The sequence below is a fragment of the Trachurus trachurus genome (genome assembly GCF_905171665.1).
Source record: "Trachurus trachurus genome assembly, chromosome: 17".
Lineage (NCBI taxonomy): Eukaryota > Metazoa > Chordata > Actinopteri > Carangiformes > Carangidae > Trachurus > Trachurus trachurus.
The window spans coordinates 30396049-30540227 of NC_139900.1; the positions used below are offsets into that span (position 1 = coordinate 30396049).

Genomic DNA, 144179 nt, shown 5'->3' on the forward strand with positions numbered 1-144179 from the left:
GAATAAACATAGATGAATAAATTATATGCACATAAACATCCAGAGAGAGGAGGCATGTGGGTAGAAAAAGGTCTCGATGCACAGAGGAAAGATAAAAGAATTTTATATGGTGGTTTTACATTCTAATTATCAGATTTAACCACTCAAAAGGCAATTGGCATGGTCATCATTGTGCTTGTTATGCCCTCAGCCAATCTCATACTGTATGGAGATATTTTCATCGCTTCACCACTGATAATATGCCAACACCTTCCTTTGGGTAAATATCCCATTGTTTCTAAAGGTCATGTCCCAAATACTGATTCATAGCTCATGCAAAAGGGCAGATGTTCTTGAATAAAGTCACAGCTAAGGTCATTTGCAAAGAACAGCTTTCATCCTCACACTGTATTTGCTTTGTTATCTTCCAGCCATCCATGCACCTCATCTTTTATCCATCTATACACATCATCTTTGTGGATCAGCTAGTAGTACTGTAGGTCACAGTCCCATTCCAGCAAAACACTCTTATGTTATGTTTTCAACAGACTTTATTCATTCTTCTGGTCTCTTGCTCTAGATCTCCACCAGTGAAATGTTCCTCGTCCAAGCCAGGCTTACTGTAATCCATTTTAATGAAATATATGTGAAATGTGTCCTTGTTCATTCGCAGATGTAAGTTTGCTTTTCATTCTATCCTGAAAAGTACAACTAGGTAAACAGTTTCACATCCTGAGAGTATTCTCTGCCTTGGACAAGGACACACTGACAAACTATTTTAACTTACAATTTTCAAAGCAGTTTGTGTTTTTGCCTTTGAAATGACACTTTGGAGCCAATTCACAGATTTGAATATTCAGCATTCACAATCAGTCTCCTTTTATAATTCTCTATAGACTCAGTGTACACTAAAAGCCCCAACAATTTAAATGAGAAAGTATTTAAGCCCCGAACAGCATTCATCCATCTAATAGAGAGAAAAGAAAAATATTTTTATTCTTGACTGTTTACCAAGTTTAAGAAAAGCAATTAAAAAACACTAGCATCCAAACTCTTCACAAACAGTGTGTTACTCTTTCAAAAGGCCACATGCACACACAAATTTGTGTATTCAACAAGACTTGCACAGCTATGGTTATGATAATGGCACAAAAGCTGTTTGGGGTAAATAGTCAATTGATCCAGATCACTTTTTATGAGAAACAGGCTTCTTCGAGTCCTGTAAATACTTATGTCCTGTAAATATTTACATCCCAACTAAATGGTTTGCTATTGCAGTTGGATCTGCACAAAAACACATAACAAAAGCTCACATGCAAAACAGGTCTGTTTTTTGTGTATTGAGCAGTTTGTTGACTGAATTCATCTACAGTAAATGTTATTTGTTAGTTACAGGCCTGAGTGCTGGTTCGTGTGTTATAATTTGTTACTTGAGCTTCCTTGGAGCATTGTAACATTAATCCAAATCAAAGCGTTAAAATCACCACAGTATTCAACTTATGCATTAAGCTAGGGAAGGGATACAAGTTGACAGTATAGCTGATGTCCGTCACAAAACAAGCGTCATTCTATGAAAAGGTCTCACTCTCTTGACAGTAAAGAGGAGACTGACTTCATAGACAATGTGGTGTAACTATATTTCGTGGATGTGCATTTTCTTCTCCTCCTTGTGGGTGTAGAAGCTCATACTGCCAGTGTGCAAAGTCAGCTTAACATACCGTAAAATATTGTTTTATCACAACTTCAAAAAAAGTTGCCCCAAGTCTTGTTTGGATTTTAGCTCTTGCAGTGTAGCCTTTTTTTCTGCCTGGAGTGACTCCCATAAAATGATTTACATTTATATATGTTTTTGCTCTAAATGATGCTGTCGGAGTGTGAATATTGTGAGTGAGATACTGTGAGTAATGTCATGATGCTGGGGCAGTGCCAGAGATGATTTAATGATAGATGCCTTTTGTAAATAAAGAATAGTGTTGTACCTAACAGTCAACACACACTTCCACCCTTGTGTATTTTGTTGCAGATCAAGGGAGGGTTTTAAAATATTTGTGATACTGATGTGATATTTTGCTTCTTGCTGCACAAAGTTGTTACCGTTTGCTTTAATTTGTCACATTCTCTGCTTTCAAAGGGATGCCCCACAGCGTTAACTGCTGTGTGTACCTCATTTCCGAGGCTTGTGTGAATTTGCAGAAAAAAAATAAAATAATAATTTGTAGTGCACCTTTTAGTTGGGAACCTCTTTATATTTTACAAGAGCACTTTGACCAACGGGAGTCTTTATAAATGGAATTACCCTGTGTCCTTGAATGTTGATGGTAGCTTTTACAGAGAGGAAAGGAAGTCATATAAATGCAAAAACTGCCAGTGTGTGTTAAAATATTGGACTTATTTCAGTGTTTATTTGCAAAAACAACCCATGCTGAAAATCTTTTTATTTCTATAGAAAAGGGGAAATGCAATTTTCTTTCATCAGTTGCGGTCTGCGCGGTATCTACATGCAATGGCGTATTGAAGAAATAAGACAGTGGTCGGGGAGCTGGGGAGCCGGAGGAAGAGGTGATGGTGCTACTATCATCATGACTGGCCTGTCACTATGTGTGGACAAACTGTGTGGGGATGATGGGGGACAAAGGAGGCGATTAGTTGGACAGAGCACTCCTAATACACTCTCTGGGGACCAGTAAGTCAGGCAGCTCAATGCTGCAGCCAGGTTCACTGAGCAATTAAGAGAGCTGGGAGAGTCAAAGTGGCTTAGCCTGATGCTCTGCAGCTCTGCACCAGTGTTGAGAGCAGAGGGTCACTTTCAACCCCTATCACTCCACCTGTGTGCCTTAATGCACCCATCCACACTGGCTAGGGGAGCCGAGAACAGAGCCAAAGAGACGAGTGGGGGCCAAAGAGTACATGGGAGGAATTATTCTCCCCTTTCCCCATAATTGTGTCTGATATATCCTTTGGCTTCTCTCCCAGATCACTAGCAATACATATATTTTTCTTTATACCCTTGTTATCTGCGGCTCCTTAATGAATTATTTATAGTGGGGAGAGTGAGGGGGTAGAGAGCATTTCCCTCAGAGTAAACATACCAGTAAAAGGAGAGATGACTGCAATAAAATGATATGGAAAGCATCATTTGCCCTTTTACCAAAATGGGTTTTTAAAGTAGCCTACACACGATTTTTGAACTTGAAAGAAAAAACAGCCAACGTCTTGAGCTGCAGTAGATGACTCTCAGGGAACACATGAGGACTGAGTGTCACTGTGGGAACCTCGTATCAGACGAGTTTGATTAGCACCACAAGGGCCCTTGTTATAAACGCTACTGCAATTAATTTGGGATGCAAAAGCGATTGATCTTAACTGTAATAATCCGGGCGGCTGCATAAACTAGCATTGATTCAATCCTCTTAAATGTACAGTGCAGTTTGACCTCGATGGAGGAGCAAGTGCAAACACAGTCATTAAATTGCTTCTCTGGTTTCAGATTTCTCCCCATTTCAGATGAGTGTCAAATATGACTACCTGGAAATCAGAAACACCAGTGAAAAAAAAATACTTTACTGGAAGCATTTTAACAGTAAAGCCCCAGGGGACCATCTTCAATATATGTTTTTTTTTTTTTTTTTTTGATTTGCTCTTTTTTCTTTCTTTCTTTCTTTCACCATCAGTCCAAGACGTGAGAAGTGAGATTACAAGACTAAAGGCACTGACTCCTTGAGGGGAACAATTTCCAACTTACCACCAGCCCATTCATGAGCCCTCTCTCACCTACAGGTCCTCAGAGAAATGTGCACTCCAATTTGCAGCTTCCGCAAGAATGTGAGAAGTAAGTGTCCATAAATAGGAAAAATCAAGCTCTTTGTAACATTTCATTAATTTGGAGGAGAAACTGCTGGTTTCATTGGAAGATGATGGGGTCGGAAATGACTAGTGCTCAATGACTCTTCCTCTCCCTGAGCTTGTAGGCTATATGTTCTGAAGTCTTAATTTACAGTCATTTTCATTTGAGCTTCAGTCCTCTCAATGTGAAAGTGGAGTATTCTCCCACGTGTGTGTGTGCGCGTGACATTTTTTGCTCATTGAGATGCACTTGCCTGCTGAGTTCCAGTGTTTGAGAATTGCAGGAGAGGGCAGTGATAGGTCAAAACAGAGAGCCTGTTAATTGAAGTTGTACATAATAAAAGAAGTGTGTGGGGGGGTGGGGGGTTGAAGTGAAGGATGGAGGGGGGGGGGGGGGGGGGGCTGTTCATTAATAATTGATCAAAGAGCCGTTAAATTGGAATGTGTTTGCATCAATTAATCATCCCCCCAGATGCCACTAATCAGCCTTTTCCATCGCAGCATCATAGCAATCCTGCAGACTACACCAGTTGTTGCCGAGCCTAAGCCATCATTCATCATGTCTCACTGTGCTCTTAAAACTGGCCTCAAGTCTGTGACAGAGTGATTAAAACACTATTGCCATTGAGCGCTGCAGGCTTTACTCACAATCTCCTCTGAAAATTGGTTGCAGTCTGTACTGTGCGGAGTGTGAAACTTGATTACCATGTTTCTACGAGTTATTGATATTCTTTGAACTTTAACAGGGCGGTGAGGCGTTCGCCAACAGTCTGTGGCGACAGTTCGAGTGCTCAAAATGTTCAGTTCAATCACTGTCAGGCTCCGCGTCGAGGTGGGGGAGAGGCGAGACTGCCATTAGCAGTTTGCGTGCAAAATAACATGTAAAGCCATTGACATTAAGGATGACTTAATTATAATACACGGCTGTGGGCTGCCTCAGTGTTACATATACATTAAGCTAAGTGACTCAAAGGAAACACAAGTACAGTGGGATCTTGCAGCCAGCAGGTGCAGGCATGGATGTACAGCTGTTGCTTTAAAAGGCAAGAGAAATTTAGAAAATTGGAGCGTGGACACAACAGCCACTGCAATAAAGCACTGAGCAACAAAGCACAGTATGTGAACACTACACAGTGTGAGAAATTGTGGTCTCCACTGTTCATATTGCTTTGTGTTGTCAGTCCTGGTGAAGCTCTTTTTATGTTGTTGATTGCAAGACCTTTTAGTTGTTTATGGCTGTTGGACCTGCAATGTGTCCACACCTTTTTTTTTAATATGCTGTCATGAGTTGATTAATTCTCTTGAGGCTGTACCGAGAAAGGTGATTATAATTGGCAGGCTGGTGCATGCATAAGATGCAAAGTACCCATCTGGAGTATGTAAAAGGAATTGATATTATGCTTTGGACATGTAGCCCTATGGTGAATGACATTCTTAGTCTTGTCCACACACACACACACACACACACACACACACACACACACACACGCACAGATAAACACACCACACAGCACTGCTTATTATTGTCATTATTATGCCTGTCTTTTTTTACCCATATATATCTTCCTCAGTGCTGCTGAATGCTGTGTTTTAAGTGAGTTACCTGAGGATAAGGGTGAGACAAATGTGATGTGTTCTGCAGAGCCACCGCCATCTAATCTGCCTTAAATCACAGCCTCCATCTTTAATTACGATGAAAGCAAACACTGATGCCTTTTTATATTTACTACATCAGTGAACATCCAGGTTAATCCAAGAAGGGATTATCTGACAGAGAATGACCAGTCATGTAGGAAACTCTCGGGTAAGGTGACTCAGCTTCAGGGGGGCTGTGGAGCTGCAGGACGGCCCAGCCACCAGTCATAATAGTCAGTCCCCGCTAAGCTCTGGTAGGAAATGTCCCCATCATCTTTATTTAAAGTTTAATATCTCCAGGCTGTGTCTCAGGCCCAGTGCTGGTGACATAGAAATGATCAATGACAGTAGATCAGCCCCATGGGAAGTGCAAGATACACATCACATGATTAATGGCTTTGTCAGCTGTCATGAACTATACTGGACCAATACAGTGAAGGCTTCATAAATCATAAATGTTCTGACACATGAAGTTTTTGTGCATTTTTATAAAAGCCAACATTTGGTTGTTGTCATCTTTTTTTCTTCCTCTTCCTTTCTTGATTTCGGCAACACTCAAAGGAACATAACACGATCAATTTTGCCTCCCAATTTTGTCTGTTTATAGTTGCCGCATTCTGTTGACGGCAGTGCTTTTGCAAAATGCCTCCAGTCTAATGATGAATTAAACATGAAATTTAAGAGTACATATAAGATGTCCCCTGGCGCAGTCTGTCATGCACTGTCGTATGCTAATGAATGTCTCTTAAACCTGCATTAAATGTTTACCACTAGAGAGAAGAAAGACCCCAACACAAATTCACAGCAACAGAGTGCTGATATACGATCAGCTTATCAAGTGCTTAGGGCTAAAGTATTTGTACAAAATTGGCTGCTTACACGTCCAACAGACACAGAGCTGCACAGGCATCCCACTGGAGTCTTTTTTTCTGTCTACCTGTCAAATGTAAAGCCCAATATTCACTCACATTTCTGCCACGGTTTGGTCCATGGATCCCTGAGGGCAAAAAATATTTGGATTTTTTTTTTTCCTCTCCAGACGTTTGGCTGCAAAAGATGTAAAGCAACCGAATGCTACAAAGAGGTATAAAGCGGGGTGTTGATTTTAAAGCCATAATCCTCCAGATTTCTGTGACCGCTCTGATGTCAACAGGAGCAGGTTAATAAACTTCAAGTCCCTGGATTCTGTGGGCCGCAAGCACTCCTCCAACAGCTTACTTTGTCAGAAATACAACAGAAGAACAGCTGGTGTTACCAGTTTGTAGTGCAGCTAAACAAACTCACATTGTTTTATAATAAAGAAGACGGTTGATAATAATTGCAAAAGCAATCTGATTTCACACAGAGCAAGGGTTTTTCTTCACAACAGCCTGGCACGGGGAGGCTGGTTCCCTAGCTGGTGAGTTGGATGTGTTAAGCCCATTTCCAGCAGCTCCTCATTACTGCTGCTGGCCCTTCATGTCCCTGCAACAAAATGACCGAAAATGACTGTTTTCTAGTTTTATTTTAGACACCAAAGTGATGCCTTTTGAAATCAAAATGTGTTGTGGGCTTTGAGTCACCTGAGATAACAAAGACCATGTTTTCCCATTGGCTCACTGACAATAAAAGCTCAGTGTTTCATCAGTTTGAACGTTTTTTTTTTTTTTCGTGTGTGTGTGTGTGTGTGAAACAGAAGTAGCAAGAAATGTTCTGTTAACATGGGCAACTTAAAGGGATATTCCGACATAAATTTAACCCACCTCTAACGCACCATGAGACCAAGTATATCAGCTCGAGAGATGGAGTTTGCCAACACACTGTCTATGGAGGCTCTTGGCTCCATAGACAGCAATGTTTTGCTATCTGGCTGTCTGTGCTGAAATTGGTCTAACTCGAGAAGTTTGCAGTCGGAAAGGAATATCCCTTTAATGCAGCCTTATAGGTAGCAATCATCTGAGCATATGGCAGACTCTGTGATGAGAACTCTTAGATAATTACTGAATGTAATGTGTACCCATTGCATGCTTATGGCAGCTATAGACAGTATCAAAGGTAAGGTTTCATCTCATTAAAAACTTAAGGGATTTAAACTTTAAACCAATTAATTAATTACACTACATGAGTTAAAGCAGATATCAGTGGAATGTTTTTGTTAATATAAGTCCTAAATAGTCCTATTTTCCGTCAGCAATCACTTACATGAAGTATTTCAGCCTAAACACGAGTCTCTCCGTCACTCTGCTCTGCTGTAACCCGAGGAGAAAATTTTCCTTGTGGGATACAAGTGTTATCCAATGAGGAGAGAGAACGGCATGAAGGGCTGTGTGTGCAGCCAAGGGATGCGCGTGAATGTGGTGACGTAGCACGAGGACCAATTGATGCCTGACAAGGGCGGGGGCTGCTAACTCATGGTGCGTTCAAAGAAACTCGTACTTTGTGTTTTTCCTTCCTGTGAAGTCATACCAGTTCGATCTGGTACGAGTTCACGGGTCGGAAGTTACGAGTGGCCGTTATAGGGAACTTTCACAGACAACAGGATGGTAAAAACACGAGCTACGGGTTACCTGGAACGCTACCAAGTCGTAGTTGTGACTTGAAGCTGTAACTTACGGTTTCAAAAGCCTGCCTTGAACGCAGCATTAGCCGAAACGGCCGCGAAGCTGATATCTGCTTTAAGTGATTTGAGTCAGGGAAATCAAAAATCTATACTCTATAGGGCTTTAAATGATGTAATATATTTAGTTGCAATATGTATTCCTTCCTTGTCCATGGTGTCATGTCCACTGTTGATTATTAGTTTCTCGATCCAGTTTTGTGCGTGCAAAAAACATTTTACTCTTCATATTATGTCAATATACTTAGGATGTCGCACTGTTACTTTTTTCTTTTCTTTCTTTTTTCCTATTTCTTTTTTTTTTTTTTTACAAATTTGCATTCCACACAATTCATTACACTTCCATGTGGTCACAATAACTCTGCTTAATGGCCATATTAGTAAAACAGGTCACCAAGAGTACAACTTGGGAATGATGACATATCCACCCACCAACCACCCACACATATGCATGCACGGATTCATTACTAAAACATGTATGTGAGCACACAATCTCTGCAGACGCTAAGCGAAGGAGGGGATACAGAGAGAGGGAATAAGAAAGAAGGAAAGTGATAGAGGTCAGAATTAATAGAACACTGAACCTTTAATAACACTGTAACATTGGTGGGGCCATTACTATTATAATTATACTCATTAGCCTAATATCTCCTCCTACATCCTGTCCACGATGATATGGACCACTGCTGAGATTCATCAGCCTTATTCCCCTCGGAGCTCTGAGAACATATGGTGCTTTTAATGATGTGGAGAAAAATAAATAAAAAACAACTTCACATAAATCTGAAATAATTGTTTATCTGACCGTACCTGCAGGAGTACCCAGTATTTCTATTAATACTTTTTGTGTTCAGGTTCTCATATTCCTGCACAAGCCAGAAATCCCTGTTATCATTCGTCTGTGTCTAGACTATTATGCAATAAATCTGTAGCTTCACTAGTTGAACTCTGCACCTCTTTATTATCATGGGCTCCATAAGGACAGCCGTGGGTGACTGTTTCAGTATTGAAATATACAAGTTTAAGGAAGTCCAGATAATAGGATGTTGGTCTTGTTTTTAAACCTTAAATCAGAGAATTTCCAATTTCACAGGAGTGGAAGGTCACTTCTGTAAAACCACCCTTTTTCACCATTCAGTCCAAACAACAGCTTGTTTTAAATGTATCGTGGCTTATGTCCTAATCTAACATGGCAAGGTCAACACACAATGAAGAGCAGCAACCATCACTGAGTGGATCTGCTGAAATACTTTCCAATACCAAGAGGCAAAGAAATAAAATAAAGAAAAAACACTGGAGAGAAATCCCAACTTAAAATAAAACATGTCAAAACCTACCTGCGACCTGGTAGGTGGAATAACTCAACATCAAATCCGCCGCCTATGTTTACTGTGTTCTTACCATCAGTGTATGCATGACCGATGTCCATAGCTATTGTTTGTGTTCCTACCTGTATATTTTTATTTTTAGACTGCTGTGATAGGGTATACACAACACTTGGCCAATGCATGCTGGGACAGGATCCAACCCCCACTGGGGCCCTAAACAGGATAAGCAGCTATAGGAAATGGATGGATGGCTGGATGCAGTGGAGTCTCCCTGGAGAGAATATGTGCACTCCCTGTTATGAGAATGACAGCCAGTATTTTTTTTCTACCTGTGTGAATGGCCACAGTCATAAAGTGTGCATGTTTGTAATGAGCAGTGTTCGATAAAGACGGCCATCCATGTTCGGAGCAGATACGGCGCATAGCACGGTCAGCGGAATTGGCAGCCTTGTACTGTAAGTTGCCAACCACACATAACTGGAGCAGCGCCAGGACAATGATGCATGCATGTTAGCACAGGCAGTAAATAGGTTGGTGAAGTGAAGTGTGCTCAGCGATGTGAAGTAGTGATCCCTACCACCTCAGCGAAGAATTTGAATGTGATCTCAGTGTGGAGAAGAATTTGTCTCCTGACTTGAAGTGCATCTTTGAGGCAGTGGAGTGATAGAAAGAACACCAAACACCTGAAGTACAGCAGAGGAGCTCCGTGCAGCAACATGGTGCAAACACCATTATTTCTCTACAAAGCTCAATTATTTCCTCCTCAAAGCCACTGCCAAGTGACATGATTGAGCTCATAGCTGGTACGTTTTCTCATGAAAAGCAGCGTGAGCAGGAGCCATACAGCAGCCAGTGTTACAAAGTAGTAGCAAATGAGCAATGCAGCCCCAAGAACCTGAAACCTGAAATAAAATACACTATAGCAAAGTGAGTATATATATATTTTAGTGAGTATAAGCTATGCAGCGGAGTGGTGCTGCAAGTCAAGTAGTCTGCCTCAACAGGCATGCATTGATATAGAAAATGTGAAAGGGATTGTTCCAATTTTAGAAAAAGACCAATTTACTGTGGCTATAGGCTTATTCATTTACCATGAGTTACAACCAAGTCTTAGCTAGTTTTGTAACATTCATACTCGAGAAACTTCAATTCACAGGTCTCTTTTTTTATGCAGTAGCCTATCCATGGGAGTTCTGATATTTTGCACAATTGCTTTGATTTCATTTTTACTGTATTGCACTTCCAGCACAAAACTGTGAACAGTCATTGTGAAATACCCACTCTTGCACCATGTGAGAAATGTCCAGGTAACAATGAGAGGTCTTACTATCAAAGGTCTGTGAAAACTGGAAAATAAAGCGCTGTAATCAGCGAAGTGTTTAGGTGACTGAGGGAGCACAGCGTCCTCATTAAATGCTACATCTCCGGCCGTGAACAACAAGCCCTGACCCTTTGATTACACCAGAGCTGGGGACAAAGGCAATCCAAAAAACCTCCCTCGCCACTATGATTAATAGTGCAAGAGCCAGGGCTTCCCTTTGCCTTTTTTGATCATATCAGATCATTTCTATCATAGTGGCTTCCACAATAAATAAATCAATAAAACAGAAAATGAAAATATAAAAACACTGTGAACACCATTAGGCAACATGGGAGGGAACCGAGTACACTCTGCAGAGATGAAACAACTCTCCAAAACAAGAGATACATGGCCTAGTAGAATCTGCAGCTGCAATTGTCTTACAGCGATAACTTCAGTCAACATCTTACATCATTAGTGTATTCTGCACGGACGCTGCTTGTTAATCAATGTTGTTAGGTTTTTGTTAAAACGCACCCCAAAGCTTATATATACTTCCAACATGGTAACTTCAACTGCTCACAAATTGGATATCAGGTTCCAGACAGACTAAAGCCTCAGCTGACTCTGTGGCAAGCAGATGAGTGAATAAATAGAAATTTGCAGCAAAAGTAAAGTAGCGATGAAGGTTCAGCTGAGGGCAGGTCACACTGCTTCTCCCTGAATTAAACATGGAGGACAAGATAACAAATGTCACAGGAGGACAAGGGAGACTGAAACGCAAACCAAGCGATGCACAAAAGAGACATTTGGAGGGGTAACTACAAGCTTCACCGCCACAATCACAACATAGATATACAGTACATGAATTTCTGTATATATGCAGTATGGGCATCATATCTTGCACATTTCATAAAAGGACGACAAGCCCAAAGGGTTTCACATTTTTGGTTGAAAAACACAGCTTACATTTTCTCCAACATCTATAATTGATAACTAAATATGTACATCATTTCCTCCCTGGTTTATGCGCCCATGTTTGCTTTTGCCAGCTATGAATTATTAGTTTAATCCATTAAAAGCATAGACTGAGGCGGCCGTCATGACACTTGACAGTTTAAGCTCTTCCTCTTATTTTACACTAAAGAAAGCGGTCAGCGCAGCCGGTTGCAAAAACGACAAACGCTCAGTCAAGAGAAAGAACTGTGGTAAGAAGAAATTTGGTGCGTCCAGTCAGCTGAAAACATGTCTATAGGAACAAGCTCTTAGCCCTGTGAAGTAAGTGACAGAGAAAATTGTAGATGGTGTAATAATCCGAGATGATGTTACCTAAGCAGATTTCTGTGCTAATGGACAGAGCAGCAGGAGGTGCTAAGAGCTCGAGTAAACATCTCTGAGCTTACAAAGTTGGTCGTGCACTTATCGATGTAATTCAAGCTCACTAATGGTACATTTCTGTCCTTCTGGTTTACAAGAAATTTGCAGTTTGTTTTTACAAATCAAAAACCAGTCGCTCAGATAGCTGAAAATCATCCTTCACCTCGAAAATATGAACTGATGCATGAGGTTCCGTTTCATTCACATACAGAAAAATACAGAATCCTTTTCTGAAATACAGATTTAGAAATTCAGTGGTGCAGCCTTGTTAATACTAAACTCTGTAAGGTATTATGGACTGGCGAGTGTAGACAAATTATTAAATGAAAACTAAATACATTATAGTGATGCTCTCCTTAGTGGTTCCATCGTGTTCTTTCTCAGCTGTTTCAATTGATTACCGCTTTGTTGTCATCTGGTGTGGCCATTCTGCATCCATAGCTCTTCTTTGATCATTTCTGTTGGGAATAGTCTCCGCATCGGAGAAAAGTGTGTTGTAGAGTGTTATTCGAATAATCTATTCATCATTGACTCCCACTACATTTTACATCCCCAGTCATGAGTGTGTGCAGGAAAGCCCTGTTGTGGATGTGGTCAGGTAATTTGTGTCCTTGGAGAGCAAGCCACAGGAATGAAACCAGGCCAACTAACGTTCTGTTCATTGCTGTGAAGGATCATCGGAGAACATTCTTCTGAAAGCAGGCAAACACAATTAGGGAGTGCTGATCGAAAAAAGTGCCAACGGCTAATGCTTTGGGTTGTTAACACTGCTGATTTTGGTGACCAGCCTCTGCCCCCCCCCCCCCCCCCCCCTCCCCGGTCAACATGTGGCTTTGATTATAAGCAGCCGTGTGGTTTTGAAAAAGCAATGACCCTAACTGCTTAAAAGCTGTTCTGAATCAAGGATATGGGAATATCCTTCCCAAAATGTTTATTTTACATTTGCTGCTCAGCCTGCTCTGAAATATCTTAATATGGCCATCACGATGCTCTGAAACCCACACAGCAGATACAGTTACTGAATACATTAGTGAGCAACATCTGGAATCGTTAAAATTTTTACTTTTTGGGGGGGAGGTTATGGTGAAAGAGTTGTTAAAGTAACCAGTGCGGTATAAAACTTGTGATAACTTGGCAGGTGGCTGTGACATGATCTACTGTATATGCTAATAACTCTTCCACTGAGAAACATGAATGAATGTGAAATATGAATATGGAGGAGAGCCATCCGTGCCTGCTGTTTCAGGACACCTGGCCATTACACTGCCACTCAGACAAGTTTTATCAAAGTAGCCTCTGTGCTGTGCTACCTGTTCTCACTTGCTACACATCTTCATTTCACATTTAAGATCCTAAAAGCGTAAAGAATCTGTCCTTCCCCAGAATCTATTTTCAGAGATTTGTTCATTATGCAGCAGAGTAGGAGATGTTCCTTCTTTGTATTGAAACACAAGGCAGTGACTGTTTTTTTTTTTTTTAAAGAGTGATCATTGATGAGAAAATATATTTATCATATGTTCAAAAATGTTTTATATATTTTGTTTGATTTTTAGACTAACCTCCGGGGAGCTGTGCAGCTTCTCACTGTCCATCATACAAACAGGCGAGCAGAGCGGTGAGGGGGATCAGAGGAGTTAGTATGAAAGCTAAAATCTTGGAATCATTTTTATCATTCTGTAACTTTTAAGTGTCCGCAGTGGAGGCTCACACTCATCTGCATCTCTCCACACTGGGGCATAGTTACTGTGCAGGAGATAGATGGACTACATGTAATGCACTGCATGGCCACCTCATTATTTACTAATTCCTATAATCTTTTTTACCATGCTAAACAATGTGTAGTACCCGGAGAGGGCTGTTTCCAAAAGCCATTTGATGGTGTGAATTATTAATTAAGAGAAAAAACAACCATTTTGCTCCTGGATTTAAACACCGCAGCTTCTACAGTGTACTCGCCAGGACAATAAAATTACAGATGAATATGAATGTCCTCAAAACAAATAGGAACACAATGCAGGAAGCAAGTGCCACAAATGGGTCTGAATACCTCTCCCCCTTAATCCTGGTGGAATATTTTGTCATTACTGGCTCTTGTAGGAGCGTGGATGCAAGAATGCAGCATCCAGTAAGCGGTGCCCTGTAGCCAATGCTGGGAGAGCCCCTGCCAGCCCGATGTGCTCTGCTAGCAATCACAGCCCACTGAGTCACGGGCCAGTGGAAAATGTCAGATAAACATCACACTGGGAATGAGCTTCCTCCCCTCTCCCTCTCCCTCTCTCCGGCAGTATAAGTGGTTTAAGAATAGCAATAGAGATGGAGCTGCTTATTTTAAGTGACACCATGAGAGTCAAGAGGTCAAATGAAATTTACAAGGTTAGAAGAGGCGAATACGGTACTGAGTAGATCAGATGACTGAGGTACATGCCGGGGTATGTTGTGGGTTTCGCTCTGATTCAAACGCTACGCCGCATGTTATTCTGTCTCACCAACATCTCTGCTGTCATCCCCTATTATGTACTAAGCAACAAAAGGAAGGAGGAAGTCTGTAGGAACCAGGGAGGAACTGAAACCTGAGTCAGTGCTTCGAGTTCTGCAGCATAAAACGCTGCATTAGGACTCCGAGCTGAGACTTGGCATGCTTTCAACCATCCAATTCACACCTTCTCGCAAACATTCACAAAAAGCTTGTCGTAATTTCCTGTGAGACCTTAAAAAATACAGTCAGGAACGGCTCTCACTGCAGGCTGGAGCTGTAAATCACATGACGGCAGCTCTGATATTTCATCTGTTCATCGACCAGTGGGAGAAAGTAGCCTGTGAAACATCTCTTCCAGTTTCATGACATATTACACAAACTCTGTGCTGTGCTGCAAGTGGGACTTACACCAAGTAACATTTTGTCAGATATATTAGCTTTTTACTTGTTACGGTAGGAGATATATATATAAGAAGATCCCCTCCCTGCAAAGGGTGTACACTGCAGGGGAAGTATTTGCAGCTACTGCATTTTTGAGGAACTTCATTAGTTTTTCATTTTATGCCACTTGATTTTTTTTTTTTTTTACATTAATTAAACATCTTTAGTTGATTAGAATGAATTGCCAACTGTATATAAATTAGATAAAAGTAGCTTCACCTTGAACATCTCATCAGCTCACACACAGGGATAATCTATCAATATACTAGCTGATATATTGATAAAATACCTGAGACTACTTTCTAATTTTGAAAGTAGGACTTAAATTGTGGTTACTAATGAGCCCTTAAAGGTTTTCCACTTCTTCTATTAAATAACGTTATGGTTAGAATGGATAGTTGTGTGTCAAAATCAAAAATATACGCGGTATCAGCTTGTTCCAGCGCCTCACTGAAGTTATACTATGTTTTCACTGTGTGACAGACAATATTACACAGTTTCTACAAGCTTCTCCAAAATTCAACTTGACATATTTGAGTTTTTGTTTTTTCTTCTCCCAAAACTGTCTCCAATAGAATTTAAAATAATGGACTATGGGGTTGTAACAAAATTTCACCGTGCCTCATGGGTGTGAAGGTTGAGGGGTTAAGTTAAATACATAAAATTATACAGACAATTTTGAAAAACTGTTTAAAAGTTGCCACATTTTTATCCCCGTGTTAATTTGGCTTAAAAGCGACAATAGAACCACTTTAGTGAGCTTTAAAGGTCTTGGCAAAGCCTCATGTGAGGTTCCTCATCCCCATAATCAATTATCTTTCTGCCTCTAATGATTCTTTCCCATTTGTAAAGGATGAAAAAGCAAAGACTTTGGTCCATTTCCTCAGGACTACCTCATTGTTGTGCTGACTGTGTGCTGTCCAGCTCAATACTGTGTGGCTGCTGCACAGACCAGGGCTGAGCTACTGTAGGTTCCTCCTCCTGCTCTTCCCTGGCATTCACTTGCTGTGGCAGCCGGTGATCATGGCAACGGCGGGACTTTGGCAGGACCAGTCGTGTCTAGAAGACCGGTTCAAGCTGCAGTCTGCAGGCTGCAGTGCTAAGGCGCCCTGTTTAATTAGGCCCATCCTGCTGAGCTGCTGCTGTTTATTTCCCCTGTGACACTCCGCTGATCTCTACTGAGCAGCGAGCGAGAGAGGGAAAAAGAATCATTATGCATACACCTTTGTGCAAAAGCACCTATACACTAAGTGCCATATCCACACGTACAGCAGCTCACACATTCACACACACACACCATCACATTACAGCAATACTCTCATGTGACCTGTTATACACATTCATTTTCTGAAATTTTCATTCTGTGCACACACCTCCACTTTCCAGTGAGACATGTGTAGCCACTCCTGGCTCAGCCAGTGATCTTCTGGTTTTCGCCTGCACACTCCCACATCATCATCACTTCAGCAACGTGCTATTAGCTCCACACATCTCCACAAACCACTTCAAAATTCCTTGGAGTCGAGCTGAGGCGAGATTTCTCATGATTAAGAGGCAATTTAGTGTCAAATGAATTAGCTGTGAGATCTGTCCTGTTTGGAGAAAAAAAATCATGGAATTAGTCTTATTAAAAGACAAGTTATTTATTTTTCACAAAAGTATTTATTAGTTTTACTTAGTTTGGCTAGAAAATTAATTTGTACTCTCTTATCTGTATGATGAGCTTAGCATAGAACATCTTCAGCATGTGTACCTACATATAATTTAAAAAAAGGTATAATTTGTTCACAAGTCAGTTTTTGTAAGATTTTGTTGCTTTCGGGCCTATTGCTCCCCTCAAGTTTTTAGCCTTGCGCTCATGCTAAGCTAAGTTAAGTTAGCTGGCTAACTGTTTCTTGCCATTAGTTTCAAATTCACAAGTAGGCTAGGCTATCAATCTTCATCATCTAACGCTCAGCAAGAAAGCAAACATAGTCTCAATTTGTTGGCAGCTACATGAAGACTTCATCATTTGAGGTTAAGCTATGTGGTCAAAATGGAGTGATGTTTTTATACAGTAGCACTTCTCTGCACACAGATGTATGTTACAGTGCGACTGTGTTTTTCTGTAAGAAAAAAAAAGATGTCAGAAAAGAAAGAAAAAAACTTTAAAAATCCTCTCACACACACACACACACACAAACACACACTGCTGAAATGGAGTACATGTCATATGGGGAAAGGGCAGTAGCCATGTTTCTCTGGTACAAAAATCAATCCCGGCCCCAAAAAAGAAAGAGAGAAAAAGCAAAAAAGCAATACCTGACCTGACAGAAGTTAAGTTGAGCCTGTGAGTTTCTTAGGATCCCCGCAGGGCTAGAAACTCCACTGATTTCTTTTAAACATTAGCTGTTTAATTTAAGTGTGGGTCCAGTGAACTGGAAGAGAATTACCGTTTATCTCTACGGGGTCTGCTGTGTGCAACAGGGAGAAGCATCAGGTCAGCACAAAGCCGCAGCCAAATGGAGAGGCAGAGATAGATGGATTGTCAGAATACCTCAGTACCAAACAGCTCTTTCTGTGGAACACGTTTTCCCTACGTGCAATTTAAGCTGCTTAGCTAAACAAATCTGAGTGAGTCAAAGATAGACGGACAGGATAATGTGCTGGCAACACATTTTTCCCTGATTTTTTACCTTTTCCCTCATTGTGTTTCACTAGCTACATATTGAGAACAATTGGAACACATGGCATGTGAGGAATCAGTTTGACTACTCTGGCACCTACCAAACTGTGAAAGTAGGACTGGCAGCGCAACCATATGCTCTGTGCCAGATCCTTTTCTTGCTGCACAAGCCCAATGCAACACACACACACACACACACACACACACACACACACACACACACACACACACACACACACACACACACACACACACACACACACACACACACACACACACACACACACACACACTACACACTTGCAATTATTTAGGAGAAATGTGATTGATTTCCTGCTTTTAAACATGAACATGCACTGCTTCATGTCCTCTAGTTTTAATGCCAGGCAAACCCACAGTTTGATGTGGAATGAAAAGCATTTAGATGGCAGTACGTGGGCTACAGTACTTCTCACGTAGTTATAAGGGCAAACAAGGTTACTGTAATATCAAGGTCATCTAGATGTTCAAGTTCGGATCTGTAGCTTATCAATCTATTTTAGCTCCAGGTGCTTACTAATTGCTCTGACATTACAAATTACATTCTTGTTTTCTGGTTTCTGGCAGCCAGCTCCTGTGGCCCACAAAATAAGACGTGAATATTTTCCTTGTTAAATGGAACAATTTCTCCACTTTAGGCTAAATATATGTGAAGAATAATTCATGAGACACACTTTTATATTATCCGCCTTGGCTTGTAATTCACCGGCCACATGGTGTCATGCGCCTGGATGATAAAGTGACTGAAAGCAGCAAAAAGGACATCCAGGAATTCTTTTGAAGTGCACAGCTGTGCTCATATCAGTTCTATATGAAGTATAATGAGGGACCTCCTTGTCACTGTCACCTGTGATAGACTCATCAGACTGCAAATCACAGGGCTAATGGAGAGATGGCCCAGTGGGATACAAAGGAGAGGTGTTGTTGTACGAGGTTATGGTGGCACCTGAGCGTTGAGATGGGATGCATAAATGCACATTTATTTATGGTGTTAATGTATAAGAGAGGAGCTCATTTGTCTGTCACCACGTATACTTGACTGGAGAGGATGGAGATTAGCTGTGGAGTCAATGTGACCTTTCTGTCTGACATTCCTCTTTGCCTCTCACTATCTGTTGCGCCAAGCTGGGTTTTTTTCTTTCTTTCTTAGACGGCGTGCACGGAGTGACCATGAACTTGGATTAGGGAAGGTCCTTGGCATCAGCAGCTGCATTTCTGTATGATGACAAAAAAGAAGAAGAAGGAGAAGAGGAACAGCAATTTCAAAAGAGAAAATGTCTTTTCTTGATCCGGTGCCTTGGAAAAGCACATGTGTAAAATGACTCCAGGAAGGAGCTGATTGCTGCCGGTGTTTACTTAACCTAATTAAAAAATACACTTATCATTGCACATGCATATGAGAGCAGTTATACTTTGGAAAATATGCACCTACTTTTTGTTGTATTTGTTTGCTTAAGCCTGTCATCCCTAAATGTAATAAATACAGAGGAGATAAGAAAAAATGAGATCCCTGGTTAAAAAAAAAAATGTCTCTGTGGAAAGTCACACAGCTCATGCTTTAAATTATCAGAAACAACAAATGATAAATAACGTAATACCCGAGGTAATATAATGATACCCTGACTGTTTTATTACACCCTGTTTATCTATGTTTTCGGAAGACAAACATTTGTTTAGCGTCTTGACAGGCGTCAGACAGATTCATAGCACAAAACATTCTTGCCAAGTGTTTGTAAAGATTAGCCACAGTTTAACTAGCAGTTTAATTATTTTTGATCGCACATTATTAGCAAGGCTCTCTGAACACATTTCTATGTCTCTTGTTTGGCAAATGAAGCTTATTGTTGATTTCCTTTTTTTCCCTCAGTGTCACCAAAGTTCGGGACAACACTGTTGGCACTGGGAGTGATTGGGAGGAAAGAAAGACAGCAGTGACAGGCTTGAGCAAACAATCTCTGCATGATCAAAGCTGCTGAGTGGAGGAGAACACTGTGTACAATGATTGGAGAGGGCCAGGGGGAGGGCACTGTAGTGAAACACAGCACCTCAACACAAAGTTTCTCTGACACTGCACTTCATGGGATGGAAATGTGGAGGGGGTTGCAGTTACAATCCATTAATCATAAGTACCACGCTAATGTCAAGCAATAGATTCACACTAGTCTATACACAGACTCGCGGTGTAAACTTACAGCGAGCCGGGACGCCATAGCTGCAACCGCACAAGAGAAGCTTTCCTTTGCTCAGTGATCATACTGTTACCTGAGGTGTCACAACAACAATAACAACCAAGCACACATCAGACTGTGCAGGTCTGGTCATCACCTTACATAGTAATCAACCTGACAAGGTAACAACCTGCATTCTGAGTCATGTTCACGATCTACCTACTTGCACAATAATTACCACATCTCTCCCCCGCAGCGAGCATTGCCGGTAGGTAGCCGCATCCCCTGTAGAGGGAGAAAAGACATGTGACATCCACACCCACCAGCACTGTCATTAGACGCTGAGTGGAGGCAAAGTTCAGCAGACAACTCCTGTACCAGGCCCCTAATGGTCGCCCATTGGGATGAGAAGCTGATTGGGGGACAGAGAGAGTACAAAACGCGTAATGGCGTGGTGGAATTAAGCACGGGTAGTGAGGTGGGTGTGATTTAGAGTTAGCCAAATTGTGTGGGAGACTGTAAAGCTGTAAATAATGGGCGCTGATTTCAATCCCCCCTGCGTGACGTCATCCCTCTCTCTCATAATGCAGCAGCTCGAGCCTTTTGTGATCAGTACAGGAGCCGCACACTCTGTTTTTGGTGTGTGTGTGTGTGTGTGTGTGTGTGTGTGTGTGTGTGTGTGTGTGTGTGTGTGTGTAAGAGAGAGAGAGAGAGTTTTTTCACTCACATGAATTATGGATTGGATTGGTATTTTTTTGTTAAATGCAAAGCAATTTTGAATTGAATGGAAAATAAATTAAAAACAGCAATGTATTTGGCTGTTATTTATAAATTGATTTTGAGATGTGTTAATAACTAGGTAGGCAATGACTAATTCTAATCGTTTCACCTGTTCAAGGTCTTTGTTGCATAGCGGGAAAAAATGCTTTCATTTACTTTAGCAGAACCTGCTGAGAAACACAAAGTGTGTGTATGTGTGTGAGTACACTCACAATTTAATGGTCAACTGGACTCAACTGGAATGAGAACTCATCTGTCTGTGTATTAAGTTTATTTATTAGATTCTTGTTTATTTGTTGCACTGTAAAATAGTGTGGTAAATAAAAAGAAAAAGTGATGAGAGACAAAATGTTACAGTCCGGAGGCAGCGGAAAATAAAAATCTAATCCTACATCAACAGAAGTGTGTCTAAGACATAAAGATGAGCCATTCTTCTTAGTGTGATCTGCGTTTTGGAGAATTAAGTGCTTTATCTTGGCTCTACACTATGCATATTGGTTTAAAAGTGTGCGTGTGTGTATTGTGAATACCAGTCTTTACATATATGCATATAAGCTTGTATTCAGTGGACACTTCTGGGTCAGTTGCTTGGCAAGATCCTAATCCAATCTGTTTCCTTTTTGTACAATTAAAATACCGCTTAGGAATACTGCACTGTGTCCCAATTATATTTCTCCAAATGTTCCAATGTGCAACATTTCTGCAGTGTGCGCTCTGCTCCCACTCCTCCCACTTCTAAGTTTGGCTGACAGGCATCTGAAATACCTGGTTTGTCTGTAGAGCTTTTCACAATGCCCCAGATCCATCATTGCAGGGCCATTGAGGCTCATTGTGTGCATCCATTAACTGTATCTATGGTGGAACCTTACAAAGGGGCAGCTTGAAGAGGGTCACTGGTGCGTGGGCCCCCGCCGTCATAAATCTGGTGCAGTCCAGAGCTGAAACTCCCCTGTGCTCAACTAATGGTGCGCTGATCGCTGGTACTTCTTGGGTGGGATGGAGGGGTGTGTGACAATGTGTGTGTGTGCGGTGGGGGATGGGGGCTTACAAGGGGACAGGGTGTATAAAGCATTACTCATTTGTTTCCAAGCTGCGAGACCAATGAGCCCTAACTAATCACTCGGCTTTTGTCTTTTCCATAAAAGTGTTTCTAAAGAGCACAAATTGGGCAACCATTTTAAAGACACTTCCTTTGTCAGGATATTGATATTAATTATTGTCTTTACCCCCTACTCCAGCGCAGTGTTAATATCCATATGAATAAAATATAGACTGTGCACTGGGGATGGTCAAACCCTTTGCTTGCTTTTGGATGGATCTCATTGTTCCTCATTATTGAAGTGGGTCAGTGCCTCTTCACCTCTCTGCTCACCTGTGGAAAACATGTGGGAGAGCTGCAATATTAATGCCCTCATAAAGCAGGAAAGACCTTCGCTGCAAACATATCATGGCATGGATATAGGTTTATGGTTTGTTTTTGTCCTGGAAACCAGCTCTATGTGAACATTATGGTTGGTAATGTGTTCCTGTGCGGTTGTAGAAAAGGTGTTGACAAACACATAACACGATTATTTACGGCAAACGTTGATGTAAACATTGATCACAATATACAGGGATTGCTGCTAATTATCGCTGCATTAAATTATATAACAAACCTGGGGCTATTCTTCATTAGGATAATTTGGAAATATGAACAGCTTGTTAACATCACACATAATTGAAGAAATACTAGCTATTCTCTCTTTGTCACTAGTTATACAGAACAGTGTGTCATTGTGTTGAAACTGGCATCCATACCAAAGTCACAAATTGTTCATTTGTTTTAAGTGTTCCCTGTGCTGTGAATGCTGAGCAGTATCCCTGTCAGCATTGCCATGCAGGTACAAGTGTCCCACTAATTTGCCTGCAGGGCCCTGGGAACGGCTAATTCCCTCATACTGTATAATATTGCCTAAATTGGGTTATTTTGAGAAAGCTAAGCAGGGAATGAGCAGATTCTTTAACATCTAGTATGACACAGTTTGTCCTGTGTAGCTTGGGCAAATAATTCACTTTTTTCCCATTTGCTTTTATTATTTTTTCTCTTTCTTCTTCTTCTTCTTCTTCCTCTTCTTTCCACCTCCAGCTTTGTAGGCAGCTCAGTCAGAACATCTCCCACTGGAGCCTGTGGGTGTCCTCTCAAGAAAAAGGAGCTCCTATTGGTTTTGCTACTGCATCCTACCCACACACATCCAAAGGTTCCCCTCCGTTCACCAATCAGTCCCTCCAAATCCTGCCAGCCCTCACAGTGTCTCAAACACAAAGGAAACGTGTTCACCTTAATACTGTCCCTGGGTGCTGAGAGATGCAGAGTGTTGGTACTGGCAAAAAAAAGAAGAAGAAAGACAGCCTCTGCTGAAACCCCCACTCCCACCCTTAGTTCCCCTCTTTCCTTCATATGGTGGATGATCAAACCTCAGAGGAAGATTCAAGTCAAGTGCTTAGAAGACAATGGCTTTTCCCTGCCAAACACTGCAGGGTTACTGGTGGAATCTGGCCAGTCGTATTCTCACATCAATTACGCCATTTAAATAATAGACTTTCTAAAGCCCTTCATGTCCAATCATGCTCCTCATGGAGTCCCAGAAAATGACTGAACAAATAAACAGATAGGAAATAAATAATCAAATGAACACATTGTCTAAAATGTGTGAATTATCCAGTAATTTGTGGAAAGATTTCACTCATCTAAACTCTTTATAATCAAATGTTGTTTTATCATTTTCACATGGGGTTCATTTTTTTAATTAAATAGTCTTTAATCTCAAGTCACATCCAATTTCTCACTGTCACTTTTCATAATGTAACTTTTTATTCATCATGTACTGATTAATCTGTATAATTTATAGAAGTGTATTAATATGGTGACTTTGTTTATATTATCCACAATTATTCACTGTAGAAGAAATGACTATTCTTATTTTTAATCTCAATTTAAAGGTCCTTTATTGTACAAGTTTAGTTTAGTATAGTAAACATTATTGTCAATCACACTATATAACAGTCATTACACGGGGGAACAAAATTGCGTTTCCCCAAACTCCAATGTGCAAAGATTATCATGTCTTTTTTGAATATGAAGCAGGTCAGTTTTACAATAGTACGGTGAAAGTACTGTATTACAGCGCTCAGTCCACAGAGAAATGTATATGTTCAGAAACTGAGCCTGGAAACGAGCTCACTGACTTACATAACATGCTGATGTCACTGCTCTCAGCCATGCCCCCTCCTAAGCCCCGCCCACCCAGACCTACCATCCAACCCTGCAGGATTTGGTTACTTTGTGTTGCCTAATTACCTGAAATCTGCCACTGTGAAAGCCTCTCTTCTAATTGGTTCACTGACATACTGTTACTAGAGCTCCAGAGCGAGGAGGTGTAAAACTACTCTGAGAAAGTTTGATTGTTAAATCCACAAATACTGTATATATTTTTCATGGATTTGTTTGTGCAGCACCATCATTAGTATTAATGTATTTGGCCTGTTATGAACCTTCATCATTGCATTGAAAGTGTGTGGGTGTCTCCACATGGTTATTAAAAACTTTTAATTTAAACCTCTGGCAAGAATCCATTTAACTAAATGAGACTAAATAAAGGTATTGTATGTTTATTTTTTTTTACATGTAGTCATCCATCCATGCATTGAGATTGCCAAAACAAAACTATAATTGAGGGTCCTGGATATCGGCGGGGCGGCTGGGGCCAATCCCAGATGGCATTGTGTGAGAGGAAGGGTGCAACCCTGACAGGTCAAAACTCTATCACAGGAGAGACAAAAAAATCATTCACGACCTGACCAGCACGTCTTTGGGCTGTGGGAGGAAGCGACACTCATAAATCCAATAATTCTTAATGATGCATTGTGTTCATTTCTCATGGTGACATTGTGTCACGTGTTCAAGAAATGTTTTCTCTGATGTAATCTATTGCAGTAACACTTGATTATCAGTGAGGCGTGTGGAGTAATACACCAGAGAAAGCCGTATCAGATATTCATCCGAGGTAATTTCCAATGTGTAAACATGAATGTCGCCCTTGATAAGGTTGTGCCCAATAGTCCAGCGATGATGATAGATGGCCCATGATCCACCCGTGCTTCCTCCGAACGTGCTCATCAGCTGAGGGGGAATTACCATTCTGCTCAGCTCCCTCTATCTCCGTGTGCCAGGACAGGGAGCATATGCATATAAGCAGGTAAACAAATACATAAACAACAATCTGTTGGATGTTGTTTGGTCTGTTATGTCAGGATCATTCATGCGTACTACGTGTTTTATTGAAATGGAATTCTTATAGTGGTCTTAAAGGAATTTTACTGTGTGATTATCCTTGGTTTTGTACAATGGCTCATTTTAGAGCTGCTGGATATTTTGTCAAAAGAGATTACATGATTATAGGGGTAATCCCTTTTCTGTCTCTTCTTCTGTAAAATATAATATACATAATGTACATGCTTGTGTGCTGACAATATGAAATAAGAAGATGGATTTCTTTATCCATGTACAGTAATCTGTGAATGTTATCTCTCGAAAACACTTAAACTCCACTGTAAAGGTAAGTTAATAGTTTTTTTAAAATGTTTTTTTCCTTCCTTTCTGGATATTTCCAGTTTTTATAAAAAAAAATTGCTGAGTGTCATCTTTCCTTACAAACCCTCGTTAGTACAAAATCTAAGTGCCCCACTAGAAGCTACAGCAGTACACTATGACAGACTGCTCTTGGTCTCAAAATGACATCAGCGCCTCCATCCATTAAAAAAGAGGAGGGTGGGAGGGCATGGGGGGGTAAGACATATCGACTTATTTTTAAAAACCCTCTGCAGTACAGTAGAACTATAAAACCATCTGGATGTGTCGGAAAGCAGGAAAAATAGAACAGGTAAAAGAGCGAATCAGGTGAAGGACTGAGACAAGCTTCACCTCTTTCTTATTATAAGGTGTGATCGATCACAGTATTATGCCATTAATGGTGTTGGAGCTCATATCGAGATGCCGGGATAACAAGTTCATGCTACCACATTATTGTGCAGTGCTGTAACTTGACAGAATGGCAATATCCTCAGCTTCTGCCTCACACCTCTGAATCTTTTCATGCAGCTTCTCTGGTGTTTTTTTATTACAAGTTTTGGATTATTCTTATTTATTTATTTATTTTTGCCATAAGAAAATGCCGTTAGATCTCTTTTAAAGGCTGTTTAGTATCTGAATGTTTAATGACTCTCTCTCTGCCAACTATAACCATAGAGTTATTGGCTTTGCATAGTCATTTCATAACTAATGTGTCTTAATGACATCTCCATGGTTCCTATTTAAGACACTAATGGGCAGTAACAGATCTCAAACTGTGGTGTGTTATATTAAATTAATTATTGATCTGGGCCTCATACGCGATTGATGTCTTAGTCCTCGGATACCTTATTATTGATGCATTTTCACTCAGGTTGTAAAGCGTGCATGGCTGTCAAGAGTCGAAACGCATCAGGCCACCGCAAACACGCAGCAACAACATCATGCAAAAAACATTCTCAGCCGATGCAATTTATAGTCCATACTGAAATGAGGGAAATCAATAAACATACACGTAGAGTTGCATATACAATGAGCAGACGGGCTGCTCCACTGATAGATGGGGATAATGAGCTGAAATTGCTATGTCCTGTGCTGATGTTGGGCATCATAGCCGCCGTGTTTTACTCTTAATTGGAATGAATTTGTGTTATTGTTGCAGTGTTGCCTTTCTAATTGAACAAGGAATTGTGGATGTAAAGGCATTCATGAGGTCTCATAACATCATGTAAATGATGTCACAAATTTCTGAGGCAGGGAATTAAATTAATTAACAGATGAATAAATAGTTCAATTTGTTTATTTAACTCCATTTAAACAGCCATTTAACATTTTGGCACCAGACTGTGGAGCTATTGCTGTGTACGCGCAACGTACTGTACATTCAACTGCACTGGCTGTATATTTGTAAGTGTTGGTTGTTAGTTACGCTGTAAACTGCTGCCAGAAACAACAACAGTCAAACAGCAATATGAAAACGCATGCAGTCATTGTTGTTTCTTTGTCATGTGCATTCTCATCGCTGCCATTGTGCGTCTGACCAAAACCACTGCCAGTCTGCTCTACATACTGATAATAAAGTGGTTTTGGAGTTCTGAGTTCTGCGTTTGTGGCTTTAAAGCCGTGAGGATGATTTATCCATCTTGGCAGGCATGCATTTCTGCTTGTTTATAAACTGAAGAGTTTATGGGGCCCTTTAGCTCTGGCACTGCTGTCTTCATCTGTCTTTTGGTCACACCGCTTTTCATTTGCTGAGGAAACAGTCGCTATAGTGCAAGAGAAAACAAACCATCTACCCACTGTATCTGAAAGCCTGTATGCATGTAGGAGCTTCGTGATACAACCAGACTGAGCTGGCTGCAGTTCTCCCTCAGAGATGTGGAGATGAGGGCTGACAGAAAAAAAAATGATAGAGAAGATAATGAAGTACAAACTGTAAACATAGATAACCAACAACAGAATGTAAATGTTGATCTTTTGATAAATGTTGTGAAATCCTCAATTTTTCCTCTGCTGTAATAACTTGAGCTGCAGCATCACACTGAGCACCGTGGGACTAGGTAGCATCTGGCCTGTCTGTGTATTTGTTTGCCCATAATGCAATTTTTCTGTGCTATAAACAAGTTGTGTGAGGCAGTCCTCTCACTGCTTTGGTTAAGTATCTTTCTTTGTGCTGCTACTGTTGTTCTTTTTTTCTGTGTGTGTGTGTGTGCGTGCGCTAAAAATACTTGTGTGGACAAACAGAGAACAAAAGAAAGGAGAAATATATATTCTGGAGCTAGATACCAAGAAATGTTTTAAAATATTCAGAACCGTGGAGCCACCACAGTTATTTCTGGCCTCATACGCCATTCAGTGTAGGAGTTATTAAGGTGTTATTATAGCTGTAATAAAATATCAAAGGTATTTCATGGTTGCAACATAAAAAGGCATTTAGCTGGATAATGTGCAGGGTGTACACCAACTTAGATCAACCTGTCTGAATATTTCATCTTGTGCTGTTATAACTGGAAGGTGTTATCTTTTTTTTCTTCTTTCATTTCATTTCATTTAGTCTCTTTCTTTTTTTTATCTCTTCCACCCACAAGAGACATGCAAATAAGCCAGTGACTCCAGGTTAGCAATAAGGCCCAATGTGACACTTCTGAAATCCCCCCGTGTAAAATCTGTGCATGGACTTTGAATTTCTAAAGGAGACAGCTTGTAAAAAGTTTTTGCCACAGAAAGCAAAGACTTTCACACTATGAGACACCCTGGTTTTGAAGTTTCTCTCCTTTTAGAATTGAGGTTGAAGGGTCAAATCAAGAAAAGAAAGAATTTGTAAAAACGATGGCCCGAGGAGAGATTAGACAGTGTAGGGTGAAAACTCATTTAACATCATCCAGTCACCATGTAAATCTGTTTCATACCTTTTGAGAGTAGCTTGGGCAACATTGCTTTAGCATGAAATCCAGTTAAAATAATCTATAATATCACAGGGATTTTGTCAATTGAATCTAAAGTGTAAAAATAATCATAGAGTGCTCATAATCAGTGTGTTTAGCCAATCACAGCAGGTGGTTTGACATATATATGTCAGAGCTGGCTAATGATTTTCAGTCTGTAGTTCATTGCTATGTTACAGTAATGAGCGGTAATTCGTGTAATATCATGACATGTTCCAGATGTCAAACGAACAATAGGCTGATTAAAACATACTTGAATTGATGTGCATGCTCATATCACATCTAGCATTCTCTGACAACATGGTGAATGAAAAGCTGATGCTCTTTGGACTGAATTACTGTATACTGTGGAGTTTTGTTCCTGCCTGGCTGACGGCTTGTCACTCTTGTCACCATAGCCCTCAGCTATTCATACGAATGAGTGGCTACAACAGACGGGAAAGACTGGCCTACCCAGTGGCCTCTTTTTCCATCCCACATACAGTAGATAGTAATATAACGACCCCATTGTACAATCAGCAGCACATTGATCTCAGGACGGTCTAGCCTTCAGCACATTTTATTAGCTGCTGATCATGGAAGCCCCTCACAAGTCTGCAGCAAGACCACTAGTAACACATTTGCTCTCATTGGGAGAAAATATCCAGTTATGGTGAGGCTATGGCCAAGGGAAATAAAGCCTTAATGACAAGCGGGTGATGGAATGTCAAGTGTTTGAAAGCATGAATAAATCTAAGGGCTCTTCGGGGAGTCTTTGTTTCCCCTCTTTTTTCCCTTGTCGCACTTTTTCCCTCACTCCACTCTTGCCTGTTTTATTTCACAGGAGAATGGTAAAAAAAATCTGAAAGTATTTCTCTAGAGTGTGTAGTTGCTGTTGCTGCTGCTGCTGGGGGTCTCTCCATCAAAACAATAACAAAAGACAGTTTGGTAATGTCATGAGGTGCAGACTCGATCAAGGGAGTTGTTGTCTTCGCCACCGTTGCCATCATTGCAATTTCAGTTTCTCCAAGTTAGGACTCCTTCACTGTCAATCGTTCAAAGGAGGTGTTCATCCACAGGAGTCTCCTTCTCTCCAAAATAAATGCACCAAGTGATTGAATCCAATAAAAACACTGAATGAAGGTGTTTCACTTAATCATTGTTTCTCAAATAGGCCTAGTTTTTGGCCAACACAAGATATCTCAGAGGTGCTATAGCCTAGCTGCTGCTAACGTTTGCCGCTATAGTCCAGTGTGACTACCGTATCCTCAGTTAAATTAAAAGCCAGTATGCCCGGCCCCATATGGCTGGGGGCATTGTTTACATGAACAAATAAAGGCTGTTCCCAAACGCAGGCTGGGTAAAAAAAAAAAAAAACTTCCACCACCTGGGACAAACTGAAAAGGATATGACCAGAAAGTCTTTCAAAGTTTGTGGACTGTCTGTGAAGACTGATCATAGTGAAGCTGGCCTCATCCTCTGCTTCAGAGAGGGACAGCCTTGCACCGCCGGACAGCAGGTCTCTGCTCCGTGTGGACCGCAGCGAACACTGTGGAAATGCTCTGATTGACTTGAATAATCACCCAGCTCTGACAGTGCAGCGAGGAAAACAGGTGCCAAGCAGCACGTGAGGAAGATGAAGATGAGCTAATGAACAATGAGCTTGGTCGCTAATGTGTAAAAATTAATGGAGGAAATTAGAAATAAAGGCCTCTTTCAAATAAAAGCCTGCCTCCAATAAGGGCCAGGTGTCCAGGGCAGTTGTGTAAATAAAGGCCACGGTTAATATTTGAGGAGGTAATATTCTACGTATGTGGTTAAAACCAACATACTGTATATCTAAAATACATGTAAAATATTTTCTAGCTGAGCTATGTGTATATTTTGCTATTGTTAGATAGCTAGCATTAGCCTTTCCCAAAAATTCAAAGCATGAAAAGCAAATCTTTTGCCTTTATGAAAAACATGACGTTACTATGACATTGACGGTTATTTCTAGTCTATTTCTTGACATCACTATGCAATTAATTGTTATTTCTTGACTATTTCTTGACATTATTAGCAGCCTGTAAATGAAAGCGTTACCCTCTTGTCTCCAATATGTATTTCTTCTACTGAAGTTATTATGCTCAGCAGCTAGCTCTAACCAGCATCTTCACTTTCCAATAATGACTCACTGTAGCCTCTGATCATAATCTGGCTTGAGGAGGTAGCACTGCTCCTTGGGCGTGGTACCAACACTTGTCCTGTAAAGGCTGCAATGGCTGAAGCCGCTGAACCTCTTTTCAAATGACAACCACCACCACTGTCTCCTGGCAAGAAACAACTTTTGGCAGCAGAGGAAATTTACACAGCAGAGGAAATTTACATCTGGTCCCTTTAACACGGGATAAAAAGTCAATTTTTTACCGTATCTGGCAGACAGCCACAATGCTGGCACATGCACAAATGAGATATCACACCATTGACGGGCCACCAGATGAAAATCATGCATTTCGCTTGGTTTGAAAATTGCTGGATACAACATTACAATGTCTAGAAGTACTCAGACATTAAAATGTAACCTGGTTACATATTATATCACTAATGCATTTGTCTTTTGTTTTCTAAAAGTAATTTTCGGGCCGTGATGAAGACTGTTAACTGTAATGGGCGAGTGTGATGGAGAGTGAGTGATAGAGAGGAACAGAGACAGAAGCAGAAACAGGAAGCGAAGGCCTGGGTGTCTGTAAATGCATGCGCACGGTTTATGATTACATGTCCTTTGTGGAGCACATCAACCATTCATGCAAGAGAAACCACAGCAAGATGAGAAATGCCTTCCATGCACTCTCAGGCAGCAGAAAGTGACATTGAACGTTTATATACAAGCTGAAAATCTCATGCTCAGCCGATATGCATCTTACGAGAGACACAGCGCTCATCATTTTCGTCTCAGGGAGCCCCCACCACCACCACCATTCCCACCTCCCCCACTTCCCCAGTTCTGTGACCACGGTGTCACGGCTGTGTGTAGACTGAGAATAATGGCAGGATGGGGGCCTGATAAATGAGAGCTGATAAATCAGAATCGTGAAGAGAGGTAGCACAATATCAGCTGGAACAGAGGGTGAGCCATCCGACAGATATCTGCCTGCAGTCAGTGAGAAAGGCAGGGAGGCATAGATCAAGGCCGGATGCTGGTGTGATCGCAAAAAAAACCAGGACTGGAGAGCAGGTCGCTTTCACTCCGGTGTGGGTGAAGCAATCCAAACAAATGGATCACATATTACACTTAGAGGACAACAGACTATAGAAATTGGATTGATTGATTTTATGCAGGTGACTAGGTCGTCACACATATACATTAAAGACTGCATGCGCACATTGTTCGTGCTTCCTGTCATCCAGCCTGCTTACTTATTCATTCGAAGGTAGCATGTAGGGACTGAGAGACCATAAGAAATATGCTCTTGCTGCTGCAGGCCAGAAATTTCTATCGATAGCCTGGGTAGCATCCATCTTCCCAAAGTCCACCAAAGGTCAGGAGCAGCATAACTTAGAAGCTGGTTTGCATCGGATTCTAGTCTGTATTCTGCATGTTTACTGACAGTCCCCCCATGGAGGCTGGGTAGCTCTCTGTGACACTTGCTCAGACATTCTCTCTCACACACACATACACACACACACTCGCTGACACACACAAACACACACGCTGAGGAGCTGAGGATGGCTGTCTTGTAAATCTGAAATGGTGAGGGGGTGTTGGTGAAAGCATTGTTTCACAGTCAATAAAAGGGGCCCCAGGGTGCTTGTAAGAACAGCAATCTGCAGCCATTTTCCAAATAGAACATCTTGGGAGTACTCGGGGGTTATAAGTTGAGTTCCTCCTTGTATTTGGAGTTAATATCAAGAATAAAAACTAAAACAATAATCTGCCCAGCACATATTGCAGCATCTAATGGGAAAAAAGATAGAGAGTCACTGGAATCAAATGCACACATGAGAGCCAGATTTCAGTTCAGAGTAGACAACAAGGACTGCTGTGGTAGCCAACAAATGATAACACATTGATAATCTATTTATTGCTCTCTATTCCTGAGGTGTTTGCTTTTTTTTCTTTCAATATGTGCATTCTGTATGGTAAGGAAATTCACATACACTGGCAGATGAAACCAGTATTATTCCTATCCAAGCTAATTAGCTTTGCACATCATTTTCTGCATATTTAAATTCCCTTGCATTACTATTTTTGTCATTTGTCAGCTAGCTAAAATGTGCAAATGAGATACTGTTTTGAGCAATTATTTCACCCATCCTTGTTGAGCCATATGGCAAATAAATGATAAAAATAAAATGCCTACACACAATAGTCATTCCAATTACGGCTCAGTCAGTCAATGTCAATGATTAAAATCCTCAAATATGTTGTCCTTTAATTTTCCACATTATATATTCCAGCTCTCACTGAAGCAGTTACCTTTTCATTGCATTGTTTAGCGGTCTCTAACGCTACATGTCTATAAATGGTACGACTGTAGGAGCTGTGGATAGTGAAGGAGCTGTATAGTCGCTGCTTTTATGTCCTGGGCTCTCACAGATTGCCAGCATTCCTTCAGGGATAATCCATGTTGTGAAATTGAAGTGCAGTGCAGGAATATAAATTGACATCATCAGATGACAATATAGCAGGGTGGGAGAGCCTGTTAAGGACTTGAAGCTAAGGAAGAGGTAGCCTAGTATTAAAAACTTCACAAATGCACACTGTAGTTTGTGCTGCAGCTGTGTGTCTTATTGGGAGAAAAAGTTTGACATTTTGGGGAAAGTGCTAATTTGGTCTCTAGTGGAGATGTGGAGATAGGCCTACTCCTTCCTTATCTTGTCCGGGAAATCTAAGGCTACAGCCAACTGTCTGCTAGCTTAGCTTAGCAGACTGTTAATGGGAAATAGCTAGCCTTATTTTATGACATTTGTTTTATGTGGAGCCAGGCTAACGTTTTCCTCATCTCTTGTCAGATTGGATTCTACCTATTTTTTTGCTAAACTAAGCTAAACTAAAATAAGCTAGATGTTTTATGCTTTATGCAACCCAACAAAAAACAGAAAATTATTCTTTTTAACATTCCTGTTTTGTTTCTGTTTTTAGACAGATGTATTCACTTGAAAGCTCTAATGTAGGTCATGTCAAGCAAATTTCTTTATTCTCAGACTGAGCCACTGGGATTCCCCTCATTTCCACTTGGCTTGGACCCTTTTTCTTTTTTTGTTAAGCTAAGCTAAATGGCCTAGTCTTAAGTCTTAACTACATAAGACAGACATAAGAGTGCAGTTGATCTTCCTAACTACCTCTCTGTCTGAGATGTACCAAAAATGTCAAACTACTCCTTTAATGGTGCAAAAGAAAAAAGAAAAAAAAACTCCCTCTGAAACAATGTCCTGCTTGACTGCACAGTTGTTAACTCTGGGCACATCTTAGCAATAAAAAGGATTTGATGAAACCTCTTTCAGATGGTGAGTCACTAACCACGTCTGTGCCGGTCTATGATCAAAGCAAAGAAAGTAGTTAGGCAAAAAGATTTAAGTGGTATAACCCCTCTATTAGGAGAGCAGAAACAAAAGGAAGTGTGGAACATTAAAACCAACCATCTCATTTGGAAAAACTAAAAGTCAGAGGAAGTGATTTGGCGAAACAAATCTGCCCCCGTCGCAGTTGAAACAACACCTCAAGGTCTTATATAGTTTGTTGTTTAACATCTCATCTGACCGGGCACTGTATAATTTCATGTTGCTTCTGGCAAATGGAGTGAATAGCTATGTATGCTCAAAGATAAGCAATATGCACCCGATGAGGTTATTTGAAAACAACTCTGCAAAACATAACGCCTCAGTTCATTCAGGGGGGAGGTATGAGAAACTACTGGTACTAGAGGTACAGAATGTGGAACTGATTAACACAGACCAGCTACACTGATTACACCAGCTGAAAAACAAAAGGCAAGTACGGTTCACTGGTTATTCTCTAATAGACATTCATTGCGCTTTGTGTGCGGACTACAAAACCAAACTTGCTCTCCCATAATTTGGCTGAATTAATAAGCCATGTCCACATCTATTCAACTAAGGTGCAAGTGGTGGCTCAGAGAATTAAGAGTCCCACAGTAATAGAGGACGGGGAGGGGGGAAGGAAGGGCAGGTGAAGGCTAAACGGCTGACGCTCTGTGACTTTCATCATCCGAAGACATTGTGCATGTGACAGCTGAACAGATCGTTACCGCTGCTTCCTCCAACACGTACAGTACACACACGCACACACACACACGGAGATGTCATTCTTGTCCTCATCCTTCCAAGACCCAGGAGTCCAGATACAGTACATGCTGTGTCCCTAGAGGCAGTTTTTTGGTGGCGTTCTTCATTTTGAGGTTCAAGTCCAATCTGACCTATAGTATTTTACAGTACAAATCCCTGATAGCAGCCAGGTGCTGGATGGATTTGGCTTTTCAATGAGCTTTTGACCTTGACTTGGCTTGGGGACACAGATATTTTTTACAGAGTGAGCCTATTGTTTTCTTCTTCGCCTGCAAGTCAAACAACTCATCATCCTCAGACTGGTACGAGCTTAGAGCATTTTGGTATTTATAAAGTGGGTGCAAGCAACAAATAAATAAGGGTATAAATGATTTATTCCCGCCTCTGGTAAAATATTGTGCACTATATTTTTTTAGATAAAGCTATTGTCCTTTGAGATCGATTGCAGACTTTGCAATCTAATTAAGCCTCTGCAACACTGCTGAGTTTGAGTAAAAACAAATAAATAAAGAGGCAGATTTTAGCTCCAAAATTAGCATTTTATTTGGATGGCTGGGGTCAGAGATGTATAATTTGTTTTCCAGTACACATGGTTATCCACAAGGCTTAAGTCGAAAACCTTTTCCAGTCTTAAAGCTGAATCATTAATTAGTGCCTAGCATGTCATCCCACCCCCCCACCCCCTTTTTGGTACAAATTCAACAGTTGTGCTGACAAGATCACTACTTTTCAATTTTTATCAATGGGTTTTTCTTTTCTTTTTTTTATACAAAAAACTCTCTTAACTTCTACACATTTAAGGTCACCCAGATTTTTTTATTTTTTCACTTTGTAAATAAATTTGGGAAACAACATTTTTCATTTTTGTTGATAAAAACATGCAAAAAACTTGAATTTGTTGTCCAAATTATACATTTACAAGTTTGGAACTTTTTGCACTTCTTCATATACTACATCAAAAGAAAAAGATAAAGAAAAAAAAAAAACATTATGTACACACATCTTTTTACAGTGAAGTAAAACTTGAAAATATCAGATGATGACTAAGGCATATGAAGTGTACATAGATTAGACCAAAACAGTTTTTTTTTGTTGTTTTTGTAAAATACTACATCACTTCAAAAAAAAAGAAAAAAAAAATGCTACAAAAGTATGATTCATAACTCCCTTTATTTGCAACCAGCTGCATAATTTTAATTTTTTAGTGAAAAAGTCTACAAGTCTAGCGTACTGTACAGTGCTGCTCTTTAATTGTTTTTGTTTCCATCCAAGCTAACAGATGATCCTTCATTTTCTTTGTAGTTATTTAAATAATCTTCAACAAACAGGAGCGTTGTGTAACCAAAGAAAAAAAAGCATGTAGAAGCATACCAGAGTGTAACATACTTTGTTTGAAATCACTCCAAAAGTCAGAACCATTAAAGCCTTGAACATAAAACTAATCATTTAGATCCAAAAAAATGTACAAAAAGGCACATTATATCCCAGTGCTTCTGTACTGTGAAATTCAAGTGTAACTGAGCGCATTCAATACCAACAATCCGAGTGGCGACAGTCCACCAGTGTTCCCTCCCACATCCAACTGGACCACAGCCTATGCCTAAGCTTTCAACAAGCATATGTATGCGTAGACTACAACAATAAGCCTAGGTTGGTTTTTGAAAAAATTTCTGAATCAATGTTTATTTTTTGTTTCTTTTCTGTCACAGTTCTGTCACTCTCTCAGGGGAAATATCAGAAGCTGTAGATGTCCATCAACAGGAAATCTTTCCTTTTCTTCATTTTTTTTTCTCCATCTTTACATCAATTCAAGGAGTGGCTGTGTATCCTAGTCGTCACTTCCCCCGTACATGTCCGCCAGTTTTCTAAAGCGAGGGCCCCAGTCGTTGAGGTAATCGTAGTCCTGGTCGCCCCCGCTGCTGGAGGAGTTGAGGGAGCTTAGGGAGCCAGCTGTGGAGCCGCTGCCTTCGTAGTCGAACACTAGCAGGGAGTCGTAGGGAGGAGCGGTGGGGTCGTTGTCTGCTGCCTTGAGTCCCTGTACAGAAGGGAAATAAAACCCACGGTTAGATGAAAAGATTAAGCCGTGTCTGCACGCCGACATCGTCTGCAACAAGGGGTGAGCCACGTGAACACGGCCCCCTCCCCCCTGCTGCTGCACAAGAACAGGCTAATCTATCCTAAAACCAGTCAGTAGGCTCTGCCTCCACTTGTTCAGGAAATCAGGCTCTGGTGTTCCCGCGTGTTTCCCTCTGTGTTTTGGTTGGCATTCTCCTGATGTTTCTGGGATGTCGGATTATCCACCGCTTGATCAAAAGCCAAGATTGAGCGTGACCAGCAGCCTCAGTAGAGTGCAATCATCTCCCCCTCCCCCAACTGACCCTTGAGCAAGGCCCCCATTTCTCTTCAAAGGCAGTACAAGTCCAGCACTCATACTCTGTCATCTATAATCTAGATGGCCATTTCTTTAATATTTCATTTTTATCTGACTCCTACCTAAACAGCAGCAGTAAGGCACAAGACTCAACCCAGGCAGAAATGAGGAGCGCGTGTTTGTGTGTGTGTGTGTGTGTGCGTGCGCCACAAACGTGTGCCAGCGTGTGTGTTAACATGAGGCTCCTGGTGCTGGTGGAGCTGGTTCTATTTTGAAGATTGCGCTCGACATTCCCAGAAATCCTCACCGCGCCGTCATGAGAGTTCCTTATGGATTGTTATTGATTTCCAGCCTCATTCTTTAATGGGACTCTGGAGACTTGATGGATTGCTAATCTAGGAGTTGAGCTGTGCTTTGGCCATGAACCACTTTGGAACCAAGCCTGCGTTCTCCCTCTTACTGCCACTCGTGAGGACACCCAACATATAATAAATGAATTAAAAGAGGTAGAGCAACATAACACAAGAGAAACGAGACCTCGGCTCATTGGGAACTTGTCAAAGATTTATTGTTTCCCTTATGCTGCCGTTATAGCGCTGAAATGCTTTCAAATAAAAAGATGGATTGAATTAAAGTGCCTGGGCACTTAGCGATTATTTTCCACTTGTTAGCTTTCGTTAAGTATTTTGCTCAGGGCCGTGGTGCTGATAATTTGGTGGGAAATATGACAGATGGATCGTTCATTACAATTACAACCATAATCGCTCTGCTGGTTATAGCCCCCACTATCTACGACCAAAACCCCACCGGCAGTCTCAAACGATTAGTCAATCACACAACCCCGGCTCCATAATTTCATTAGAAGTGACTCATCCATTGCGCTACAGACAATCACAACTCCAAGGGAAATGTTGAAGTGTCCTAACTTTTATGGAGTCTCTCTGTCCCGCCGAAAACAAAAGAGATGTGTAACCAAACCCACTGGTATTTCTATTCACAAGACCAGCTGAAACAAAGCACTATGCAAGAATGCTGAATGCAATCACTTCAGCTTTGTTTTCCTCTGTGGCACTGTGTCCACCTGTGACCAACAGAGGTTATGTCACGTTGGCGCTAATGTATTTAATGTCACCCCCCTCTGTGGGAACAGACCAGGAGTTGACTAATAGACCTTTGTTTGTCCGACTGCGGGGTTAAAGTCCTTATGCTAAATCTATGCCTAATTTTTTTTGTCCCTCTAATTTAATTAAGAGCCACAAGCTCCTGGGGCGTGTGCACATTTCAGGATGAAGATCAGCCGCCGCCGCCACCACCCCCCCTCCTCACTCCCCCAGTCTCCCCTCCCTCACCACTCATCTCATTGCTCCTCTGGCAGCTAGCCCTCATCAGTTAGGTCAGATTCCAGCTCCATGCGAGCGCTGGAGTTACCATGACTGAGCTTCAGCGACAGTCAGATCTGGGACTAAAAACAGATCGGCACTGCCTGGTTGCAAGTGTGAGTGTTTTCTGGGTCAGGATGCTCAGAACTTGAGAAAGTCTCAAAGGTCTTGTGAGAATATTAAAATAACAAGGCTGATGAAGGATGGAGCGCATTGTGGAGCTGTTCTTTATTGGACGGGAGCAATTCAACTCCATAACCACTGTTAGGACAAGTGTATTAGGTGTATTCATGACACGACGGTGAGAAGTGAAAATGAGTTGTGCCTGAGTAAAGCGATCTGAGAGATAGATGGTCAGGGAGCAGAGCTGAAAGAGCAAGTTCTAATCTAAAAACATGGGCGCCATCCAAAAACTAGGAGAGAACTCCATTTGTAATGCTGTGAAACTCTTGTCTGTTGGAGCTTGTGAAAAATACATGACTGCTCTTTTCATTTTACATTCTCCCTTCATGCTGGAGTCAATGATGGCCTCAGGCAAACGAGGGCACTCTCAACACTGCACTCCGATAGAAAGCCAATGTATTGCTCCTCTCATCTCCTATTTCTATGCTGACACATCTATAACTACTTTGGCGGAAAGTGAAGAGAAAAACAATTATATCTAAGTGAGTTAGCATCATGTACTTTTTGGGCTTGGTACATGTCTGAGCGGATATATGTGAGATGAGAAAAGTTTCTACTTTCTGCTGGGAAAAGATGGAAACAATTCTAAAAAATAATTGATTCAATTTAAAGTTAAGGTTTTTTTTCTCTCTCACCATGAGGCTGTGCTCAACTCCTCAATACTGAGCCAAATTGTTTATTTAGATACAAATTTATTAGAGGAAAGTCACTCAACTTGAAAATGAAATTCAAGCTTTGTGACAGCACTGATCCTTTTCACTTCAGCTCTCTTCCCGGCTCCTAGGACTTGAATTCAGTTTTCAATAACTGTTGCCGGCTGATGTTCTTACCTCATTGATAAAGTCTCCGATGTCTCCGGGGTGGGGTGCTGCTGACCTCATGGGGTACTGTGGCTCGGGGTGGAGGGGTCTTTCGTCTAGACGGCGGATTCCCACCGGCTTGATGGCATCAGGCTCTAACGTGTCCGGCTGCTGGAGCTGACTGAGGTCGTAATCCTGGGGAGCACAGACAGATGGGAGTTAGCACAGACCCCAAACTGAGCGCGTTTATTTACATAGGTAAAAGCGTTCCTGCGTTATTTGGCGGAGAGAGGAGTTCAGCTAAGTTAAAGGGAGATTTTAAAAGTTCAGAACGCAACGAGGGGAGTTGAGGGGACACGAGGAAAACTTTAATCTTCTTGTCTGTGAAGCACAAGCCCAGGGACAATTTGACACATTAAAAGAGCCTAGCAGTGAGGGGGGGCCGAGCTGAGGACCACATCATACGCTGCAGAGTGTTTGTACTTGTGCAGTGTGCTGCAGGAAGGATGTGCAGGCGACTGTTTTGCTCTAATCAATGCCCAGACACGGGATGGTGGATATGCATAAGCCATTGCTAATCCTATTAACATTACCAAGGCAACCTGAATGGCTCGCAGTTTGTGCAAAGTCATGGGCAGGGAAGGAGGAGGAGAAAGAGGGAGAAAGACTGAAAGACAGAAAAGGAGTTAAGAGACAGAAAGAGCCTTGCTGAGCTGAGCTGAATGTCTGGATGGTATCACGGTGACAGCAGATATGATAGAGAAAATGCCATTTGAGAATCAGGGTGTGTGCCTAATAAGCGTGCATGATGGATTGTCCCTCTTTAGAAGATTTTCAGTAATCCATCCATCTCTAATATCCCCCCTTCAAAATTGTCTTTGCTCAGTTGCACATGTACCTACATACACACACACACACACACACACACACACACACACTCCCTCCCAGAAGATAGATAAATAAATACATTAAAAAAAAAGGGCTGCAGACGTTCCGATGTAAAAATAAACGTGAGAATAAATATAAACCCTGTGATGATGCACAAACAACCCAGATATCCAAACACAACAAAGCGAGCGGGCACTTGACAAACACCTACTCAACTCCACGCTAATAAGTATCATCTCAAACTCTAAAACAAACGCATTGATTATTCATGTGTAATTTGATTTCGAAGGGGAATGACAATCACTCCCTGAAGCTGAGCTGCAGGGGAACAATGGTCATCGTGCATCGTCACAATAACCCCATCCATCATCTTTGGTCCATTTCAGTCTGACTCCCGTCCGACCTTCCCTGAGTGTGTGCACACCGTAGGGGTCAGGAGTTGGTGACAGGAATTGCAACAGAGCCGTATAATGGTTGAACTAAGCAGGAAGGTCTAATGACATACCGGTTCCCCTTCAGGGAATTGACTCCTCACACGTACACCGGCCTGGTGAAATGGCTGCCTCTGGCACTCATGACCCACATTCAAACATAGACTGAGATTGAACATTTCCAAGCTGTATACACTTCATCTGTCGTGAGACGTAGCTGCGGCAATTCTAAACAGGACTGAGTTTATTTATCATCATGCCGACACCGAGCTGGAAGTCTGGTCCCTACCTTAAAATCTAAGGTTTCATTTCAGTTTATTTTCATGGCTGTTGTTTTCAGTCCTATTAGTAATAATAAGATAACACTAATTCATTTTGTGACTGAGGTCTGGCCGATCGGCAACATCTCCAAAACTGAATGCAATAGGATCTGAAACATGAGCAGACATATGATCACACGGGTTTTAAACAAACCCCAAGTTATTTGGAGGAGGAAATTGAGAAGAACAATTAAACTTGTTTCCCCCAAACAGTTTGTTGTAAACATCCATTGCAGCAGACTTACTGGCTCAACTAAAGTGCTGGCTTCTTTACAACATGCTTTAAAGGGGTAGCTGTACGTTTTTGGAAATTCCACATTCCACATTCACTCCCTTGCCGGGAATTAAATCAAAAGATTCATAGCACTCTCATGTCTGTGAGAGCAAAGGAAAAAGGCAGCCGGTTAGCTTAGCTTTGCATGACTGGAGAGAGAGGTGCTGGCAGGTAGATTTAGATACTTTTGGACAAAGCCAAATGAGCCGTTTCCCCCCTTATTCCAGTCTTTGTGCTAATTTAACACTCATATTTACCATGTAGACATGAGCACGTCTCATTCGACATTTTGCTCTTGGCAAGAAGGTGAATAAGCACACATCCCAAGTTTTATAACTAACAACTCTCTTAAATCTCAAATTTCCTGCCCTATTGGACATAGAGCATGATTCCAAATCTTAGCAATTACATATTTTTTTGCTCTGTTAACATAATTGAAATAATGGCCCAAAGTGCAAAAACTAACCCTGTGCTGTAATAAAGAGGAATTATCCTGTAAGAGCGGCTCTCTGACATATTATACTTCCCTTTATCTCAAGTGACAAATACATGAGGCAGTTATACTATCTGCTCAGACAGGTCTCATTTCTTTATGTGGTATTTATTACATTGGATTGAAAAACAAATCAGAACGTATTTCAATTCATGCCTCCAAAGCCACGCTGCCTTAACGTTAATGTGCAGCAAATTATTCTGAAGTCGTTAGAAATAGCAGACGACTCCTCTCCGCCACACATTTTTTATCTTTTTCACCTGCAAACCTGCACACAACGACTCCTTTTCCTTTTCCATGTCCACAGAATGCAGCCAGATCAGCTGTCTGCCTTTGATGAAATGAGTGCTTCACAAACCAATACAAACCAGGGCAATGGCAGCAGCAACTAAAATCATATACTCTGAGAGCGCCCAATGGTCTGACACTTCAATTTCCTCCCCAGCGGGAGATAGGGAGAACAGAGGTGGGCATTATAAAGACCACATCGCCGGGAAAGTCAGGCCCATTTTTTACCCGACACTGACTTCCCTGATTCTGCAGACAAGACCATTTTCTCCTGGCGCCCTGCACTTCTCTGCGCCCGTCAAAATGGAAGCTTGTTTTCCCTCAATAAATTGCTGCAGCCGTTTGTTTGCCTTTGAGGAGTGTTATATCATGCAACAGTTTCCTTTTCAAAGTGTTCTGGTCCACAAGTTTGTGCATTTTGTGTGTGAAAGTAAGGATATGAATACACAAGTGGGTGTACTCCCTCCTGCCTAATCACTGGCAGATGTATAATGGCTTTCCAGTCATATTGTTACCTTAGACAGAGCTTCATTATTGTGCCACAGCAGATGTCTGTCTCCAAATGACATCAGCTTACCAATTACAAGTCTCCAAGGCTAATTTGGCACTGTGCTGGGTCAGCCCAGGGTCTCCCACTCATTTCTGCTATACCTAAGCCTCCGGAGCACTTCAGCTAGCAGCAAGAAAATAGCCCATTTGCTATATTACTGCCTTTTTATGAAATGATTCCGTTCTGCTAACAAGAGGTCATTAGGACAATTGAATTTGTGTCTGAATGTGCCTGATCAGTGCGCAGGGAGATGTGACTTCACAGAGATGTGACTTTATTGATGTCTGTGGCTCTGCATTGCTATTCAGTATATGTGTTTGTGTGTGTTAGGGGGTTGGTGAGTGGGAACCAGTTCCAGCCGAGGAAACATTTCCAATATTTCCAGAGCCGATTGGATCAAAATGTGTTTGCCTTATTGACTCTGGGCTTCGATTCTCAGCTCCTCTCTAGAAAAAAAAAAAAAAGACCATTTCCAATTTACACCGAAAACTGCCTTGCCCCTCATTGTGACTGAGTGTGAGGTGTATCTTAGAGCAGCATAATGAGCAGGAGTAATACCAGAAAGAATGCATTCTAAGTATGCACCATGGACGCTTGCAGAAAAAAAAGACTAGGTGGTCCTCTTTGTCCTTATGCTGCTTCAGTTATACAAAAACTGCTACTGTGCTGCATAGATGTGACCTGAATGTTACCCCCTAACAAAGACCACACACCCTGCACACATGTCACCCTTTCGGAGAAATGTCAGTCTTACTGAGCTACTGCATGTAGGTCAAATGCAACAAGGTAATCCTCAAAAGTCTCAAGTGTTTGTCCACTAATGTAAATATTCGGTAACACTTTACTTGAAGGTATCGTCATAAGAGTGACATGACACTGTCATAAGACTGACATGACACAGTCATGAACGTGTCATAAACATTATGTCAATGTCATAACATTGTCATTAAGTGTCATTCGGTTAACCCTAACCCTACAAAAACCGAATGACACTTAATGAGAACGTTACAGAAATTATGAGAGAGGTACTACCTATGACCAATTTATTAGTCAAAAACCCAGTTTATCTGCTGCACCAGTGCTGTGCCAGTTTGATCAAATATGTAGCAAGAAAAAAGCAAACACCCACACAACTGTCGTCAGATTCTGATTTAAATGTTGCTAAATCCTGACTGGTGCTTTTGAGTGTGTATGTGGCAACACGCTCCTAAACCAGTGAGACAGGACAAAGTCAAAGCAGCACAGGCAGAAATCTTTCAACTGGAATAATCACAACTGTTCTTCATCTGGCAAAAAAAATCTGTCTGGGAAAATATGTTTTCAGAGCCTTTAAAATATCTGTTGTGTTATGTAATGTTAAAGGAGTCTACTCTCTGTGTGTTTAACAACAGGACTCTTACCTGATCCTCCTCTCCTCCACCTTCCTCGTCGTACTTGAGAATGTTGTCTCTCACGTCATCCTCGGGATCAATGAGGAGCTGCTTGGCCTGACGCTCTTTGTCACGGCGTTTCATCCACACAACAAACATCAACACGAGAACTGACAGAGAGAGAGAGAGAGAGAGAGAGAGAGAAAGAGAGATCTCATATTACAAAACATAATAACTTACATATTTTTGTACAAATGTAATCGGATCCGATGTTTTAGAGCTTGGATATGGGCCCTGATCTTTTTTGGTAATCCTACAGTAATCTAGTAGTATCTCAGATAATGTTTAGCTGTCTTTATAATCCCCGTGTGTGGATGTGTGATGTGCTGATTGAGAGAGGCACTGAGACACTCACTGAGGAGGATGATGATGCAGAGGAGGATGGATATGATGGCCCCCGTGCCCAGACCGGCGGCCATGATGTGCTGCTGGTCAGTGCAGTCCCCGTTGACGTCGCACTGACAGACTTTAATCCGCAGGTAGGAGGTGTTGGACATGGGCAGGTTGCCTGAGTCGGTGATGATGATGGGGATCTCGTAGATACCACTCTCAAGGAAGCCGATCTTCAGGCTCATCTGAGCGTAGTCACCTGAGAAACACAGAAGAGAAAAGAATTTTTAAAAAATTGTGACTGATCTATGACGGCTTCTTTTTAGAGGACATTAATATGAAGTGGTGAGAGATTGAGCAAGTTAATGTGATTAAATATAAAATAACATCATGTTTCTTTAGCAGATAATTCTTTCAGAGGGGATTAAACCAAAACTCTGAATAGTCGTTTGTATAGACCATGTTCACAGTACGATTACACACTTAGTACGACAAATATGCTGCATAAATTCCTACCTGGAAGTTGCATCAGCATATCTAATCCAAAACATGGTCAGGATTTAGATTGGGAGCTTATAAATCTACTGAATACCTTTTGATAATGCTGCTTAGGCTAAATTCCTAGCTGCGATAATCCAAATGCCATTATCCTATTAAGATATATTCACTGCGTTTCAGCTGACACTATCTAATAGCAAAACACACAACAAATGAGTTCTTCCACTAATGTTTTTTGTTTCAAATTAGCATGAAAAATTAATGACTGTTTGGTGAGGTTAATATAATATTACACCGTGGTTCTCTGCTCTACCTGACCCTTCTGCAGTGTGCTTCTGTATTTACACTCCTGTATCATTCTGAATGTTACTCGCAAGGGATCATAGATCAAAAGTTTCACGTTTTAATTAATGGACAACAAACTGCTGAACATTTTATATGCGTACATTGCAAGATATTCAACAGTTTTCTTTCGAATTATTAAGTGTCACTGACTGAAAAAAAGGCAGAAAATTGTCACCTTCTCTCCTTTCACTTTCCACTAATGAATACAAATGAAGGCCAGCGCCAAAAAGATGAATCAATGTCCTTGACAGGTTATCTAAGGAATTTCGCAGCCCAAGGTTTTGCTAATATGCATGTATGGTATAAGTAGCCTGATATGATTCTAATTAGCATTATATGAAAAAAATGTGTGTGTGTGTGTGGTGTGTTTCATGTCTTACCGCTGATTCTTGTGATGGTCCAGTTTCTCCGAACATCTGAGGGCCGGTGGGCTAACTCAAAGGCAAACGGCCCTGCGTTCGGGTTCAGGTCTCCGTCCAGGGCGGTGATGTTGATGGCATTTGGCTCTGGCTTTTCGCATATCTCTGTCTCCTGAGGGGATACCCTGGGAGCGTTGTCGTTGATATCGAGCAGGTAGATCTGTAGAGTACCTGTGCCGCTTGCTGGAGGTACACCTGCACGGGTCACAAAATGACACACACACTTAGCGCATACATATTTATGAGAAAAGGGATATTTTTTAAATTTCCATACGGTTAGTAAAATATATTCTATTGAAATTCCAGCCTTCATTTTGCACTCAATATGCATTTGACGGCAGAAAGTAAAGTATGAAGTTCATTCTTTGGATCTCCTGGTATAAAGACACTCTAAACAGCTATTTACTCTAGTGGGAGAAGTCCCATCCAAACTGCATAATGATCTGAGAATCTAATCTCAAGTGAGGAGGTAGACCGAAAGAGGGAGATATCAAAAAATTTGGCCAAAGTGTGTGTGTTCGTGTGTGTGTGTGCCTGAGGAACGTCTTCCTGACGAAGGACACGGGATGGGAATACTAAAGCAGACAAACAGAGCCCACTGTCGCTTCTCTCAGGCTCCTCTATGTATTCACTCAGCTAAGAGGCTTTTTTACCATTCAGGCCACGCTCAAAGGAGCTAGTCATCCAATCCTGACCCATTAATGCTGAGAAACCTCTTTATTGGTAGAGTTTTTAAGCCTATTGGCCTAAGCTATGCTCCGGAGAACAGGGTAAACCTGAACAGAGGTAAATCCCACCAGTGCAGGGAAGAGGTGAATATATCCCCGTGCTGGATGATTCTGGGATTGCTAGCACATTAACCTTCAACTAAGATGGTCAGCGCTCCAGACAGGCCAAGTGCCTAGTTGACCTTCAGGCATGTTGGATGTCATTGTGTCTGTAACTGAGGTTCTTTTTTTTTTCCACCAACACTTTCAGGGTGTTTGTGCACCAGCTTTGGGTGAAAAACATCACAGAGGTAGTCAAAGTGATGCTAGGTGGAAGATTGACCTTTGAGAGGGAGGCTACATTAGACATGTGCTAGGCTTCCTTTGGAAAAGGCAGCATTATCTCCTCCTGAATGCTCTGACAATAATGGCCTAGAATAGAGTGCTTGTGTAACAGCCTGGCTAAAACACCTAGACCATGTAACCAGTGCATCACAGGACCTCAACAAGGTATTTTTGGCATCCGCAGTACCATTTCTACAGTTACTTACCACTGTCAGAAGCCAGGAATGTTGCGTTGTACAAACTGTTCTTCACATAAGGTGACTCTCGGTCCAAAATGGCAATTGTTGTGATACGACCAGTGTTGGGGTCAATCCTTAGCCAGTTGGCTGGATCTGAGAGCTTGGAGTATCTGGAGGGAAGAGGGGGGAATAGAGATTTATACACTCAGTTCATCTGCTTTAAGATGAATATTTCCACTTGTGAGTTATTTGGAAGTTGTGATAATGTTTAAAAACGGTTGAATTTTGTTTTCTGCAGTGGGATGATGGATTTAGTCTCTATTACCATCTTAGCATCTCTTTCTTTCATGCTTTTGTTTTCATTTGTTGACACAGAATAAATATTTTAGATGTCATACATTTTACATAATTATTCTAACTTTTGAGAACTGCCTGTCAGGGGAGACCAAACTAGCTTGTTGTTATCAGTAGCTCAAACTAATTTGTAGGACAAACTGTGGAATTAAAAAGCTAGATTATTTCTAATGGACTGTTTTCAGGCAGATAAACTCTACCACGGCCAAACAGCTGTGCCGCAAGATGTCTGATGATGAAAAGGGGGGGAAAAAAGGACTTGCTCAACAAGAATGAGATGGAGGCACGCTGGTTGCTATAGTGTTATTCCAGCAGGAATGATGGAGAAACAGTCTGAGTGTACAGTACTCACCCCATGACATTATTCTACAATGATTTAGGGGTGTTACAATCATTAATATACCTACAAGTGTACTTATGCCCTTTTCAGCTGATTGTTTTAAAAATGTAAAATGTAATTTAAACCTCTGTGCTGAATGTCTATGTGCTGCAATTCTTGGCCAGGTCTCTCTTGGAAAAGAGATCTTTGATCTCAATGGGACAAACCTGGTTAAATAAAGGTTATACTGGTAATAATAATGATAATGATAATAATGTTTAAGTGGGAAGTGGAGCAAATCTAGAAACTGAACCCGTTTCCTTCTATCAAATTCTTCCAGTTTCTCTTTCTATTGCAAAATACCTGATGCTTTGCTGCATGAAGCGATCAGGGTCTTGTGCAGTGAAGGTAGTCAGAGTTGACTCGGGCATCATTCCTTCCTCGAGCTTAATGAGTTTGGGGTTGGGCTCGAAGTAGGGGCTCTCGTTGACATCTATCACTCTGATGGAGACGGTGGCAGTGGACTGACGAGGGGAGTGGATGCCTCTGGCCAGGGGAATCTCATTCTTCGCTTCCACTGTCAGCACATACGTCCTACTGATTTCATAGTCAATAGGCTGGAAAAACAGAAAAGGGGGCGAATAGAGGGAGAAAATCAGAAACAAGACGCAGAACCAATGAAATGACATGACACATTTGGTTATATGAAACTGGTGAGAGAGTTATGCAAAGAATGAGGGCTTTTTCTTCCTCTTGGCTAAAAAACTATTATTGTGAAAGCTCACTGTAGATAGTGAGAGGAGATAAAGCGACTATGTCCTTTTGTGGCCAGCTCAAGGATACGCAGCAGCAAGAGAGCTGCTGTAAGAGATGTGCAACCAACCAATTTTATCTCAAATGTGTTCTGAATCTCAAAATTGTGTTTTAAGTTTTAATAATGTATTATGTATTTGAACTGACACAAAATTCAAGCAGAGAATTTTCTATTGGCTCTAACCTCATACTAAGCACAACATTTAAAGAGTCTTTACTTCTATCAAATTCAATAAAATAAAAACAATTCCCTGAATGTGAGAGACGTACAGTGACAGAATATGACAAAAAATAATGCAGAGCCAACTACCCCCAACCCTTTCACTGTAACATTATATACCATAGCATAGCAGTGTGATTTACAAATCATCTCTGAGGCGAAGGGCGGAGTTTGAAGGGGGAGGGGGCTTACCTTGACGACCGTGACCAGGCCCTCGTTAGTGGTTGGATCAGTGGGCACGGAGAACCTGCCACTGGGGTCGCCCCCGGTGATTTTGTAGACAGCGTTCCAGGCTGGTGTGTTGGGCTGGTCCTTGTCAGTCACCGTCAGGTTGGCCACAATGACATTCACACGGTTTTCAGGCACCTCGCCGAAAAACTGCATGAATAAACCATGAATGCACAGAACAGCGAGCTGTTAGCGATACTGCTGTGGCAGCAGAAAACACACCGGGCCGTGCCTTACACAGCACAGCAGGACCAATCTCGGGTAAATAGACATCTAAGGTAACTTATCATGTCGTCATGGTCATCTCATTCCCTGCTCTCCCCTGATAGCGCAACAGTAGCATTACAAATTTCAGTGATTCGCGAGCACGGTAAGTGCCTCCTTCACTCGGGCAGACATCCCGATAGCAGTATGTGTCAACATTTGGAGGGGGGGATATAACACTTTGCACATGGCTGGCTACTTGTGTATCTGTGTGACTTCGGAAATGCTGGGCAAGCAGATCTAGGCAAGTGAGCAGAACTGATGGTTCAGTGCATATATCCACATTGGGGTGACATGAGGGTCCTTGAGATGCTTTTCTCTCACTCAGATCACTGTGTTGCATTAGATATGAGTTTGTTTCTTACCGTCTCAGCAGTAAACTCTGGCGGATTGTCATTAACGTCGGTGACTCTGATGACAGCGGTGGCTGTGTTGGAGAGACCGTACATAGGGTTGCCTTCCATGTCAGTAGCCTGGATGATCAGTGTGTACTGGGGCACTTTCTGGAAGGGAAAAGAAGAAAAACAATACTAGGATTAAAACACAATTCTCTGTAAAGCAATGATGAAGCCACTTTAACAGTGTAGCTGTGAGGATGCGTTGTTATTGTGAACTATACATTATGTTGACCTTTTTGTTTATTTTATAATATATAATGTCTCTGTTCATGTACGCAAATGAGGATAAGCAAAAGATTAGAAACACTGTTGTAGATATTTCAATTCATTACAAAACTACCACAAATTACTGCCCCAAAAATGACCTCACAGTTGAATCAACACCTCTGACTGAGTGTCAGCAAAAACTGAGCATTTTAAGCTCCATGAAGATTTATTTCTGGGCTATTGTATTGGATTATGCTACACTCTCTTCCCTAATAAGACGGTAACTCAATGTGCATGAGTATTAATGTTTTCAGCTAAAATGAAACAAATCTGAACTGGATAGCTTCTTAATTATGATGGCTAATGGTGGCATTTTATATGAGTCTGATTACTCCTTATGGGAGTATGTGAGTTTGGGAGTGGATGTGTGAAACTTACACCTCTGCTATGTACAACATCATGAAGCTAACAAATGACTCTTTTCACATTAAAAGCCACTCAGGTGACGGACCAGTTGCTAGGTAATGAGAGTCGGGCAAATTACTTTCATGGTGGCAACTGGCAGACATAAAACGGCGGCCCCAGGGCAGAAGTGATTGAGCAGCCACCTAGCCAGATTGCCCTCGCTAGAATTGCACCAACTGGCTCCAGCTTTCTATATTATTTTATTTATTTTCTCAAACTGCCATGCGATTCAATTAAATTAGAGAGTGGTAGCGTTTACAGCACAGGAAATAGAGAGAAAGAAAATGCAAGTAAGGCCTCTGCTTTAGAGGGGGGAAAGAAATGAAGGCAAGAATGAGGGAAGGGAAACATTTAGCTGCTCAGTGATGCACGCTGCATCCTTGTAAGAGTAAATAAGTGTGAAAGAGCCAAGTCCATTCCCCATCCCTACTTCTCATTTAGCTGATAATCAGCAAAATTCACTTTGGCTCATTAGCTCTCAGACAGTCTGGATATTAGCAAAGATATTCAAGCTGTGTTTTGTCATCATATAAAAAATGCACAACCCATTTATGTAAACATGGAAAATGAATATGTTGATGCGCATCTACAACAGGCAGCAAACGCTGAACAAAAATTAGTTCATATAATGGATGGCCTCGCTAATGAAGGTTTCACTTAAATGCCGACAATTTATAGGTCTACATTCATAAATGCTAAATAGGGAGGGGATTGGCAACAGCATTATACTATATGAAAGCTATCTCATAGAGAAGGTAAAGAGAGAGAGTGATAGAATGAAGGAAAAAAAATGTTTTTGTGTCAGTCACCTCTCTGTCGAGGCCAGCTGCCACCGTGATGATGCCTCCTGTTTTATTGTTGATGGTGAACATATTGGAGGTTGGACTCTCTGGATTCTGAGACAGGATCTTGTAACGCAGCATCCCATTTGCTGTTTTAGGGTCGTCTTTGTCAACAGATGTAACTGTCATGACAAATGTTCCTACAAGATAAAAAGACAAGATGCAAACATCATGAATTCATGAAAAGAGCTATTAAAAACTGTATAAGTTTCATGATTTTGTTATATAGGCACTGGATGTTCTTTCTGATGATCTCAAAATACCAGTGAATGCTTTAAAACAGCAGAAGCAAAGTTAACAAAGTGGCCACCCCAGGAATTCTATCAATGCTGTTTGATCGGCTAACAGTCTGGCAACATGTGAGGGTGGAGGCTCAGACTACAGCCGATCGTTTGCTCATACAGTGTAGTGCTGCGCTCTGCTTTATGCTGTATATTACCTGGCTTGGAACCCTCTGGGACACTGCCATTCCAGATCTGATGGGTGAACTCGGGTCTGTTGTCGTTCATGTCGATTACATTGATCACAATGTCAATAGGGTTTTCTACCTGGTTGCCGTTCAGGTCCACTGCATGGGCTCTCAGCTGGAGGAAAACACAAACACATCTGGACTGTAGGACTGTTCAGGCAAGGACTGTTATCAACTGAACAAACAATATGTTGGGAGAACCCACTCGCTGAATATCACTCGTTAAACTACTGTGATAATTAACCCCACAAACCATAATTAAAATCTTTCAGTGCATACAGAAGAGCAAACGTTCGTGAAAATCCTCTTTATTTCAAACTGATGTGACCAAGAGAGGAACATTCTCTTGTAAAGAGCAAGTTTTTCCCACTACTAGCTCTGGCACATGCAGGGCAAAAAGACGGAGATTAGATTTAGTCTGATAACTGCCAGAGTCCACAACAACACAGGCATTCTAGCTGCATTTTTATGGTTGTCTCTTGAAACAATACACCCCATTGCAGTTGCCGCACACTGGGTCAACACAGGTTCAGCTGTGTTTTACCAAAACAACTCCTATCTACTGAAATGTTTTGCACTTCAAGTACATGTTTTTTTCATACAGACACATGCAGGTTTGGTGCCTGACACAGGATTCGTGCTTTTGAATAAATTAAAAAAAAATCAGTATATAGTGAAAATGTACAGGCTCCGAACAGTATAATATACCAAATATGTACATGTTTATCTTTAGCTACTCCTGTCGTTCTACTGTTTACAGTTCAATTACAGTTTACTGAAACTGCAACAGCGAGGATGTTTAGAAGCCTTTCGCTCTGAGTCATTTGTGACCTTCAAATATCACTCAAGTAGATTCTCATTAGAGAAATACATGTTCAATCGTTTTACTAGCATTATGTCTACCGGTTTATGTTGAGGCAAAAGAAAATATACCATTAAGAATGAAGCTATATAATTCAAAGCCCACAGCAATGTCACAGAAGAACCACTAATGAGTAAAGCAGCTCTACAAGGAGCTGGGTTTCTCGTAATGTATTTAACACATACACCCCAATTCATTCATCACATCACTAGTCAAACATCATGTTAAATCCCTTAAATTCTCAGACGGATAAGTCAGATTTCCTAGGAGACCCCGGGCTTTATTGGGTCTGAGGAGGCAGTTTAGGCTACACATGACCCTTGAGCACATGCCAACTGGCAGGAATGTACAGCACTGTGAGAGAACACATTTCTCTTGATAAAGTGGGCTGGAAAAACAATTTGCAAATAATAGAGATGTCATTACAGAGAGGGTTTTTTTTGGTATGAGCTATTGTGTCAGACTTACATGGAAGTTGGAGATGTGCTCTCGATCCAAGGGTTTGTTTACTGACAACTCTCCAGAGATTGGGTCGATGATGAAGATGCCGTTAGGAGGCTGATCAGCGCCGGGGCCTGTCACACTGTATCTGAGGGACCGGCTTTTGTCATGGTCTGACCGAATCTGTGGGTGTAAAGATTTATTTATTTATTAATAAATGCTTCATAATGTCAACTAAAACCTGAAACATAACAATTTTTGAGGCACATATTGATGTTAGAAAGTTTAAAGGAATCTGATGACAAAAGTTTTTGTTTATATAAACAATCCTTTTCATTTAGGATAAATAAAATCTGGTGATATGCTAATTAACATGCAATTAACTAATATATGGTAATAATAGAAGAATGCATTAAAATTTACAGCTTCTATTTAAGATAATCAATCTTTATTTTTTAATTATTAACATTCAGTTACAAAGTATCAATACGATCAACAAATAGAGATAAGCTAATCAGACTTAGCTATACCTGGCAAATTTGTATTATTCAATTATTTATAGAAAATCCTGTAGATTTACGCATTCATTGACAAGTCATTTCAGCACTGGTTTAAAAATAGTGTGCTATGTAAGTAAAAGAGTGCATATACAGACTGTGTGTGTCTGTGTAGTATTGAAGTTCTGTCTTGGCTGTGCTGTCTATCCTGTTTGCCCTGTAAGCCGAGACCCTCTGTGCCTACACCCCAGATCCATGCTGAGCAAACAAAGTATTTCCTCATCCTGATATCATCCACTAAAGCCCAGAAACATCCCTTCTAATATGGCCGGATTAAATATAATACATACAAATGGCATGAACGGGACTTAACATTCGGTAAGAAAGTCAACTTAATTTGCTGAAAAAGAATCTATTTCTTCTTAGTATAGCTTCTTTAAGTATAGCTTGTCCTCTGTCAGCCACCCACACCCAGCCCCGACCAGAGAATTTTTGCAAATGAACTGGGCCATGCCTGTCCTTGAGCCATGATAAAAGGACTATAATATCTCAACAGGCAACTGAGGCACAATTGTGCTGGTAAGCACTTCAGATTTCTCCTTACTTATAAATAATACCATGTTACATTGGAACCAAATGCCTCCTGAAAGAACAGATAAATAATAAATTGTAAAAAAAAAAAAAAGGAAAGGCGCCGACCTTTAGCAAAGTGCTGTAAATATAAGCATTTTGTCGAAGGCATAAGTCTCATGTTTGTGACCCTCTGAGTAGAGCTTGGGGCAGCAGGGGTCTACAAGGTTGTCAAATCTAGCAAAAAGCATTTCATTTGGAGTTTTGAGAGCTGTATAGTATATATATATATATATATATATATATATATATATATATATATATATATATATATATATATATATGTATGTGTGTGTGTGTGTGTGTGTGTGTGTGTGTGTGTGTGTGTGTGTGTGTGTGTGAGTGTGTGTGTATGTATGTATGTATGTATGTATGTGTATAAGCATGTGCTTGAGTGAGCTACGTTACCCGGACAAGCTCTTGTGGGAATGGACCTCGCGAGTTCTCAGGGACATTGATTGGGGGGATGACCCAGTCTCTCTTCATGCGTTTGAGTTCGCTGTCTGTGTTTCGTGACGGAAACACTATTTCCTTCAAATCCGTGGACATGACTGGAGGGACGGCAGCTTCCTGGACCTGTGAGAGGGAAACGATTTAGTTCGAGAGCCGGGTGGGTGGCGATCACATCTATGCAGTAAAGCTTAACAATGTACATTTTTTAGCCATGCTAGCAGCACAGCGTTATGGATGGCAATTATGTTGGTCCAGGTAAAACGTAAAAGATGGCCGCGAAATTAAGTGCAGCCTCACAAAGCTGCTGTTGTATAGCTGTGGAGTCTTGTTATTATGTTTACCCTGTGGGAGTGAAAGCCTTAATCCTGATTATGTAATTACTATGATCAACAGCACAACACCTTATTGCAATGGTAGGCTGACCGATTCCCTTTTGGTTACACAGTGAAAATGATATGGTAATAAAGCAAACGTTCTGCCTTTTTCTGCAAAAAAAACAACCTAATAACCTCTTCCAAATGCAATACCTACTCTAAATGTGCATTCAATGAAATAAATCCATTCTTTCTTAACTTTCTTTGTAGCTTAAAATATCCACAGTTCAGTGTGTGATGATGTGCTTTGAAACACTTTGGTGTGGCTACTGCGGCAGCCACACAGCACCGACGCTGGTTTGCTTTAAATGTCAGACCTCTTCTTATGTGCTGATAAAATGCACCCACACAGACAGACCAGCTTCCATAATGGATCTGCCATCCTCCCTCGGCTGTAATGAATGAGATTTGAAACAAAGGAGGATGGTACCTGCAAGCCAGACACTAAACACACAGATGGCTCAAATTGCCTATGCCGCTCCAGAGACTGAGAAGACTGAAGTAGTGCCAGAGAAAGTTAAAATAACCTTGAACAAAACACGGCGGGAAAGAAAACAGAAAAACAATGTAAAATCCGTCAATGTCAGTGAATGATAGCTGGGATTTCAATGGTACTGTCACATCCTTTGAAGTACCTTCCTCACTGTTTCCTCTAATTATTTGAATGTTGATTGGTTGTGAGGTACTCGAGGCCAGGGAAACTACCACAAAATGTCCTGTGCAAACACAGAAATTAATTACCACTTTGCCACCTTATATCGTGACCCATATCCCACATTCCCCCTCCTCTAACATCTGGGGAGCTGTCGCAGAGCTTCCACTAATCATGTTTGAAATCCGATTATGCTGCTTTCACACATTGGAAATGCAGAGAGGCAAGCGGACAGATAACGAAGGGGCACGCTTCAGAAATATCTATTACCCTATTAAAATGGGTGCGGGTGAGAGCCGTAATTATTTGCAACCTGCATCTGGAATGATGAATGGCACTGTGGGTTTGCTCAGCCCAACGCACATCTATCTCTGGTGCTCTGGAAGTCTGCACCCATCCACACCATCAGAACCCCCTCCATCTTCTGACTACTTCAGAGTCCAGGAGAGTGTTAGGTTGAGCGTTCAGCCCGAGCGTGTGTGTGTGTGTGTGTGTCTGTGTGTGTGATTGTGTGGAAAGGACTACGCATGTGTGTATTTGCCCTTTGCCCTACCTCTTTTAGATTCAGATTTTCCACTCACATACTGCGGTGGAGCTGAGGTTCTGATAGAGATGGAGATAGTGGGTGAGGAAACTCTCATGTTAATGAGGATATTGTTTGGCTGCCATTGATTAAAATGTTTCCCCGAGGCTGCAGCATTCGTGGCACTAATAAAAAAAAAAATGTAATCGCTCATGTGATTAAGAGATGCATGATGATTCATGACAATAATTGTGCTGGAGGGGGGGAATAGCCGCCTATGACCTCATAAACTCACAAGACACAGGAAAGTCGATCCCTGATTTCATTATGGACACTGGACAAATTCAACAACTCTCATCAGATGCAGATCAGACACTGATGATACAGCTGATAGTTTGTTTAAACACGTGGGGCGGTGCGTGGCGCAGTGGTTAAAGCGGCCGCCCCATGTAGAGGCTACAGTCCTCAACACAGGCGTCCCCGGTTTGAATCCCACGTCCGGCAGACCTTTCCTGCATGTCATTCCCCCTCTCTCTGCCTCCCCCTTTCCTGTCTATCTCACTGTGTGCTAGGGCTGTCCCAAACGATTATTTTTCTCCCGATTAATCTATCGACTATTTTTTCGATTAGTCGATTAGTCTAACGATACATTTTTCGACTAATCCAACGATTATTTTTTGGTTGACGATTAGTCATTTACAAAAAAACACTTCTGAACACTTCTCTTATTTAAAGCAGTACTAAAGAACTTTCAGTTTTGGTTGAGTTTGGCGGCGCCTGTGGACCAAAGCGGTAGTGTTTTGCCTGAAGGAAGACTCGATCTCCCATGAGCACTAGCGTGAAGCCCTGTAAATATCCTGCGTTAAAATTAACAGAAGACATCAAAACTAAGTTTCTGTTTCCAGTGGATCATTTCAAAGTGAAAACACAAACATAATCCATTGCTAAAGTGCCGTTTTGCCTGTTCCCTCCTTGTTGTGACTCGCAAAAGTGAAAGTGAAAGTAAAGTGAGAGCCGTGTTCCTACCATGCTCCTCAAAGCTGCTTAGTGCCAGAGAAAGAGATACAGACCATAATGATACAGACCCCCTCAGACCACGACAGAGTCATTCAACTTGTTATAAGTCGATGTATCATCACAAAAGTTATGAAAATATTTTATGAAGGTTGAAAAGTTACTTAGTGCTGGTTTAAATTCTTCAGATACTCTTTCTGGTGTGCATTCCTCTAAATCAGTGGTTCCCAACCTTTTTTCCTCAAAGCCCCCCCTTGCTATTTTGTGCCATCCTTATCCATCCTTATTTTGTTTTATGTCCTATTTTTATTTTGTCTTTATGTCAATTTTCCTTTGTTGTGTCATAATTGTTATCAAGTCCCTATAAGCAGGTAGGTTGTATGTAGGTTTTTGTTCCTATTGATTTTGATTGATTTGATGAGTTTGATTATCCAATTGGATGTGTTATTGGAATTTAAAAATTTCAATATGCACAAATCTAATTTTGATAACCTCAGAACAAACAAAGCTCTGTGGACCCTCTGACATCTCTGACGCCCCCCTGAAGGGGGCCCGGACCCAAGGTTGGGAACCAATGCTCTAAATAATCTTTTTTTTTCACAATGAGTTGAATAGGCACATTTATTTAGTAGGCTATAATCATGGAGCAGACCAGTGTTTCCTCTAGGATGTTTTTTAAGCCGGGGTGCAGGACATCACCCTCACTTACGATCTGCTGCTGTGCTGCGTCCGGGTGCACAGAGAGCAGCAGCGGAGTGGATTTAAAAAAAAAAATAAAGACAACACGAGGACGTGTTTACATCTATGGATACATAAAGCAAGGAGACTGTGGCGGGGGGGGGGTCAATAACGGCGAAAGAGCACTATGCGGAGTTGAATGAACGGAACGATATCGCAGCTTCAGGTGCTCGTTCATGGCCGTGGTGCTGCTGTGGTACAGCATGTGTTTTTCTGCTGCACGTGTTACAGTCTATGGTTCACAAACCGACGGTGTGTTGTACCTGTCGACATATTTACGTCATCGGCGTAATCGGAAACAACTCGACGGTATGTTGCACGTGTCGACGTATTTGATTAGGTCGATTCATCGGGACAGCCCAGTGTGTGCTATCCAATAAAAGGCAAAAAGGCCAAAAAATATATACTTTAAACACGTAGAGATTCCCAATTTTACGAAACATCCCAAGAAAAACCTGTGGAATCCTTTACCTGTTAGGGACGCATATGAATTTGCCTTTGACCAACTGACAACAGTGACTAATGGTATCATTAAAGTCACATACCTGCAGGAGTCCCTATAGTAAATGACTGTCACTGGCTAACGATGGTGTTTTGAAAAGCCCTGAAATCATTACAGGCTGCAAGTTTAATTTCGGCCCAGCAGACCACTGCACCCATAGCACTGACAGTAACCACACATAACTGTCGGCATTAACTTTTAATCTGCACCCACATAAAATATCATGCCCGCCTTTCCTGAGATTATCTGTTGCACCGCACTTTTAGAAATGGCTACTTGTGGCCATTTGTTTAAGTGTATTACAGGGATTAGAGCGAAAAGCACATTGGTCTTTGTAAAACAAACACGATTACTGCATTTGGGGGTGTTCATTAAGACGCCAGACGGCTAATGATTTAAGATCTTACCGCAATGATTATTAACACATGCACATAAAGGCTAACTTATAACACTGGCGAATGGGTCGGGACAGGGAGCAGCAGCATACCCGGCTGAGAAAAGCTCTTGCCTGTCTGTGTGTGTTTGGTGTCGCTGTGCAGCATCCTGTAAGTTTAAAGCAACAGATATTATCTAATTGAACAGGATCACATAATCCACTCGCACTGAAGTCAAAACCTCTACAATAACACAGCCTTTTTAGAGCTTCTTTTCATTTCCTGGTTACAAGGCAGACGGATAGGACATGTGCAGTGCTTTTTTTGTGCACTTCCTCTGATCCTTGTCCAACCACAATGTTGACATACGAGCACACGGTCGTCTTAACTAATTGCAGATGACTGCACAATGCGTCCAGCAGAACGGTTAGAGCGGCGCTCTACAGCTCGGACAGATGCTTCCCGTCAAAGCACTGAAAGAGGTGCGTCCCCTTTTGGATGATAAGGCAATAACCTCGCGATCGCAAGGCTTGCTCACTGAGATCAGCTTTATGAGGAGCTATTTTGCATCTGCTCTTGATACCCACTGACCGTGTTGAGTATATGTTTGTGCCCCTAGTAAATTGACACATTAAGTTTTAATGAGCAAGCATCCACCCAGTCTCCTGGAACACCTGCTGCAATTTAGGCTCAGTACACACTAGAGGGTTTACAGATCTTAACCAATGTGGGAGACCACAGACATGGCAACACGTTTAACAGATTTGTAATATTTCAACTGTAAGAATTCAGTCAAGACGCAGGGACCACTCATTGGGTGTTTGTATTGAACGTTTTCAGAGGTAATTCCTGGGACTTGAGTACTCAGTACTTTTGTGTGCAAAACAAACATGAAGGTGGACACTGGTAATCTGCTGGCACATGATTTATATTCTTTGCACCATGAGCTGGGAGTGACAGTCCTGGTGGGAAATAAAAGTGCAATCGTTTGTCTCAAATGAGGCTATTGCAAGCTCATGCTACAAGCTAATGATATTGTTATTTCTACACAGGTGCAGGGGAGAGGGAAAGCTGGGATCATTAGAAATGTCATTTTCATAAATTCTGTAATGCACCAGATACTGCTCCATATTAACATTAACTGTTCTCTGGGCTACGTAGTGATGTTTCCCACTCAGCTCGTTCATTAGCTATTGTGGGTTTTTGCTTCCGGAAATCAGGGAGACATCGATCCAGTCAGTAAGATTAAGGTTATATCTGTAAACCCTTCACACTACGAGACCACTCAGGCAAATAACCGGTTCAGACCAACATGGAATTGGGATTGGCCACATAATTGTAGGAAGGTGTGAATCAGACCCAAAATGTGCCCAATTATCCACCAGAGTGCTGCCCGCATTCAGGAACTAGTCATCTGTGAATGTGTCTGAATGTCTAATAACCGTATGTTATTCGATACGAGTGAAGTATTGATCATTTCACCTCTCTATGGCAGTAACATCAGTCAGACAATCGACAGAACAAGTCAGAAATGTTATAGAAGTGATTGAGCTGTGGTTACCTGCTGGCTTGATTGAGCGGAGGGTATCAGCCTGACTTGGGTCACCCATTGCTGCAGCGTGGTGGAGTCGCTGGCCTTGATCAGCAACGGAGACACCGGGAGTGTAGAGTGCAGAAGGCTCCTGGCAGCGTAAACGACACCGTCGGCCTCTATCCGGAAGTCAGAGGGGCTACTGCATTCAAACCGCAGCGCGCCACCTCGGCCACAGTCGAGAAACCTCACTGCAAGAGAGAGAGAGATGGATTTAAGTTAAAAATTACCAGGGAGAGAGAAACTTAGGGGGGAAAAAATAGATACATAAACAAAGGGGGTGGGAAACCGACAGACTGCCAGCCCGCCAGACAGAGAGACAGACAGAAGGTCCACAAAGGTTTTCTGATTCTCCTTCCCGCTCATACATTATTCACTTCAAGCTGTGCCCCTAAGGTATTGCTGAAAACAGGTGCAGTGGAGGAGAGAGTCAGAGAGAAAACTAAAGAAAAAAGGGATGAGTTCCCCTTAAGGGCTATTAAGTAGAGTCCGAAAAACCCTAAACATACATTTAAAACCTGACGTGTATATTAGACTGTCTAAATGACTCTGTGTGTTTGGGTTTGAGAAGTTACATGCAGTGTGTACTGTACAAAGATGTTAAATTCAGATAGATAAGTCTTATTTCCTATCCAGCTAAGGCCATTGCATGCCAGCTTTGTCCCCCATGACGTACAGGGATGGCTTCCACGGATGACTACCTATCCTCAGCACCTCGAGAGACAGAAGTAAGTGCGTGTGATGTTTATTTCATCGGCGTGTTCACACGGAAAACACACCGAAAAAACCATGCGCACATACAGATACTGCAGACAGGCTGCTCATGGGGGCTCGAGTCCCACCGGTGCCTCAGTGGCAGTGGTACAACACCGGTTCGTGTTACAAGTGAGTGACAGTGGAGCACAACCTGCGTGGCTCAAACATGTACACTACACACACACACACACACACACAAACATACTTCAGCACCTACGAGGCTAACTGTGTCATCCTTTTGTATGGATATGTTTCCCTGGCAGGCCCACCTCATGTTTATAGCACACAAAACAGCATAAAGGGAAAAGATAAAAAATTCCTCCCGGCCTCAGAGATCACAACGTTACCATATATTGTTTGTGTGGAGGCTCTGCTGGTGCCGCTTTGAATTATTAAAGCAGATGTGGAATTACTTAACAAAAGCCTTGAAGAAGGGTGCCTAATCTTCCTTTGTGCTGCTACCTTGGGGACCCACTGATGTCTTCAGAGGATCATCTGCAGTCTGAGTGCATCGAGTTCCTCTGGGCTTGGAGGAGAGGATGCAGTAGATCAGCTTGGGGTCTAAAGGAAGTCATACATTTACCCCAAGGCATAATTTAATATTATCGCCCACGCATTTGCAATCAATTCTACCAAAGTGCACCACAACCTACCAACTAATAAATCTCTTAAATGATGACAGGGGTGAATTTGACACTTTTTCTTGCTGCTTGTAACAACTAACGGGGCAAATGGTTTCAGACCCTTGGTTTCAGCACCACCAACGATGTACCTGAGCAAATAGAAGGCATAGTGGCTGAACAGCTGGAAAGGAATGGCAAAAGACTATTGTTGAAATGAATGTGAGAAAAGAGTGGCAAAACCCACATACCACAGCAAACTAGTGTTTTTGAATAGAGGGACAGACAGAAAAAAATATGAGGTTGGCTTGGGAGAGTTTGGAAATTGGCATGCAGTGAATTCACAATGTATTCATCCTGATGAACGGAAATGCAATGTTACTGTACTTTATCAAAACCCAAACAAGGAGAACAAATTTCTGCAAGGACCTTGTGCTGCATCCCATTTCAGCCTGGTAAAATGTTTAAACACTGACAAAAGAAGAAAGCAGCAGTGCAATCTGGAGCCTTTCTTCCTTGAAGAATTACTATTCATCTAAATATTGCCTACAAGGTGAAGTGGCATTGCCAGGGAGACGGCGGTTCCAATAATGAAGACAGAAGATGACAATATCTTTCTTCTATACTGGAATACATTTGATATTGACCTTCTCCTTCCTGGGTGCTCCTGTTCAATTACCATTGACCAATTAGTTTTTTTTTTCTCTTTGAGCCTGGCAAAGCTGACATCAGATAGATGACTTTCTCTTTCCGACTTCCTTTGCCTCAAAGCCAGCCACCTGTAAACTCAAAGCCTTGAGGCAATCAACCTAGCCAGTCCAAGTCAGCAGATACTCAGACAGAGCTAGAATACAGAGCATGGGACTGTCAAAATAACTCACAGTACAGCAGGAAGAAAAGTCCATAGATTTAAGCTTCACAATGTTGCTGGTGGGCAAAGTCTCACCGACACCATTTGTGATTCGTTTGCTTGGATTAAGGAAACCACGCACTGTAATCCAGCAAATCTAGGTGGGGCTGGAACAATCAGTGGATGACTCAATTGAAAGAAATCGTTCCAGCTCTTCAAAGACCACAATTTGCTGCTGTTGGGGTTTATAGACCTTTGTAAATTAAACATTACTGTAGTATTTACTGTAAACGGCAAAAACAGACAAATCTAAGACATCACTTTGGGTTCAAGGAAATTGCACTTCATAATATGCTGAAAATAAACACTGCTGATGATTTAAATTAGTCTTAGTTAAAATATATGTTGCTGGCAGGGCCGAGCGTGGGGAGCTGTAATGATTAAAAGGAACTGTCTGATGGTTTTGTCTACGGCTGCATTCTTCCATCTGTACTACTTTGGCCTGTTCCTCCTCCCTCATTGTATTTAGGGCATTCCAGTAAGCATTTTGTCAATACGTCGTAACTGGACACCGGTAATGTAACAATCGCTGCCAAATTTTGGATTCTGACATATTGCCTTTCTGCCCCTCCAAGCTGCAGCCCATGTGTTTTCATTTTCTGTCCTGCTGGCACTTTTGACTATACATTTTTGCAAGTGTGTGTGTGTGTGTGTAGTTGGGCACTTGACAGCAGTGTTCCCCATGTGGGTTATTTTAGCCTAAGCCTCTCGTTGAGCAGAGCTCCAGCTCTTTAACACTGTCTGAAATTTAGCCATCAGGACACCTCGGAGAGACCCTTCACCAGTCAGCCTCCACGGCAATCGCAACAAAAACTCCCTGCAGGCACCACCATTTCCAATGATAATGAATAGGAATGTCCAGCAATGTGCCTATTCATTTATCAGACAGACTCTGGTGGCTTATAAAACCACAGAAATGTGGAGTGTGGCTTAGCTTAAAACCTGGCTGCTTCGACTTATCTATATCTAGATGTATTGGCTCCCCAAGGTATGGGGCTAGAAGAGATCTTGGCTGCCACACCCTATCAGACATGTCGTCATGGGCACAACGATAAAGGCCTTTGGTTTGGACAGAAATGCCGATGCAGCAGAGGGGAATTGGGGGTTGGGGTTAAAAAAAAAAAAAAGAAGGGGAGAGAGAGAGAGAGGGAGAAACAGGCCTGTCAGCAGAAAGGCCTGTCCAACTAATGCCCTGCACCGGGGCCCAAAATTATCTCCGACTCAATGATCCTATTCACGGCTTAGATGCCCCCCCTCACTGACAAGCAACACAAAAACCCCGGCTAACCTCTCCGTAGTGCCAGAGTGCCTCGCTATTGTCTGCCTCATCACGTGATAACTCTAACTCAGACAGACACAAATAGTTAGAGAGAGAGAGAGATAGGGTAGCGGCAGAGAGAGATACATTTAATTTGGAACATGGAATGCCGACTCTGTGACCGCACAGACGGAAAAGAAAATGTTCCACAATCTCAGCTTTTTACGCCTGCCTGTCAAATACAGTGGCTGCAAATGAGCGGGCTGAAAGTCCCTCTAAATGTGACAAGACAGAAACCTCTCATGTGAGATCATCCCAATATACCGTCATTCATTTCTGAGAAGTGGGGTCACTGACAGTTGAGAAATACTCAGCATAGGTGTTTCATCAGTAGCTGCGGATAAATGCAGACCCAGGCAAATACCCCAGTGGTAACCCCCCCCCCCACCATGATACACCCACCCCCACCACCACACACTCCCACCCACCCCTACCCTGGCAAACGATACAACACCCCTGACAAAATGCATTATTCACAAATGAATGTGACCAGGTTTAGTACAGTGGCCTGCACTGACGATGAGACAATGCAATATGAAGCGGAGGCTCCAGCTGAATGTGCTGTGTGAGACATCCATGCCAGCACCACTGTTTATAAGATCCTGTTAAGCCCCAGTGGAGCTTGTACTCTGGTACCTCAATTCAAACTGCTGTGATATGAAATTCTAATCCCGTCCCAAACTGGGGAGAATATGCTAAATCAAGGTCAACAGTGTACACACTTGGTGCCCAACCACAAAAATATCCTTCACAGCATATTCTAATTGCCCAATTATTGCACAAACTGCTAAAAGCACAATACACTAATGTTTTTTTTCCCCCTCTTTCAGAAGATGACTGCTTGCTATGTGTAATTGTGCATGCATGCATACGTATTTTTTTTCCTTTCCAGCCGAATTTTTTTGTGTGATGCTATTATTATAAATGCCTACTCACAGCTTCAAGGCTGGTAAGTAAACAAACACCATTATGCAACTTATTACAACCTATTTTTCACAATTATCGCCATTTTCAAGCAGATGCTTCAAATGCGAAGATATTTTCGTACGTATATCTTTCGGTGGAATCTAACTGTCTGATGTGATGCAAACCAATACATTTTTTTTTCAATTTTATTACAAATATAAAGTAAACCATGCACATCTTAAATCTAGGATCTTAAACTACATTTAATTCTGTCAGGACTTATGTCAATAAATCTGAGGGTCAATCTTAGTATTTGATGAACGTTCCATCACTCATCTGAATCATGACATCTCTGAATGTCCGTTTATCCACAGAGGCTGAGATGCAGAGATGAGATGGAGGTATGTTTCTGTTTTTAGGAAATCGGGCATTCTTCAGAGAAAGTAAACAGTTTTCAGCTGAAGCTTGGATCTGGGAATGATGATACTCCCTTTCACCAGACTGAAGCCCTTGAAGGCGTTTTACTAAGGCACTGCACTTCAAACGCGCAAAGCATTCCATGCATTTATAGCTGCTCCTAAAATATGTAGGGGATTTGCATGAAAAAAACATGCAATGTTTGGACTCTGTTCAGTGTCTCGAGCAATTAAGAAAACTAAAGAGGAATTGCATCAGAGCATAAACACGTTTAACAAGCAGCTGGCTCATTTTCCTAGCTTGATTGCAGTGACCATTCCCCCAGCACTTGCTTTGTGCAGTTTATGCATATTGTTGGAGCTATTTTTTTCTTCCTAAGACTGCTGCTTCAATTAGAGAATTATGAAGAGGCCCTCTACAAACATATTGATACTACCTTCCCTTATCACACATACCCACATTGGTACACACACTGAGAAACATAAGCACCATGGATGTGTAAGCGGCTAGAGCCATATGAGCTTACTCAATCTCAAACACAGAGACTTTTAAGCTGCCTTGATCTAACAAACTGGCCCTTAGGAGAGGGAAACTAGTTTCTTTCATTTTGATGTATTCTTTCTTTTCTTGCAACACTTACATTTACATTAGCACATGGTCATTTGCTCTCCCAGGATACAGGACCCCCCCTCCCTCCCTCCTTCACAACTATTGTATTCAAAGGACAATTACAAGGTACGCAGACTCCCCACCAGTCCAAGAGTCACCTCCATTTTCTTCAGTGTCAAAGCTTCTCCCCGTTACTGTTGAGCACAAAAGGCTTTATGTTGTGTCTCAGAAACGATTAGCCTCAAGGAAGCTACCATCACCCTCTCCACTGGCTGTCCCGTGCCGACACATCAACTTCTTGCTTTGCAGATACCTGCTGGGTTCGTAGCAAACAGCTAACCCAACGCAACCGACTGCTGTGATCTTCATAAACCGACATTCAGTTAGAGCCTCTTATTCCGGTGGCAAAACAGGTTTCCCTGTGAAGAAAAAAAAATGCGTCTTGACAGCTCGGCTCTTTTGAATAAGTAATATTTGGCCTTTGAAAATTCGCAATCTCAATGGCTTAGTAGTGAAGGGGGAGAGCACAGGGGGACATCACAATTATTCTTGGGCCTTTGTTGGGTAAATGAAATGATTCTGTGTTTTCCAGTACAATGACAGCCGAGCATTGTGTGGATTACTGTGTCACTGGAGCCAAGAGCTGATAAGGCTAAGCTACATCCTTCTGCAGTTATCAGCACATAGCTACTGGGACTTTGTTCTGCGAGTTATTGAGACGAGCGGCTTGATACAGAGGTTTAAGTGGGGTATTAAACTGACCACATTACCAGGATGTCAAACACGCTCGCTCTTTATGTCTTTCAGCAGAGCTCTGTGACCTCCTGCAAATGCTTACAGGTGAAGCTCATTATGAAAAGCCCTTCATTAATATACTGGTAAATGAAACAGCTAAAATCTGAAATGCTGTACTGATTCAAAGAAGTGGGAAAAAGGAGGGCGGAAAAAAAAAGCTTACCAATATTTTTCAGTCCTTTCTCCTTCAAGTTTAGAGGACAATAATTTAAAAGGAGTAAACTTGAAATTAGAAGACTATAATAGTGTTTAGTGCTAGGTAAATGTCACCATAATTATACCAACAAAGCTTCCTGCCTCTAAATCTTGAAGTCTGCAGTCTACAACGCCCAGCTGGCACAGACTCTCACATGTAAATCAGGGTGCTATGAAATGAAGTGTTCAGCTTCACACCCATAACAGATATTCTTTGACATCCTTGTGTCTTCTCTTGAAAGGTCAGTGGGTTTTAATTGCTCTATATGTGATTATTCACCTTAGAACTGCAGGAGTTGGTCACTTTGTCCGTTCTGCATAGCCCTTAATGATTATCGAGGCGAAGAAGCCAGGGATGGAGATGAGGAACAGGAGCAGGTAGGAATAAAATAAAGCGAGCTGCGAGGTTGGAGGCCAGAGGCAGGTCGAGACACCGAGATGCCTTTTAGAAGATTGTGAATAATAAGCCATTTAAGGTGTCCACATGCATCACTTTTAGTTGTTCCTGTATTACTGGGTCATTCTCTGACCGCACACCACAGTAATACACATTTTAGTAAATGCTCCACCGCACCACACATCCATCTTTTTGCTGTGCCGTGGTGCTGCTGCTGCAGCGCTACAACGTCTCGGGCACTTTCATCCAGACATAAAGTTAACTCATGTTCGAGGCTTTGTGTGGGTGGAAAAAAATGACCATAAATATTAAACGCTGGATATTAATCACTTTCAGTTCTACTGCGATCATGAAAACAAAGCCACTTACAGAAATATTACGCAGCCAGATTCACTCAGAAACTGGAATATTTTTATAAGTAAGAAAACCACATCCATTTCACTGCCTTTACACATTTCTAGGTTAAAAGCGTGCAATAAACGACTGTCGTGGATTAGATGAAAGAACTGATGGTATAGGATTTTTTTCTTACACGTACTCTGAGTTACAGACAAGTATAAAAGCAAAGCAGCTATAATGGCTTCATCAGCGGATCACCGGGAGCCCCCATGCCCCCTGGTTGCGAGCTGATATTTTCTGAAGAGGCTGATCACGAGGGCCGTGCACTAAAACTGCCTCAGTGAAACCTGTAATGTGACATTATTAGGTCCTTTTGATCTCGAAAGCACAGACTCAAAGCTATTTAGTTCTTCTCCTTGATCATTTCTGTCAAAATACCATCATGAAAATCAAAGAGACAAAGAAGGAGGCTGTGGCCAGTGTTGAGGTAACCTCTGCTGGCATGTTCACTGAGTCCTCTAAGATTTTTTTTTTTTTTTTTTTTTAATCACACCAGCAGAGCGGTTCCTGTGTCTGATTTGTTGCTGAGAGGAGAAACATAATATATCTCCCTGGCCAGAGCTGTACCAGCCATTGTTCCGGAGAGACAGAGCTTTTAGTGGAAAAAAACAGAATAGGTGACTTATGCAATGATGTCAATGTCTCATTCGGCTTTCACCGAGTGGAAAACTAATAGTGTTAAAATCATGCATAGTTAGGGTGTGCTCTCCAGCTCCTCTGTCTCCGGCTGTAGTAAATATTATCCGTCAAAACGCTGCCCGCCAGTGCTATGGCTCAGCATTGGCACGGCGTCTCTCCCTTTTTAACTGAGTCAGAAGAGCATGTTTATGGAAATTATATCAACAATCACTTAAGGTTGGTGTGTAACAAGATACTCACTTACTGAGAATGAGAGCAGAACTGTTATCACTGCTGAACTGCTGGCGTCTGTGTGGTTGAAGATGACTGGTGCCAGACAGAAACGCTCAAAACACCAGTTGAGCCGCCACCACCACCCTCTTCTAAAACCCTGCATGCTTCGGTACCGTGTGTGGAAACACACTGCATTGATCAGATCCCGACCACTGATATGTTTATTATTCATGCCGTGAAGGAAGAACAAAACGGAAGCTGTGCATTCAGCCACATTTTGGCACACAAATTGATTATTATGCTACAGGAGTGCACATGGGATGATACTGAATAGATAAATACGTTTTCCTAAAAAAAAACACTGCATCTTTGCAAATATAAGATTCCACATTGGCCATCTTCCAACACACTTAAAAGACAGACAGGACATCGAGTGGGAGACAACAAACTGTACAGTTCATTAAAACTTTGATTTGCACTAGACAAAGGTTGTGCAAATTAATGTCGAGTAGACAAAGCCATTTCCCGGGAGATTGACCACCAAGGATGCAATTTGTACGTTATCAATTCTGATGAAATTAGCATGGTTGTGTATTAGGATGTGATTAAATTCTGACAAATTGTCTAACCTCTTGTGTCATTGCTTGACACGGAATTCATTTAATGCTGGGAGGAAGAACCTCCAGCCATCGTATATAACAATAACCACCATGCGTGACGGCAGTAGACGCCTTCTCTTCCTATGTGACACACCCTGTGCTATGGCTGTGAGGCACATACTAATCCTGCACAGCCTCCAATGCTCCCCGTTTAGTAATAAATGTAGCCGTCTTGCTCGCCTCACCACATTTAAAAGACGTCTCTTATTAGATGGTCCTGAATAAGCCACAAGAATGGCCAGCCAGAACAAACACAAAGGCAGGAGCGTTATGTGCTCGTCAAGGAGAAAAGACAGAATAAGATGAATAAAAGTCGGAGTTGCATGCACCACTTCCTTCTGTCTGTTTAGTGAGTCATATTCACACATTCACAAGTGACTGGTAGTCAAGGCAGCCTATTGCAGTAGGTGTTAAAAAAAAACATTCATGAGAAAAATATTAGAAAAAAGATGTAAAATAGGAAGTTAGTGTTATTTCTGTGTTTGGAGGAGGCGCAGTACACATGACACACAAAGGAAGTTTAGTTTTTTTTTTAGTTAATTCTATCTCTCTTTAGTGTTGCCTCGGTGTCTTCAGGCTGTTCTTGAGTGATGCATCCCTAATGATTCTCCTTCCTCAGCCTGGCTGTGAGTTGTTAAGGTGGACTTGTGTTTATGATTCTTGTGAGTACATTAAGTTTGATGACTTGAGCAAATTCGCAGAAACCTCCCACTGTGTGTATCTTGAGCTGAGATCTAATCTGCCAATATAAACTCAACCACTCCAGCGGATGGACCGTGGCTGAATAGAGTGGATGTACGTGTATGCAAATAGCAATTCAACCATTTTCTTAATGATGATGACTCTGTACTAATTAACAAGACAGTGATAGCTCATGAAAAAGGCATGATTTGTGCAGCCTCTCTGCCTTCGTAAGGAATAATACTTGTGCCTGCTTTCCATAGCTCAGTTGTCAATCAAACCCATGCAAATGACTAGCTCAGGTAAAGACTGATACGGTCCACTGCATCCAATTACAAACCTAACCACACACACAAACATGCCATTTCTGCTCACTTTTTTTTCTTTACACGCACACGTGGATGCATGCGCATACACACACTCATATGGTTTCCCTTTATCCAACTGTGTGCTCAAAACATAAGAGTGCAGCAATTTGAGCCAGATTCAGAAAGTGAGGGATTTTATTCAACAGAGAGTGTCTGTAAAAAAAGGAAAAGGGGATGCACTCACCTACAACATTAGATGTAAAATAAAAGCTGTAGACGAATGCATGGGGATCTGGGACCAGTTCTGGGGCCATTATGTCATGTGTAGCACAGACACAAGTTCACACCGAGTTTTCGAGAACAAAGCTAATGGAATTCCAGCTTCTCTGCCTTTTCCTTTGGAAAAGATGGGGCACGGGGAGAAACAAGGAGAAGGCATGTGAATCCTCTTTGGCTGAGAAACAAAGCGGCAGACAAAGGAAGCTGAGGCTGACAGCCTCTGGAGAAGACTGTTCTACTGTAAGATTGGGGCTGCTTCAGCATCTCTCTCGAAAATAAAGGAGAAATGATTTAGTGAGCCATTTGCGCACACGCACAAACCATATACTGTATGTTCTGCCTTACCACTTACACAAACATCTATATGTTGTACAAATCTATGTTCAGTTATGATGGTAATCAATTGGAATTTTCCTAGTTGAAGGTGGAAGAAAAAGAATGATTATTTTCACAGAAAAAAAATATATTAAAGAAAGAGGAGGAAGACAAGGGGAAAACACAGTCTAATGCTTTAAGTGCTTCTTTTTCAAGCTAAACAAGGCAAATGAGTCATTGTGGTGGGTAGACTGTTACAGTCAGCTATCAACCATCTCCTTTTTGCTCTCTTGCCTTATGCCACACATCACGAGACTCTTGAAAACCTCTCTCTTTAACCTATTGCTATGAGCAAAACAAACCAACATATGGGAAAAGCGAAGGCTTTTGAGTCACTGGGTGTAGAAACCTGCTTCCTCTGAAAGGTTGGGGTGAAAAGAAAATGTAGGAAAAAAATAGTGCATTGTCAAAACAGTGACAACAAGGAAAATAAAGCCTCTTCAAAGAGACGGATTAGGGCAGCTGCCAATACACAGGGTGTGCGCGTTTGCCATTGCATGTTTGAATCAATACGTGTCAAATTCTTCTTGAAACACAATTAGCTTCTGCTTAAAGAAAAGGACGAAAAAACACACAGAAGGAAGATTAAAGACAAGACCAATGTTCCTCTCAGAAGCTTTCATATCTAACACATACGCAGCCTTTCAGACACATGACAGCTTGTTATGTGCCGCTCCACTCGAAGAAAGCAAACAGAGGAGAGGAAAGCATGCGTTTGTATGAATTTACAAACGGCGTCTTAATGTGTCAGCCGAGCTTATCCCTTTGTACTGCGCTGGTTCCTGGAGCTATCAAACTACAACTGAAATACCGAATGCATCTTGCTACTAACCTACTTTGACCTGCCTGACCCTCCCCCACACACAGTTAGAGCTCAAAGGAGATCAACTGCATGGAACAGAAAAGGGGGAGGAGGCAGGTTGTTTCTATGGATGGATGGAAGTCTAACATCCATCTGTGCAAAGCAATTAATTTCTGTATCTTAAGGCTGAATGAATCATTTTCAAATTGATGGCACAAACTTGTATACGTGCAACACACAAAGAGTCTATTTAAAAGCTTTCTTTTGAACGTTGCCATTATGTAGACTTTGAGAACTTGTTTATCTGATTCGGATGAAAGCTGCCGTGTTGTGATACAGGCATCTTGTGCACAACTCAGAGTCGTTATTGATCCCTGTTACTGTTTTTTATTTTTTATTTTGTCTTGAATGCAAAAGGTTCAGTCTCTGATGCTCAACGTGGCATCAATTTGTAAGAGAGAGACATCTCTCTATTAGGGCCCGGCCACTTTCATATGCATGGCTTCTTTTTTATTTCTGAGCAGAAGCAATTTAACACAATCCACCCCGACAAATTGACATATTGCATTGGAGTCTCGCCTTCGCATAATTCAGTGTGAGGGGCATTAAAACTACACAAACTATTCGATAATTCAAAAAAAAAAAAAAGTTTTCTACTCCAAATGTCCTATATAAAGTTGGGGAATGTGAATGCACCACTGCAATCTAAAGAGCCGCCACAGTGAACGGTTCATACGGCGTAGATGAAGAACTCTCATGATTTCCCTTATGTGAGCAAGATCTGTGTGAAACATCACCGACAGAAATGGATATTACAGTCCCTGCACTGTAAAGGCTCCCCAGTGAAAATGCAACATCAGGTGTGAACAATTAGTCTTGGCATCAGTCCAGCACAAGGAAGTGTCTCCTCTCACATGCATTATGTGTGTTAAGGGAACAGTAGAGCATTACCATGTGGGGAGCATGGCAGTGTGACTGGACTCTGAGAGAGGAGAGCCCTCTTACTCCCATGTAATCAGCTGAACTGAGTGGGTTCAGAGAAGGATCTGTGCAGCTGTGCTTTATTACAGACACAATGACTCCCAGATTAGGGGAACTGGAGGGGGGGGGGGGGGGGGGGGGTGGAGGATCATGGGGGAGTAGGAGGAGAGGAGAGGGTGAAAATGACTCCAAACACATCTGTCCTCAGTTTGTCTGCAGTATAACAGCAAACCACAAGCATGGCCATGTACAAATCTGTCTCCATTTGGAAAGGCCGCCTGCGGAAACGTTTCCAGACCTTGGGTTTTTAACACGAGGACTCGTGGGAATAGTCTGTCGCCTCGCAGTGATAGCGGTGTTCGTCAGGGTCACAGTGACATCGACAGCGGTGGTCGCAAACAAGCAGGTGGCACAAACATGTGAATCGCTGTCGACAGCTCCCGGTGCTGTCGTGTGGTCTCTGCATGTATCTCAAGGAAAACAATCAGTCGGGCTTTTAATCACGACCCTTTTATAGTGAGTGATGTGCCGTTTCCCTGCTGTTTCCATTTGTCTAGTTTTTTTTTTTACTTTGAATGTCACAAAAGCTGCCTGATCTGTTACTAAACAGGGTAATTGTTCCCTAATTACACAATGCTTTCAGGCTAGGGGCTGACAGCGCATCTACACAGTTGTGAAGTGGGCTTTTAAGCTTCAAAAATGCACGCAATCATGGTGCCTCCACCTGAGTCACCCTCGCCAACCCAGAGAGAGAGAGAGAGCGAGAGAGACAGATGAGAGGGAGAGAAGTGAGGTGCTATGTTTGGTCTGTGCTGTCCTATCATTCTGCTTCACTGGAACCTCTCAGGCAAACAAAAAAAATGCAGGTTCACAGTGTGTTATGCCAACAGAGGCGAGATTCACCAGGAAGACAACCCACTGCCATTAAAGCTTACTGAAAAGCCTTTCTATCCCCCTCAGAACAGCTTACGCGTAAGGAGTGATTAAACATCAAACCACACTGTTGCACCCTAATCCACCACCCAATTCCTGATGTGCCGCCCTGTTTGTCTTGCTTTCTTCCTTCACATATACATAAGTAGAGACAAGTTGATTCCTAGTGCTATTCAGAATTAATCCCTCAATGCAAGATGTTGTGTTTGAGAAATGGCAGTAAGACTTCCTTACACACAGCTGGGACGATTTTCCTTTGTTACAGCTTACATGCCAGTAAGACAATCTATATCTAACTTAATGAAGAAAAAGTCATTTTGGTTTCCACGGACATTCATCTACTTTTCCATTACTCGGGAAAGGCCAGAGTTGGGTAAAGTTTGCAACAACTGGCCCACGAGGTACATGATGCAGCACCGCTTCTTTTGTTGGAAATAGTTAGAGGATTAAATTGTTCCAGGTGGGGTCCTATTTTCTTTTAAACTCCTCTGCTAGGCCTGCAGGTATAAGAATAGCAATTCCTGAGACTGGAATTGATCCTATTTTTTAAAGAGAATGAACACACCAATGGAAACGGTGGGGGCTGCATCACTTGGTCTGTGGCTGGTTTTATTACTTACACTGCTTCTCATCTAAGCCTGTTCTCTCCACTTATCCACATGCCTCTGATTCACTGGAGTGGGCTCAAGAATTATGTTTTTTTTTTTTTTTTTTACTAGCTTAATCTCATTACTTTCATTGGCTGATAAAACTCTGTGCTAAAAGTAACCTCATTATTTATTGTTTCGAACATCGTGTAGGCTATCTGCACCAGGTGTATGAGAATGTTCAGGTGGGTGTACAGGGAGTCCGGGGCTGGTGATAACAACAGTAATAACACTAGTAATGATAATGACAATAATAATGACCTTTTATTTTTGTTGATTTTTTCTGCGGACAGGTTATGGCACAGCCGCTTATTAACCAATATGATCTCCTCCGCTACTCTATTCCCTCCAGGACCACACGGGACAGATCTGGCAATATGGACGCTCAAGATGTACGGCCTAATAACTCACATTATATGAATTCAATAACACATGTCTATGGCCCTGCATGGTTGTTGATGGGAGCAGTAAAACAAACTGTAATATCCCAGTGTGTTAGAACTGTTAATGATCAGTGCTGGGGGCAGATAGGCTGTAACTCACTGTCCTGTGTCCATGGCCAACACACTATACGCACACTGTAATGCTGATGCTAATACTACATGTGAGTGTCAACAAGGGGTTCCTTCAAAACGGGCAGACACAGCACCCATAAACAACCGTCAGCTGACATTTTTACAGGCTTACCAGCTATGTGACGTCAGTGTCATACTTGTAGAGCAAAAAAAAAAAAAAACCCTGAAAAAAACACCACAATATACGCCAGCTTTTATTGTTTCCTGGGGAAAGCGTGACACTGACCCGTTCTGAAGGTTATTCATCGGCATGTGATTTGGCATCTGAGGGCAAATAATTAGTTAGGAGAGGTAAGGCTTTGGCAGGGCCGATGAGTGCAGCAAAATAAGGCAAACATGGCATGCTATGAGATCACAGGCTGCCGGCCAGCTGTGTCTGTTGATGCTGTGGAACCCTTTCAACCCCCTTCAACATATGGTTTGAATCAAGTACATCAGAGTCATACTGGGTTTTAAAAAACAAGCAAGGGTCCCATGCATTTGCAAATGCTGTATTAATTAAAAACATTGAAAAACACATCATGAAATGAATCTTGACGTGTAGAAATGCTGACACTGTACTTATGTGACCACACTATTCAAAAGCACAAAAAGAAAAATACTAGGCCAAGTATTTCAGTGTAATCCAGCAACTGTTTTCAATTACAAAAATGAAAAACAGCATTGGACAGTGAGGCTCACTGTCTTATCCATTGAAAATCAAGGATTTAAGCCTATAATGTAGTGCTGGTGCATGTTATATCTATATTAACTGACTTTAGCTAACCGCGCTAATCTGGTTAAATGCTCATAGAAAACTCTATTTCCCTGCACTTGTGTCCAAATGTTTAAAACAAGCAAACATTTACCTGCAATAAGAAGGGCATCATTGACGGTAACCAAATTGTTTTTAATTTTGACTGTTTTCTGATCATCCAATTGATGCTATTCCCACCCTTAAAATTTGTTCAGGTGAGAAATATGAAAAAAAAGAGTGAAAATAAATACAGCTATAACAGCTGCTGTATAAAGCTTTTCAGTATCAGGCTACAAGCTTTTAAGAGTTTAAAACAACAACCCCCCACCGCCTCTTGCACATGTTCTGCTATAAACACACATTAACCCGCTGCTGCCAATCACAAATAAAGTTAAAATGAAGTTGGCTGGGTTTGAAGGCCATTCTTTCTTTGAAAAACATTACTCCACTCTGAGGTACATCACAGTACCAAGCAAAAATCAACATAAAAGCGGGGGGAGAGAAAAAAAAGTAAGACAATACAGAATCCTGAGAGCCATCAAGTCCAACCAGGCAACTTCCATTAGTGTCAAAGAAGGTGCTGTTACACTCATTAACCCCACACACAAAAGGCAGGAGGGTAGGTTTTCAGTTTCTGGTTAAAGCCGACACAGGAAAATGGTAAATAAATGTCAACTTTACTTTCCATGGAAGATTGTTAAAAAATAATGAGTCACAGAGGAGAGACAACACCGGTTCAACTGGCAGATAATCCTTATTAGTCATTGGTCAGCTCTGACCTCATATTACTTATTGTAAACAAAACCTTATTATATGTCTTATAATGCACCATACAGATGCACTGTCACGTCTCCGCGGCTGTCTGAAGCCGCTTTTACAACCTGTTCAAGGTGGGAATGTCGCACCTTTATTATACCTCACCATCCTGTATGAAAAGGTGTGAAGCTAGAATGGAAGGGGGGCATTGTTGTTCCTTAAAGACAGTAGTGGAGGTAGTCACTGAGCCCTATCCAAATCTGTGTAAAAGAACGAGTCGGCACGGTTACAAGTCAGGCCACTGATTCCTGACCACTGGCATGCCAAAATCTAAAATCCTATGTTGCAGTGGTTCCCAAACTTTTTCTGCTGGGCCCCCCTTTGGTTGATAAGAACCCCCCCCCCCCCCCCCCCCCCCCCCCACCCCATCCGACCTGCTACCGCTGCTCATAAAACATACAGTTTGTAGTGAATCCATCTACTTTAGGACAATAAACAAAAAATAAAATCAGACGCCCCGCGCCTGTTATAATGATAGGGAAAACCCTACCCTCACCTCCCAAATGACAGCTGTCAGATGAGCCAACTAACTAACTTTCCAGCTATCAGTGAGTCATTACGTGTGCTTTTGTGAACTAACTGACACATGCTGAGAGAAAGAGGAACAGCATTTGTGTAAAATAATGTTGTTGTTGTTGTTGTTGTTGCTGCTGCTGCTGCTGCGGTGGCGGCGGTGGCGATATAGAGATGTTATTCAGAGGATATGCTTAGTGAAGGGTCAATTGTTACACTTCAGCATTACCGCGCCCCCCACCCTGCAATGGCTATGCGCCCCCCACTTTGAGAACCATGGATATATTGCTTGTTTATGTTGAACTGAACAAAGCCGACATCAAAAGGAGGCATAACCAGGCGTGTGATTAACAGCAATACAGCAGGATCCCTGTACAAAAGGAGCTTAAGATTAATTCTCCTTCTGGCTGCCATGCAAAGAAGTCGTCACCATCATATACTGTAGTAAGGTTAATTAGCGCCTACTATAGAAACTATTTTGCAACAATATTGTTGGTCTGTAATGAACTTTCATCCATTTCTACTCCAAAGCAGACAGAATACAGAAGACATGAGCACCTCCTCCTGTTGAACCCATTCACACCAACAAAGACATCAACATTTTCCCAGATTGTTTCTTTGGTGTGAAATATAACACTTTGAAGATCAGAAATGGTCAGTTGATACAGTCTGGGAAAGGGCGTTGTCCATGAACCTCACTGTGGTGCTCCATCTTGTGTTACACATCCCCCCATCCTTTGTGCACAGGGACAATAACAGCATTTGGTGGGGGGTGGGGGGCTGATGGTGGTGGTGGTGGTGGTGGTGGTGGTGGAGGGGGTCTGGTTACCTTCCCAACCACTACCATAACAACATATGGAAGAAGAAGCTCAGTTACATAACAACAGGTTCATCTTCATGTGTCTAGATGTGTCACAGTGTTGACTTAAAAGCAGTAGACCCACACATACTCAAGTGAACAGTGAAAAGCAGGTTGGTAGTACTGTAAAAACACAAGTGATTTTTTTTTTGTTGATACGAAGTCATAAATAAATATATATATATATATATATATATATATATATATATATATATATATATATATATATATATATATATATATATATATATTCTCTTTCATTTTTGTATACTCATTTACATAATGTGGGTGTATGGGGGTCAAAGATCATCCCCATCACAAATCCCTTAGTGAGGTTTCACAATGGGCAAGGGCTGAATGCTTTTAGCCCAGCGGCAAATAAGAGAGTGGCTCCTCCCTTGGTGCTGCGTTCCTCCATCCCTCTGCCCGCATTTCCACTTCATCCTGCTATCCGCCGGCTTTATCATTTTAAAAAGAATCTTAGAGCCTGCGCTGAAACCTGAAGCAGTTTATCGCATACCCATTTTTAACTGGAGAAGAGGGAACAGAATAAGGCAGGCAAAAAAAACTTGTGAAACAAAAAGAGAAGGGAGGGGGGTAAAGGCAGAGCTGTACTAGTGGCTGTTATATTGTGTACAGGTCTATGGTGGAAACTGTGAGCTTCTTTCAGTTGTCACATTAAAAGACCCATCCGTCAGAAACAGAGCTGTGTGAAGTCCCTGCAGACTGGCAAAGAGGGGACACTTTCCACTGTGCTGGCCAACACTCCTAAACCCAGCTAGTGTAAATAAGATTTCCATTTGCACTCATTGTGACCAGAATACAAACAAGGTGAAAGCATCCCGTGAAGAAAGGACAACAATAAAATTAAAGACATGGTGGAAGGTTATGATTCTTGCATACTGCTTTACTATCTGTTACCTAGAACAGAATTCAGGGTGTAGATTGTCTAAAAGAATATATGCAGTTCATCTAAAGTGCATTCAGCACAAATTGGATAGCATAGCATTAAGAGGAAATTAAATCAGCTTCCTTCCTTGAAAACTTCACTTGTTGTTGTTTTCCAGTTAGGGCTGGAGGCTGAAAGGCATTATGCCAGAGGCCTAATGATTAAGTATGCAGGTTTCTGCCGAAGATAACGGCAGATATCTTAAAGTGTCTGCAGCTGGGACGCTAGCAGATATTGTGTTGCATTCTGAGCTGGGAGGCTTGCGCAGGGACGGGATAACATGACAGCTGTAGCGACCCAGGATACCAGGAGGACCTGGAAGCGCAAACATTTGCCTTTCTGCCTCACTGGAATTCACATTAGGAGGTCAGTGGCATTACAGAACCCCCCAGACAAGCCCCGGTGGCAGCTGTGCACGGGGGTTTACAGCCCAAACACAAACAAGAGATAGAGTGTTCAGAGAGGGATGGGTGCTGCCATGCATGTACAGTATGACACTGATGCACTATCCCTGACAGTGTGCCTGAGGCAAATTAAATTACCGTTTCATGACCACCGGTTTCATGAACCGAATTACACATGTATGTATATCCACTAAGAGAGAGGGAACGGTGATGAGAAACGGGGCGAGTGGTAACATGAGAAGCCCCATTTGCATCATAAATCAATCCGGATAACATAACCGGGGTCATGTGATCTTAAAACCAAATACTGAAATGTTTGATGTTGTCCTTGCATATGTCCCTCTCAATCAGGGCTAAGGTCTTCTGCTCAAGTAGACCAGTGGGAGCCCAGTTTTTAAGATCAATGTAACATATGGAACACACCAAACTGAGAGGGAGTGGCGCCCGAGGGTTAGATTTAAACACGGACAGACAGCTGGTGCCGTGAGCTATGACAGCAGAGAATTCGTATGGAATTCCATTCCCTTTTTTACGGCTCTGGAATTGTGGGCAAATTGTGGCTCTTCACTGGTAGGAACATTAAAGGGGGTTTTTTATGGGTCTGCTCTGCTAGCAGAGAACAGGTCACTTTAATGAGGGGCATTGTCCAGCCCATGCTCCTCCTCACTTTAAAACTGCATGCCGCCTCAAAGCCCGCATTGGACCCTCAGCCACATCAGGGACATCTGGCCCCTCCATCTACAAACATGGCCCTTAATGGGCAATTAGGAAGTCCCGGGGCCTGGGAATATGCCTCGATTTATAGTTCCAATGTATCCAAACTCAGAATCCTCTGTCTATCATGGCCACATTAGGTTATGTGAGACAGGAGGCCCATCAGACGTAATAAGCCTTATCCCTTCCAGAGGATGGCCATTAAACTCCCCCCTACTATGCCAGCCCAGCCATCAGCTCCCAGTCTAGTAAATTAAACAAATGAATGGCGTCCTCAGTATTACAATTAAAGCATAGAATAACATGAAACTATGAAGCTCATTAAAGCTCTCCTCCATCTTCACTCCAAGCAGAGCCCGGGAAAACTCAATTATAAATCATTTATAAGGCAGACGTCCAGTGTGTGTATTTTGTTTCACCCTTTCAATGTCAGGCTCGTATTCTGTCCCACTATATACGCCAGCGTCGGCGTTTCTTGTAGAGAGGCTGAGAGGGAGGCAGGTTACACAGAGCCGTTTCTGTTGCCCCTGACAACCTATGGCTTTTGCCAAGTTGAGCCTTCTTCATTTAAGTTCCCGTCTTCTTCATTTCAGTCTTCCTCCCTCTTTTGTCAGCTGGGGGTCCCCTGCCTTTATTAAGCCCCCTCCCCCCTTTCGTTACAAACACAACCGCGTTATCCATGTCAAATCCATTGGAGACAGCCCGAGTAAGTCAATGGAGCCAATAGATTCTCTGCTTTCACTGTGGTAGTCCTGAGGCAGGGAAGGCAAACACAGCTGAATCAAGGACAGCTCAAAACAGCTATTCTTTTTTTAAATTTAAAGCGCAAATATAAATTTTTAGGTTCAAACTGGGAACAACAATTCAACCGCTATATCTCCACACATTTGGTCAAGATTTATTCAGGTGCGACAGAGATGTTCGAGTAAACAGTTTTTCTTCCAAGCGCTGTACAAGAAAACCAAACATTTTTAAAGCCCTCTTGCTGAAATGAAACAGTGGACATGAGAGAGGAGAGAAATGAAACTCTTTTCAGAGGGCTGGTAAGCTCAGAGCCACTGAAAAGAGAGTTCTTGTACAAACACTTTAATCTGTACGGTTTATTGAATTCCTACGGCAAACAGAAAATTCAAATGTAAGGCAGACAAAGAACAGAACAATACTTTATTCCTCCCACTTTGGTGTGGTTGGAAAAGGAAGAATCTAAACCACTGTGACTGGTCAGAAATAATCATCTTAGCAGTGTGAAATATCGGTTCAGGGGACGGGAAAAGATACCACAGCAATACTCTGCCTTATTTTCTAAAGCCTTTTTTTTTTTAGCAATTAACACCTGCCAACAACCTTTCACCCTGCTGTCCTGAGACGCAGGTGTGAGGAGACCAATGTGTGACCTGATGAAAGACACACTACCAGCACAGTGCCAAACAGTCATTTCCCCTCACTGATAGGCCATTCTTTATTTAGCGAAGCCTAAGGAGGTGTACTTCGCCATCGCACAGACCAACACACACCGGCACCGACACTAAAAATAAACCACCAGCACCAGCAGCACAGCCCGCCGGTCGCACATTAACCACAGCAAACTAGCTATTCCCTGCCTCAAATGATAGCGAGTCTTGGAATTAAAACACACCAGACAGAAAACAGGAGAAGGAAAATCCTGGACATGATATCAGAGGTGAAACTATGAATCACCACCTGTACGGCGCTGTTCCTCCCAGACTTCCTTCTGTTCACCCAATGGCCGGAACTCTAGAAGTGACAGTGAATACTAACAACGGGAGCTTGTGTCTCCTGGGCCTCTGTACAGCAGGCACCATGTAGAATCATAAATGAGCGACTTTGACAGAAAACACATAGGCTTACAGAAAAAAGGGGTGAAGGATGAGCAGCAGAGGAGGCAATGAATTTAGAGGTTGCGGGATTTTCGATATGACAGGGGCTAGTTATTTGCTGGCAGCAGCAAGCCCTTTACCAACAAAGGGCCTTTCATATTTCCTCTGAACAGAGACAGAGACTCCCATTAATCCCGGAGGGAGGGCTCATCTCAGGCTTCTCCTTCGCACATAAATTACTCTTCTTATGCCCTTCCTCCCATTACTGCTCTGTGTTTACAGCATAAAGAGTAAAGGAAGAAAGTAGATGAGCCAGCCACACAGCTTTAATATGTTAGGCCACTCTTAAAAACAGTCATGTCGGTGCTAACTCATAACACATGTGCCAACATTTGCTTTGCTCCAAGCCACAGTCAGGAAGCTGTGGCTACCCCGCTCTCCCTGTCCCTCCTCTCATTCTGTCTCTCTATGTCTCATTTCTGTCCATCTTTTTCATATGGGAGGAGTGAAAAAGCTCTGTCCAGCTGTCGCACTTTTGAGCAGATGAACCCGCTCTGACGGGCAGAGTACATGCCAATCCCCACTTATCCCGCACAGAATGGAGTTTAACAGTGGTGCACAGCTGTCTGCGTACACATGCTTAGACCCCTTGGTGGTCTGGTGGAAGGCATGATAAGCCGGTGAGGGACCATCGTCTCGCCTGCGCCGCACGTCAAGAATGGTTTCGCACGAGGTGGATGGGAGAGAAAGACAAGATAGGAATGAGAAAGGAAAACCGTAAAAAGGGAAAAAGCACAAAAAAAAGAACAACAGCACCCACTTAGGCATGTTCCCAGTGTCTGGACCGCCCTATTTCAAACAGACACAATCAATGGTGGGGCAATTGCATTTTCCAAGCGCACTGCAGACGGACCAATAAATGAAGGCCCGGGATCAGAGGATAGGCTGAGGAGAGGCGAGACACCACACTAGCTGTAGCCAGGTTGCACAGAATGCTGTTCCAGCTGTCAGCAGGGTCCAACACCTACTGCTGCGCGCGCACACGCGCACACACACACACACACACACACACACACACACACACACACACACACACACACACACACACACACACACACACACACACACACACACACACACACACACACACACACACACACACACACACACACACACACACACACACACACACACACACACACACACACACCTTTTAATGCCTGTAACAGCCCTATTCATAAGGTGCTCAGCGTGAGAGGGCTTTAGTTGTTAGTTTGCCTACCATTAAAAGCAACAACGGCCACACTGTTTTCCTCTGAGAATGAACTGATTATCGTTGTAAGTGGTGCAAAAAAAAAAAATGTGGATGAATCATCTTTATAATGGAATGATTTGTCAACCTTATCACTCAGGACATCAGTTGACACAGACGTAGTTTAGTATTGACTTCTGTGTACAGCGCTGCGAACTGGTGAGCTCATATTGAAGTCTGAAGTCATGGTTGCACTCACTACATCCTTAGTCTAAAATGTCAAACACAAAAGTGGATTTCATTGTACTCTATCTTGTATCATCAAATATCTATTACTGAAAAGCTACAGATCTCTTCCACACACTTATATGTAGCTACTGCAGATCATAAATCTTTTCTGTTGAGATTGTTTTTATGTCTAATAAAAATAAAAAATAAAATACGTTCCAATTTAGAAAACAAGAATGTGTGAGAATCTAGGCTGTCAAAAAGAAATAAAATTAATATACTGCATTAGAGCTCATGAATATGTGTTCTCTCTCGCAATAAACTACCCAATCTTTCAACAGATTGAAAAGAACAATGTGTGCCAGTGTTGCCCACTACAGTCGCTCGGAACAGAGTAAGCCGGGGTGTATGCAGAACAAAGCCTTATTTGTGTCTTTTGACCTCAGCTCTCCTAGACAACACATTCTTGGTAGGACAGAGGGGAAACATTCAGACGGGTTCACCACAGTTGTTTTTCCGCTATTTATCCAAAAAGATCCACATTTAAAGACAAGGTGTGTGTGCTGGGGATGGGAGAGCTGCTTTAAACAAACACTGAACACTGAAGTAATAATGCCATGTCATGGTGAATGTTTTATGTTCTTGGCAAGCCAACCACAGCATTCTTTGTTTAGGACCGTTATCAGCTGAAGACGTTCTTTGTTCACCACTCGTAGGGTTTCGTAAGTTAATCCTTTTTGTTTTTTTTTACACTGCACAATCTAATAAAATGTTTCGCCAATATTATCATCACTGAAATGTCCCAAGGATAAATAAAAGCCAACAGCTCATTCTCCATAAAAACTGACTCGGTGTCTAAACATTTCTTAGCTGATTGAAACTCTAATGACTAATGAACTATGGGAGCAGCCTTGGTATTCATATTGACTGCTAGTGATTGACAGCTCTATCAACCGCCGACAGGGATTTCAAATTACATACCAAATCGGATCAGAGCATGAGAACAAACAGGTGACTGGAATTAGTGCCTTTATCCATTACTAACATCCATAACCACAGCATCCAAAAATGGCATCCCCACTTGCTTAATGGGGTTTTTTTTGTTTTGTTTTTCAACCTGACTTGATTGCTCAAACAACCAGGTGTGTGGCTTTATTCTTTGCATTGTGATAAACCGACAGGAATTTCATGTGCTTTTCCTCCTGACAGATTTCATAACTCTAAGGAAAGTGCTCAGCGCAAAGTGCAGCGTTTGGTCCCAAAGCACAAAATGGGCCACAGTGGGAGCAACTCCAGCGGAGAAAAAAAAGCAGCGCCTGGGTTGAAAATCTCAGTGAGTTACTGACATCTTCTGCGTGAAAAAAAACCTAACACCTCAAAAAAAGGAAGAAAAGAGCGTGTAAAAAGCAGAAGGGCTATAACGACGACAGTGCCAAAGTTGTCCAATGCAGGTTTTCGAGTAAATGCACATTAAAATTCAGCTGAAAATTTTCAGCTGTCACTTTACTTTCAGTATTTGGTGGTCATCCTCTTTTGAACCTGAACTGTGTATGAACCTCAGATTCAGAATGACAACCTTACTTAGCTGCAGTGTGATCATACTCAAAGTGCATATTTCTCCTTCAGCTGGCACCCACTTGTCCACACAGTCACTGCTCGAGGTATAAGCTTTTGTGATACGGAGCTTTTCGAGTCCAAAATAGCCCTCCCACTTATGCCAAACCTCTCGGCAAAGATAATATTTGTTCCATTTTGTGCCCTACTGTACGTTTTGATCAGCCGCACACCTGAACACACACATAAGTCCCCGCACCACATGAGTATGCCTTGCATTTGCAAATGGCATACTCTGGCACGCAATATTCACATGCATTAGTCCTTTTACCTCATCCTCTGGTTATCTCGTTGCAAATAAACAAACACTTGAAAAATTCAACAAGCTCCTCTAAATGAATACCACAGAGGATGGCTGAAGCAGCATCAGTGATTCTGTCTCTATTCTTGCAGTACAATTTGGTTACAGCTACCCAGTTGTAATATCTCAGGTAAATGTGTAAAATGGAATAAGTGTAGAGTATTAAAAAAATATTCTTTAAGCTGGACCTCACTCTGGGGGTCCTCTAATAACAAAAACAGAGAGATGGTACAAGTTCTCTGTTCTTATCTATTGCTTATTTCCACAGGGATGTGATTGTGGGCCTATGTACAAACAATGCATCAGGTGGAGATAGGCCTCTCCAGAGTCAATAAAAATGGTTTTAGTTGAACCCCATGAGGGACTACGTATGATTATAAAGACAAGAACTGGAGCTGGAAAAATAACATCATAGCATGTTGATCCAATATAAATGCATGCCTCCCTTGCCTCCCACCAGGTTTTACAGACTGCGAGCTCTGAGGGAGGACGGGGCTGAAATAACATGTGCTCAATCTTCTCTATCCGCAGCTCTGTTTCTCCACAGTCACAACATTCTTTACATGCTTCATTTTATACATGCGGTTTTCTGCCTGTTCTGCCTCCTTTGTCTTACAGCTAGACATGTATATCACAGACAAACAATCTACTACAACAAGAAAGAGAATTGTGACTGAATTAGAACTGGGATGTCTGTCTAGTAGATCAATTTGCCTTTGGGAAAGAAAAAAAAAACTTTGATTAAGTCATTTGGAATCTACAGAATCGTTCATCTGATAATGATGACCTCAGTTCAAGATGTGCTGCTGTAATGGTTTTTGTGCTCCAAGTGTTAATCCTTCAGGCAGTTCGCACATTGCACCCTGATAGCTTCCAGACACATTCACAGGGGCATTACATTATGATTCAGTGTAACTCCCAGTTCTCTCAGTTTCTATTTTAGCAGAAGACAATTGGTCAAACAGTGTAAAAAAGTAATGATTAAATGAAAGAGAAAACTGGAGAATAAAGTTGGCCTCTAGGTTTGATTCGAAGCCCAGCACTATAATAAGCTCAATTCATTTTCCTCCTGGGTCTAGCTTCCTCTATCACTAGTGACAGGCGTGAAAGGTCAATAACCTTGGCTCATAGCCCTCATATGGTTAGCAACGCTATAAATTAATGGTTGAGGCCGTTATTCCAAACTCTTCAAGTCAGCCGAAGGAAGCTTATCTTCTACAAAGGTCACCATGCTCGGAACACTTAGTGTGAGAGTGAGGGGCTGACACAGGACCTATATAAGATTGAGTGTGTTGCACTCAATCAGATGAAAGGTATGTGCGGCGCTGCATTTGGAAACCTGCGTTACGGCTGTCGAGCAGACAGTGTGCACAGTGTTACCAGATACAATGCAAAGATCAAGAGACAGGGCTGAGTTATCAAGGCCAAGTCAGGGACTATTTCTGTAATAACACCACTGAATCAGATATCACTCTGGAATGTAAAAAGGATGTTTCTTAATTCACTTTATCTATTTTTGTTAAAACCCAAAGTAATGTTGACTAGAAAACTGCAACACCTGGAGAGTGTAATGCAATGCACTAGTCCTACAAGAAGCACTAGCTTTAAACTTTATGTTCATTACTTTTTCTCCTCCAAACAGCAAGAGATTGGATTAGGTATAGACAAGGAATGGCTGGTACTGTGGTTCCACCTTTCACCAGGCAATGTAGGTGGTCAATGTCTTGGGAATACCAGCATACTGTCTAAAATCACACACTGGGTTAGCAAAAGCAGGCAAAGCAGGTAAAAGGATAATCATCCTGGAAGCCTAGAAAGATTTTTATGCAAAAGAATGTGGGCAGAAGCATGTTTATGTAAAAACCAGCCTCGATAAATTCCTTCCTCACAGTCACCAGCCTCACCTGTTTCCTTTTTTTCTGACTCATTTTGACCTCAATTTGCAATTTAGGGAGAAATTAGGTGCGTCTAGTTTAATGCAATCGATCTCATGCTAATCCAAAACCAGCCAAAGTCGTTGTCATATACGAATGAGGTTTCAGAGCTGTAAACGAAAATATTGATCTTATTAAAATTAATCGAGCGGCTCTAATCGATACCTGATCCCGGCTCACAACCTCACACAGGCAGATTCTACCTGCCAAGGATGAAATGGCAGAGAGCCAATGAAAACAAGAAAATGGTGAAGAACTTCAAGCATCTCGCAAGGTAAAAAGATCACATATTTTATTCAGGACTTGGAGCAAACCTAGACATTCAAAAGAGCTGAGCATATCTAACCGACATTTGACATTTGTGGTAAGAGTCTGTTGGGATGCTGCTAAAAAAAATAAGTGTTAGCAAAGGTCCTAGGTGTAAAAGCTGATTTTGTGCAAAAACATAAATATAGTTGTGAGATTTGTGATGGAGTCGTGCTGGTACTTAGTATTCAGACATCTCTTGGTTTAGCCACTTCTAGGAAATGATGATAAACCCCTTTGGATTATCTCCACAATCCGGTTCATTGTGCTCACAACGTGAGGCAGAAAGTAATTTATGACAAGAGAAATTCAAAACAAAATCACATTCAAACTGTTACGCCATATGCCTTTGTCTCAGCCAGCTTACCGGTGCATGTTTGCCTTATGCACAAGGTTACTTTATAAAAGTCAAACTTGACATGTTAGGAGAAATTAGCAGACCCTCAGTTTATAGAAGCAGTTATACCCTTCAGTAAGAATCTACTTCCCTGCAGCCCCTGCCCTGCTGAGCAGGCAGTGCTACAGGAAATAAAGTGGCAACATGCTGCACGCGCTTTAATGCCTCAGTAAATATCGACAGAGGAAGAGATAAAACAAACTCAGACATCGCAGGCCGCAGAGCGATATGTTGCTTACTGCGATAGTGTGCGCTCAAATGGAGACTAGAAATTGCTGCAGGTCAATCATAATATCTGTGTGGTGATGGCAGACACTGGTGTCAGCAAGGCCCGGTAACAGTAGATCACTTGAGACAAGTAATATGGTGGGCCATGTGTGGTTATCTGATGAGCCAACACTTTGGGGGTGGGGTTATGGGGGTAATGTTACCAATCACCAATGCTATAAATAAAACTAATGATATTCTTTATTTTGTGAGACAAGCAAAAAAAATATAGAAATAACTGTCATCCCGGAGGTCCCTGGAATGATAAGATCAATCAATAGCAAATGGGAACGCTTTATTCATATCCTATCTCGACAGGTGCAAACAGCATGTTAGTGTGGAAAATTTAAAAAAATTGCTTCACAAAACATCACTAAAATTGAACATCATATTCAACAATGGAAGCCAAGAAGGGACCGAGATGACTGCAAGCTACACACTCGGTTGTAGAATCAAGAGCTAAACGCTTCGGCACTGCCCTTGCATTACTCAATTAAGGCACATCAATCATAACGTATAGCCGAGGGAGCTCCTCCATCTTAAAGCTCACGTGTGGAGGAAGGAGGGGAAGGGACGAGAGTGGTGGAGGTGATAAGACGGCTGGTTAAAAGCAGTATGCATGGAGAATGTCACAAGATGCGAGCCAGGCAGCGACTCATCGGGAGGCTGGTGTCCAGAGAAGAGCTGCTGTGTTGAAATTGAAGCCTCTGCCGGAACACAATAGTTGGCGTGGCCCGCGGGAGGTAGTCTTCTCTTCCCAGGCAGGATATTGGCCTTTGTGAACACGGTTCGAGTATCTGGGTCAATTAACGTGTCCCCTGCATCAAATTTCTCCTTTTGTTGTTCGGGGGGAATAATAGTGTGCCAATTCATGTAGGCTCTTGAACACAGCATGAGGTTTGAGAATGTGAGCTATTTGTGTCACATGCATACAAAAAAAAGGGGGGGCGGGCTAAATTAGGGGGCTAGTGCTGCTTCTATTTTCTACATTTGCTCAAAGTCTCATTAATATATTCATTTGAGTATTAGCTTCCCTCTTTGACCCTGCACACAGAGACAGCGTGTCTCCCCGCTGTCTGTCGCTCAGAGCTACGCGAGACAGGTAACACTGTTGAATCTGCATCTAGGCAGTCGCTGAATGCACTCTTGTCCACGGGCAACAAAGCTGAAGCTAAATGTATTGCTTCGCAGACAAAAGATTGTAGAAAGTAGAGGGGAAATGGGAGTGGCTTCGCTTCACATGCCTGCTGATGGTAAACCTGGGGACAAGGTTCCCTGTGCTCTTATCTAGCTTAACATAATGAGAAAAACAAGCACAGCAGAGAGTCCAACCGGGGAAAAAGATGGAACAGCCGTATTGCACAATAAACAGCTGCGGCAACACTGCAAACAGCGCTTTTCTTTTGTACAGACAGAGAGATATAGAGTTGTTTTCTCTGCCAACCAAAAAAAAGGCTGCCCCACTGAAGAAAAATGGAACTGAAATCCACAAATCAGTCCCTTGAAAAGTTAACAATTCACTCCATACTGCTGATGTATTGTCTTCTTGGTGCAAGCTGGCATTTTCATTCCTACACTGATTCCAGCTTTTTATTTGTTGAAAAATAACACTAGCCTAGTTATATGAAGGCATATATGCAGAAAGCCAGGTCAATACAGCTATTTATACCTGGCCTCATTACATAGTGGGGTCATCTTATGTGCACTCTGGGTGTTCTTCACATTAAATAAAACCAATCAGATGTGCCATGCACGCCACACCACAGTCCTTAAGAATGATCCCAGCTCCCTCTGCAAACAGGGAAGGCTTCTTTTAGAGGGATAAATAAATCTGCTCTCTTTCGACAGTCTTTCAGGTGGAAGCACACGCATCAATTTTAAAACCATAGCAATACGGCATCTTTCATGGAGGGGCCCAGGTGGGATTCACAACCAAATAACCTATAAAAGCTTCATGTGACTGTGTGAAGGAGCAGTGCAGTGAGAGCCCTTCTTTTTAAATCTGTATCTGATTGCTGTGAAGAATAATAATAACACACGATGAAATTTTGATCAGGCAAATGTAGTTCCGTGCAGCCTCGTGAGAGACAATCTTGTGTTCGTGTAGGCAATCTAGGCCAAGTAAGTTGCATTTACCAAAAAAGCTGGTTCCTGGAGCCTCTGCTACCAGGAGCAGCCTGTGCATTTGTCCACCACCACTAAGGGCTGTCTGGGTAGAACAATCTAATTATATGCCAAGGACAAACCCCCCACGCACACACTAACGAGAGAGGGACACCTTAACTGCTGCCCAATGTCAGAGGCACGCTGTTAGGTGCCAATAGCAGAGGGCAGGGCCTGTAGCTGATAACAGCGATAAGAACAGAGGTGATGAGAAGCCACCAGGGCAATGTCAGCCCTCCACAAAATACCTTATCTACATTTTGGCATTGCACAGGTTCCTGTCTGCCTCCTTTGGTTTGGTTAAGAACTTCGAGCCTAAAAAGGTCAGACATAAATAAAATATGTCCTCTCCAGTCATGCCACCCAGCAGGCTCGGAAAGCACGACCGCAAATTAGACACAAATGGGTGCACTCGCTCTAATACACTCACATTATTATTATTTCATTTTTATGATATGGCCTTGGGTCTGCAATGGAGCTGTGATCCTCTGACAAATGGTGATGGTGGCTCTGCCCCTAGCAGTAGCATTCGACTAACTCTGCATCCTTGTCATATTGTAGGCAAACTGCATCAAAGGTTATTTTCCAAAACCATATACTGCCAAGATTCAATCTGTTGTCGCAATATGTGGTGGTTATCTAGGCCATGGCGCTCCCAGGAAAAAAAAAAAAAAAAAGACACAGTGACGGGAGATGAAAATAAATTTATGCAGGCTGATAACAATAAAGAATAAAACAAATTCAACCCCCGACCCGCCAGTGATGCTTTAGCTGGGAATTGGAGCGCAGCCTTCATTACAACATATTGATCACTGCAAACAAAGACCCTGGATTCATTGATCCACTTCCAGAAAAAAAGAAGGGGGGATGGGGACAATAGACTGCTCGTACGAACAAACTTACAGTGAAACTGCTGCCTTAGCTTGGGAAAAAATATATAAAAGAGATCTGGACCAAAGGGACAAGGGTGGTCTTGGTGTTGCTCTTGATGTCCCACAGTGGCAAAGAGAATATGTGAAGTGTGCAGAAGCCCCTATATGCTGTTAAAAAGGAAGCAATTCAGTGTCTCATGTTGTTCTTCATTTTTCTTATTTCTCAAAGTTCTCATTGAATATTTCATGAGACACTGGGGATATATACAACCATACTTCTGCAATGGTCCAAAGACTGTAGTCCCTTATAGTCCTCGACCCACAATACGAATGCTACAGTCGACATGGTTAATATAAAGGTTCATACTGCTGTTGGAAACGTTCAATGCAGACTGCCTCAGAGCCTGGCTTAGTGAAATCTGGCTTTGTTTGTTTCTCTGAGTGATGAACAAGCTTCGTAGGTCAGAACAACATGAGGTAGGGGTGCCATGCATTTGTGGCCTCCCAGGTGATAGGTCAGGACCTCTTTTGGCTGGTGTTCCATTCATCTACACCTCGCCAGGAAACCCCCACCGCCGGTCTCATTCCCAGTCTGAGAGCAGAAAAAAGGGGCTGAGTACGTTTCGGAGCACTCAGACCAGGTTTACAGGAGAGGGTCGAGCAGGGTCATGTCTCAAAAAAACATTGGGGCCCCTTTAACATATCTGAGTGGCCCCAGCTGTACCCAGGGCCATCACAATCTCAACAGAGCGCAGAGAACCAGAACAGCACAAAAGTGGGTTCAGTCAGTGCAGTCAGTTTTGGATTTCACATATGCAATGTTTTTCTTGTCAAAAGAGGAGAACCCAGGTTTGTTTAAAGGTCGGTCTTAAACAAACACAGAAAAGAGAAGTAATTACACCTAATGGTAGATTAACAGAAAATTCTGAGATATGTTTAGTCCAAGTGGGCTCGCGTTCTTATTGCAGACGTTGACACTAATTGTTTTAATCACATTATTAAGCTGGTCAACTGTAAACCCACCCCACCCCCAAACACGTCTATGGAGCCAGCTCAGTGGACCCTCTTGACACGCTTACATTCAAAGCACTTGAACCAAGGCTGAAGCAGACTATAAACATACATCTCTTTCATCGCCAGAGCTCGCGGAATTGTGGAGAAAAGAAGTAAAACACAAGGCTGAGGGGTGGAGGGAAGAAAAATGAAAGCAGAATAGATGGTTGGGGGTAGGGATGGAAGAACTGCAGCATAAGAGAGTGTATTAAGCTCAATTAGGCTTTTGGGCTTTTCATTAACCCAGTTTTTAGGGAGGGAAACCTCTGCTGAATAATGCTCCGACTGACTCACTTTGCAACCCTGCTTTAGAGGCCTCATCTGGAATAAACTGCACAATGTGTGTCAGCTCTCCAAAGCCACCAGAATTCCATTAGACACCCAGGGGCAAACCACCCGCAGCTGCAGCTTACCTGAAATTAAATGCAATTTAGGAAAACAAGTGACTTTATCAAGCAACCAAACAAGATAAGAGGGAACGCGGGACTGATGTTTAAAAGACTTAGCTGCTTTCATCTGTACGATGGTCTGATAACAAATAATGATATTTGGCTGTGTCTTTTCACACGTTATCAGGCCAGAGCAAATATTGAAACCTTTAAATCAAGGTCATATGGACCCCAGAAGTAAGACAGTGGGTAACCTCCTAAGCCTGATGTGGCTTTGCATCCGCAAACAATGGGCGTAACCTCCCTTTAATGGATCATTGGAGAGGAGTTCTCATAGAAGAATAATTGTCCTTCCTGGCTTTCCTCTGAGCCTCTCTGCCAAGCAACTTTGAAGAAATGCATTTTAACAAATCTATTGCAAATCAATGGGGCGTCACTTGGCTAGCTAACAGTTAAAACTCAGTTCATGCCCCCCTCCCCCAAGGAATGTGATTCAATCTTACAATCAAACAGCCATGTTAACTGGTTAGCCACAATTGCCATTATCAAATCCACAGGATGTTTTTAGTTCAGCGCATACAATGTGAGCTGTTTACATGTTAACTGTCACCGTTTCCAGGTTTTACAAGCCTCAGGATGTGTATTCTCTTAATCAATAGCAAAGAAGATACTGCAATTAGATAGGACAAAGATACCTAACAGCTCACCCCCGCTGCATCCCAATGCACATTTGGGGTCAAAAGCAATACAATATGAGCAAAGGACTCATATTACTGACACCTTAGATATTCTGCTGATATTATTACAGTGATACTTGGCAGATCTTATATCAAATAACTAGCCCGACAGACAACTGGTGACTACTCATCAATAATTTAAAGGAGACGTTTATGCATACTGGAAACAGTGACTTGGTTATTCATACCATGTCCCAGCCTATGTGTTCTGTTTTAACATGTTGAGGTCTGTATGCTTAAAAATAAAATGACTCCATCAAGATTCACCCCAGGTCTCTATTCACTGCTCAGGAGAACAATTGACCACGTTAATGAAATACCACGAAATGTATTAGTTTGCTACATGCAGCTATAGAAGCATCAATTTGAAAAAAGAAAAAAATCCTCTACCCCTGGTCAGACACAATATTCTTTAACAGCATGGTGAAAGCAAAGTTGAAAAACTTTAAGCATACTCTCCACACTATGGGGGCTTTTGTCTTTCAAAACATGCCACAGGAGCTTTTCATTAGAGAATGCAGTTTCATTAACATCATCCCACGCTGCTGAGCCCTGCTGCATTACAATGACACAGGAGTGCCCCTCTCTATCAAGGAAATCTCCACAGAGCAACAGCTTGCTGGGGGAAGGGAAGGCAGAGAAAAGAGGAGAGGGGGGTAGTGCGAGGGGCAAACAAAAGGGAACCTGATTACCCCTGGTCACGGCTCATCCACAAGCCAACAGAGGGAAATCCATCACCTGCAGGATCAAACGGAAACTTGTGCACAAGGTAAAGCCTAGTGAAAGCTGTACCCACCCATCTAAGCACTCTCTTCCCTCTCTCCTTTCTTCTCCCTTCACTGCTACCCACCCCCCCCCCCCCCCACCCCACAACCCCACCTCACTGACTCACACCCGGTGGCAGCGTGCAAGTTCTAGGCACACACTGTGAAATCTAACACAAGCGAGAATGTTTTCTGGTCCAAATGACCTCAAGGCTCTAACCTCTCTAATGGCACACTGGTGATATGTTCCAGTTTTATTACCGTCGGTAGGTTTGCATACAGTTTCACGGTAGCTGCATCCTCATTTCGCCAATATTAAACTCCAAAGAGTATTGGTCATGCCTGTGGCAATGTAATGGACTACAGCGAGAAAAAAAATCATTATTTTTCACTTTCTTGTTTGCACCAGGTTATATGTTAGAATAAATAATCCCACTACAACTGGATTCCCAACAGAAGGACTATTGCTACAACAAACATCGTGAAAGATGGTTAAATTGCTGTTATTACTGCCACTGAGTTACTACATGATTCTCACAGGAACCTTAAGGCATTTAAGTGTTTAAAGTAACAGACATAAATACGTAGCAGATGCTTTAAATCTGTGCTAAACTGATGTTCAATGAAAAAAAACCAAATGCATAATTATGCCATATGATCATGGAAATATCTCAATGCTCCAGCATCAGGCATAGAATGTTTAATAGTTGGGTTATTTGCTTGATTAAAGTTGCGTAAGTATTCAAATCTGTGTGTAATTGATTTTCATTCATTGCAACAGGAAGTGTCCCCAATGCAATCAACAAAGTTTTCCCACTTTAAATGACAATGCCAGCAGTTAATATTCATCTCCACAAAATGCAAATTGCAAAAACTTTTTTAGCTGCAACGCATGGTCTTGCATTTAGGTAACAATCTGCATGTGTTTGTGTCTGCTTTGAAAGTGAAAACAGCATGTAAGCAGAATAGACTGGAGCCGTATAAACCTGAACCACATTTGAGCTGGTTTACAAGGAAAACTACACAACTTGCAATACCACACAAGTACACCAGAGCTAATTGTTTAAATATGTCAGGCTTGTTCTGATCCTCCCTGAAATGTAACACACCGATGCAAGCACGCACAACTGATTCACATGCCGACACATACACACACTCAATCAAACACAGACATAACAAGAATCCACCACGGAGCAGCACTGGGAATATTTTCTCCACTCACCGTTGAAAAGGGGCTGTCCTTTCTCTGTGATATCTGGCATAACAACCTTGTATACATCTTCAGAGAAGCCTGGCCTGCATGGTGCGGTGCCCCTGCCCTCTGCTGCAATCTGTGATGGTAGGGAGAGAGAGAGAGAAATGGGGGGGGGGGGGGGGGGGGGGGGGCAACAATGAGTCATAAATCAACCTTCAAAAATGTACCCTGTTGCCTCCAAAACCTCTTGGTCACGTTCTGAAGTCCCCACAGTTGTACAAAAGCATCTGTTGTTTTTATAGCAGGGACTGCAATTAGGATAATGAGGCCAAAAGGGTTAAGCATTAGCCAAAAAGCATGGCTAGGCAAGAACAAGCTCCATTTGTCCCCCTGGAGGGGCCCAGGCACAGGGTAGGGTTATAACCGACGTTCCCGGTCGGCCCCTCTGATCAACACACTACCCTGGACAAACACTCCACTTTGAAGTGCAGGAACAAGGGAATAAAAAGTAAATGCTAACGACCCACTGTTGTGGGAATAAACATCTATGTGCGAGTGTCTGAATAAACAAGAAATAACAACTGCTGATGAGTAAAGAAACTATATGACTGTGATCAATACGGTGTCTTTTTTATGCTTTCCTTTGAAAAGGAAAACTGTGCTTTGGGTGTCAACACAATAGATTTGGGGAAAAACAGGGAGTTTTGCTAAAGAAAAAAAAGCATTCACTGGAGCTAGTGTTTCCATAAAGCAAGAATCAAGCATGAAAGAAAGAAATCACTGGCAGTGAAAAAAAATCACAGACTGACCATAACTGAAGAAAACACTCTGGTGTCCAGACATGTCCAAATATACTCAATCACACAACCTCAGCATTGATTCAGCTCTTAGCAACAGAGGCCTGGCCTTATTTCTTTGCATGCACTCTCAAAAGAATGTAAAACGAGAGGAGTCCTGCTGAAAAAGAGCATTGTGGGTATTCGTGCCACTTGCCATTCTTAATCAGAGGAATTTAAATGGAAAATGCATGCAGGGAGGAGGGGAGGAGGAGAGGAGAGGAGAGGAGAGGAGGGTGGGGGGATTCTGGGAATTCTAGCAGTTACAACAATGGCACGAGGATGTACAATATTCTGGGTTTAAGTGTGAAAACACAAGTCAAATCCTTTTCATAAACTATTTCAGCTGCATTGTTGAAGTGTGCAGCCCGATGCTTTGGGGGGTGGGGGGGGGGCAGTTTTTACAAAGTAACCACATAGCCTGTTTCCACCAAATCACTATAGGCTGCAACTTCTAATCATTATCCCATCACTGCTAATATGTCTTACTCCGGCTATACATTAAACCAGTAGGGCAATCATTTACAGTTGACTACTTTTCATTGTTGCTCTTCACATGATTTTACCAGAGAGGCAATTAACTCACCAAGAGAGAGAAGAGGGGGGGTGTAAGACACGCTGCAGCAATCTACATAAATATTAAACCTAAACTAAATATAACCAAGTGAGAACTGGGTTAATGTGGGCCCGTGTCACCCAACAACTTCAACACAATAAAACATTCAGCCGGTATGTGAACTTAAATGAGTAGCCTATCTGAGTCGGTGCAAAATTCAAACCATCCGACCCTGAACCGATTCATTTCAATGTGCGTAGTTTCTTGTTATTATAAACAACGCAACGTCTCGCGGATGTTTAATTCAAAAACATAGGAACCGTTAGCTGACAATTACCTACAGCTCGTGCTAGCCCTACTTTCTGCTGAATTTCTTGATGTGCATACAAAAGCCCGTGTTAAAACAAACAGTAATGCAGTGTAAAGTGCGTGCTGGCCCGGCTAGCAGCTCGACCGCGGGGCTCGTTAACTCAACCAACGAGCATCGCCTCCGCAAAACAACGAGCCCGGTAAAGTGTCCGGTGTATAACTCCCAAACCGCTGATGTGAACATTTACCTGCAGTCCTGCCAAGACCGCCAGCAGAAGCAGACCGCTACTCTCGTGTAGTGAGTACATTGGTACGCCCGGAACTGCTTAATCTCCCACTTCGGAATCCGTGTCGAATAAATGTTTTGTTGGGGGGAAAAAAATAAGAAAAAAGAAAAAAAGAATATCCTTGTGGCTCAAGTGTGGCCGCGATGAAAAGGCGTCCCTCTTTTACGACAAAGGCAGGAGCGGCAGTGGCAGCAGGAGCGGTGGTGACGGCGGCAGCATGTAGCAGCCTCCTCCTCTGTCTACCCAGTCAGTACTAAGGGAGAGCACTGCCTGGTACTGAGGCTGCTGCTGCTCCCTCCCATCCACTCCAGCACAAAAACAAAAAAAAATCACAGAGAAAAAGAAAGCCCCGGCCACTAGTCTACAAACCGCCCATCTCACTGTCTCTCCCTACTGGTCACACTGCCAATTTCACTGCTGGGGGACGAAGCAGCGACGGTCTCCTGTGTTAACCGTCATCCCTAATGACAGAGTATTATAATCTTCACACACAATAGTGATGTTCATACCCACTGTGTGGGGCAATAAGTGCTGGTTTATGCTGTTTTATTATGCATTATGATTGGATATTTTTCACATGTCCCTCTTGTTGCCTGTTATCTTTGATGTGTAAAGTGTTTGTGAAAGTACAACCATAGTATTTATGAATTATTTTATTGTGAGCCTAAATATGTAGGTAAATGCAAAACTGCATTTAGTATGAGATTTAAACCTTATAATACTCCAATTATTTTTCCAGTCAGGATAAAAAAAAATATATATAAAAAACTCAACAGTTACTACTTCTTATCATCTGATCGTACATTTTTAGGTGACTTTGAGGTCGTCATTTATTTGCACATTGTCTGGTTTCCCTGACCCATATACACATAATATCAAAAGGAAACTCTGACCTGAGAGTGACAGAAGTACAAAGAAAGACAAAATGATCAAAACAAATCAATCGGGTTCATTTGCAGTGGATTGTTAGTCTTTTAGTGTGATGTTTTGAAGCAAAGTTTGAAATGGTGAGGGTGTTATTTCCATTAGGCTATTGTTATTATACACTGGATTACATGTCTGTCTATAGGCTATTGTTTTACATTTAAATTCTGTGTGTATTAGCTCCAGATTCCTCTGAGGAAAAATGCTCTTTGAATGTCACGGATGTCATTCAGGATTCCGTCAGTCGTCTCAGAGCCCAGACTCTCTATTGATCATCAGGTGAGGGATTTTGATCACATTGCCCTCAGATAATTGCTGTTTTCTGCATGTTTGATCTTAAGGATTATTAATTGTCAATGCTTTTAGCTGCCTATGTCCATGTGTTTCCTCTTTCCCTCTCTCTGACACACACATACAGTATACCACACAGTCCTCCCTTCAGTGTTGCCTAATAAGCTCACTGTTTCACAAATGACTCAAACACTATGGAATTTTACATTTTGCATTCTATTCATTCATCTTCACTTAAGACCAGAATTCGTAAGTAAAGCTTTTTTCATGTTCCATTAAAATATGCAATGAATAATTCTCTTACATTATCTTTGCATGTGATACAGCCTGATGAAGGTTAAATTACCTCGGTTTTGCTGCTGACACCTAATTAACTATCGAGAGATGGCTCTATGGAATAGATTGCATCTGTGATACATAGTAGTCTGGCAGATGAGAAATATACTTATTCCATCTCCAAATAATAACAAGTGTTGACTTTTGGTTCACCTCCTCCTGGGCAATCTGTTGTTTTCCAAGTTATTGGCGTTTTGAGGTGCAGGCAAGTATGTGATGGGAGCGATGCTACTCCCCTCCTCCTACAAATCAAACCATCCGCCCCCGAGAGTGTGTTGTAATCCTAAACAAACAGTAAAGCATCATCACATACCACTTACATTCAGCACACATAGGCAGGAAGCAGGACTGAATAATTTTTTGAAAGGGCTCACTTCACGTCACTTCACTCTCTTGTTGTAGATTAGCATGCCTTATCATCCGTGTTTTTAAATAATTAGACTCCTCTCTTTGGCGGGAAGGAATACTAACAAAAGAAGGAGGGGAAAGGAAGTGTAACAAAATTAAGATAACTTCGCCCTTTTAAAGAAATCTATATTGTGGCCAGTCTATTCCCAAAGACAGTTTTCCCTCACAACTATTAGGAAACATGACAAAATCATGTTTTGTAACCACAGGCAATCAAATTCAATGGGCACTGCTTTTGTTTGCTTCAACAGAACTGGGCAAAAGATCAAACTGAATGACCTGTTGATAATTGATATCGCATTTTGAACAAATTGTTAAATTTATGTAATCTAATCTAATTGAGAGTGGGATCAAAATGCTCCATCTCTTTGATTAATGCAGAGGCGGTTATCTTTCATCAGTACTTGTCTAGGCAGGGGAGGGGAGGAGGCGTTTGTGGGAATCCAATTTGGACTTAGTGCATTCAATCAAACAATATCATGTTGCACAATTCATAAGAGTAGTCTGATAACCCTGAGAACTCTGTGCACAGCATATACCTGAACTTATGTTTTGTTGCGTGATCTAAAATGTGCATTCAACGTGAAAATTTACCATCAAGGTCACTGTGCAGTCTGTGCTTAATATATTCTAAGGTCTGCACTGGCTGTGTGTGGACAGATAACATTGTTTTGCAGGCATGTGTGAGGCAGCTGTATGATGCATGTTGGTCGCCGTGCTGACACCGCGGTTGACTCTCATAAGCGCAGGTGTCCAAGGGCTCTTTGCCTGGAGGAGCCCTTGATTTTACACCTTTAACTCTGCACAATTGGATGCAGCGTTGGAGCACTGCAGCACGGTGGCCTTGATGGCACTGGAAGAAAAATGGACCAGGTCAGCAGCACTTTCACATCCGCCGCACTTCTTCATGCTGACTTTGTGTTGATACAGGAATATCATACGGTTTGCTCCTTCGCTCCCACGTACTGTAATGCAGAGCTCAGTCATTCCTACTCAAAGCCAAATATAGATGAAAATATTCTGTAACGCACACACGGCCTATTTCTGTTGAATTTATTGGCTGCTCAAAAAATTGACAGAAGCACGGATGCGTTTTTTTTTTTTTTAAATGACACTGAGCTTCTGCAGTCAATCAATAAGGGTGAATCAAGTATTCTCTCTTGGTATAAACACACATATTTTGACCTCTCTCAACAGTTGGCTAATTACCCTGTCATTGCCAATCCCTTGCATGTCAAAGGTTGCTTTGGAACAAATTAGTCAGTAGAAAGGAGCAACCTAGTCCTCGAAGCCATTATCAATTCCAATCAAGCTTCATTGTGATGCATTCAATAAAGGATCTCTAAGGACCACAGTAATGCTCTGATTATTCTCCTCTCATGCCAAATCGGCTCATTCAGTCTTTTATATCCTTTGAACAATAGAGCCAAATAGAGTCGTGCATGTATTAGGGAGCACATACACACATGAGCGTGAATATGCACTCTGTATCTGTGTATAAATCTTATCCGCTTAGTTGAAGTTGTTTCTGGTTATCACATGTATTTCATAGCAAGGTCAAGAATGCCATCTTCCACAAATACAAAGCGTGACATGTTTCTGACGTTAAATATTGCGTGATTACTTTGCCGAAAAATCTGCAACCTTTAAAGGGATCTGATTATATTGCACTGTATGCAAAGTGACAAACGGTGACAAAGACATGCAAGAACATTTCCGCTGAGCGTTTTCTCTGTAATTTCTTGTGAAAAGACATGTCAGTAAAGCAGCTTGGTGCCACCCCCTTGTCGACAAATAAAGGCAAAACGCTGCTTTGCAGGCTCTGGCAGTAGCTCTGGCAATGTCTACTGTTTCACAGGGCTCGTGCAAGAGTGTGTCTGTCCCAATTTAGGGGCTGGATTTTTAACTGAGGGCCTCGTGTGCCTGCTGTGTGCTGGTGTGGCACATAGATCTAATAATGATTGATTGCCTGATTAAGGGAAATTGTGTTGAACTCCAGAAAAGAAAAAAGAAAAAACCCAAGGAGAGCAGAAAGCTTCTTTAGTTAGTGATGCAATAAAAGTCTGGCTATTGATTATGGCACATGTCTGCAAAATGGCACTTGTCTCAATTATTCCTACTGTTCACTTGTTATCCTGTCTTTTCTTTCAAACAAAGCAAATCAAAAAGCTTATTTTACATGTTTTCCTGTTTGTCATGTCAATTCAAAATGGGACATTGTTTTTATTTTGTTTTGGGACAAAGCAGCTCATTTAATTTGACCAAGTATATCGAACTAACAAAAATACAGCTATTATACAGCAGTCTGCAATAGAGTAATTGCATATGTTCATATTTTAACAGCACTAGAGTCATGTTAGAGTTCACAAGACAGCCAAATGCTAATGTTAGCATGCTAGTGAGTCTAATTTCACCATGTTTGTGATCCTGGTTTAGCTTGTCATCCTGTTAACATTTGGTAAATCAGCATTAGAACATTCATTTGGTTGATGAAATTTCATTCATGTACCGTAATTAAAATACTTAACCATAAAGCAGGGCACTGGACAAAGTGTGATAGTGCTATATGAAAGGTCAGGGCCTACTCAGTACTTTATTCTGAGGGACACATAAATGTCTACAACATTTTATGACAATGGACAAGCTGTTGATTCATTTTACTTAAAACCATAAATGTCAATTATATGGTGGCACCATAGTAACCAGGGGATCACAGAGGTCATTACGACATTGTCCGAGGCCATGAAAGCCTCCACAAGCTTTGGTAGCAATTTGTATTTTAGTGTTTGAGAAATTTCAGTCAGTCAGTACGTTTACATGCACAGCTTAATCGAGCTGTGCTCAAAATTTGATTTTGGCGTCTAATCAGACTCCTTGTCCCAGTTTACATGCAACAGAGAAAATCAAATAACTGACGGTGTCTTCCTCCTCAGGCGGCGATATGCGTCGTTTCAGTGGGTTAATACGGCCACCTGTCCTGTTGACTTTTTCTTCACTCAGTAAAAAACGGAATATAAACAACTTAATATGCTTAATAAATTCTCAACTACAGTCCCCAACCAGACCCGCCGGTCTGGGCCGGGTTCAGGCTGAGAATAGGATAGCTACAAATGACGGTCCATGGGCTTCCTTTCTATTTCTCTCTCTCTCTCTTTTTTTCAAATAGCCTAAAACACATTTCGCTGGTCGCACTGTGTGAAATATAGCCTACTGAATTGGCGCCGACGCCTTTTTTTCTTTTTCTTTATTGGCCAGGTTCGGGCGGCTTCTCTGCTCCACTTTGTGCTGTCTCTACTGTTGTGGAGCATGTGCACATGCATTGTCGAATTTCAGTCCGATTAAAGGCAGGTTTATATGACAAGTCATTTTAACATTTAAAAGCCAGACTGGATATGTGTTGCAGATGTCTGTAATTTAGTTTTTGCCTAGTCAAAACAAACATTTCAGATATCCGCAACTACATTCTTCCTATCCACAATTGTCATTTCAGATATCCACAACTACATTCTTCTTAGGACAAATGACATCACTTTTGCCATTCATGTGTATGGGGTTTTTCATTACAGATATCTACAATTTAGTTGCAGATATCCGCTATATGAATTACGGATATCTGTAACTGAATTACGACTAGTAGTAGGCTAATTCCAGTTTGAGATATCTACAATTTGATTCTGACAATTCATAATTCCAGTTCAAGTTATCTTTAATTGTTCTGTTTAAGATATCCTGTTCAGGTATCGTATGTATGTATCTAGGTATGTTCAGGTATATTAGGTTTTGACGAGGCGAAATTACATTGTAGGCCAAGATATCTCAAATATCATAATTTAATTCTATTATCAAGTTATAGGTATCTTGAACTCAATTTTGATTAGAAATATTTGAAATTGGAGATATCTAACTTTCATTCCGCCTAGTCAGAATGTAATTACTTATACTGATATCTTGAATTAGAGTTTTGACTAGGCGAAATTACGTTGCAGATTAAGGACAAAAACTTTAACTTTCATTCTGCCTAGTCAAAACTGAATTGAATTACAGATATCTGCAATTGTCATTTAAGACATTTTCTTCTTCTTTCAGCATGCTTAGCACAGCGACAGTAACACCCGACGGCACGACCCAATGTATTTCAATGAGAGTGACACGATACTCCGCAATTAGTTGAGTTGTAGAACTCTGATATTAGTCAGATGAAAGATGAGGCCACACTATACCCGACAAAATCGCGGCGTGTCGTGTCGCTCCCATTGAGAATACATTGGGTCACACTGTCGGCCATCGTCTTTGCTGCACCAAGTATGCTGGGATACCTAACGGCGTGACCCAATGTATTCTCAATGGGAGCGACGCAACACTGTCGGGTATAAGGTGGCTGCACCTTAACGCGTTTACATGCATTTCAGTTGTCCAGTTGTAAACTACTGACTATATCAGTGCAAAATGAGCAACAAACCAGTGTTATACATAAAATGAAAACACTAGTATGACTTAAAATATTTACCAAACAAATTGCTAAAGACACAATAAGGCAGAGACAGTTTCCATTTCTCTCTTATGCTCCAAATGAGAAAATAATAAATGGTTGTGGGGTTGTTACCTGGGCTTTCAGGATGATACTGAAAAATGTTGTTATAATAAATAGCATTATCTTCTGCACATGATGGGTGAGTCAGTCAAATGATTATATGCAAACACACACATTTACAAGTAAGCCTACAAGTAAATAATTTAGAGTTATTTAGCTGGAATAGCTTTTTATTATCAGACACATGTTTTTAATCAGTGCAAAGTCATATTCCACATGACATCAAACAACTAGGAAAACCAGAATGCCTTGGTGGCAAAGTGACCCATCACACTTTTCTCAGTCATCCCTTGCTGTTATCCTCAGCATGAACAAAGTCGACCTAATCATTATCGCAGCTTTCAGTGTGAAATATTTCCACCATAATGTCAAAAAAAAAAGTCAGTACAGTCAGTACAGATACCTACGGAGCTCTTTGCAACCCTAGTACCTCTTTGGTGTCTTCAGTATTTGCAGCTCAAAATTTATTTCCCTTTATCACCATTGATCTGCAAGAAGACAAGGTCTCCGGTCGTGACAGTCTGGCCTGTCTGATTTAGGAGCGGGCCAACAGCCTGTCTGAGCACAGCAGCTTGGATGGATTTATATGAGGGCTGTTTCTGCTGCTGATCCACCGCTGTCTCAAGCTGGGCTTTCGTATCAAGAGCTTAATTTTGGAGGCAGTCAGAGAATGACTCTTCTTTTTTTTTATAATCACAGAAGTAATGAGATTGGAGGTTACTTCTATAACAGCTTGGGTATTTTTTTGTGGTTACTGTAATGTTTTCAGCCGAGAGTTTAGTTTTCACATTTATTAGATTGCTTTCATGCAAATGGCAGAGGGGCCTGATTACAAAAATGTGTTAATAATTACTGTGGGTTTAAGAAGGTGGCAAATGGCTGGTCTGTCAGATTGCATAAAAAGGTGGCGTGTGTTCATTAGAAGGATTAAAATCATGATGAAAAGAACGATAAAAGGCAATTTAGTTAATGTGCTACTATAGCAAATGAAACATGTATTATTAGGTTGCCTTTTTATTGTATGTTCTCTATATTGTGCCGGGTTATTCCCAGTTTATGTACTTAAACTGTGAAAATGGCAAGCTCTTAATAGACAACAACTAAATTAAGAACATCATCTGTTTTACAGTAGACAATATTGTTGATTTGACACAAGATACTGTGTTTTAATGAGATTAAAATGCAGTCTGAATTCATAATTGCCTTAGTGCCTATTCTATCACACTTGCCTGTGGGTATTAGTATCCATTTTTTTCCTTGTCAATGTGAACAGGATTATTATCTAGTGCATACTGCTATCTCCACAGCTCATTAGCAGTCAGCAGGTTATCAGAAGCTTAAGATGATGTTTTTTCTTTCATTAATTCAGAAAATAATATGCCATATTTTTGATCTGAATCGGATAATTGCTGCAAAATAGAACACCTGCATGCTGACAATATGGCACGCTTAAAATTCACTGTTGCCACTTGCATTCCACATGCATTCGCTCTCAGCAAAGCAAGGTCCCGCCATCCATAAAATTAATAACTAAAATTGAGAAAAGATGAGCTCTTTCTGGCGTGCTGTTGTATTTGAAGTTTTTGTTTGTTTGTTTTTACCTTTGCAATATAGACAGTGGTGCAAACCAATAAGCAAACAGGATTTATACAACTTAGAAGGGCATTTGCGGCCAAAGCAGCAGATGTTAGTGGCAGGTTGCTCAGAGCAAAGGGTGCTTCATTTGGCTTGCTCAGGAGGTGATCATGAGACATATTGCCTTTACTCTCACCCTCCACACAGACACATGACTGCACTCTTCACCCGCTGGGGAATTCAGCAAGACGAATATCAAAGGGTCAGTGGTCTCAGAAAAATATTTTAGCCAAATACCTAAAATCTGCATTTTGATTAGGTTTAATATGATGAACTAGGTTTATGCAATGTAAATCACCTGGTTACTTCGACCTACACAAGTTGACATATGCATCACATTCAGTTTATTACGCAATTACAATACTCAAATCTTAAATATGGCTGAAATGAAAAGTTTTTTTTAGCAACAATATTTCATATCATGTCAAAAGGTGCTCATAGCTTATATAGCATTATACCAGAGCTTTATTTGGTTAAAGTGAAGCTGAGTGATGCATAAGTGTGACTCACACAGTCCAAACCTCTCCAGCACGTCCCACACAATACTTTTGAAGCTCCCATAAATCGTGCGCAAAGCTGTATTCAGATGTGTTGTTTTTAATACCAGGCTTTGCACTTGCTTTAAACATAAAGAAGAACACCCTCACATGTGTCAGCGTGGCAAATATGTTTTATTTACTCTCTGGTATTTTCACAAAAAAGTCTCCAGGATCACTATTGTCTCCGTCTGTGCTATTTTAGCCGCTCAATTCCTCTCTCACCTTCCTTGGTGTCTAATTGGGTTTCATTGATTTACTCCTCCATGATGCTGGCTTGGCCAACTCTCTGCTGACCCTGCAAAAAAAATATCAGCCCGGCTGTCTAACAGGCAGTGTTCCGGCTGCACACACACACACACACTCGCAGTGCAAGTGCTGAATGATTGCTTCAGTGAGGTGGAAGTGCGTCAACCTGCCGCTCCTGTGGCCCCCAACAGCAGAACCATAGATTAGTGTCGCACTGAAAAAACAAAAGGCTCAAGAGGAGCGGGGTGGGGTGTTTGTGCCCACTGCTCAGGGAGTCTCATGCGATTGTAGAGGGGGTAAAAAAAAGTGAGGGGGCAACTGTCGGTCGTCAAGAGGCCCGGGGACACAGCCACTCATCTGTGCCTGAGCAGCCATGTGTCACCTTGAGCTCTCTGGAGGAGGTGTCCGGACACAAACCTGCTCGGCCAGACGGGGTGTGAAGAAGGAGGCAGGATGAAAGTGGAGAGGAAGTCGAGCTAGCTATCCAGCTTTCCATATGTGACATCTGTGCCTCAGTGGATGAGAGAAAGCTAAGTAATAACTTGAAGGAAATGAAAGGGGAGTGAAAATTAAAAAAAAAAGAGGAAAGAATACACTCACCTTTTCAATTCTCCATACAGCAATAGAGAGGATAAGAAGAAAAGGATGTAATACAGACAGAGCTTTGATACCAACTGTGTCCTCGTTTCCTCCTCTCGACTCCTGTCCCCCTTCTGCCATGCATTATAAACGGCTGATTATGACAGTGACAGCTCCTCAGGTGTGCAGTATGCTAGATTTGTTATTCAGCTCACAGGCATTGCTGTCCCTCCCTCTTACCACCTGCACTGGCACACGCACACTCACACGCACGCATGCACACGAGCAGAAGTGCACACACATACACACACGCCCACGCACATACGTATTGCTCACAGCTGCTGTGTCAGCGGGACTCTGGAGCCAGAGAGAGGGGGATATTACATGAATCAGCCTCACACAACTGTTGTATTCACTGTGCTATGATCCAAATTCCCTGTTTAAATTGGGCTTTCATTGTCTGATTTAGATTTTTATGGGCGACTGGTGTTTTCATGAACTCGGATTTGTTTAATTTTTGAGACGTTATCACATTTTAGTGGACAGAATGGGCAGATCTGCTTTCATGGAGCACATTGCAAAGACAGCCTAAAAAGCAGGTCTTGCAGCAATACATGTCTATCCAAAAAGGGCAACATGGGGCTGGGCCACAAAATATTAGCCCTAACCCTCATCTTTCAGGTCCTTGTTTGTGTTTGAAAACCCACAACTCTACTGTCTCGGTTGAGTCTCAGCAGTCATCAACCTTGTGTCCAGCTGCAAAACGCTGCTATTTTCAGCAAAACAAAAGCACTGAACAGCTGGCAGACAATGTCAGTTAAAGTGAACAACGACTAGTATCTAGTAGCAAAAGGTTCCAGCAGGTTTTCATGAGGGTTGGTCAAGGGGGCAGTTGTCGGTCTGAGAAGTGAAGCTCACTTCCTCGTTCAAAAAACTGCAATCCTCTCGGCTGCCACTGGGGGCTGGTGCCAGAAAAGCAGCATTCTCCATAGACCCCCATGTTAAAATCGCCGATTTTACATCCTCAATAAACATGGTCAAAGCCTGGTGCCATCACGTTTTTTGGTCTCAAGCGATAGTTTCTACCCCCGCACACACTCTGAGGGGGGTGAATTTTTTTTTAACTCTACCGTTTTACGGTTATTAGGTTTAAAATTCTCACCAATTAGGGCGCGGAAACATTGAGTGACAGGTCCGGAGACCGCTGCTTCGAGGCCGTTCGAGAACAGTGGACCGGTAAATCCAACATGGCGCTGTTCAGGCCGCCATATTTGAGTCACAAAAACAACTCCCCAAAACCAACGGGTGACGTCACGGATGCTATGTCCATATTTTTTACAGTCTATGGGGTTGGTGGATACCAAAACTGAGTTAAAAGAAGAAGCAGTATTGGACCTACATTCAAACACAATTCCAAATCAGTGCTAAAGTTGCACCATCTCTGCTGGCTCTGCTCTGTTGATTAATCTGTTAGACAAAAATAAGAATAAATTGGGTTACTATATGCTGAATCCTTCTATTTAGTGAAACAGTTATTGGTAATAATATACAGTACTTTTCTGGGCCTGTTGCTTGGTGACTCTGTGAAATGAGATGAGGTCACCTTGAGATTTTTCCAGAACTGCCACAAATTTGGTAGTGAAATTACATCACAGTGGAAATGCTTCACTGAAAACATCAATGGTTTTGTCATCAACTCTTCTAAATCTGAAAGCAAGGGCGTCTTCATAGCGTCACTGCCTGGGCTGCCCAAATTATAACTGGCTGGCTTGATATTTGACAATAAGTCAAACCGTAAGTTTTCTGAGAGGGTTGTTCAGAGCCAGACTGGAAAACAACAGATGTTCAAAAACCAAAGGTAAAAATGAGCAGACATGGTTTGAGAAATCATGTATAACTCCAAACTGTATACAGTACTTCTTAATTACAAACACAGTTGGATGTCTACTGTATGCACTGTACTAGTATCCTACAGCATTTTTTTTTCCTTTGAGATTTTCAGTGGGGTCCAATAGTCTGAGACCATGTTCCCGTTCACAGAGGAATTGGAAAGTGGTTCACCATCTGCTGTTGTAAACAGTTCTCAGCTTCCAATTTTCTTCTCCTGTTGCAGTACTTTTGGGGTAGAAAATGAAATCAAAGGGCAAAGATGTCGAAAAGATGCTGTGTAAACACGGTGAGTAGTAATAATTTCAAGGCATATTAACAAAAAAAAAAGGCATTCCTGAGGTGTTGATTTTTGAGAAGTCTCCTCACATGGCATTTCTTGAAGTGCCTTTTATTTCAGCACAGCCCATAGCTGAGCTCTCTAATTTGCTCCAGCTTTGGCTTCACTCTACCATGTAAATGCAATCAAGTTGCTGACAAAGTATTTCTGTTGGCAGAGCTGCCGTCTCCCCTCTACATAAAAAAAATAATGAAAGAAAGAAAGAAATAAGTAGGAAACTGATCTAAAAATAGAAAGATTAATCACTTTGCCAGGCCTCGCTGTGGGAAGTAGTAACTTACAGAAGGTTAAAGCTTCACCTCTTAAATTCACATTGATCTCATTGAGTTGGTCATATTTGCGTTTCTGGATTCGCCCAAAGTATTCTTAACCTAATTTAACTTGACAAGGTTAATTTAGCAAAGCCCAGTGTACAGTACGACAGACTGCTGACCTTTTGACATACAGATTCGCAGTCAACTTTTAATTAGGTTCCCTGTTCACTTCATTACTTTGCTTTTCTAATGCAGGCAGATTGCAAACAGCAGATATATTAGACGTGATGTAACCTGAGTAGGTTAACCGAGCATTGCACCCCCTACATTAAGACTGATTGCCCAACCTTACACATAAAAAGGTTACATCAACCTTCAATTAAAACCGTCTTCACATTTCTCAGACTATTGAGAGGCCAGTAATGTAAATGTTAGTATAATGGCTGCTAGGTCAAGAGCTGAAATGTTAATGCCCTGGTGCCTAATTTACTTTGTTTCCTTGAGGGTCAGAAATTACTTCTCATAAACGCATCATTACGCCTGCATTTCAGCTCTGCCTTGAGGGCCAAATTAGACAGATGTCACCTTGATTGGAGGTTGCTGTTACAAAGTTTTAGCCTCATAGTTCAGGACATGCAGCCATGATCGATATGCGGCTATAATTGCACGATTTGACAGGTAGATATTATTGTAATGCTAATGATAAGCAACATAATGCAAAAGAGACGAAGGAGGGATTTTTTGGTTTGTATCTTTGTTTAAATATGAATGTTTTAAGCAGGCGCAAATCTAGAAAATGCATAATGTATATGTGGTGGTATGAATATGACCAGCTGCTAGTCTGGGACGTGGGCATTCTTGGCTTGCTCGGTGGCAATGAACCTTGGGGACACTTCTCGAGCATCTGTTAGTGAGAATGTCAGGGCTCACAACCCTTAAAATAAGACTGAAATTGATACTGACAGAGAAGCTCTTATGAATGTCATGGGCTCCTGAATGTGATGACAAATTGTATTGTGGGTAGGAGTTTAGGATTCTGGTGACAAAGTGTCATCTTGCATTAGCTCGCCGAAGATTGGCGGATCAGGCTAAACAAGGTGGCAGTGAGGTGGAGAGAGGCAGTCAGCAGATGAGACTGTTCACTCCTGACAAGCTTATGCTGCTCAAGCGCAGAGAGGAACAGCCGGTGTAGCCCAGTGATTCTTAAGTTTCCGGTGCTTTGCACTGCTCACTGTGAACCACAAGTGACACTTTTAGTTAGTTTTTTCTTCTTTTTTCCAAACAGATACAAACATATAAGTTCCATGTTTGTGAGAAATCTGCAAACAAACCCACGGTGCCGTATAAAAGCTAAACGTTCCCTTTCCACAGCATAAACTTGGAACAGGTCTAGCATCCAGTCTCCCTGCGGCACCATGTTGGAATCACAAAACATAGTGGCAGAACAGAGAAGGAGCCCTGCTTAGATTTACCACTTCCCATTACCTGCATTTTATTTTTAGCAACACTTTGAGAGAGTCTGGATCTAGGAAAGTAACTAAAAGGTGACTGTGTCTTCATTCTTATATTGCCCCCAAACTGTGTCACCTCTTTCATATGATAGACTATATTCAGTAGCAGCTTTAAAGAAACTTGGAAAAAAAAACATCCATGTAACATTTGCCCTTTTGATCTCTTATTCGCTTCTCCCGCTCTGTGTTTTTCTTGCAGCTTCTCTCATTGTTGTTGTCCTTGAAAAACTGTTTCTTTTTAAATGCCTCTGCCATTACACTACAGTTTATCTTCTCCGTGTTTAATTCAATTTTACTGTGATTATTATTATTTTTTTTAGCTAATTTCATGCCATTTGATTTTATTCAATTAAAATGCTGCTTCGTGCCTATAATTACCTTGTTTCAACCTGTATTGTTACTTACAGGATTGAAATGATTGGTTTCAAAGGTATGCTATTTCTGAGGCTTAACCCCCCTTCAAATATTTTAGAAAGTTGTTTTTATGACTGAGGGAAAGTGATCAGATGATGACTCTGCAGAAGAGAAACTTTGTGGTTCCCTGTGCTCATCATCTGGCTCATGCCAAAGCTTTGAGGCAAAGTTGTCCTGCCCCCCAACCTACGCTGGGGGTTAGAGAGAAATAGGTCGAAAATGTGGCTGAAAATTTGCAAGAACCAACTTCATTCTATGATATGCATTACTGCGTATCCTCTCCTCCTCAAACACAAAAGACATCTGAGATGTGTTCAGCCCTGCTCTGGGTAAAAATAACAAACGCTATGAATAGGATGCTGAGAACTGCCCTTGCAATATTATATTATGATGTTAATTTAATTTGTATTCCCACATTATGATTTGAAAGGACAATGCGACATCTCCCTGCATGCAAAGGAGGAAAAGACGTGTTATCTTTTAATAGCTAATTAGATTTTTTTATGTGAATACTGACATGTTAAACAGGCTTCTCCTACCAGTGTCCTTCACGGACCATACTCATGTTTATGATTACCATTAATCCTGCCAACAGAGTGGAAAACATCTTGCTGTCTGTGTACTGGCAGACAGTTCCTCAGTCTTATCAAAAATAATTTGTTGTCTTGATCTATTGATGCTGAGCTGCAGTTATGAGAACTAATATTCTTTTTTTTTCTCCACTATAGCAAACAGTGCTGTTTGCCAGACAGATGTTTTATAATAAGTACCCAATGGTATAAACATATGTTACTCCTACACAGTCAAAGAGAAAAGACTAGTCCCAGCACAATATATTTTAAAATTATCTTATGCCATATCTTATTTCCAAAATGTCTTGTTTTAGCTCTTTAAACACAATGTGTGCCAAAAATCCTGCCCTCAACGTCAGATAACCAGTAGCTATTACATTGAAAAATAAATCTTCTCCCGCCACTGAGCACAAGGTGATAGGACACATGAGGCAAATTGAAAAATTACATACTTGGAATCATCGACCAACACCCAAGTCCATGTAGTCCACCTCCTCTGAACCTGCAAAATTAACATTTGTCAGATTTGCAGGTTACAGCAAGAATAACAAGGTTTCTGCGATTTTTTTTTAAATAAGCAAATTAATGCAGCCTGTCCTTGTTAGTGGAAATGTGGCTTAGACACTATCAACATCATGCTGATCTGTTGATGATCCTGTCCAGCCAGAGCATGCCAGGGTCTGCGGTTGTTTGTTGTTTTTGCTCCTCCCTACTGCTCTGTTAAATGGGATATCTCTAATGCTGCTGCAATAACAAATTACCTGGAGAATTTGCATAGTGTTTGTTGCAACTAACATCACTGCTTCCAATAGGCTAATCACCCCTGATTTGCTAATGGACCATTATTGTATCTATCTATATTATTGCAATTATATGTGGCCATCGGATGAAGGCATTATGAGAGCATAATTGAAATACAAAAAACAATGTGCTTGATCTAAAATGTTTCTTGCACATTCACATAACGAAGCTTACTCAGAGAATGGGAAACAATACGAATGTTTCCCCTTGGTTGATTGTGCTTAACCTTTGCTGAGTGAAACTTGCCTGCTGTATTATTTTTTTTTCCTGCAAGCTCTCCTGGTGAGACATGCCACAAATAGAAAAATTAGGTGGCCCCATGCTTGGCCTCTTTTAGTGTATAGGGCTGCCCAAAGATGGAGCACTTAACTTCATAGCAGACATCCAGGTGATTATTTCCCAGTTGGGGAATAATAAAAGTTGGAGTCAGACTTCACAGGCCTATTAGACAGAAAATAATTCAGCACTGCATCAACACAGCAACATTTTCCATTCCCTTTGTTTGGATGGAAAGTTGAAATGACCACTTGCATTACAATGTAGTGGAAGTGGAAAAAAGCACATAAATTGAAAGCACATTCCTTTGCAGCATATATTTACTATTCTGTTGCTCTCACACTCACATGCACCAGATTTAAATGGCTGATAACAGTCTCACATCCCCCTTGCTTTCCTTGTAATGGTGCAGCTTTTGGGAACATGTCATAAAATAAACATGTCTGAAGTAATCTTAGATAAGATGAATAAATACTGAACACCTTACTGGCCCGACTTTGAGTTTTGAGTCAAGTTCCGGCTGAAACTATTTCAGTGATTGTGAGGCTTAACTGTGGTGCTGGCAGTGTTTCAGTTTCACCCAGGGATATCTCTAAAGGCCTTGGCCTGAGTGCTTTTATTGAAAATGCCTTGGACTAGCAGTGACACATCCTCCCTGACCTGGCACTACCCCTGCAGCAAACAGTCACATGTGTTTTAGCTCAGTGTGATGACAGTTGGGGAGTTGCAGTAGGCTAATACATCACAGAAAAATATTCTTCAGAAGTGAGGGAGTCACTATCTTTAAAATACTGGACTAATTCAAGCTATGTTCTTATGAAATAGGGTAGAAAATGACATTTGGATAGCACATAAAGGACTGGTGACAAATAGGCTAACAGACATTTAACACACACACACACACACACACACACACACACACACACACACACACACACACACACACACACACACACACACACACACACACACACATTTTTTTTTAAATAATGGATGAATAAATGACACCGCAAAACTTATAGTAGTGCTGTTTTTTGTTTCTTGGGGAAGCTAATTACTCAGTAAGTTTACATAGTTTGACAGTTGATAAAAATGAATTGCCAGTTTCATGTTTGTATGTCATGTTTGTATAATGTCTCAATATGATAGGGCAGGCTAATAAAGTTTGATTAAAAAAAACAACAACAAACAAACAAAAAAACGAATTACCTTAACCCTACTATAACTGCACAATTTAAGTGTAATTTGTTAGACCGACTGGCTACCGCGGACTTCTCCAAATACCAGATAGGCTAATGCGATTGGATATCGATTTTCTTCTGGAACTGAAGAATGCATGTGGCATTATGATTCACAACAAGATGACAGAGTAGCACGCAAAGGAAAAAAACAGACAAAACTCTTCTTTTTACAGTCTATGGAAAAAACAAGAAGAAAAGCGGCGTCAGCGCCGATTGAGTGCATTCCACACAGTGCAACCAGCGATATGTGTTTTATTAAAAAAAAAGAAAAAAAAAAAAGACCGATCCAACCCGAATCATTTGCGGCCTATCAGCCTGAAACCGGCCGTGACCGGCGCGTCCGGGAACTGAAGTTAAGAACTATTTTTTCACTCGGCGACAGAAAAGTCGACTTGAAAGGGGTCTGTAGGCTATTAATTATTTTTACAGTCTGCTATTAACCCGCTGAAACGACGCATATGGCCACCTACCGGTATGTTGAGGAGGCAGACACCGTCAGGTAGGCGATTTTCCCTGCTGCATGTAAACTGTGACAAGGACAGAAATCCGACGACGAGACACTCAAACGAAACAGCTATTGAATGTAAGGCCATGGGTCATTCAGCTGGCTAGCTAACTTAAAAAATAGCCCTTGTTTAGACAAACAAAGGCACCATGTGTTTAGAGTTAGCGGGAACTCTAACAACAGCTAAGTAGGCAACGCTGTGGCCAAAGCAAGAGCAACAAGTGAGGAAATTCAGCCAGGCTTCACATACACACACCTGTGTCGACTTCCCAGTTGGCGCTCCTCAGGTGCAGCCTCCCCCCTCAGCCTTCCTCTCTGCGTCCGCCTGAAGCCTGGGTTGGCTCTGCCAGGACCGTAGGGCCAGGACCCGCTGCCTCCCACCGCAGGCCATGGCTGATGATTTTGGGACAGTGAAACCACCAAACCCAGTCAATTAACACTGTTGCCCACGCCATGTGTAGCTATAGTTTGTGAAATACCCAGTTTAAGGGCGGAGGGATTTGCTTGTTGTTTTCCCTCCTCGCCCACCATTGGACCCAGCAGCCCCTCATTGTGCTTCACACATGAACAATATTTATTTTTCAGCCTGAAGAGGATTTTCAGCCATTTTCCACACCATGAAGCTGCAGCTCCAACATTGGGCCTAAAGACAGTTATACTAAGACGTGTTTCTACAAGAACCGCCCCCACATCCATCAGTCATTCATATGGTGAGTGGAACTATTTTTCTTTTTTATATTTTACTTTCTCCCTCTTGACATTATAGTGCTGTGTTGCTGTAGGTAAATGTGTGCATCACAGTCTGACTCTGTTGCTGTGGTATCGCTCACCCTGGTATGTTTTGTCAGCCTTGTGGCTTGTGTGGTCAGCATTGTGTGATGCTCAGTTGGGTGAAGCCATGTTGGACTTGGTTGTGTAGCCAGTAATGGCTTGGATGCAGTGACTTTCAGTGCCTGTTGTTGTGTTAAATTTTGTGCAGCTCTCCTTAACTGTTGTTGAGTGATTTGCAAAGACTATTATTCAACCTAACCTTGATTATTTGTTTACCAAATAGCAATTTACTTGTAACTACACCAACTATCTCAAATAAGCATGAAAATAATCGCATAGGCTTTTAAGTGACACGTTATTGACAACATCAATATTTGTCTTCAAGTGGAGACCAACATGAAGCTTCAAGAGGATAAAACAGCAAAGACAGAAGACAGGCATTTTGTTAAAAAAAAAAAAAAAAGTGTATACAGCATAGAAGGCTCTCAGGATTCCTCTCATATCATGGCAGCAGTGATGAAAAAATAGCCCCAACACAGAGGCAGCTGATACAGACAGAACAGGAGGGATATTTAGAGCCATTTTTTCCATTTAAGGATTATATGAAAATGCCTTTCTTCTGTTCTCACACCGAACATTATCCTCATTACACTCCAAAGACAACAAAACAGCCAGAAGAAGCTAATTAACAAATCAGTGGAGTTTTGCTTTTGATCCGTGGTTTTAATTCTTATGCCGCCCTGGGGATTATGACCTCTCATTTCTCTGAGTAAAGATGATGTTTAAAACACAGTTTTCACAAAGAATTGACTGGGGTTAATAAAATGTCACACTACTCGGAATGGATTAAACTTAAAAAGAGTGGACTGACCACCCTTGGATCCAAGAGATAGCTATAGCCTACTGTATTGTACATTCCCATTGCCTATTGCAGTTAAATGGATGTATGAGGCTGATTCAAAGGAGCAGCAAAACAGTTTGATGCCTAAATTTAGTTGAGCATGATTATCATTAAAACTGTTCTGATACGGGAGACGAAAAACAAGAGGCTGATTGTAGAAAAGAGCTTTTTGATAAGAAATACAAAGAATCTTTTGGTGTCAAGCTGTCACCGAACAGTTCTGATTAAGACGTTACAAAAAAACCTACGCTCTCAGACTAAAATGTGGATACTGCTGCTGTTGTCACATGCAATGACAGGTGGGATCTGGAGGGAGCGAGCATGAAAAGGATATTGCTGTTCACCTGACATGGGAAATGTACTCACCTCATAAACGTTATAATTAAATCTCCTAGAAGACGAAACATTCAACCAAGACATGCATTTTCTAGAAAGTAAAGGTTCCCACCTTTCCAAAGCAACCAACAAAGAGGCAGTTTTATGTTTCTTGAAAAAAAGAAGTGGGGTGTGTGGTGAGGAGCATTTTGTAGGGTTTTTTAACATTTGGTAGACAGATGGGGATTATTGTGGACTCCTTTTTGTGCAGGAATGTTGATAATATTAAAGGGATGGCAGGCCTTTTGCTTTTTTTGCTTTTTTTGTTACAGAACAACAGAGAGGAAACAGTGCCTTAGATGCTATTGTTTTTGTGCAGAAGATGAATTTACTCTGAAATATAACATAATTAGCTCACAAGGGTTTCTACAAATTCATTGCAGTAGTCAGAGTGTTCCTCTCTGTGGGGAGACCAACTTTGCATCATTTACCACTTATTGTAGCTGCGTGTTAAGACCACTGAAATCAGATATTATAACGATGCTGCTGTACAGGAGGCCAGAGAGGATTTTAAGACTGGGGCTGCAGAGTTGTGGTGGTAATTACAAAGACAAATCACCTGAGTTTATCCCAACTGTGGGAAACATGGAAAACCGATTTCCGAAAACGGTAAAGCAGTTCAGTGTATTGCCTGTAGATATTTCAGCCAGATGATACACTCTTAGTGGATATTTAATGGTAGTTTAGAACATTTCAGATATTTGATAGGGGAATATCGTAGTTATTTCTTGTCGTACGACACACTGCTGTGCTCTTGTTGTGTTATTTAATACTCTAAATAGTTTTAATAATATGTCTTAGTGTCAGTTATTTCATTTTTACTTTAGTGCAACTCAACTCAAATAGTTAGACCAGATTCACCATGAGCGTTTTACTCAAATTCAACTACATCACCTCATCTGTCAACATAGAACAAAAGCCGAGGGGTTGAAAAGAAGCATTACATCATGCCTGCAGGTATGCTAAAACACGGGCCGCGACAGCTTTTGAGCACTACATTTATGTTTGCTTAAATCTGGAGCAATTTCATGGCAAATTTGCAATGAAAACACAAAGAAATCATGGGTTGATCAGATGGCAGGCCAGTGTAAACCACAGTACTTATGAGACTTCAGGTTTCCCACTTGAAATAGCATTAGCCCAAATTATAGTACTCAATCATTACTTATGGCCCCATGGTGCTTTGAGCTGCTCAGCATTCTGTCTACATTTCCTTCTTTTCACTTCTGTCCATTTTCCTGTTTGAATATTGAACAGATTTCGGTCAAATTTTGTGCCGTTTCTATTGTTGGAAATACATTCTGTGCAAGTAATGCAGTCTTTGAGTGCTCTTTTTTGTTGCTATTGTTATTATGTCTCACTGTTCAGGACATATCTGGACAGTATGCTGTCAGTAGATGTGCGACAGTATAATACTTGCTACCAATGCCACTGCCTGTGAAAGTGCAATTCTTTTGAAACTGCAGCCAATTCAAGGAACTGTGAAAGCTTCTGGCTGAGCTTTTTTCTTTTATGTTATATGGTAAGCTTTCACCCCAACAAAGCAATTCTTGTTCTGCTGGAGATTTCCTGATTCATTTTTTGCGTAGAAGGTAGCCTATACGTTCTCAATGCAACAGTTTTATTGTCTGTCTCTGAGTGCGCCAGGGTAGACAGCACGAGTTTGACGTTAGTTGTGAACAACCGGCAACTTTCAGAAAAAACATCCTGGCATTGACGAAAGGCATTTCTAATTTCTAATAGGGATGCACCGATTGTGAAATTCTGGGCCGATGCCGATGCCGATGTTTTTCCTCTGTTGTTTAATCCTCTTTTGTGTAAAGGAAACCAAGAAATCTTCATCACTCACAAAAAATATATAATTATTGCCTTAAAATCATTTCTTAGAGGATTAAAAAATTAATTATTGTATTTTTATTGAATACAATTTATTTTGAACAGTAGGCCTAATAAAAAAACTGAAAAACAAATATTCAAAAAATACTATGGTCAAAACAAGCCATATCTCGTGTGTGTGTGTGTGTGTGTGTGTGTGTGTGTGTGTGTGTGTGTGTGTGTGTGTGTGTGTGTGTGTGTGTGTGTGTGTGTGTGTGTGTGTGTGTGTGTGTGTGTGTGTGTGTGTGTGTGTGTGTGTGTGTGTGTGTGTGTGTGTGTGTGTGTGTGTGTGTGTGTGTTCGGATCGAATCATATATTAATAACTCGGGCTCGGACCAGGTCTCATTTTACTTTTCAGCAGGAATGAAGCAGCTTAGCAACTGCTCAAACAGGCGTGGGTTTGAGAGCTTTTGTTCATGCACAAGAACTTGTAGAAAATAGAAATGGACCCGGCTTCTAATTGAGACTGGCTTCTATTTGCTCAAACCTGGAGCCAGACCCGGTCAGTACAGGAGTTCGGCGTCTGTTTGAGACTCTGCTTTCATTTGAGAATTTACTTATATTAACAAACACTCTGTGACTGAATCTTCTCGTTTCAGATCGGTGTCATTTTGCGTCGTGTCATCTCCTCCAGGAGTTTTTCTTTTCAAAACCTGAAGCATGTTTCTGAAGTGCAGCTGAGCTCCTGCAGTAACTTTCATTCAGTGTATTGTTGACTCCGCGGGTCTATTGTCAATCTCCTGTAACAGTCTGTGTTGGAGTCTTGTACTGCACAAAGTTGCGCATAGTGACAGTGAAATGCGCATTTTCAGTGCAAAAAACCCTCTTAGTCCTGACTGCGTCTCAGCAGAGTCACATCCCCCCAAAGAGAGGAGGAGAGAGAAAAAGGCTTTTCCTCTGAGTCTGCACAATATGCCACATAACAAATAAACATCGGCTACTGACATGAGTATGCGATGGTCGATGTCAGTCAATGAGGCGAATATTGGCCGATACCAATGTTGAGCCGATGCAGCGATGCATACCTGATTTATAATACAATAATTAACTCAAAATATTTTTGTAAACCTTGGTTTTTTCTTCCTCTTTTTATCCTAGTCATGTAACACAACAAAAAACTGAAAACCAAAACATAAAAACTATGCACAGAATCCTTCACAGAATTATTATGAAACATGTTCACTCCAAAGCACATTTCACATACAGAGCAAAATAATGTGAAACCATAAGATATAGGAGAATTTCACAGGAAATACTGCAAATGGCTTGGGCTCTAGTTTCATGTAACCGAGTGCAAGCACAGTGATATATACAGTATATGCTCAGGGAGAGAACATAGCCTACTTGGCGAGGACTAGGGTATTACCCAAGTCTGGATCTTCAGAGTTGACTCAGAGTCAGCACTTTAGACTGACATCTGGAATCGGGATGTTAAAGCTCTGAACCTCGTGTTTTGATCTAGTTCTTCTTTTTTTATTACCTGTAATGTGAAAACATCAGATTTCTTATCAAAGACATAGTGCATCCTGGGCACAGTTGAGTCATTAAAACCTATAGTGCACTCAAAGAGTTTATCTCCCGCCTGACTCCTGCTTTTACCAGCATCTGGTTCAAAAGTAGTTTGAGTGACTTTATTAGCTTTTCAGCATCAGAGAGCTGAGAGCATCGGAGCAGCAAACAGCAGAGCCCCTCCCTCCTCCTGATCACCCCTCTCTGTTTCCATCACAGTAAGATGTCTTGCGTGGTAATTTTGAGACGTGACTCAGTTTGTAAGAATTTGCCACCTGCCTTGCTCTTATCCTCCAACCCCCCCCTTTTCAACCCTTGTCAGTAAAAGATACAGACTCTGGTAAAAAAAAAAAAGAAAAGAAAAAAAAGCACTTTTTACAGAATCATCTTGGATGTTTTATCACAGGCAAACCAATGGCACTGATGAAATTAATTCTGCAGTTTGAATCAGGCAACAAACAAACAATTAATGGGAACACTGGTGACACAGGTGTTATTTGTTAGCAAGCGGCTCGTGGAGCCCAATAGTATAGGTTTTTAGTAAGTCATCTAGTAAGTAAACTAAATAGCAGGAGCGCATTAGTGTACCTATGTCTACCCTGTAGCAGCTGCGAGCACATGCTAGTCGTTAAGTGGAACAGCATTTCTCCAAGGAAATGATACTGTGGAGCACATAACACTCATTACAGTTGAATATGAAGTGAAACCATATCTTGCCCTGATATAGACTATATGGACTAAACTGAGCCGTGCCTTTGTGATTGACAGGAATTTGGCAGCTCCGTCCGAAAAAAAGCTGTGCGGTCAGAGTGTGGAGAGAATCTCAGCAGATATTCCAGTTTGTGTATTTCTGGACTCAATTCTCTGTGAAATGACCATTTAAAAAGTAAAAAAAAATAGGCAACACTCTTGAAATTTGCAGATTGAAAGCAGTAAGACTGTCCACTTTTTTTTTTTACAAAGGTTCTCTAACCTTATTTAGTTTTTAAGTCTTGGTAACTACACGAACCAGCTGCATCTTATAAAATATAACCTGGCCATTGTAGCAATTTGTTGATATTTTCTGTTCTTTCTTCACCCCTAGCCCTGTGGATTTTGGCTCCCTTCGCTCATGGTCAAAGTTGATGATAAAAATTTTATGGCATGGAGAGCTCTGCCAATATGTCCTTCGCCGCTCAAGAACCTTGGTGTATCGTTTGAAGTGCGGCACACTGTCAGCAAATACCTCACTGAAATTCAAATATGGCGAAATGCAGTTATCTTTTTATAGGGATTTAGATGGAGCTGTTTGGAGTTGGGGCTTCCTATTCATTTATTCTGTCACCATTGAGCCGCTCAGCTGTATTACTGAATTGATGCACTGTGACAGTCTTAAGCTATTTTTATCTCCTTTCTCCATCGTATTGAGAAATTACAGCTGATATACTGTAGAAAAGTCATGGATTTCCAACCGACACCGAACTGAACTTGATATAGCTCATAACACCATCTAAGCCTGTGTATTGAGTTCTGTTCCTCTGTGACCCGTAGATCAAAGTAATGGACTATCGGAGGCTGTGCACTCCAAACTAAAGAGGCTTGAGCTACTGAACAGTTTAATGGTTTTGGGCAGGTTCTTAATTATAGGACAGTTTCCCCTGAGTGATTCCACTCTCTTATGGCAGTGCGAGGCAATTGTACATTTTCACCTGATCAATACAGCGAGGATGTTTGATAAAAGATACATGAACAGGCTTCGTCAAATCAATTAAGATACAATTACTCAGACTGGCAGCAATGCTTTGCATTAGCCTAATATGACAGGTAGAAAGTTGTGGTAACATACAGGACTGTGACAAAACACTCTCACTCCAGAGTTGAACTTTTTCCAATTAGATTCTCTTCTGACGTTATATTGTTGTATCTGCGCTGTTACCTGGCAGCTGACAATATTTCATTACTAGCCTGCGTGTCCTCAGCAAGCTGCTCTTGAAGGCCCGTCCTTGCTCTCTCCGCCGCCGTGGGCATCCTGAACGAATGCTCTCATAATAGTCTGATGACTTTTTGTTCCAACAAGTTCAGCAGGTCAGACCAGTCATCCGTTTTACTTTGGTCCGAGCCGCTATTGATCTCTCCTAAATGTAGCTTCTTTTTCTCTCTTAGCAGGGATTTCTGCAGCAGCGAGAGAAAGCACTCGTCTCCCTACTTATCTGGGCCACACTCACCACACGTCTTACATCCAGACAAGCTGTTAACATTGATATGATAGAGCAGAATGGTGAAAAGCCGATGCGCCGCAAATAAATATTTTTGCAGCATGCCACCACAGTGAAATCTGTCACAGGTGAAATGCTGAACATCACCGTGTTTACAGAAGCATTTCTTTTTGCTCTTGTTCACAGACCTTGTTTTTTATTTTTGTTTTGAATCTGAATGATGAATAATAATAACTACAATGGCCCTCAGCACAGAACACATCTCTGCCAAGGCTAAACAATCCCACACATTCCTACATGTGTCAGGACCACCCGTACAAAGTCATAGATATCAACACCATAAATATTTCAGATTCTTTTATATGAAGAACAATGAATGATTTCCGGAGAAATTAGCGACCATGTCGGAAAGCGCTCTGTCATGCAATGTCGATGATAATGATGGATCTGCACCTAAATTTAATGGATTCTTCCTTGGGTCACCCTCCACTGCTACACCCGGTTTGGTGCAAATAGGTCCCATAATGCTGTAGTCAAACAAACAACCAACGTGTGAATGGAAACATGACTTATGACAGGTTGTAGAAATTGTATTAAAACATGAGAAGTAGTATCATGACTATCATGTTTGAGATGTATCTGCCTGTTTGGTGAATAATAAGCGTTTTACAATGAAAGCAATCTTAAACCTGTAAATGTGGGTGCCTGCTTTAATAATGATTAAGTGAATATTTTGTACTCACAGGCTCCAGCAAATGCGCTACATGTAAATTTGTAAAACTCTAACAAATGCTTAGCTTGACACATTCAAATATACCTTAAATGTAAAAATATGTGGTGTGGCCTCCTTAGAATATTTTTAAATGCTGGTGCATGCACTGTTGTCATTCCAAAATAGTTTTGAAGGTACAATAGGTTGTTTAGTGCAATACTTGGTAAGAGCACCAAATCTCTATGATTAAATGATTGGATCACTGGCTATATCAGTGTTTGCTATTTGTTAAAACTCCACATAACAGATGTTTTCCTCCAGCTTGCAGGGGCTATGAAGGGTGAGCAGTTTCTTGTTTTGCGGCCTCTTTTGAATGCCCACTGCCTTTTCACACTGAAGGCGCACATTTTTCCAAAACAGACTGAATAATTTAGTTTTTAAGTGGGATTGCCCTCAAAAATCAAAGAGTGCGCTTGTCTGGAGTGCCGAAGTGCCTTCTCCATGACCGTGTTAGAGCTTCTTTCTGTCAGCCCTGCATGGTGTGCTTAAAAGTCATTTTGCAAGTGTTTCATCAGTCATGCATAATTTTTATTTGATGCACATGGCTGGCGATGGTGAGTAATGTTAGTCTGATGTTAATGTGGGATTGCTGAGTGAGTGACAAGGTTTTTCTTTGCTTGCAGACACCTCAGACAGTCTTCCAGCTTTAATTTACATTTCTATACTGTTTTCTTTCTTTTTTAGTACCGTGTCCTCCAGTCTTAGTCTATGACATTTTTTGACTGTTAACGAGAAGAGACAAATATATGAAAAAGAACAAAGACACATCTTTACATGTACATGCTTGGATCCACTTTTTGCCTCTGCTTCTTGGCTTGTGTGATATAAAATTTGGGGATTTCATTATGATAAGAAAGAAGTTCAAGCATTTTTAGCAACTCGGGGAAGAAAGGATGCATTGCCGTCACCGTGCTCAGAAGGTGGGCTAGTTGAAACCGTCATCTCACTCTGTGACTTTGAGAAGTTCTACAAGACCTCATCCAGTCACGCTCTGGACCGAGCGGGTTGTGAGTGATTTCCAGGCAGACAGAGATATCATCCATCAGCGACTTCACCTGGGTCTAATGGCTTGCTGCAGACAGGCATGTTTGACTCTGTGTTTGATGTGTGCATACCACATACCCACTTACTCTTTTTTATGTCAGAATATCAGCAGGCAGCACAGTGTCAGGGCTCACAAATGGATTTTCTAATCCACTTGTTTGCTGCGAGTTCTTTCAGCCCCTGGTTTTGAAGCCCAAGCCAAAAATGTACTTAAACACGAGCATTCCCTTAGACTCCTGTCTGTCTCAACCCCAGCTGTCATTGTGTGTTTTGACTGACTAAAACATTTCCGTGGCAGAGAGAAAGAGATGCAGGCAGGAAAGGCGAAGGACACCAGGAAAGCTCAAATAATGAGATGTCAAGCAGGGCAGACCATAATTGTTAATTACATTTATTCCAGTGCTTTTGGAATGCAGCCATGATGCTTTCAGGAATATAAAGTGGTGTCCTCAACATGTTCCAGGTACAGACTTTTAAATGGGGCTGAGCGATCAGTCCTGAAATTCGATAAGTAGCACTCTTTTCCAGGTTACAGACAGGCCTCACGTGGCTATATAAAGAACAAAGTCAGACTTTTAAAAGCAAGATAGATAGAATCTCACCAGCATTAAACTAAATGAAGCACAGGCTTTTGTTGAAATGGCTGCTAACCTGCCAATGTGCTATTAGTCTACGGCTGACGTACACAAATAGGCATTAGAGGGAGAGTTTGAGCTGCACGGGTGAATGAGATGGGGCGTAATAGCCTGACGTGGTGTACATCAAACTGTTTTATGTCAACTGGAAATCACTCCCAGGATGTTGGATGTTTGCTTTGACTTCGGTGGTGTTTGCTTGTTCTTCTCTTGAAGTGACATGTTTGTTTAACTTTCTAAAACTTTTTTTTTTTTTTTTTTTACCTCTACTTGAACTTGTTTTCCCAGGTCCACAAGCAGCAATGGTCACTTCTCATAACATCTGAAAGTGATTAAAAATGCGACTCTGAACAAGACCAGTGAAGTTTAAAGTTCACGAGTGTCAGTGGCCCATCCTGGCTGTGATTCTCTAATGTCTGCTCTCTCATCGCCTTTCCGTATAATAGAATAGTTTCTTGTTAGAGCTATGCTGAGCATCACTGCCAGCCCGGTGCCTTAATTAAATCCTAAAGAGAAACTGTCAATCATTTCACTTTTCTGTCACTTCACTTATTGCTGTTGCAATAAAGGCCTACCTAGGAAAACTACAAATAAGACTCTGTTTGGAATCAACAACTCCTTTTTCATTACTTTGTTTTTACACACATGCACGAGCATATCCTCTGATGTTCATATACCTTCCCAGTTTTACTTGCCACCCCCAAACCATCTGCTGTCAGACACTGGTAATTAGTTTTATGGTGTTCTTGGCAGCCTCAGTATGGCTTCACGATAATTACCCTTTTATTGTTTTGTATTCTATTGTTAATGTTGTTGTTGTTTCGTGGCTTGTCCTAATTAAAAGTTTGGAGCTTCGCGGAATTAACACAGGCTGCCCTTTTTGTCCTTCTAAATTGCTTATCCTGCAAAGCTAACATTAAAGGATGGATGCAGCGAGTGACTAGAGCAGATACGATGAGGGACGGTAAATCCTCCGGACTACAATACACAGGAGCTGCTGTTGCTACAAGCTGTAATGACTTATGAGGGTCCAGGTTGCACTTTTCTCAGCGAGGAGAGACTATCGCTATTTCCCTGCAGAAGTCGGCTCTTTCAACCCACCGAAGCATCCCAGGTGCTGCAAAACAACCTGTGTCTCTCCCCCTCTTCAGATTTCTTTTGCCACACCGCTTTATTCTCCTGCCCTGCCGTCCCCCTGGGTAAAGTACAAGTCAATATTCTCCCAGCATCTCTCACTGTGCTGTTTGTTTTAAGTGGTTTTTAAGTTGACAGGTGGTCAGAGCTGGCTTTCTCGAGCCCCAAATGTGTTGTCGGGAGAAATCTCTGGTGCTGAGCCTTGGTCATCGTCACAGCCAAATCCACTTACACACAACCCAATAAGCTCTCCCATTCAATAGCACACATTAACCCAAAGTAAAAGCCTTCTAGATTAAATGGAGGACTTGACCGAGAAGAGAGAAAACTGACTGCCTCTGATATCGACGGACACGAACCCATTCTGATCCAAGGGATTTACGAATCTTCACTGATCACTGGAATCCAACCAATCAAATATACGTCCTTGTTGTATTTCAACAAAAATGAATTAGCTTATGGTAATGTTTAAGACAATTATCTTACATGTTTAGGCTATATATATGTTATAATATCTCTAACCTACATCGACTCACTGCATTTAGTTTCCTGCAGTGGTAGATCTTAGCCTTCACTGAGAAGACAAACTTGGTTATCTTGTTCTCAATAAAATATTTATCTTTTTAAAAAAAAAAGTGGCTCTGCCATTTCAGTGACTGAAATATTAATGGCTCTATATGTGACATTCAGTAAACCCTTGTTATTAATGACACAGATGGCCGTGAAATGAACTGCAGTAAACGTCCTGTTGCTTGCACAAGTGATGACCAAGACAAGAAAAGGAATGTAGAAGCGTGGTACTTGGATTGTAGTGCTAACGTAAGGATTAGGAGAAGAGGGGGGCAGTCGATGCTTCTATTGCTGCCAGTCTGACCATGTGGAGTTTTGATAGGGTCAATTGGGACAGATAGGAGGCGATGTAATGGTGAATACATGGAAGGAAAGTCTAATGGCGACGGCGTGATTCCCAATACTTAGCTGCTGCAACACGCCAGCAGAATACTCTTGTGCCTACCCCAAATGACAGGCACAGAGATTGTTTGAAAAGACACTGATAGTGGTGGTAAAGCCTTTTGGATTTGTCCCTGTAGTCCCATTGACCAGTTCAACACAAGACTGAACATGATTAATGAATAAAGTATGAAGTTTCTGAGACTATAGTTGACTGGTGCTCTTTTTCTGCTCCTGGAAGTAGAATTTAGAAAGACTCCTGTTTGGTCAGAGGTGCTGCTCTTGATAGAACTTGTTTTTTTGTGCTTACATTGTTGTTGCTATGTTATGAATCTGTGATGTGCTGGTTGTTTGTTAAAGATTAGTGTACAAGATGAAAGTAATTAAAAAACCCTCCACTTTTTTACGTTTCAAAACATATTGTCACTGTAAAATGAGCAGCGCACAGTAAAAGTAGTAAGTAGTGTCCACCACACCAATGTGTGATTATTTTCTGTCTAATTAAATGACCACCAATTATTATAATTAAATAGCAGCACAAGTGTATGTTATATATACAGTAATTAAAACCATGTAATAAACTATAATACATGATGACTGGACCATTATCTAAGAAATGAAATACTCCCCATGAATCCCGTTTGTGTGAATCATACAGTACACCCCATATCCATAACACAAACATATTAAAAAGTTACACATAGCTAAAGGTTAGCACTAAATTATGTTCTCTCTGTTGGGCTGGAAAACATGGATGTATTTGATCATTTTCTTTTAATTTTCCCACATTCTCATTGTGCTAATTGCCCAAGTTTAAATTTGCTTTTACATTACGCCCCGTCCCACAGCCTAAATGTCAGAGCATCGCATATTTACACTGGCTAATGACCTGTGCTGACAGGAGAGAAGGGGGGGCCACAGCTATCTCTTTATTTAACACATGGAGAGTAATAATTTGCACTCAGAGGGGGCTCTGGTGAGGGCCGGACATCCAAGTCTGTGTCCTTTAATAGGGCCTGTCTCCAGTGATTAGGGATTGTTGACAGGGAAAGTTGTAGTGCCTAGCGCCAGATGGAGCGCTCTTTTTCCCCATTTATTACCACCAGCCCAGTCTCTGCTTACTAGAAAGTACTAGCCCACAGATGAACGCATATACACACACACACACATACACACTCACACTCACACATACTTTGACACACGCACATACTTTTGCTCATTATGTCAAATATCAGATGGTGAAACAAACATTGTCATGTCGCAGGGGAGAGCTTGGCTGCCTTGCCTCCCACGCCTCCCAAAAACTTCTGGGTCTCAGGGCCACGCTGGCAGTCACACTCTAGCTCTCTCATCATTACACCCTGGTTCACAGCACAGCATCAGCACTCTCAATCCTGAACCAGGCTGGAACCAAACTAATTAGCCTGTCATCTCTATTTCTTTGAGGCTGCTGGATTTTTTTCTGATTAGTTTCTTCCATGTCATTTCTAAAATGGTTCATAGGCCGCAAACTCTTTTCTGCCTAAATTAATCAACAGTGTCCTTTCTTCTCTCGGTAAAAAAAAAAAAAAAAAAAAGGCCAGATCTTGAACTAATTGTAAAGTCTTTTCCCTCCAATAGACAAAGAGGCCTAATTCTCTTTTTCGTCTCACAATCCTGACTGTGCTGACTGTGACCGTCTGCTTGTCTCGTCCTGTCTTCCTCATACCTCTATAGAGATCACACCCAGGTTCATGTAGGTCTTATAACATTTGGCCACTGGAGGTTGTAATTGACCGACACCTTTAACCTGTGATGGTACACAAACTATACAATTATAATTCTGCAGGCTATGCATACTGAAGAGCTGTGTTTTCCTCTCGGGTCTGAAGGCTAAATTAATTTGTATGAAAGTCAAGGATAACTAATGGGCAGCCTGGACAAATAATACAATAAGAGACCCCTTATTCCAGAGTAATTCAAACATACAAGGCTTATTTGATTATATATTCCTGCCAAATGCATACTCATCCCCATATGCAAAAGGGGACCTAATGGCATACTAATGCACAGTGTTAGCTATTATGCATGAACCGTTTCAGCCTAAGCTACCATGAAAGCCAATCAAACCATAGCCCTCCAAATTCCACAGTGTGCCGTATTTTTCTGAACAGTTTATTCTCTTGAAATCAGCAATTAATTGCGCAGAGTTAATTGCAGACTGAACTACAGATGACCTCTACCGCTCTGTTGCTGTGTTTACCCTGAGAGAAGAGTGTAATAGATGTACCACAGAGAAAGGATGCGCTCAAAGGATTAGTCTGGGCTCTCATGTGGCAACTAAAGCTAGGATGTGATTTTTGAAGATAACACCAGGCCAAAATAAAGGAAAGCCAGAAGAAGAAAAAAAAAAAAAGATATTTAAGGCTATATCTGTCATTATGGACAGAAGTTAAAGGCGTGAAGCCTCACAAAGCCTCTCCCTTCAAAGGTTTTCTAAGATCTGGATATTTGACCCAGCTTTGTCACGATCCATCACCCATGGTCATTAACCTGTGGCACATGGCAACCATCTCCCAGTCGTCCCTTGTCATAAATCACTTCACCCCATGAAACAATACCATATCCACCCACCTTACAATAGGAATCCCACATGGTGAGCAAAAGAAACCGAAGCAGGCGAGTCACACTAACCCCGACCAAGTAGTTGCCGCTCAGCACACGTGATGACGATTGCGTAGCCAGCCCCAGTCCATGAGCCAACGTTGTCGCTGATATGGGCTGGCCAATGTCCACGCTAGCTTTGGCCTTAATCGGCTATGATTAGAGTTAATGGCTGTAATGATGTACATTTTCTCCCCAGCAGGACAGTGCAATTAGGATCAAGCGAATTCAGTATCTCCTCAGGCAGTCCCCAAACCCTCTTCCGCTCGCAGCCCTCTTAGCCAAGCTGGTGCATGTGTGCGCATGTACGATGTGTTTATGTGCATGTGGGTTCTGACCAAGCAGAGGTATGTGTTAGTTGTATCCAAACTAGTTACACATTTCCAAAAAACAGATATTACCTTTAAGCAAACAGCTTTGTAATAAATCTTTTCTTTGTGAAACTGATAATAATAATAATAAGAGTTTGTTGACACTGCCACAGAGGTGATCTGTATTTTAATGTTTCTTTTTAAGGCTGTAGGCTATTATCATTTTGTCTTGGATTCATGTGTTTCTGCCACTTTGTTTTCCTCCGTGCCAAAACAGTGTTGGACAACTTTTTAAAAACAATTTGGACATGTAGCGTTGCATATTAAAAGTTAGCGTGAGAGACATGTACAAACATGTGCTGTAAGGATTTCTGCAGTTTTGTTGATCATAGATGACTGCATTATTCATCAAACAAGACTTGCCTCTGGTAAAACTCCACACCCTGCAGCTTTTTCAAGTTGTTTTTTGTTTGTAATATTTCACTGAAAACCTCTATCACTTAAAATCACATCTGGCTTTCCAGACACTGTATATCGCCTCGGGCCATTTACACCATGTGTCTGATTTGGACTGTGTTTAGTTTTCGTCAATTACAGCTTCTCTGGTAAGTAGATGAACAAAACCAATTTTGCATTTTTAGAGTCAATGCACAGCCTGAAACATCAAAAGTGTTTGTTCCTTATAGGCTTCTGGTTGCTATGGTTACTGGGTTCCTAAAGTGTATAGTAGAGGATGTGCACTTCACACTAATAAAATGGTTTGGGAGGGGGTTTACTCTCAGCTATATCTCTTTCATACCTAAGACTTATGTGCAAATTAAAGAGAACGCGCACATACACTGTACCCACACCCTCGCACGCACGAACATATTCTCATATACACACGCGCACACATTGTGCTTGTCAAATCAAGCCACGTCTCCATGGAAACTAGAGTAGAATAAAGAGATTGCCTTAATCACTTGATAAGTAGTACAAACCCTGCTCTCGTCGGCTGGCCAAAGACATTCACTTTCCGATGTGATTTCAAATTCAGTGTGTGAAATATGTGAGGCCATTTCATTCTATTAGCCAGAGTTATACATGGTGACATCTGGGACAGTTCTCCAATATGTTGTACTTGGGGTTAATTAAAAATGTAATGGTCAAGTCTGTATTTCTAATAGAGCTGACAGGAGCTCATAATTCATTCAGATTGATTAGATATTAAACCACTGGTCTGTACAACCAGTAGTCAGAGATGACTATATGAAACAATTATCCCTGAATCAGTGCTCATGATGCCTATTGCTCCCATCGGGACGTGGAAGGAAATCTTAAGGAAGCAGCGAGAGCTTGTTGAATCTTTTACTCGCATTCACTGCTAAATCCTTGACTACAGTGACACAGATATTTCTTTTGCTTCATGATCAGTAAATTGGGGGAAAAAATGGCAAATGCAAAAGAAAAAGGTTTAGAAAATAATAACACAAAGTTTTTTTTTGGGGGGGGGGGGGGGGGGGGGGAATTGGAGCATTTGCAAAGCACACTTGAGTGGAATGCCATGTTGCTTGTTTTTGCTGTACAGTTCCTATTATAAATTGTTTTAAGTATATTTATCTTCTGCAATGTGTCATTTGAGAGAATCAAAGAACCTGCAATCTGTTTGTGACATATTGTATGGTTATAATAAGGCAGAACAATTTCAGCACAATGTGTAATTGTGCCTTGTCTGACCAACATTGTGATGATTATCTTTAAAATAAATCCAGACCATACGTTTGAGACTACATAGTAATTAACAAGATATGATTGTGCCGAGCATCATCACAAGCCTGTTTCTACATGAGCAGACTTCGTGCTGAAGCAAGAACAGAATCAAATAAAACATGCAGTTGCCAGAAAGATTGAATAGTTGCGGGCTGAGCTGATCCATTCAAGTTTGTCGAGTTTGTCCATCTGATCAATTTAAGTAAACAAGACTTTTGTTATTCTCTTCTGCTAATAAAACACAGAGAGAACTAACTGAGGCGCGTCGAACAGATCAATCCATATATGAGAAGTGATACGTGGAAGCTTTTTGGATCTGACAGAAACACAAGAGAAATTGTGGATAAAGATCAGGCTGTTTGCTTTACTGTAACATTAGCTTGTCAGTGCCTGAAACAACAGAGGCACCTTGAGTCGACGGTTTATCAAGTCTACACATAGTATAGCATTAGGGTAAAGGGGGGGTCTTTGAGTAATTTTGGACAAATTGCAAGTTAGCTTGAAAAAGGGTCATTTGAAAAAGTGCTAACCTTAGCAGCTCCTTCATTTCTTTCACCATCTTCTCCAGTCGTCTTTTAAAAGGTCGCTCAGTATAAGCAAAAAGGTCGACGCTGACCTGGTTTTCCAAAGGATAATGCTCCACTTTAGTTCACATTCACCAAGAAGTTACATTAGTGGACTTTGCATTACTTATTAATATTCAAATGTAAAGTTTTAAGGCACTGTTATACTTACTGAGTTTAACTGAGTCATATAATTTAATAATACTTGATTTTTTTTTTTTTTTTTATGTCAGACGAACTGCTAATGATACTGTTGACAGTTCTGCAGTGGAGCTGTGATGGCTGTTGGTTTATTAATAAGCAATTTTGCTATAAAAACTATGATTAATGTTTCAACAAGTCACAGAATTTATTTTGAACCCGTATAATTTGGTAACTGAGCTGCCGCATTTCATTTGTGAATATTACATATGTGATACTCGCTAGGAGAAGTCACCACTCGCACCCAGGAGACCCCTTTTCCCTTATGTTGTTAATATAGAAGTGTGTCTCATTAGAGGGTAAAAAAAGTCACTTCATTGCTATATATTAGTGCACCCAAAAACAAGGCCCGATTGATGTGACAGTTTCAGCTTCTCTCGACGCTTCACTCAAAGAGCTACGCAGGCTCTGTGTGTTTCCCATCCTCGTCCCCCGAGGCACTGTTCTGATGTGGATGAGGTGAAGAATTATCATTGTGAGATGAGATGGCCACCTGCCTACCGCACTTGGATGTCAGACAGTGTATTCTTTTTTCATATTCCAGTGGTATTTGTCTGCATTGAAATGAGAAGGGAAAGGAAAGAGGGGAAAAAAAGACTGAATTTCTCTTTCTCGCAGTAACCAAGTTCTCAGAGCCTTTTCAGAGATGCATAATGAGGTCGATGTGCATCAGTCGAACAGAAGAAAATAATCTCCCACAAAGGCTGAGGTGTTTTCTGCCTGTGGCTTCACACTTGCTCACCTTTATTAATCATAAAGCTTTTGAAAGTAGGAGGCAAATACAAAGCATATACACATACAGTATTAATGCATTTTTGCAGTAATGCATTACATCACCCTTTCCTCCATCATAATCGTCTTGTGAATGCTGTATCAGGTTTGTCTTTGAAACCAGATTTATTGTTAATCTGATAAATCAAAGAACCAGAGGTGGAACTTTTGGGACTCGTATTAATTCTCCTTGTAAATGCTATGCTTTCTTTTACCCAAAGGCAAAGGAGAAAAACAATTTGTTTCATGTAAGCTCAGCTAAACACATTTCCCTCTGTGTCACTATGATTTAGTCATGGAGGTTGCCACCCCTGAGCAGAGTGATTTCTAGTGGCACTGAGTCATGACAAGCACATCTCCAGTCAAATCTTATTTTGGTAAAAGTTATCATTTTCTTCTTTCCCAATCCCTAGAATCAAAGTGAGAAAATACCAGAGAAAACACCAGAGCTCCCCTGGCTGAGCCTCATGAGCTCTGAATTGTTATTATGCAGATGTGACAGGTCTGCAGCACCTTGTTCACCAAACAGGATTTCAAGTAAATCCGCCCAAAATAAGGCATCCTGCAGGATTTATACAGTGGTAAACATGCTGTTAAAGAGTGGACGGATATCACGTCAGACCTGTAATTAAAATATAAAAAGCTGTCATTCAATCAAAAAAGTGGAATCCATCTGCAGCACTTGAGCTGAAGAATCAGAGGAGGAAACACTCCTGCCGATTTGCTATATCCCATGAATAACAAATTAATATAGGAAATAAATTATGCAAATAAACGAATCTGCCTGTCTTCATTCAGAGTGAGATGAGAGCACCAGAAAAATAAATTCAAGATCTGATTTTCAGCTGAACAGCTTCTGAGGTGATACTTATGGACAATTTTAATGTAGTGACTTAATGAGAAGGGATTATCTGCCATTCTGCCTTTTTCAACAATCTGCTCCGAGCTGTTTTTAATGCAGCTCCATACAGCGTTTTGCCGCCTGTTCATATCTATCTGTGTTGTTTGTTTTGTTGTTTATGTGTGCTGCATTCAGTCTTGTTAATAGAAAATGTCATTTCTAATGCAATCTCATAACAGAGGACTCTCGACAATCAACATACAGCGAGTTAGAACTGCTCCATTCAAAATGATTAGCTTTGAACATGTTTGATGAAGGAAGGTGAGTGTGAGCTTTGTCAAAATATTCAGTGTCTGGCAAAATTCTCCTAATTGTCTTTGACTAAATTCGATTAAACTTTTAACAATCCCTGCAGGGAAATCGGGAACGCGTTGCACAACATGGCCGAAATACTTCAAATTTGGAGGGTGAACGAGGTAACTGTTGATGGTGTAATGATGCGAGGGAAGTGTTTTTCTTTTTTAACACACAATTATTTCTTATATGGAGAAACAGAGCAGATTGAATTGTATCTCAGATTGTTAAGTCTTGTACTCATTAAAACACAGTTTCTTTTGAAGTTTGAACCAATGAATTTTGTATTGTACTTTAGTCGTATCAAATAATGGTCTTTCTAACTATGTTCTGATCTGACGGAAACGGTTTTATCATCACCCTGTAATAACGTTTTTTAGAAAGGTTAATATTAAAATGTCAAGATAACAAGATACTGCTCAGTAGTTCTTTTCGCCTCACCCCACTATTATTGTCCCTTATCTAGGAGCAACAGCAAAACATCAATAACACAGAAGCATACCGCAGTAAAACACATGGACAGATACTGAAGAAAAAAAAACCTGCTGCTGGTCGCTACAAGAGCAGCACCCTCAGCATTAAGACATGAGCGTGAGATAACCAGATGAAAAATATAGGCGCCAACCATGGCTGCTCTTGGCGTCTTTTAGATAATTTACCTTTTGTTACTTCTCAGAATCCCCCCCCCAAGAGAAAAAAACACATCTCGTATTACTAAAAATATAATCCAGTCCCAGGGGCTTTCAAGGTCTGAAAGGCATTCTGAAGATTTTAGGAGCATTTTTGCACTATTTTTGTCCATCTAAAAATACAGGCAAATGCAGTCAAGTGACTGGTGTTTTTCTCGACACATCCAGCGCAACGACACAAACACAGGGTTATAGAGAGCATGTTCCATGTTGTTAACATATATATGTAGTATTTTATTACACTTTGTACTGTCTTTGTCTAAAAGCTGTTCTATCACAACATAACACAACATACTATAATATTATGATATACTACATTAATATAGCACACACATTTCAAGCTACCATCAGGCTACAAAGCAGCTGCAGTAGCAAAACGCACATAAAAATGGCTGTAGGTGGTTATATGTGTCCATATGGTCAGGCTTTACATTTATCAAATGCATCATAAAGAAGACTGTAGGTTATGAGGAGTACAAAACGTCTCTCTCTCTCCAGTGTCGCAGTCGGCAGAATAATGCCCATGGAATACAATTAACAGAATATTTTTAAAGAGATGGAAATTATGCAAGCCTCAAGGCACACACGCAAGGGCTTTAATACCTCTCTTGTTTCTCTTGTTTCACCCGTATATATTTTCATACCCACCATGTCAAGATAATTACAGTGAGTACATGAAAAATTAAAATATTACACTGTTATTTGTGCAGTATGTACCATGCAATAATGGTCAGCATCCTCCTAATAAAGAGTGTAACATATCCAAAACTAATATATAGTGAGACATTTAATAGATGATGCATATTACTCAATATTGAAGCAAAAAGTCAATATGCTGATTTATATCCCCATATCATGTCTGAGTACTTCCCACATTCTGTTCTGACTCCTTCCAGCTACTTATATCTTGGTGCAATTTTGAAAAACAATTGTCCGAAGGCCAAAAAAATAATATAACACACATTTCTTTTGAATTGTATTTCATTGCATTATAGACCTCTCAGTACGGGAGCCCAAAATGTGCGGATGTGTGCACTTCATCAACAAAAGACATGCTGCCGATGTGAAGTGATGGGAAACTATTTTATTAACCTCCATCAGAAATGTAAGGGTATAAACCTGGCTACTATTAACCTGCACCCCCTGGCAGTGGTGTCTGAAAAGCTTTATTCTGTTGAAATTCTTGTCAAATTCAGTTTCCTCAGCAGGCCTTGATACTGCCCGGAGACCAAGGCGATCCGTCTACTCGACAATTGGTTGTTTTGATTGGTATTAGGCCTAAAGCGCTGTCAGGCTCAGGGATATGAAAGAGAATCTGAAATCATAATCCCACTTTTACAAGATTTTAAGTTGTTGAGAGTCCTAGCGGTTCTCTAAACTTTCCTCACATGCAGACACCTCAGTGGATGTGGACTATCTATGCTGGGCCTCTAAAGCACTTACCACAGGGCTTCGGCAGCCTGCACTTTGATGTGTAGTTAGATGGGTAGATGTTGAGAGAAGGGGAGGGGGGGTAGTAAGAATTAAGTTCAAGTCTAAGTTGGATTTTTTTTTTCTTGGCCTTTCAAAGTTGAGACCAGTGTTGATGAAAGTTGTTGGTGATCGCATCGGTATTGTTTTTATAAACCTTTAATTATTGATAAAGTGTGATTGACTCTGAACACTCTGAATACAAGGGCAGCTTTTCAGTTATTGAAAATCTGAACCACACAAAGAAGCATCAGCCCAAAGAAGAAAAAGGAAGAAAAAAAGACTGATTCTTGTTTGTGCTTTTGTGCAGAGGTTTGGGTGGAGAATGCCAATGCCAAGTCAGTGTATTGTGTTTCATGAAAACCCTGTGGTAGTTTTTTTCATTTGAAATCTTTCATATGAAAATTATAAGCAAGAATAAATCAATGCCTCTTTTATGTATCTACCTACACACACCAAAAAAAAAAAAAAAAAAAAGAACTGTGCGCATAGTAATAAATGAGAACACAGGCACTGCTAGATGTCCTCAGATGCTTTTGCTATTTATTGAGAATCCAAAAAGTCAATGAATCCAAATAATGAAGGCTGTAATAAAGCCATGGTTGGCTACATTTTTCTTTTTAAACATTAAATGCATACTTGTTTAATATACATTGATCACAGGAGCATTAAGATGAGCAACCTGGCCTCCTCCCCCTACTTTGCAAGTGAGACATACTATGTGTTCCACTCAGTCACTGTGGAGCAATATGTCACTACTAGCAGTTGGACAGGTCTCTGCAGATAGGAAATATGAGGACGGTGATTTTATTTAACAGCTCATTTAGCATTCATGTGTAGTACCTTTAGCCCAGGTTCCTAATGGCCTGTGTCCCCCGGGATTTGTCAAAAGATGTATGAAAATGCAAATATGTCAGCAGGATGTGCACCCGGCTTGCATCTGGCGCGGAGACGGATTTGATAAGATTGCAGTGAAAACTCGAGCTCAAGTGGGTGGGAGTCTTTTACTTGGTGTTGTATAGCACCAAACCGTTGGGGTGATACTGGTGCATAAAGCTGCCACCACCACCACTGTCATAACAATGTCAGGGGGGGAATGATGTGAATGTAAATTAAAACCTAATGAATGTTTATGACTGTTTTGATTAAGTGTCATTTGGGTAATAATGTCAGTGTCAATGCAAAGTTTACATCCCTCAGTAACAGCCCTGACATGACATTTTGACATCAGTGGAGAAGCTATAATCTATGGTGGCAGGCTTTAATAACAATGCGTTATTATTACCCTGTCGACTTTGATTATAATGGCGTCAATAATAGCATCCCTAACTTCGAGTAGAAATGGATTTTGAGAGCAGTGTATCGTGCATCATGTAATAGATAGACCATCAAATATGTAAATGGTGTTAATATGGTACAATAACAATGCTGTAAAATGTTTACCTCCTATTTGGATTTCACTAGGTTGTAATAAAATAACAAGAGCTGACCACTGCATTCTTTGAGGACCCACACCTGAAATAAACAGTGGCGTCCGCGGGTGATTTAACACGCTCTTCGTTAGACTCGGCTACATGCATCTCTGTATGCAAGATCATGAATCAGATTCCATCTGTCTTGGTTGTGCTGGCTGATATACAAATCACACCAGTCCACTGGGCGATGGTGATGGATGGCGGATGGAAGTTTTGTTTAGTTTTCATGGACAATCACTCAACCTCCGCTCCCCTCATCCATACAGATCGTTTCGGTGTTTGCGCTGATCAGGGATCAGATAAACACTATAACAGCTTGGCTCACTGGCACTACCCTTTTTTTCTTTTTCTTTTTCCTGTTGCTTTGTATGTGGCAGAAAGAATGATGGTTAATTTTAGTGTACGTTCAGCATCACTCACAAGCTGCCATTATAACGTGGCACCAGCCCTGTGTGGCTACTTCCCCCCGACCCCTCGCTGACCTGACTGTGCTGAAGTTTCACTCTGGAGGATTAAAGGTTATATGTGGCTCTTGATGCATTTACAGCTTTTAAACATCTGGCGAGAAATGTGTCTCGCAACTCCTTCAAAAGTGGATTTCTAGCTGCTTCTTGGCTGCATTTACTCTTGGCTTCTTGACATCGTACCTATTTGTGTAAATGTAGTATGAAATTACCACATACCAATTATGCAGTAAATGCACTGCTGTTGCTTTTTCCTAACTTGACTGTGTTTCAGTTGGCTCTCCAGTGTCCATTAAGGATTATGGCTATTTTTCTAAAAAATTGAAGACAGTGAAATTAAATTGACAAGAGTTTTGCATTTTGTTTTCTTTGGATTTAAGTGTCTGTTTGTGTGTACATATCATGGAAAAGCACAAAGTAACTCACAGGGAACTTTTTAGATGTTTGTGGATCGTATTATCGTGTCAGGGGGTAAATAAATCCTGCCACCCACGCACGTATGCATGCACATGCTCCCTCTCCTCAGGCACATCCACGCCATTCAGGCACGGTCGATAAATCAACAAACCTGAACATACATTGTTCCTCCACCTTTTGCATCCATAGCAATCTACTTAATTACACCACTCTCTATAATCTCCCTCCTGCCAGCTGGCTGTGTTTGAAGGAGTAAAAGTTCACAGCTAACCTTTTGCCTGAACACACACACACACACACACACACACACACACACACACACACACACACACACACACACACACACACACACACACACACACACACACACACACACACACACACCCATGCACGCAGAAGAGAAAACTCAGCTGATCCCTTCTGGAGTGAGCTCATCCAGAGCATCGTGCCCCTGTCAGACAATTAGTTACCGAGGGCTCCTAATGGCTCTGCCTCAGTGTGTGTATCACCTGGCACCATCCTACTATAACGGCCCACTCCAGCTCTTAACAGAAATATGCAAACCCCTACTGGTTTAAACCGGAATGGAAAAGCATTCGCAGGGTTTTATTTGGTGCTGTAAAGTGTCGTCAGGAAGTGCTGGTGTGAGATGTGTGGACGTCCACTGTCAGCCCCGGCCCCCTTGTCAGCAGATGTCGGCTGGATCGCTGCCAAGCAGACCTCCAACAAGTGTTTTTCCATTCCAGTGCAACCTCACCGCACAGGGAGGGAGGCGGTCCTGGTCCTGGAAGGGCTGGCTCTCCTCCTAGTTAGGCTAACAAGCTAAAAGCCTCTGACAGTCTCACCAATATAATCACCTCTGTTTCCAGCCATTTGTGCACATAACTAACATTATACAGTGGTATAAGTTACACTTTTTCCACTGCTTTCCAATAGTTAGGAGCCATAATGTCACCAGTGGGATTATTTTATTATAAATTGAAGGCATCGAAACAAAGCTGCACAGAAATAGCTGTGTGGTGACATTGATGTTAACAGATTAACACATCCAAGTTCCTGCATGTGATAGTTGAAAAATAAAAAAACATAAAAAAACAGGCACTTATTTAATGACTCCTTGAGAGTGGACTTGAGGTGAAAGAGCAACGAGTGAAAATACACGAGTAAGAGCCCAGCACTTGACCAAATTGCAGAGCTTCCCACGGTTCTCACTAGCTGAGAGAGCACACAGTGGGAGGTATATTAATCACTAAAGCTCAGTGTTGCTGTAGCCACACAGGGACACACAATCCTCCTTTGCTTTTATACTGAACCCACCTGTCTAGTTTTTATAGGACTAAGAGTCAGTCTTAAGCAACACAAGGCAGAGTGTTTTTTTATTGATACAGCGCTCAAAGGATGAGCGTGGATGTGTGTGTGTGTGTGTGTCTAAAGTTCAGGCTGTGCCTCAGGTTTGTGTGTTTAAACCTTTTTCACACACTGGCAAAATCACTCCTAAGACAAACACCTTCCTTCCTGACAGATACCATGCATTTTGTATCGCACCCTTTACTTCTCAAAAAGGGAGAGCTGCTAAGACGAGATGAGCAGTGCGATAATGTTCAACAGCTCATTCAGCATTCACGCAAAAGGACGGCTTACTCTGACGCAAAGCCTGCTCCCGAGACAGAACAGAACAGAACCAACCAACCACATGGCCCGGTACTTTTCCACGTGCTGGAAGTGCAGTGATGTTAAGAAGGCAAATTTAACGTCTCTCAACAGAAACTAATCTGTGCGCTGCTCATCGTGTACAATTCCCCGTGTGGTTTACGTGTTCTCAGATGCTGATCCCATTACAGTCGAATCTGAGGACTTATAGTTGCTGTATAAATGCTCACAGCTGTACGGGCTGGTCTAAAAATAACCCTTTTGTTTCTTCTCTTTCTCATCTCCTATACCGCTTGTGTTGTCAAGTGGTAGGAGGACCTTCACTTCTTCTTTTCTTTTTTTTTCCTAATGCCTGGGCATGGCCTCTGAGTTGGGAGCTTGCTCAACTTGATCCGCTTTTTTCATTCTCACTGCTTGCCAATTTTCCTGACAACTGAAGCAGAATGCAGACAGAGAGAGAGAGAGAAAAGGGGTTTGAGGCTGACGCAAAAGCATGACAGTCCGTCTCTGGCCTTTGTAACGGCTGTGCTCACCCTTTAAGCCCCCGACGGCCCACCCACCCGCCCACCCACCCCCTCCTGTACCCCCCCACCCCCCCCCCCCCCTCGAGCCCTACCAGAACAGGGTTTATCATCTGTGATAAAGTACCCATGGTCTGGGAGGAATCAGCCCTGGATGTTTATTACATTAGGTCAGCGCGTACTAATGGAGAAACTCCTACAGACCATGTCATCGCCACAGGGCAACAGGGTAGTGGATACAAAACAGTATTACTTCTTTCTCCACCCCCTCCCCCCTCTCTCTGTTCCTCTTTTCTTTTTTTTAACACAGACAAAAAAAACCACACTCATACTGGAAAGGTCATACTCGATTAAAAAGCTTATTCCCGTCTTTGGCATATGCAATTTATTTGACTATGTAATTTGAAAATAAATAAGCAATTATGTGTTTTGTCTCCTGCTCACATACGCCGCTCTGTCAGATTCCATTTATTTGGCAGCGACAGAAAATGAGTTGACAAACTGGTTGAAAGCTGTGTTGGGCATATGATGCTGTATGTTGATGGCCTTGTGTGTGTGTTACATGCATGTTTATGCTTTGGGGTTTGGAAGCACAATAGCACATTTTACCCTGTCACAAAGTTAACACAATTTTACTTTGAAAATTAGATTATGTGATTTCGTTTTATCTACCTGTGCTGACTTTTTCTGTCTCCTTTTCGGTTTCTGGTGGAAGTGTAGCCCAAAAGATCCACTGTAAAAACAAAACTCCGTCAAGACACGAAGCCGTTAAATGCTGGTTTTGGTTTGACGACAGCAGAATAGTAATTCCTAGTCCAAATAAATAGAAATTGCTACTACTTAATGGATCCCCACTGACACAAACATTCAACAGGAGATAGGCCTAACTGAAGATGTCCAAACGTCGCACAGCGAGGAAACACACAGATCATTTGTGTGCAAATCAGTTTGGATAATACTTTGCACTCAGAGCTGGTTCTGAGTTGTACTTAAATACTCTGGATGATGACTTCACTCTGACTTGTGCTGTTCAGGTGTCTTAGAAAAGTATCAGCTGCCAACTCACCTGAGGCCCACAATTAGTGTCGAGCAGCTGCTAAGCTTTCTGCGCCATAACAATTCACACTCTGTGGGCACAGACTGTCAGCCTTGCAAGATCAACCACACAGAGCAATAAGCTCTGTCTTCTTTGCTCCCCAGTCCCAGTCTTTTTCACGCTTTGTCCTGGGTTGGTGGATACAAACAAAGAGGTAACACCTTCTGTTTTTACGCTGTAAGTGGCAAAGTTGACTTCCTGGTGCAAGCCACACATGAAAGTGACTCTCATTCATTTTCATCAGCGTGCCAACAGTACTTCTTCAGCTCGTTGAACCCCCTGTTGAAAACAGGCAAGCACTGGCCCATAGGTAACCCTGGCAAGTGCAACATCAATGGCCGCCGTGGCACCGTTAATGAGAGACACTGGCTGTGTGTGATGTGAATCATAGAGAGCGCTGTGGCTTTCTCATGCTGTGCTGAGCGTAACTGTGTTTTCACGATTATTAGGAAAAGACAGACAAAGCCTGGACAGATGGTTTCTCTCGAGGCATTCCCTGTTAGGAGCAAACTGTCACAAGTGAAACCAGTTACCTGAAATTATCTGTTCTACTACAACCCGCACCAGAATCAACATCATTATCAAAATGTGCAGAATGGCAGATAGGGAAGGTAGATAAATTGTCCTCTCACTGAATTCCGCCTCAGCCTTTATCGTGTTTGACATTTCTCTGAGAAATTTGAATCCATTTGGAAAGCAGACAGACTGGGTTCATTTATGTTCAGTCCAGTGCCTTGGCCCAGCTATCTGCAGGGTCGCTGCTGTGGCTGGGTTGAAACTCAAGTCAGTTAAATGGCTGTCCTTATTTTCAACAAGTTACATCCTACATAATGCTTGTATCTATAATTTTTTTTTTTTTGTAGTATATTTTTGGGGCTTTTTGGGCTTTAAAGCAGAAGTAAGTGATATATTTGTGTTAATATAAGTCTTAAATAGTTATATCTTCCGACAGCAATCACTTACATAGAGTGTTTGGTCTGAAACACGGGTCTGTCAGTCACTCTGCTCTGCTCTGAGTCGAGGAGAAAACATTTATCGTATCCTACAGTTTTTATCCAATGAGGAGAGAGAACGGCATGCAGGGCTGTGTGTGCAGCCAAGGGACGCCGTGAATGTGGCGACGTAGGGACGAGGACTGTTATGGTGCGTTCAAGGAAACTCGTTTTTTTCCGACCTGTGAAGTCGTACCAGTTCGATCTGGTACATAGACTGTACAAAAAGACGTACTGGTACGATTTCACGGGTCGGCCGTTATAGTGACTTTCACCGGTAAAACAGGTCGGAAAAACACGAGTGGGTTGCCTGGAACGCTACAAAGTCGTAAGTTGTGACTTGAAGCTGTAATTTATGATTTCAAAAGCCTGCCTGGAACGCAGCATTAGCGAAAACGACCGGATCACTCACTTCTGCTTTAATGGACAGGACAGTTGAGAGAGAGACAGGAAATGGGAGGCAGAGAGGGGGGAATGACACGCTGGATAGGGCTGCTCGATGAACTACAGAAAAGTAAACATTGCTCGCGTCTCACAGATGAGCGCTCGCAATTGTGAAAATCAAAGTGTCTTACAACCCGTGCAGTGAAGTTCAGAGGCAGTAATCACATTAACCTGGTGAGAGAAATTATTTGATGAGCTATTATTTTGAAAATATATTTCTATCGGACCCTGAACTGATGTATTTTAGTCTCATATTCAGGTTGACGGCTGCAGCTGTACATTATATAAAGGCTCACCCCTGGGTTACCTGAAATGTGATGACGAGTACATTTTATTTACCTTCACACTCATTTCACACTCACACAGCTCATACCTGTAACCTGAACCACACCTAGACTTCCGTCGGGTCCCTCGGATTCTGCGCCTGAAACACACGTGGCATCGATCGTCATATTTGTACTGGCACAACTTCACATGTTTAGTCGACTTATAATGTTTGGGGTTTGTTTGAAGTGTGCAAGCTGTCCACTCTTCTTCTCTGTTTTTGGTGTATTTGTTTGGCAGTGTTACAGCGCCACTACAGGCCTGGTGTATGTACTACAGCCATTGATCGTTTTCAGAAAGACACAGGAACCGTATGGTTAATATGCACAAGTAAATATTTGCTAATTTATCACAAATCATATCGTCATCGCAATATTGAACAGTGTCATTGCACGTTGGACATTTTGCTGATATTGTGCAGGCCTGGTTTGAATGGTCTCTTCCACAACAACAATAGGAAACCTTTTTCGATTCTATAAAAGGGACAGCATATTCCTTTTTCACATGTATCTCTGGAACAATGATCAGACACTCACCAAATTTGAAGTGAGTGTCCACACGCAGTTGCTTCTTACAGTGCAGTCATATATCCAACTGTTCTGAAAACACCTATACCCTTCAACATATGTAAGGTATCGATGAGAACTGAAAAGATACCACACACAGAAGCAAGTTGTTTATTGCAGCTGGCACTGCACAGTGGTATAATTGTGTTGCAAAGTTATTTCAAAAACTATGGCCTTCTGGGAGATTTTTTCTCTCTATGTATTATCTATCCCTATGTTACCATAATGAATTTTTCTGTGTTCAGTGCAATATCCAAATCGCAGGAGGTAAAAAAAAAAAAAACACATACCATTATGGTGCTATGGGGATTCTGCATCCTCATACTCATCAGACATAAGAAAAATGCAAAATTCACCAACATCACTTTTATATTATTCAGTGAAAATAGAATGCAAAAAATCTCCACTAAAACTGTGACTCTTCTCACAGTTGTGATATTGGAAAAAAAAAAATTGCACTTTGATTTTTTTCCTGCATATTATTCAGGCCTGACTCTCGAGTGAGAAAACACATTTTT

General features: G+C 41.6%; 1 protein-coding gene across 1 annotated transcript; it reads right to left on the reverse strand.

Moving 5' to 3' along the window:
• Nucleotides 1–35165: 35165 nt before the first annotated feature.
• On the reverse strand, nt 35166–96843 carry cdh2 (cadherin 2, type 1, N-cadherin (neuronal)). Its single transcript, XM_083991607.1, has 16 exons — nt 96570–96843; nt 94648–94756; nt 59876–60096; nt 54093–54260; nt 52585–52740; nt 51225–51369; nt 50753–50925; nt 49239–49376; nt 48574–48759; nt 47712–47965; nt 46703–46845; nt 45406–45639; nt 44208–44441; nt 43823–43962; nt 39209–39373; nt 35166–36480 (listed from the first exon to the last, which is right to left on the reverse strand). The coding sequence occupies exons 1-16, from the start codon at nt 96627–96629 to the stop codon at nt 36274–36276; spliced, it is 2733 nt and encodes a 910-aa protein (XP_083847733.1). The 5' UTR covers nt 96630–96843; the 3' UTR covers nt 35166–36273.
• Nucleotides 96844–144179: the final 47336 nt, after the last annotated feature.

Bases quoted from the DNA above. Each gene is read 5' to 3' on its own strand.
- cdh2 (XM_083991607.1), bottom strand. From the start codon at position 96,629: ATGTACTCACTACACGAGAGTAGCGGTCTGCTTCTGCTGGCGGTCTTG. The intron at 54,261-59,875 runs GTAACCACAGCT...TCCCTCTCACAG, and splicing joins CCGCTCAATCAAGCCAGCAG to GTCCAGGAAGCTGCCGTCCC. The intron at 48,760-49,238 runs GTAAGAAACAAA...TTATTCATGCAG, and splicing joins CAGAGTTTACTGCTGAGACG to TTTTTCGGCGAGGTGCCTGA.